The following is a 144,179-nucleotide window of genomic DNA, read 5'->3' on the forward strand; positions in this document are numbered from 1 at the left end:
GAGCCATTTCACAAGCGTATGCAATATTAAAGCGCGATATGTTTGGTACCCATCTACCCAGCGCAAAACCATATTTTACCAAAAAATTGGGTATTACGTTGTCTCTGTACGCATTGAAAATCATTAAAATGTATTAATGCGTTAGTGTGCAAAATTGCACTTGAAAAACTGCTTTGCAAATTCAGTGCGACATAAAAATTGGCAAATCCCACCATTTTATTCTCTGGGGTCTCTGCTACAAAAATATATAAGGTTGGGGGGTTCCAAGTCATTTTCTAGCAAAAAATACTTTTTTTTGCTTACAAGTAAAAATCTGTGTCAGAAGAAGGCCTGGGTAATGGCTGAAGGTGCTCCTTGAATGTTGCGTTTCTCCATGTGGTCAGGCTGTGAAAAAGTCTAAACACGTGTGCAGGGGGGATTTGATTTTAATATTCAGCATGAAATGATTTATGCATCTTAAATAGAAAACCATCTTTAGATTTTATTAAAATTATTTTGATAAAAATAAATCATTGATTTTTCTCCACCCTGCAAATGTTTTATTTTATTTATTTTTTTTAAAGTCTTTATTTCCCACAGCATTGTGGGGAAAAAAAACCCCCACAAATTAAAAAAAAAAAAACTCGTCATGCCTCAACCACTTCAGCTCCAGAAGGATTTACCCCCTTCCTGACCAGAGCACTTTTTACGATTCCGCACTGTCGCTTTAACTGAAAATTGCACAACTTGGCTCCCAAACAAAATTGAAGTCCTTTTTTTCCTTCACAAATAGAGCTTTCTTTTGGTGATATTTGATCACCCCTGCGTTTTTATTTTTTGCGCTATAAACAAAACAAAAAAAAAAATGATTTTTTACATTTTGCTATAATAAATATCCCCCAAAAATATATAAAAGAAAAAACTTTTTTTCCTCAGTTTAGGCCGATAGGCATTCTTCTACATATATTTGGTAAAAAACAAAAAAAAAAACGCAATAAGCGCTTGATTGGTTTGCACAAATGTTATAGCGTTAATAAAAATGCTATAAAACTATCCCCAATTTTGTAAATTATATATATTTTTTTTTTTTACCAGTAAAGGTGGCGATCAGCGATTTTTATCATGACTGACATTATGGCAGACACATCGGACATTTTTGAGACCATTGTCATTTATACAGCAATTAGTGCTATACAAATGCAGATTCCTGTGTTAATGACACTGGCAGTGAAGGGGTTAACCACTAGGGGGCAGTGCAGAGGTTAAGTGTGTCCTGGGGAGTGTTTCTAACTGTGGGGGCATGGCTACGTGTGACATGTCACTGATCTCTGCTCCCGATTACAGGGAGCAGAGATCAGTGACACTGTCACTAGGCAGATGCTTGTTTACATTAGCATCTCCCAGTTTTTTCTCTCCGTGAGACAATCGCGGGTATTCCCGTGATCGAGTCCATGGGACACGCCTCATGGAGCTTGGCGTGGGCAGGCACTCTGCCTCTTAAAAGGACCACGTACAGGTATGTTAGTCTGTACGAGCCCTTCTGTCGACGTATATCAGTATGAGGTGGTCAGCAAGCGGTTAAATACCGTGGGACGGTCTACTTCCCAAAAAGGTAATTTGGGGGTATTTGTACTGTCTTGACATGTTAGGCCCCCAAGAAATGAGATGGGCCATCAGTGCATCAGGTTGTGATCAATTTTGATTGATACCATAGCTTGTAGACCAACTTTCACACAGACCAAATATACACCGATTTGGATTTTTGCCGAAGAAATGTAGCAGTATAAATCTGTCAAAAAAAAAAATAAATACTTATTTGCAAAATGTAATAACAGAAATTTTCAGTCTTTTTTCATTTGTAGCACCTAAAATAAAAACCCCAGTGGTGATTCAATTCCACCAAAAGAAAGCTCCATTTGTATGAAGTGTGAGAGCACACCCTCAAGCCAAAATTATGACAGAATATTTATTGTTTTAATAAGAATCGTTTCATAAAGAGATTGTAAATTTAAAAAAAAACTTTGTGATTCTTGGTGGCACCTATAAAGTCCAAACTTGGTCTTCAGTTGTTTCTAGTGTCAAATAGGATGTGGCTCCCTAGATCTTGTATTACTAGGCATCTAGGTTACCACCCAGTAGAGACTCTGTCCCTCCTTTTTATTAATCCTATACAAAATCAGGCCGATCTAGAATTGACCATGCATTGGTCACCTCAGACGTACTACCCACAGTATGACATATCTCCTCTAGGACTCGAACGTTATCGGAACACTCCACTCTGAATTTCATATTGGAGATGGGACATAAGCCCTCTCTCTGCGTTTGGAGGCCAAACCCCTTTTGGATAGCTACAGAGGAGGTAACTGAGCGAGTCCTTACTTAAATGACTGATTATTGGGTACACAGCTTCCCCATTTGGTAATGCTATTTACTCCTTTAGTTCTAATAAGACACCAGGCTTTGAAGGCCTACGTGCCAAATGGCATCAGGCTTATTTTGACATGTTAACCCCAAAATGATTTGCTTTTTTCAAATAATAAAAGGAGGAGGAGGAGGGCGTTTACCAGACTCCATGTCCAAGGCTTATTATTCTAGAACCCAAACCCAGTAAAGAAATAAGTCTGTGGCTCTCATCATCCCTTCTTTACTGAATAGCGATAACGTCTTAGCTAAAGTACTTTCTAATTGTTTGAACAAGGTCATTCTTTCGCTCGTTAACTCAAGCCAATCTGGGTTTATACCAGGCAAAAGCATAAACATTATACTTCTGTATCTACGAGTACTGATTAATATCAGAAATGTGGTTTGGTGATGTTGCACATTTCAAAAGGCATTCAATACTATCAGGTAGTCCTTTCCTTGGGAAACTGTCAAAGATGGGTTTTGATCCTCCGTTTATTAACTCCTTCACATCAGTGGTAGGCATATATGCAGCCTCTCGGCAGGTGGGCCTTAACGCCAAGTGGCCGCATATATACGTACCAGAATGTAAACAGGGCTGTGCCGTGAGTACATGCCCAGCCCAATTACCTGCAGCTAACTGAAAGCTCCCAATCGGGAGCTTTCAAAACATGTGACTGCCAATCACAGCAGTCACATCATCAGAAACCCACCCCACCCCTGCCATCAGAAGTCTTTTAAAGAGCCAGGAGGCACTGGCATTAAGAGGTTAAACAGGGCAGCCTACACTACTCTATCCTTCAAACAAGATTTCATATGACCAGTGACGTATCTGCATTATTCTCTCTTCAGCTGGATACCCGACAGAGCTGCCCACTCTATTCTCTTCTATTTACACTTGTTTTCGAACTACTGGCATGGTCTATTCAACAGAATGCAGAACTGGGTGACATCTGTCAGGACTCGCTCAAAATTTTCACTGTATCCAGAATGCATTGATTTAATTGAATGGCGCAGAGGTCCCCTTCTGTGCTTTAATGCAAGTGGTGGAGAGGTTTGAAGCCTTAAGCTGGGTACACACAAAAACGAAAGGCGGGAGACATTTGCTGGTTCAAAAAAAAAAAAAACGTCCGCCATTTGGCCCATGTGTATGTCAGAAGAGCATGCTGAAAAACCAGCAGCTGACTGACTCCCAATCAGTACTCAAATTTTTCCAGGGACACCCAGCCAGATAGATGACAAATGGCTTACTCTGGCGATGTAAATTCCTTTACAGGCTCTTCCTTCCCATCATACGCAGTTTACATGCAACAAAGAGGTCTCCATGGTGCAGTATTCAAAAATAAATTTTTCAACAACGCATTTCATCAAGGGTATCATTCCCTTGATGGAGTCACATGATCAGTGAGGAGCCGGCTGTAGTCACTTCCGGTCATGGCAGAGACCAGAAGTTCCTTTGTGAATCTGAACAGAGCTATTTTTAACTGCAAGTTAGTACGTTAAAATACATTTTTGAATACTGCACCATGGAGACCTCTTTGTTGCACGTAAACTGCATATGATGGGAAGGTCGAAGGAGAGGGGCTGGGGCAAACCAATAGCGCACTACGGATGGTGAAAGCATCTGGACAAATTGGATTTTCTTGCTTTTTGCACAAGCACTTTTTTAGGCACGTTCATCACATTGATTCACTGTACTACCACTGATAGTTTAGTACTTTATTATGTATGAAGGAAAGTTATTGTATTGTTATTTGCACTTGATCATCATAGTTTTAGTATACTGCACTTTATAAAGGATTATCCTTAATTATTAAATTACACATTTTAGGCGACATCACTTTTAGATTTTTTTTTTTTTGTAAAAGCCACATTTTATTATATCATTAGCACTGCGTGGGAACACCATTTATGTTGGCAGCTGCTTAGTTTTTTGACATTGATTCACTTGGTTTACGCATTAGTACTTACACTACATATAAAAAAAAAAATACCATAATTTAATTGGTTAGACTGTAGAAACCTGATGAAAGAGGTGCGTTTAAAACCCCCAAAGTGCAATTGCGTCTTGTATGCATTAAAATGACTTTCTACGCTTGAAATCCTGTTTCAATTTCTTGTGAACTACAGGCAAACCTGGAACCCCCCCCTACCATGGCAACAGGTTTAGGCGCTGCTTCAATTAAATCCATCTTAGACACAAGTCAGCCCAAATGCTGTAAATAACTCAGTCATCACCCACTCACACGGAACTCAGAACTGAACCATTTAATTCACACTGAACCCTTCCATGCAATGTTTGCTTTTTCACTTCTCTAAACAAATAAGGAAACAGAAGGAAGATTGCTAACATTTTTTCAGCTGCATCTATAACCATAAACCTAAACAATGGCAGCAGCAAGAAAATAACGGTTATGTTAGATTTTAAATCTGAAAAGATGCTAAGGAAGCAAAAAATGTATGTAGACAAATCTGCCCTGTGCTGCAGTTTCCTTACTTTTTTTTGCAAGAAATGCATTGTTAAAACTCAAGTAAAAGCTGTTCAGGCATACAATTACAAGATCAGATGTTGAAAAGGGACCAATCACAGTAGTAGCAGACACCACATATGCACTTTGCATGAGGTGTTTGCAAGCACAATCATGTCCCTAAAGCAGAGTTACATTACAGAAATGCATGTCAATGTCATTGTATACATTCAGATGACAATTGAAACTGATGACTGTGTGAATGCATGGCAAGCAGCCAAATAAAACAAAAACATACTTTGTAAGACGTGTACCATTGTAATCAACAAGCATTGCAGGTTTTTAGATGTAGAAATGCAAGCATGAAAAAGACCTTGCAGACAAATCATTTGGCTCAAGCAAGGCAGTGTTTCTTGCCGGAGGAAGGACAAACTGTCCAAAAGCTTGGTTGATGATGGAACGTTGGATTATGATTCTACATTTGTAATAAAAAATAAAAAAAAACACACACACAAAATTAGAAGGCTGCAGCCTTTGATATTTATATGACTGCAGGGTTGGTCCTTCTGCACCTTAATTTGTCTGTGCGATTCATCAGGTACTGATCTGACACTTTCCAAATTCAACCCCGATGTTTTGCTAGTAGAGGTCTGTAAAGAAAAGCTAATCTGTTGCTGTAAAAGTTCTCTTTAACAAGGTTACAGGTTTGAAAAAATAGATTGCTCACCTTCTTATAGAAAAGCTTTTTAGGAGCATATTGTGATCCAGTCTAGTAACTGAAATGTATAATTCAGGGAGATTCCCACACGCCTAAGTTATCCCTGTCAACTGACTTGTTTGTTCATAAAAGTAATTACAGCAGCATAAAAAAAAAAAAAAAAAGTATCCATGAACACAAACACGGTGTAAAAGATTGTGGGGTCAGATTCAGCAATGGGTTTAGTTGTCTCATCGCTAAAGGCGGCGGTCATACATGAATCAAAATTCAGCCAGTTCAGCATAGCGGATGGGGAAATCAGGTCTTTTGTAGCGCAACACGCTGGTTGAACAGAGGGGGAGAGAAAAAAAAAAAAAAAAAAAAAAAGGAGTGATGTATGGGCTGCTTAACTAGTACCAAGAAACACTAGCTACTAGATGGGGGCATCTCAACTAAAGTACTTTAAGACCTCTTGCACATTGCTGCCTGAAAACACTGATACAGCATTTTTTTCACTAATGCAGCCTGTTTTCATTGTGCCTGTGCAAACAGGAGCATAAACAAGTGTGTATTAATCACTAAAAAGGAAAACCTGCATTGCCAGTCTTTTTTTTACCTGCAAATATGCACAAATACACGCAACAAATGACTAAAATTACATCCACAAATGCTGATGTTTAAATTGGTACCTATAGTGTGCAAGAGGCCCAAGAATGCTAGGTAGATTGTAGAAGTAGACACTGAGAAATGTATTACGTTAGGTAAATAGGACTGGGATCTGATGTCTCAGCATTTTAAAACTGAACAGAATAAACTGATGAACATTGTTGTATTGTTAATGTTAAATTGTTCAGGTCCTTTTAAAAACCAAAAAGTATAAGTAAACACATCTGAAAAAAAGTAGTTTATCTCCGCCGTATTGACAAAAAACTAAAGTAAACAAAAAGTCACATGTATGCTCAAGTACATTTTTTCCAGCAAATTCCAGTTAATACTCTTAAAATGTGTTCATCCCACCTAGTCTCAGACAAGCAAAACAAAAATGCATGACATCACAATAATCCTATACACAGATATCATGGCAACTTCCACTTGTGTATATTGTCACGTTTGAAATCAAATACTACATTGTCTACCTGAATACTAAATGATGTGACATATCCAGTTCATGTAGAATTTGAATTTGCTTTGTGGTTATGACAATTTATTAACAATTGGCACATACAGTGAGGTGCACTTTCACAAAAACGCCAGTTAACACATATCACAGTGATGATCTTTGTGGAATTGTACTGGAGGGTAAACGCGTTTGTACTCCACTTTTGATTTAATTTGCCTACAAAATGTTGCAAGCATATGCTGTAAACATTTTCAACATAAAAGCTAGCAGACGGACACATATTACAAATGGACCAAGGAGAGTACCGAGAAAGTCAAAAGTTCATGTCTATCACTATTTTGTCCTCAAATAAAGCAATAACCAGCATTATGGCAAAACCAAGGAGAAGTCCCAAGTTCTGCAAGATAAACTGTCCCACTGGGCAATGTCCATGTTCTTCGTTTTCGCCATCCCCATGCAGCATTTCTGGAAGCTAGGAATATAAAAATCAAAGTTAGATTTTATTTGAAATCTTTCAAAATAAAAAAAATAAAAAAGCAGCTACAGAGTGCTAAAGCGGATTTACACACAAAGGAGAGTAAGCCAGGGAGTCCATCAAAGGTGGTTTGACTGTTCATTGAAAGGCAGCTCTTGCTTTATGGCACAAATATCAAATGCTCAGAATCCAATTCAGGCAAGAGTTTCTCTGCCAAAATATTCAACTTTACAACAATTAAAAGTAAAAAGGTACGTTTCTGCAGATTTGACGTATTCTTTTCCAGTTTAAAATGCATTTTTCTTATGTAATGTGGTATTCATGTACACTACCAGGCATGTTTTGAATGAGTATCAAGTCAACAGCCAACCATTGTTGTCCACTTGCTTTCAGGACTTCTGTGCTGACCGTAACTAAAATTTTACATTGAGTCCATTTGGGAGATGAGAAAAAAAAAACCCACTCACACCAGGCCAAGAGAACTCCTACTACCAGCATACCTTTGTTTGTAGCAGAGCCGTATCGAGAGCACGGTCCCAATACGCAAAGGGGTGGGACCCTGTCATTCAAAGGGATGCCAGGAAAAAAAAAAAATAAGACCTCACAGCTAGTATAAAAATTATTTTGTTTTCTGAGGGACACAGGAAGACCTTCACTATCAGATGTGCAAAAGCAGCCTAACCAAGGGGTGGGCAACACAGCAAAGGCCCAAGAAACAACAGAACTAGACACTGCCTACATGCAACAGCAGCCTGAAAAACCTAAAGCTGGCATTAGAGGAAGTGGTAGAACTTAGAGAAGTACAGTCAAAGCTCATTTGGCTGTACTTCTCCTGTGGATCACAGGAGAGCAATTAGTTTTGCACTCCTGTGATCCATTTTCCGCAGAGGGCTGAAGTCAGCTCTCTGCTGACGTCACACAAGTTAGTCCAGGGCCCGCAAGGATCCGCCAGGTCCCTGGACCGACACCTGGCTCAGCCTCTCAGCAAGCTGCTGAGTGTATGAGCCGGCCGCTCCGCTCCCTTCACTGCTCAGCACTCCAGTGAGCGAGGAGGCAGAGCAGAGAGCTGCTGACTGACAGTCTACAGCTCTCTAGTCAGAGCTGTCAGAAACAAGCGATCAGCAGTGTTTGACCACTCTGTTCTCATTGTAGAGATGCCGGGGGACAGATGCAGCATCAGACTAATGTTACACCCACCTAGATCAGTATGATACTGTGGGAAGAAAAAAAAAAAAAAAAAAAAAAAACCCAAACCCCCCCCCCCCCCAAAAAAAAAAAAAAAAAAAAACATACTTTCTCATTTAAAGGATAAGTTCCCTTTACAAGAAGCAAAACAAAAAAAAATAAAAAAATAAAACAAAAAAATAAAGAACTTTTTTGTGAAAGAAAAAAAAAGCATTTTTTGTAATGGACCTGTAAAGCATTGCACCCAAGATCAGCAGATTGTGGATACGATCGGCAGTTACACTGATGGGAAGTATGAATGAACTACCACAGCGCTCAACAGCGTTATTTTGCACAGGTTATTTGATCAGTTTTTACTGTTTTAGTAATTACCACATCTGGAGGGAAATCCTGAAAACATGACCTGTGTGGGTGCCTTGAGGATGGGAATTGACACTGGAGTAGGGCATGCCAGCAACAAAAGTTCTAAGGGGCTTTCAACCGCTTATCGGTTTTGTCCTTAAAGACAGATGCATCCCCCACCATTTTGTTAAGTCGGAATATTGCCAGGTCCACAGTGGGGGTAGACAACTTTTGAACAAAATGCTCTTCAAAACAGGAACAAAGTTTATAAGCACTTGAGGGGAGCAAACAGCTTGCCAGGGTGGGTGCAATGGGAAAGGCTTTGTGGCTTTGGGAGCAGCTTAGGACCAAGGACTGGAAACTGCACCAGTAGTTGCAATAGTCAGATTGTTCAGTTTTAGTGTGCACTAGATCGATAAGAACCAAAACAGTCTCTTAAGAGCAAAATCAGTGGCTTGCAATACCTTGATGGCAAGCTCCTAGAGACAAAGACCAGAGAGATTTCAGACCGTCTCAGTGGGTGATGGCTCAGAAGCCACCAAGGATTAAGGTAAATCTAATATTGAATCTGTGCGAGAAGGCATGAGGATGTGCCTATTGCCCTAGTGGTCAGGGCCCAAAGATGGAAGATCCATGTGGGTCTATGCAAGCAGCGGGGAGAATCTTCCTCAATGCTCTATGGAAGGTAAGATGGCAACACTCCACCCAGCCAATGACTTCAAAATCAGCCACACAGTGCTAATCCCTCCTGCGACAAAGCAGTCAAGATATGGGAAATATGAAAAGGAGACTAGCAACCTATGTAACGAAGGCAGTGCCTGCCGACTGGCCTAGACAGCTTACTCACAAAGTGAATCTTCAGAGACAGATTGCACGGTCGGCAGCTCTAGACCTTGAAAGCATTTTGAGTCAAATCTTTACCCGGAGTCTGGAAAGCACCCTATGTGAAATCTAGTGCCTGACCATTCAGCCCAGAAGCCAGTCTGAGTACGGCCATGCAGGATAGTCTTTGTGCAGGGCTTGACAAATTTGCTTAGAATCTAGGAGTCAGCTGAAAAAGTTAGGAGCCAATTTTTTTAAATCAGCTGCCCAACGCCCAGAACTGCATATCCAGGGCACTGGGCAATAAAAATTGCTCCCGCCTGATGCCAAACTAAAAAAAGACCAAAAAATTAAAAATAAAATTGTATGTTCTAAGTTTTTGCAAATAAGTTATTTTGTTCGGGTTCACTGATGGGTGCTGATAGGCTGCACTGATGGGCATCATCAAGGCAGCACTGAGGTGGCTTTAATGGGCACTGACAGGCGACTGATCAAGCCCGTAAGCTCAACCCCAGCTGTCAAACTGGGAAGATGTCGGAGGCAGGCAGAGCGAGCCACGCTCATCACAGCACCGTCCACCACAGGAGGGTGCTGGTTCGCAGAAAGGAGCGTGTATCTCGTTTTAGCAGTCCGCGACCCCAATTTTGGCCAGCCTGACCCGAGTCCATGCAAGGCCGTGTGTGTGTGTGTGTGTGCGTGTGTTTGTTTTCCTGCGGGAAGGGGTTAAACAGCAGGGTAGCTACAGTGGTTTCAAGCTTCCACAGGATTAGTCAGGTAGGATATATGCATACTTACATTGGTCCAAGCTGGAACAATATGCATACCAGAAATTTAGCTTCAATTTGTATTCCATTATGGTTTAGACATTTTATACATTTGCATTCAAGAACTTGTAATAGTGTCTCATGAGGTGGGTTGCCTTGCAATACTTTATTTCTTTAACCCCCTTGCCGCCAAGTGTACGCAGATGTGCGTACTCTGCTTCCGGGGGTTATACCGGGATGATGCCCGCACCTGCACTGATTTTTAGAGCGGGCGATTGGCTTTCCAACCATAACAACCGATGCGGCTAAAAGCCGCTCGGCTGTTATGCCGGAGGAGCGGCAGGGGACGTCCCCCCCTCCCGCCACTCTTACCGGGGCTCCCATTCAATCTGGAGCACCGATGCATGATCCGATGCCTCTGGCGGCTAGGGAGGGACTGGAATGAAGCCGTAAGCGGCTTCATTCCAGCCTCCTTGATGTAAACTTGGAAGCGACGTCATGACGTCCCTTCCGGTTTACTCGGCTGCCGATGGCACCGGATTAAAAAATATATACAGTGTTCAGAATCGCCGAAAATGGCGATCTGAATACTTTGAAGAGTAAAGGATGCATCGGGGGTCTTTTAGACCCCCGATCCCTCCATAAAGAGTACCTGTCACCACCTATTACGGTCACAAGGGATGTTTACATTCCTTTGACAGCAATAAAAGTGATCAAAATTTTTATTTAAAAAAAACAAAAAACTATTAATTTTAAAATAAAAACATTTTTTAAAGCACCCCCCCGTCCCTGCGAGCTCGCACAGCAAAGAAAACTCATACGGAAGTCGCTCCCGCATATGTAAACGGTGTTCAAATCACACAGGTGAGATGCATTGTCAGAGTGAGAGCAATAATTCTAGCACTAAACCTCCTCTGTAACTCTAACCTGGTAACCGGAAAAAAATGTTAAAGCGTCGCCTATTGAGATTTTTAGGTACCGTAGTTTGTCGTCATTCCACGAGTGCATGCAATTATAAAGCGTGACATGTTTGGTAGCTATTTACTCGTGTAACATTTTTGGGGCCCAATCTTTCACATTATGCAAAAAAATTGTGCTAATTTTACTGTTTCGTTTAAAATTAGTGAAAGTGTCCCCTTTCCCAAAAAGTTACGTTTACAACACCGCTGCGCAAATACCGTGTGACATAAAATATTGCAACAATCGCCATTTTATTCTCTAGAGTCTCTGCTAAAAAAATATATATAATGTTTAGGGGTTCCAAGTAATTTTCTAGCAAAAAATATGGATTTTAACTTGTAAACACCAAATGTCAAAAATAGGCTTAGTCATGAAAGGGTTTAATAAGGACCATTGTTTCACATTAGCAGTATTCAGTTCTTTGATGTATAACTAAAGGGATTCTAAGATTTCGAAGTTAAAAGGAAGACCTAAATGCAGTCAGGCATATGGGATAGTAAATGCTTAGAGTGGTCTGGGACCATGAAAAACACTAGTCACATTGCAATGTAAAAACAGATATTAAAAAGGGGTTGTAAACCCTAATGTACCACGTTAATGCATTCTATGCATTAAAGGTGAAAAACCCCCTATGGTGCTGCAGCCCCGCCGAGCCCCCGTTTTACTTACCTGACCCGATCCTTTGCAGGCCGGGAACAAGCAGACCAGCTCTAGCTGGTGTCTCGTGTTCTGATTGGATAGAGTGATAGAAGTGCAGCCATTGGCTCCCTCTTCTGTCAATCAAATCCAATGACGCAGCACCAGGTCCAAGTCCTGCATTCTGCGAATGGACACAAATGCAGGGCTCGGGAGTGCGCCCACATGAGTGACCACCGTAGGAAAGAGCTTCTCCAACATGGACACTCGATGCGGGGGAGGAGCCAGAAGCACCGCTGAGGGACCCCAGAAGGGGATGTTCGGGGCCACTCTGTGCAAAACGAACTGCACAATGGGAGGCAAGTATAACACGTTTGTTATTTAAAACAAAGAAAAATAAAGCTTTACAATCCCGTTAAAGCTGCTATGGTTGTCCTGTGGCGACCCTACTGCTCATCTGGCGTCCATAGCGGTTACAGTGTATGATGGTTGGTCTCCATGTACGAAAGATAAATAAGGGGAGCTGGGAGATTAAAACAGCATGACAATAGCAGCTCTACCTGCAGAGGTGTCAGAGTGTATTTGAAGACTTCCTAAATGAAATAAACATATGTGGAATACTAGTAATGTGGCTTTATGCAGTTGATGGGCATGTCAGGAATGCGTAAATGCACAAAAGAGGCAAATAATTTTTCACAATAGTCTGCACACAGATTTACTGAACATTTATAGTCTTGATTGTCCCTTACCATGTCAACTAGTGCCACATATAGAAACATGCCAGCTGTAACAGCAAAAATCCACAACGTGATATTATTGGCATACTGTCCAACTGCTGTGCCTATAAGCATGCCTATATAAGCCATCATTGCAGAGAGAACATTGTATACAATGGCTTGCTTTACAGTCATACCAGCCTTCAGTAACACAGCAAAATCTCCTGCAGGAAAGACAAAAAAAAAAAAAAAAAAAAATATTAGATTGTGCATTAAAAGCCTTAACAGGAAAGACTTGTGGCAGATTTATAAATCTGTAAATTGCTGCTTTAAAAAAAATAAATAAATAATAATCTTCCAGCACATTTATAAAACTACTGTGCTGAGCTACATAAATGAGCTCACACCATATTAAAATAAAAAAATACAAGAAAGACGACATCAAAAACTGTCCAAAAAGAGTCCACACACATGCAACAAGTGAAATGTGTGCCTCAGAAGACGTCATCTATGACAAAACACATCAGGCAGCGCTACGTGCCTTTATCACATTCCCAGAAGTGTACCCAGTAGTGCGTTGTAGCCACTCAGTATTTCAGACAGCGATGTTCCATTTTCCTACTTGTAAGTGCATACTATTCGTTTTAAAAGTTTCTGGTTTTACACTACGAGGAACGCTTGGTCTCCTTTTTCGCTGACTTACACGTATACATTAAACGACCACTGGAGACAAAAAGGCGTAAAGCGATATTTCTCCCTGATGCCAATTTCGTGAATGGGAGTTGAAAGTTCAGTGGATACTGGCCACCATCATACAGGGGTTTTTAGGACCTCTCTGTAAATCAGTCATATTCCTCCAGTAAGCCTTCTGCTGTTTGGTGGCAGGGACCCATCTGGCGTGGGATTCACAGCAACACTTTAAACCACCAGAAGGTTTTACCTTCTTCATGACCAGAGCATTTTTGCCATTCGCCACTGTGCTACTTTAATTGGCAATTGCTTGGTCATGCAACACTGTACGCAAATTAAATTCTCTATCATTTGTTCACACAACTTGAGCTCTCTTTATATTTCTTCATAAATTTAGGCAAAAACATATTCTGCTACATGTCTTCGGTAAGGTAAAACAAATATCACAAGTAGTGTATATGGATTGGTTTGTGTGAAAAGTTAGTGTCTACAAACTATGGTATAGATCAGGGGTCTCAAACTGGAGGCCCTCCAGCTGTTGCGAAACTACAAACCCCATGATGTATTGCAAGGCTGACAGTTACAAGCATGACTCCCACAGGCAGAGGCATGATGGGACTTGTAGTTTTGTAACAGCTGGAGGGCAGCCCGTTTGAGACCCCTGGTATAGCTATTGAAAGTTACGTAGATTTTTCTTACCGTCTATCACATTTCTTGAGGTGGCAAATTGCCAGGACAGATCTAACCCCCCAAATGACCCCCTTTTTGGACAGTAAAACCAAAATATTTGCCACGAGGCATGTTGAGTAGAGGTCGACCGATATGGGTTTTTCTCTGGCCGATGCCGATATTTAGAAATCATGGCGGCCGATGTATGATGCCGATTTGTTAGGCCGATTTTTATTTTATTTTCCTTTTTTTTTTTATCCCCCTTCATCTCAAAATCTAACAGACACCTTTCCCACTGGGGCGTTTTTTCAGGCGCTTTTGGGCTAAAAATAGCGCCTGTAAAGTGCCTGCAAAACGGCTCCCCTGCAGTCTGTGTTAAAGACAGAGTGCGCTGGCCGGATCTTAAAAAAAAAAAAAAAAAAAGTCCTGCAAGCAGCACATTTGGAGTGGTGTACCCCGCTCCTCCACCACTCCTGCCCATTGATATTAATGGACACCAATGCCGAAGCGGTGCTTCACGGGCGCATTTAACCTCTTACTCTGCCGCTAGCTGGGTTATTTGCACCCCACTAGCAGCCGAATAGCACCGCTAAAATGATGGTAAAGCGCCGCTAAAACTAGCAGCACTTTACCATCAACGCCTGCCTGCTGCAGTGTGAAAGCAGCCTTCATAAGTGATACAGAAAACTTCTCACATTTAAACATTTATTAAACAAACCTCCAATCAGTTTACTTGTATGTATGATTTAGATTATACACGTAGTCAAAACTTTTGGACGAAAAAAAAAAAAAGGGCTAATTTTACGGTTTTCGTTTTTTTTTTTTTTTTTTAATTAGTGTATTTTTTTTACCCCCAAAAAAGACCTCTGCACAAATGCCATGTGACATAAAATATTGCAACAACCGCTATTTTATTCCCTAGGATCTCTGCTAAAAAAAAAAAATGATATAATTTTTGGGGGGTCCAAGTGATTTTCTGGCAGAAAATACAGGATTTTTACTTGTAGGCAACAAGTGTCAGAAAAGATTTAGTCTTTAAATGGTTAAACAGAACTCTACACACCAAGATGAGTTCATTCAAGTGTAATCATTGCATCTCTTTGCTCTTTTCTTGGCAGACTGCCCAGAGAGGAGGAAAGTCGCTTCTATGAAGATCAGGCAACTTGCATTGACTTCTATTACAGAAGTCATTTGCAAGTCGCGCTGTAGTTCTAAATCTGCCTTTTTATCAGCACAATCGGCCGATGCCGATTATTAAAAAACTGCAAATATCGGCCGATATATCGGTCGACCTATAATGTTGAGTCCATGGAAGATTTTTTGCTACAAGTTTATGGAAAATTGTAAATTTTAACACAAAGTTGACACTGAGTTATTTCTCACACATGCCATGGGAATGCATGGAATTACAAAATGGTCGTTATCTTTTTTTCATGCGATCTGAATCTGATGCTTTGTTTGGAGATCGAGTGATGAATATATGGAGAGATTTCCATTTAAGGAGTTATGTGCCTAGGGAAGAACAAGCATGTTCTCATCGTATATTTAACCCCTTCCCGCCAGTGACACCCACAGTGGATGGCTACCATGTATGCCACCCTGGTCCACCAGCAATGCCTGCCAGTGCCATCTACCAGTGTCCATCAGTGCTGCCCATCAGTGCCAGTCAGTGGAGAAAACGTATTTACAAAATTTTATAACCAAAACAAACTTTCAAAATTTTCGGTCCATTTAGCAACACACACACACACACACACACACACACACACACACACACACCAAAATGAAAGCTCTAGCTGTGGGAACAAAATGATAAAAAAAAACTCTATATACAATTTGTTTGGGTACAGTGTAGCATGACTGCAATTTTCCTTTAAAACGTGACAGCGCTGAAATCTGAAAATTGGCTTGGGCAGGAAAAGGCTGTCTTTAAAGGCAGGGCAAAAGGGGCAGCTGCCCTAGGCCCCAAGCAGCTACCCCATAACTGCAAACTATCCCAGTTTAAGTTCCCTTGTCCCTTGAAGTTTTAGTCCTGTGCTATGTCCCAATATCTGTATGAAGTTCTGTTACTAATGCTGCCCAGCTCTGCCCTGTTGCCATACACAGAGGCCTCACCTGTGGATCCTATGTTTACATGTATATAACCTGCACCAATATGTAAATAGCGGTGGCATTAACGTGTTAATAGCCACAGACGGCAGCATTGATATGTAAATAGAGGCAGCATTTATATGTATATTATGCCCCACCCCCCCCGAACCTAGATCATGTCCACCATCACTTCTGTTGAACACTGCCCACTGGGGGAGGTAAAGGGGCATGCTTGAAAGTCCTGATTACAACTGTGGTCATTGAGCCCAACATCAGCACGTTCTGAAAAGTGAAAGGGAACGCTTTAAAATAACATGGTGCCACATCACCGTGAATCTACATACGCATATCTCAGGCGATGCGTGAGGGGGGGGTCATTAACAATAGCACTGCTGTGTATCTGCTAAAGGGCAGCACATTTCTGTTGTGTCAGGAAAACTGAAAAAAATTGAATATTTACCTTTCCATAATTTTCCTTTCCTGGTGCCTATCCATGGCAGCATACACATGGTTGGCTACCCAGCCCCCAAACCCACAGGACCAATTTAACTCTATAAAGAGTCAGCGCTCCCCCCACCCATGCACCATTCTGGTAACTAGACAAACATTTAAGGATTATATAAAAAACAAATGGATAGGCACCAGGAAAATTACGGAAAGTATTCAATTTTCCTGGTGACTTCATGGCAGCATACACATGGTTATTAACTTGCTCACAGGGAGGGTTGCTGCAAAAAAAACAAAAAAAACAAAAAAAAAAAAAAAAAAAAAAACAAACAAACATTCTCATTTAGATTATAGAGCAGACAACTACAAATGCTTTTTTCCTGAAGTCACGAGAAGTAAGCGCGGCTGGATCTAGACTATAGTGGGTCATGAACTTGGTGAAGGATGACCAACTTGCTGCACGACCGGTAGTTTCCGGCCAGACTCATGCTAATGCCGCCCAAGAAGATGCCATACCCCACGTTGAATGTGCACTGAATGATTTCGGAACTGGAAGACCACTAGCTCGATATGTTCTCCGAATGAGACAATCCAACTTGCCAAAGTCGTCTTTGATGCTGCCATTCCTCTTCTTGCGCCCTTAGGGATCACAAAGACGCCGATCTTTACGTTAGTCTGATGTAATGACTGAGAGTCCTTGCTACATCCAATTCATGCAGCTTTGAGCTTGCTGGATCTTCACCAAAGGCTGGGAGTACCCATTCTTGGTTCAGATGATAAACAGAGGGAACCTTAGGGACAAATTGGTGAATTGGCTGGAGGACCACTATTGGGAAAGAACTGGGGATGTAGGGATACTCAGCTCCCAACGCTTGGATCTCTGAGACTCTTCGGACAGAGGTAATAGTAACTAAAAATGCTGCCCTTTAGAGTAGAGTCATGTCTTCCAGAGAGCATTCTTCCGTAGGAGCGAACGGAGGAGCTGCAAGTATGGAGAGTACCAAAGGAAGATCCCACTTTGGATATAGCGGCTTTCTTGGAAGTTTTAATCCAAGAATTTGATAAAGTCATGTGACATATAATGCAACACTTCAGGTGGAGCCAGAGACGTGACTCGTTCGGAGCCTTTTGTGAACACAGCAAGCAGGGAAGCTTGTGTGGGAAACGCCTACTTTCCAGCTGATTGTTTGAACACGCTACTTGCCGGCTAGGTTATGCGAGTGTAATCTATGTGTGTGTAGCACACAGGAATTGTAATCATTGCGCAATGAAAGTTTTCTCGATTTAGTGCCAAGATCTGGGATACTATGATTGGATCGGATCTGGGATAATAGAATCATGAGCAATAGTGTTGCTGGAAAAGTGTTTTTATCTTTGAATAAGACGATTACTATCTGGAGATATTAGTGGAAATTTTTTGCATGATCCAATTATATTTGAAGCTGCACAAGGATATGGATTAAGTGACTATCGCATATATTAATATGTGGCTATTAATTGATGCCATCATTTCTTGGGCTCAGCACACTGTTATAGTTTCTACAGATTTATACAATTATTTTTTGTGTGTTATTTGTGATCACTAATAATTTTTTTGCAGATAGCACATTAGAGTTGGTCTCTCAGAAATAATTATTTATGTTTTTGCTATTTGCATGCTTATGGGACTTAGTCTCTCTTGGAATCTATACGCCGATTAGCAGGCGGGCTGAATGATAGCATGCACATTTGCACTTTAATTGGATGTGAAGTTTGGCATTCAATTAGTACTGTGGGGTTCTTTTCTCCAGTAGATAGTAGTGATTGCACATAATTTTGCATTTGCACAGCACTTGCACATATTTTTGCACCTTGATATTTGTTTACATATCTTTTGCACTTTATATAACAAAGCTTGATATATATTGCTATAGTGGCCTCAGAAATTGTAAGATTATAGTCTGTGTGCAGACATTGAATTAGAAAGTTGACCAGAGCGCACCATTAGCTATAACATTAATCCAAGAACTGCCCTTAAAAAAAAAACAAAACAAAACAAAAAAAAAAAAAAAAACTAACATTCTATAAGTGGGTCGAAGGCCCATATGGCGTCGGTTAGGGCTGATAAAGCAAAGACCTGAACCTTCAGTGACCCAAGTCTCAGCCCTAGATCTAATCCTTTCTGAAGAAATAAAAGCACTTCATGGGGTTCTGGTTTTAATGGGTTGAAACTGTTAGATTCTGCAAATTCCAAAAACTTCTCCCAAACCTTATAGTAGGCACTGTTGGTGGAAGATTTTCTGGCTTGAAGCAATGTCTTAATTACTCTGAGAGCAACCTAATTTCTCCAGCTTTTTGCGCTCGATGTCCAGACCCCCAAATCAAGAACCTCTGAATGTGGATGGAAGAGGTTCTCCTGGGACAGAAGGTTGTGCGTGGCCAGAAGTGTTAAGGGGTTGCAGAGGGCGAGACTGGACAGCAGGGTAAACCAAGGTCTTCTTGGCCAGTAGAGGACGACTGCTAGGATGGTCACCCGTTCTGTTAGGTGCTGAAGGAACCTCAGAATCAGAGGGATCGGAGGTAATGCATATGCCAGTTGGAAGTTCCATGGCTAGACGAGGGCATCCACTTCCGCTGAACCACAGACTGGAAACCTTGTGACAAAGCAGGCTGCCTTAGTATTGAGGTGGGGGGGGGGGGGGGGGGACGCAAAAAGGTCCACCTGAGGACTGCATCATTGGTGGCAGATCCATTGGAAAAACTTCCCGATTCAAGGACCACTCGCTGTCGAACTTTCTTGATAGGCGATCTGCCAGGTGATTCTCGAAAGCTGGGTGAAGAATGCAAGACGCTCCGAGGTTTGTGAGGTTGGCGAGGTTGGCGAGGTTGGTGTGTATCCCCCCCTTAATGCTGGACTTGTCCATCTGTAGCAAAATAGGATTTTTGTAAAATCCTTCTCTATTGATAGGCGATCTGCCAGGTGATTCTCGAAAGCTGGGATGCAAGACGCTCTGAGGTTGGTGAGGTTCTCTTTGGCCCAGAGCATTATCGGGGCCACCTTGCTGGACAACGACCTGCTGTGCGTCTCCCCCTTGATTCTGGACTTGTCCATCTGTAGCAAAATAGGATTTTTTTTTTTGGTCTCACCGTAAAATCCTTTTCTCTGTAATTCACCGACTGACACAGCTCCTCTCAGCCATTGGGTTGTTTGCCCCATTACTAAGATACTAGGCATTGGTTGTAACACAACACTCAGAACTCTTAGTTCCACCCAGGGGGCGGTCCCTTGGGCAACAACCCTCCAGTCTGCCAGACCGACCTCAGTATGTCAAGAAGCAGTATAAGGTAAAGATAAAAAGGAGGGGCGGGTGCTGTGTCAGTCGGTGAATTACAGAGAAAAGGATTTTACGGTGATTCACTGATTCCCATTTTCTCTTATATTCACCGACAGACACAGCTCCTCTCTTAGCCATTGGGACGTCGCCAAGCAGTGCCAAACGAGGGGTGGAAAAAACAGCATAGAAACTTCATCCACCATAGCAAGTGGGAACTAGTGAAACTTTACCCACAAAAAAAATAATAGTGTGGAAAAAACCACCACAAAAACCAGGGTACCCTCAACAGGAGTGACTACCCATAACCGCACCAAAAACTGCGGAATGTAATGCAACAGCACATTAACTTAACAGTACTGTGTTTTTAAATGAAAAACCAAGGAAAAAAAAAAATCTAAATTGCAACTTTGCGGCCAAAACAGGCATCAGCCGATGCACTGACGTCTACCTTGTAGAACTTGGTAAACGTGTGGACAGACGACCAGGTCGCCGCTTTACACACCTGAGTGACAGACGCTTGGTGTCGGAAGGCCCAAGACATTCCGACTGCCCTTGTGGAGTGGGCCATGACTGGAAAGGGGGCACCTGCCCCTTCAAGGCGTAGGCTTGCACTACAATCTGTCTGATCCACCCGAAAATGGTGGGAGCGACGAGACCGCCATGCCTTTCTTTGGACCAGCCACTGAAACAAACAGTGAGTCTGACTTCCAAAAAGGGAGCAGTGGCAGACACCTTTTGAGCCCAAACCACATCCAGAGCATGAAGGGCCACTTCCTTAGGGTGTTTTGGCTTAGAACACAGATGGTAATACAATGTCCTTATTGATATGAAAAACCGAGACCACTTTCGGTAGAAAAGATGGTTGCGGACGCAACACCACCTTATCCTTGTGGATAACCAGATAGGGCGACTTGCAGGACAAGGCCGCCAGTTCCGAAACCCTCCTGGCCGTGTGACGGCCACTAGAAAAAACACTTTCTGGGAAATAGTGAACAGGGTGGCCACTAGAAAAAACACTTTCTGGGAAAGTCAACAGGGGAATATCCCTGATATTTTCAAATGGCGGTTTTTGAAGCGCCAACACCAGGTTCAAATCCCATGGGGGTAACTGTGGACGCACCGGAGGGACTACATGTCGTACCCCCTGAATGAAGGTATTCACTAAGGAGTGAGACGTCAGGGGTCCCTGAAAAAAAAGACAGCCAAGGCTGAAATTTGCCCCTTAAATGGTGCTTAACACCAATTTCTGGTCTACTCCTTGCTGAAGAAACAGCAGGATCCTGGATATAGAAAAGGAGCACGGATGCCATCCTTTCTCCTCACACGGAGATGTAGGCCTTACAGGAATCAATTTTTTGTGCTCTTAACATAGTTGGGATCACTGAGTCCGACAGACCCCGGTTCCTCAACACCTGGCTCTCAATAGCCATGCCGTTAAAACCAGCGATGGTAAAGCAGGATTGAGAAATCGGACCTAGAGACAGAATGTCCTCTCGCAACGGCAGTCGCCAGGGAGCGTCCGCCACCAGACGCACCAGGTCTGCGTACCAAGGACACTGAGGCCAATCTGGGGCAACCAGTATCACTGGGATGCCCTCAGCTTCCACTGGTAACAGTTTCAGTGGAGGAAAAGCATAGATCAGCTGGTACTGGTCCCACAGAGCCACCAGCGCGTCTGCCCATGGATCTCTTGTCCTGGACACTAATCTTGGCACCTTCTGATTGAAAACAGGAGGCCAGAAGATACACGCCTGGTATGCCCCACTTCAGACACAGTAACCTGAATTTCTCCGGATGCAATGCCCATTCTCCTGGGTCCAGCATCTGTCGACTCAGATAGTCTGCCTTCCAGTTCTCCACTCCCGGGATGTAAATGACCGACAGGGCCGGTAAGTGTCGCTCTGCCCACAGAATTATGTGAGTGACTTGCCGTGCAGCGGCTAAGCTTCTTGTTCCTCCTTGGTGATTGACGTATGCCATCACAGTGGCGTTGTCTGACTGGATCCTGATTGGACACCCTTGCAGTCTCATCCACCATGTGGAGAGGCACAGCCTGATCGCTCTCAATTCGAGAAGATTGATCGGCAACTTGGATTCTTCCGTCGACCAGAGGCCCTGAGCTGACTGCACCCCCATTACGCCACCCCAGCCGGATAGACTGGCACCCGTTGTGATCACTGTCCACTTGGACCTCAACCACCAGATCAGTGAGTCTGACTGACTCACCTGGATCTGTCGATCCAGGGACAATTAAGATTTGTCCCATTTGGTCAAAATCTCCTTCTGCAGGACTCTGGTGAGGAACTGGGCATAAGGTACTGCCTCGAAGGAGGCTACCATGAGTCCCAGTACTCGCATGCAAAAGCGGAGCGATGACCACTTGCGGTTCATAAGCAGTTTTACAGCGGATCTGAGAGTCTGCAGTTTGCCTGAAGGGAGAAACTCTTGTTTCCATGGAGTCCAGCAGCAAGCCTAGTTACTAACGCTGGGTCGGTACAATCACCAACTTCTTTAGGTTCAACAGCCACCCAAATTCTTGCAGGGTCTGCATGGGGATCGCCCCATCCTCCTCCAATTCTGAGGTGGAAGATGCCCTCAGGAGGAGATAGTCTAGGTATCTGACGATCTCGATCCCACGTTGCCGTAGCAATGTCAAAACTGGAGCCAATACCTTGGTAAAGACTTGGGGGGGGCTGATGCCAGACCAAAAGGAAGAGCCACAAACTGGTAGTGGGCTTCTCCGACTGCAAACCGCAGAAGTTTTTGATGCCGAAGGCATATGGGTATGTGCAGTTACGCATTGTGGATGTCTAAGGATGCCAAGGAGTCACCTTGATGGAGTGCAGCGACTACTGAGTGAACCGATTCCATTCTGAACCTCTGCACTTTTACAAATTAACTGACGGCTTTTAGGGCCAAGATTGGACGTACCCCTTCCTTCTTGGGAACCACAGATTTAAGTAGAATCCCTGGAAGCGCTCCGATTCCGGAACTGGTACAACCATGCCGCGATTCAGCAGGTCTCTTACTTCCCCCAAGAGGGCCTCCCGACGAGCCAGGGATATGGGTATGCTGGAGGGGAAGAATTTATTTGGCAGCCAAGAGAGAAACTATCTTGTAGCCTGTGGAAATCAGATCGCAGACCCATTGTTCGGATAACCGAGAGCTGCAAACTTTCGAAGGCGATCCCCCACCCGAGACATGGGTGGGGGCAAACATTCATGTGGTAGCACTTTTATTCGCAATCATGAGGTTCCAGGGACGTTTTTGACAGTCCGTGGTCGTCCTGTCGGACGTTTTGTCGAAGCTTCGGGCGGTCGAAAAAGCCATTTGTGAGCGGAAAAAGGAGGGCCCTTGCCTACGGCGTGGTTCCTTAATCTTGAAGCCCTGGATAACAGAGGGAGAGTATCCAGGGCCGCGTCACAGACGTACTGAAGGCCTTGCACTAGTTGGTCTGCTAGTTCCACGCAGACAGGAGAAGCCTGTTGCTGTCCCAATTTTCGGTGCAAGTACTGGTCACATGCCTGACCCCACAACCGTAAACAAAAGAACGAGCCACTGCCTCGGCCTTCCTGTCCATGGGATCCTTGAATGCAGGAGCCCCTCAACCGGGATCGTAGTTACTTTAACCTGAATACTGGGGGGGGTCCATGACCAGAGGAGCTGACCACTTTGAGAAGCCTCAAAAGGGCAATGCACCACCATGTATTTGGGGACCGAAAAGGTCCGTTGCAGTGACCCCATTCCTTGTAATGGAACTTGCCAAAATAAGTCAAATACAGGAACACCTTAGGTGAACGTGCTGGCTTGCGGGACCCAAAAAGGGACTGGTACATCAGCAGAGGGATCTGCTGGCTCCTGAATCTTCAGGGTATCACGCACAGCTGTGATAAGTGCTCCAACAAGCGCTTTATCATGCACGGATCTGGACGGGGACGCATCCTCACTGTCCTGGTCAGCGTCTGACAAGACAGCAGGGGTCACCAGCCTCAGCAGGACCAGAGTCTGCGTCAGCGCTCTCGCCAGAGGATGGGGGGGGGGGTGGGGGGGGCTTTAGTGCACCTTTCTTCCCATGCACCGCCTTTATCTTGGCAACGAAAGAATTGAGGACCACCGTCAGGGTGTCCATGGGCACTGCACAGTCTGCAGGTGACCCGGTTGCAATTGCCCGGATTTTGGGGGAAGAAACACCAGTTTCTGAAGCCATGCTGACCCTACCCTGTCTGCCACCCGAAGGGGACTTAGGACAGTGACAGTACCACAGTGCTGCAATTGGCTGAGGGGCTCTTTCCCGCTGGACTCACCACCCTGAGGAGTTCTGCGCTATCCCACAAGCAGTGCCTGTAGTTCCTGTGGGCTACCAGTTGCAGAGGAAACAAAAGCTGTGATCGGTGGCAGCAGCTGCAAACAGCGCCAAACCGCTCTGAAATGTGCTCAGGTTTCAATAAAATGTCCGCCCAGCACAAAGACATAAAACACAGGGAAACTATGGCAGTGAACACAGCGCCATACAAGACATCAGCAACACCTCACAGACACTTTCCAGGGGCATGAAGAACAGGACCCAGGACACCGCTAGGCAGCGTAGACCCCCCCCCCCCCCCCGGAGAGCCCCCGTATACACACACACACACACAGCAGCCACATGCAGCATACCCCAAAGGGAGGGGGGAGGGAAGATAGGGAGAGAAAAGAGGGAGGCAAGGGACCCCCGAATTGACCTGAGCCAGGGAAAGCTGTCCTTACCAGTCCTGAAGAGCTGGGAGACATTCCTTTACAGACCCACTGATCGGTACAGGGTGGCTGCTGGCCTCGGCACACTGACGCAGACATAAAAGCTCACCGACCACCGCTAGAGCTGAGGTTTCGTTGTGGCCGACCCAGCACGGAGCTCTGGTCTGCACACGCTCGATAGCCAGACTGGGGAGACTACAAGGATAAGGGTATCCAGCCTGTCACCCAGCCGGCTGTTGATAGTAGATCCAAGGATCAGTCATCTTGCGCAAAAATCACGCTTCTGCATAAAAAAAAAAAAAAAAAAAAAAAGCACGGACCAATGGGCTGCAGGGTTCCTAGGTCCTTTTTCACTAGGCAAGATAAAACTGAGGTCTGTGACTGGAGGGTTGTTGCCCAAGGGACCACCCCCTGGGCGGAACCAAGAGTTCTGAAAAAAAAAAAAAAAAAAAAAAGCGCACCCAGATATATAATTTCATGAGCTGGAACAAACTGACTCGGATACCAAAACATAGAAGATACCTGACCATAAAATTAAGCTAAAATAATATAATATATAGCAGTAAGTGACACCAAGAAACCACCATAATAAATATAAAATCAATCATAAATGAACATGTGATTAAATAAATGTGTAATACGTGATAAATACTTGATAAAAACAAGTCCTAAGATAAAATAAATAATGTGTTAGATCAAAGTCCAGTGAGCAGAGTGAAAGTGGTGACTTAATCAAATTCTTCTGTGCAGAAAGAAACACCAGTGCCTGTGACCCTCCACCACACAACCTATGCGCTTACCAGAGGATAAGCGATACAGGGCCTGTAGTATTAAAACTAGCGTCAAATCAACCTTCAGACATCCATTGGAAGTGGCAGGAATCAGCTGCGATTAAATGGAGGACAAGCCAAACGATCGAAACTCAAAGGGCAGACCAGTAAGCAGCAATCACAAGCCCAATGGAAAAGGAAACTCACCATAGTGCAAGTCCATAAAACAGTGTTTATTTTATAAGCAAAATATTACACTTACATTTGTAGAAATATTAAAAGCATGTAAAGAAGTGCCGGCTGACTTGCAGACACCCGTCCTAGACAGCAATGTCGTCAGCACGCCACCCTCCTGACGTACGTTTCCTCAAAGAGTGACTTAGTCATGGGGAACGTCCAGCGATTTATTTAGTTTTTAGTGCGGTATCCAATTCCATTTTTGACTCGGATAGTTTATTAGCCAACCGTACCTTGTTAATGTGTCTACTACCTCTTGTAGGTGGGTTTGGAGCGACTCCTTGCATTGAGACAGAATTAGGTCGTCGTCTAGGTAGTGTAAGATACGTATCCCCTTCTCCCGAAGAGGAGCTAGAATTGCTACCAATACCTTTGTAAAGATTCTGGGGGCAGTCAATATGCCGAAAGGCAGACAGACATCGAAACTGAAGATGGAGTTCTGACTTTGAACCATAAAAAGGGCTGGAAATTGTGATGAATTGGAATATGAAGGTACGAGTCTCTGAGGTCGATAGAGACCATCCAATCCTCCGGCTGTACTGCTAGAATTACCGTATTAAGCGATTCCATTTTGAAGTGCTCCAGACTGATGAATTTGTTTAGACACTTTAGATCCAAAACCGGTCTCCAGCCTCCTGTTTTCTTCGGAACCAAAAAGATTGGGGGAATAGAAGCCCAAAAGTTTTTAGACTCTGGAACCGATATTACAGTCTCCTGACGTATCGGTGTTTGAACTTATTGAATGAGAATCTCCCTAATATGGAATTTGGTATCTTGGTGGGTAGAAATGAAGAACAAGGTGGGTGTCACCTGAACCTCCAGAAGTGGCCGTGGACATGACCCACTGATCTGTGCAAGATTCCACTCAAACGTGAGCGAAAGCCCTGAGTTTGGGTGGGCAGAGAGTCAAAAAGAAGATGTTTGGATTTCGGGCGTGGTAGATGAAGATTGTTTGCCCATCTTCAAGAAAGTTGCCTGGGAACCTCGCCAGCTTCTTCTATAGTCTCTCCCTGGCCTATACGATCTGGTATCCTTGTTCCTCTGTTGAAAGGAAGAGCGAGGTGTAAACTTTTTCCTCCTGTTCCTATCTTGGGGTATCAGGCCACTCTTTCCTCCTGTCACTCAGTTAATGGCGGTATCAAGTTTTTCACCAAAAATTGCCTTTCCATTATAAGGTATGCAACACCATGTTTGTTCTGAAGAGCGGTCTGCTGACCATGGTTTTAACCAAAGTTCTCTTCCAGCAGTTACTGAATATAACATTGCCCACGCAGAACAGCTTAATATAACAATGGCCGCTTCCGCCATAAAGACAACTTTAGTTCATCAAGGGCTTTGATAATCTCATCCGATTAGATACCGTCTTAAGGCCAACTCGATGTTGTCTGCCCAAGCTTTTGTCGCTCTGGAAACTAAAGTTAGGGCCACCGCTGGCTTACAGGCCCCACCAGCCTCTTGATGATCTTTGAAGTCTGCGTCAATTTTGTGATCGAGCACGTCCTAAAAGTTAACTGCCTCCTTTAAGGGCAGGGTGGTATTTCATGCCAATCTTATAATAGAGGCATCTACTGAAGGCAAAGAATCAAATAGCTGAGTATCCGAGTCCAAAAAGGGGTATAACTTATAAAAAACTGTTAAAGGCAACTTTTTTCAATCTTCTGCCATTCCTCTAACTACTTCCCTCATCTCTTCCATAAGTGGGAAGGTTGGTGGCTCTCTTTAAATAAGGAAAGTACTGCCTAGATTTGGCAGGAGAGTCTGGGGCTTCCTCCCATTGGATTGCATCGTTTACTGCAACTACGAACAGCTCAATTAAACCAAAGTCAAACGAGGAACAATGCTCCTCTGTTGCGTCTTTTTCTTCATCAGAACTGACATCAGCACTTGTTTGCTGAACCGGGGCTTCCGCAGAAAACTGACTTGACGGAGTTGCCAAATCCTGGGACGAAGCCAATTCTCAGATTGAGTCCTTAATTTTTTTCATAACATCTATGGACTCTTGTTTTTTCCTTTGTCTCCTGCTGCTTCCAGAAAACATGCCTTACAGACCAATTTCTATGGAAGTGCTTCTCTACCACAGACCCAGCAGGTCTTATCTCTGGGGTGGGTGGAGAGGTGAGAGGCAGTTCCTCTAGGACAGTGATGGCGAACCTTGGCACCCCAGATGTTTTGGAACTACATTTCCCATGATGCTCATGCACTCTGTAGTGTAGCTGAACATCATGGGAAATGTAGTTTCAAAACATCTGGGGTGCCAAGGTTCGCCATCACTGCTCTAGGAGATCTATGGGTTGAAAAATGCTCCTCCCTTCCCAGGAAATCTGTTTTTTTTCCGAAAAAGATGCCCGAATGCTCTTTTAATGCACTTACCTGAAGTTGCAGCCCCTTACCTAGTAGTAGGTTGAGGATCTTTTGTGATACTGAACTGGGGGAGGTGGCTAAAAAAATGTTTTTTTTTTAAAAGACAACTTAAAGTGGGGTGCCCCAAAAAGTCAGCAGCTAAAAATACTGCAGCTGCTATATATAGATATATCTCATGAGGACAGTCTTGGAGTACATATATATATTTTTCATATATTCATATTTTATATTTGGAATTAATCGTGCATTTGTGTAATCTTGCACATTCATGGTAAACTGTCACATACTTAGTGATATATTAGCACATTGCCCTTTATAGTTTATTAGCTATCATAAGCATTTATAGTGGTCTAATACACTACACTATTGGGGATTCCTTTAACACTTGCACTCAAGGATGCCCAGTAGCCTCTAGCCACTTGCCTACTGGGCACTTAAACCCCCCTCCTGCCCAGACCAATTTTCAGCTTTCGGTGCTCACACTTTGAATGACAATTACTCAGTCATGCAACACTGTACCCAAACACATTTTTTTTGTCCTTTTTTCATACAAATAGAGCTTTTTGGTGGTATTTGATCACCTCTGGGTTTTTTATTTTTTGCGCTATAAATGAAAAAAAGACCGAAAATTTTGAAAAAAACAAACAAACAAAAAAACGCATTTTTCTTTGTTTGTGATAACATTTAGCAAATTACATTTTTTTTCGTGAATTTTGGCCGCAAGTTATACTGCTACATATCTTTGGTAAAATAATTATTTGGTCTTTGTGAAAGTTAGAGAGTCTACAAGTTGTGGTGCAAATCAAAAAATTTATCACACCTGATGTACTGGTGGCTTATCTCATTTCTTGCGACCCTAACAAGCCAGGAAAGTACAAATACCCCCCAAATTACCCCTTTTTGAAAAGTAGACATTCCAGGGTATTTAGTAAGAGGCAGTGAGGTTTTTGGTGTTGTAATTTTTTCCCACAATTCTTTGCAAAATGAATTCCCCCCCACAAAATTGTCATTGCAATAGGTTATTTCTCTCACATGGCATGTGTCTACCACGAATGACTCCCCAACATTCTGCTACTTCTGCGTATTACGATACCACGTGTGTGGGACTTTCACAGCTAGGCCACTTAGAGAGGCCCAACATGCAGGGAGCGCCGTCACATGTTCTAGGAGCATAAAATTACACATCTAACTTGTGGACTACCCATTACACTTTTGAAGGCCCCGGAGCACCAGGACAATGACACGTGGCACGGACAGATGGCACAGGGAACAGATGGCAAAGGTGGGCACGTGTGCGTGTTCTTCTCACTGACGCTGCAGCCACTCATCTCTCCCTCCTCACACATTGTGTGAGTAGGGAAAGCTGGCAATGAGAGATGATCTCATGTTTACATATGAGATCACCTCTCATTGGACAGGCCCGATCGAGTGCTAAATGGCCGCTGTGATTAACCATGTAGCACGATCTGTGATTGGCTGTGTCCAAGGGACATGGCCAACACAGAACTTCCCCTCTGCGCGCCGCAGCGCAAACAGGAGGACGTCCAGGGCCGTAACCTCTAGCAAATAATCAGTGAGCCATAATGTGTGCTGTAGCCTCTAGCAGCCAGTCAATGACTGGTAATGATACTCTAACCTCTGGCAACCAATCGCAAATCGCTGCCTGATCCGATTCAGTAAAACGGATTTGGAGCATAGCTGTCATTTATTGTATGTCTGTTGATTAGGTTTTCACACACAAAAACACACAAAAACTTTGGGGATACTGAACTGAAGTTTTAAGAACTATGCATCATATTCCACGTACACAGGATTTCTTTTATTATGGAAGATCTGTCACTTAGTGCAACAACATTTTGTCTTCACATTTTGACTGATTTAGCCACTGTAATTGTGCAGCTGAGACAAAATTACTGGTTGTATTTAATTTCATGGGACAATTCTGAATTTAGCGACATGTTAAAATCATGTGTACAGAAAAATACTGGAACTGTACTACCTAACCCATAAAGATTAAATACATGCCAAACACTTCCCTATCGTTAAGTTGAAGGTTGGAATTTTTTCATTTTTTTTCTAAAACACATTAAAACAATGTTGAACTGACCCAAAAACCATTATAGTTTCCTATTAAACTAAAAGATAAAAACAGTAATATAGAAAACAATGGACATTTGATACAACACACACAAATCCTACCCAATTCATGTGGCAGCTCATGGCAGAACACAGCTACGGATGTGCTAATTCCCCCTGTAAGCCCTGCACTGAAAGCTGCACCTGGAAACAAGACAAACCATCAGTAACAAAACAGTGACAGTATACTCAAGATCATTACTTATACAGGTCTTCTAACTAGAGGTCGAGCGATATGGGTTTTTCCCTGGCCGATGCCGATATTTAGAAATCATAGCGGCCGATGGCCGATATATGATGCCGATTTTTTTGAGCACAGGTTAGGCCGTTTTTTTTTTTATCCCCCTTTCACACTGAGGCAATGCGCTGGCAGGATGTTAAAAAAAAAAAAAAAAAAAAAAAAAAAAAAAAGTCCTCCAAGCAGCACGTTTGGAGTGGTGTATACAACTCCTGCCCATTGATATGAATGGGCACCACTGCCGAAGCGCATGCAATGCGATTTGGCAGTGGTGCTTCACGGGCGCATTTAACCTCTTCCTCTGCCGCTAGCTGGTTTATATGTGCCCCACTAGCAGCTGAATAGCACTGCTAAAATGATGGTAAAGTGTCCCTAAAACTAGCAGCGTTTTACCATCAACGCCTGCCCGCTCCAGTGTGAAAGCAGCCTTCATAAGCGATACAGAAAAATGTCTTTTTGTAAATTAGTGTATTGAAAGACCGCTGCGCAAATGCCGTGTGACAAAATATTGCAACAACCGCTATTTTATTCCCTAGGATCTCTGCTTAACCACTTCAATACAGGGCACTTTCGCCCCCTTCCTTCCCAGCCCAATTTTCAGCTTTCAGCGCTCTAGCGCTTTCAGTGACAATTGCGCGGTCATGCTACACTGTACCCAAATGAAATTTTTATCATTTTGTTCGCACAAATAGAGCTTTATTTTGGTGGTATTTATTCACGACTCCGTTTTTTATTTTTTGCGATATAAGCGCAAAAAAGCGGAAATTTGGAAAAAAAAAAACAATATTTTCTTTTTTCTACTTCAATAAAAATCCAATAAAATCAAATTTTGTCATAAATTTAAGCCAAAATGTATTCTGCTACATGTTTTTGGTAAAAAAAAATCCGTTAAGTGTATAATAATTGGTTTGTGTGATCACGGACATATGTACGCAAATGATCATGTACATATGTGTGCAGGTGATCACGTACATATGTGTGCAGATAATCATTGGGACATGTGATTTTAGTGGGACATATGTGGGGGACATGTTTTTATTATTAGGGACATGTGTTTTTATTATTTGGGGACATGTATGTTTTGGGGACATGTGTGGGGACATTGTGTTTATACTGTGTGATGTGTTTACTGTGTGGTGTGTTTACTGTGTACACTAGACTGGTGATCAGTGAGTAAAAAGCTGTAAAAAGCAGCTCATACTCACTGATCAGCAGCCGGCTGCAGCGATCTGCTCTCCTCTCCACAGCGATGACTTCTGTGTGAGGAGAGGAGGAGCCGATTGCCTAGCAACCGGCTGTTTGTTTACATCACATGACGGCCGTGATTGGACACGGCCGTCATGTGATCAGGAGGGCCAATCACAGAGCCCTCCTGCCGATCTGAGATGCGCCGTGTCCGGGTGACACGGGCGCATCGGGATCGCGCCGCTGCGCGGGCGCGCGATCCCGCTACTCCTGAATGACGTTCCTGAACGTCCTATCAGGAGTAGGCGGCTCCCACCCGGCCGTATATGTGCATTGGCCGGGTGGGAAGTGGTTAAAAAATATATATAAATTTTGGGGGGTCCAAGTGATTTTCTGGCAGAAAACACTGGATTTTTACTTGTAAGCAACAAGTGTCAGAAAAGATTTAATCTTTAACCATTTAAACTGAGAACTCTACACACCGAGATGAGTTCATTCATTCAAGTGTAAACATTGCATCTCTTAAGAGCCGGTTCACACAGGGGCAACATGACTTTTGGAGGCAACTTGGACACGACTTATGAACACGACTTGGGGCGACTTAAAGTCATGTTGTAAGTCGCCCCAGGCCAGGCGAACTTTGCCGTGGCCAATCAGAATGAGCTGTCAAAGGGGGAACTCCACGCCAAAAAAAAAAAAAACACGGCGTGGGTTCCCCCTTCAGGAGCATACCAGGCCCTTAGGTCTGGTATGGATTTTAAGGGAACACCCTACGCAGAAAAAACGGAGTGGGGTCCCCCCCAGATCCATACCAGACCCTTATCTGAGAACGCTAATCGGCCGGCCAGGAAAGGGGGTGGGGACGAGCGAGTGCCCCCCCCCACCCCCCGAGGCATAGCAGGCGGTGTGCCCTCAACATGGCGGGTGCCCTGGGGGAAGGACCCCCCCCCCCCCCCAAAGCACCTTGTCCCCATGTTGATGAGGACAAGGGCTTCTTCCCGACAACCCTGGCCGTTGGTTGTTGGGGTCTGCGGGCAGGGGGCTTACCGGAATCCGTGAGTCCCCTTTAATAAGGGGGCCCCCGGATCCCAACCCCCACCCTATGCAAATTAGTATGGGGTACAATACCCCTACCCATTCACCTGTGAAGACGAAGAAGAAGACGAAGACGAAGACGAAGACGAGCTAGAAGAAGGCGCGGTGGCCCGGCAAGAAGAATCGAAGAGGGGGACAAGACCCCTGAAGAGGGGGATGAAGAAGAAAGCCAGGCTCCTCCGCTAGTAAAAGAGCTACTAGCATAAGACAGCAGAGGAGTCCGGCGAGAAGACCCCCGAAGACAAAAAACCCGGAGCTGTGCAATGAACTATTTTAAGCCTTGTGCGTTGTGTTTTTCTTCTACTTTTTTTCCACAGGTGAATGGGATTGTACCCTATACTCATTTGCATAGGGTGGGGGGGCCGGGATCCGGGGGCCCCCTTATTAAACGGGGCCCGATAAGCCCCCGCCCGCAGACCCCCGACAACCAACGGCCAGGGTTGTTGGGAAGAGGCCCTTGTCCTCAACATGGGGACAAGGTGCTTTGGGGTGGGGGGGCGTGCGGGCCCCCCCCCCTCCCCAGGGCACCACCCCATGTTCAGGGCACACGGCCTGGTATGGCTCGGGGGGGGGGCGCTCGCTCCCCACCCCCTTTCCTGGCCGGCCGGGTAGCGTGCTCGGATAAGGGTCTGGTATGGATCTGGGGGGGGGGTGGGATCCCCACGCCGTTTTTTCGGCGTAGGGGGTTCCCCTTAAAATCCATACCAGACCTAAAGGACCTCGGAGGGGGAACCCACACCAAATTTTTTTAAATAAATTTGGCATGGAGTTGCCTTTTGAGAGCTGATAATTCTGCGAGAGTCGCCTCCGTATAGACGGCGATCTGACTTGGAGGCGACCTCCATTGAAATCAATGGGTACCAGACGCCTACAAGTCGGATAGAAGTAGTACAGGAACCGTTTCTGAAGTCGGAGCGACTTCAGTAGTGTGCATTAAGACGGCTCTCATTCACTTACATTGATTTTTACATGTAGTGCGACTTAAGGCGACTAGGGGCGACCTGAAGTCAGATCTGAGTCGCCCCTGTGTGAACCGGGTCTTACTCTTTTCTTGGCAGAGAGAGAGGAGGAAAGTCGCTTCTATGAAGACTCAGGCAACGTGCATTCACTTTTATTACAGAAGTCATTTGCAAGTCGTGCTGTAGTTCTAAATCTGCCTTTTTACCAGTACAATTGGCCGATGCCGATTAATTAAAAACTGCAAATATCGGCCGTTATATCAGTCGACCTCTACTTCTAACCATAACATACAAATATCTGTATAGTGCAGATGTATTAGCAAAGGCAGACAAATGCAAGAGATCTAGATATTCATTTCATGAAGAGATGTAGCCCTTAAAACTCAAGTCTGAACTTACCTATTGCCAAGCCGTCACTGAAATTGTGCATGCCATCGCCCATTATAACCATCCAAGCAATACTAGCAATGCCATTGTCTTTCATATCTTTTCCAGAATGACAATGGCCATGGGAATGGTGGGAGTGTTTGCTATGATTGTGTTTCTTTGATACCACTTCCTTTGTATGATTACTTTCATATTGTCCATCATCCACACTGTGATCATCATCATAGGGTCCATCTTTGTTATGGTGTGCCATTACTTCGTCAACTGCAACAAAAACCTTTACAGGAGACTGAAGACTATCAACATACGTCATCTCGGTTTCATTTAATCTCTGGGATTCAGTAGCAGCTTGATCCTCAGTTCCTATATTAAAAGCAGCAAAGCAGAAATAAAAAAACTGAGCAGAATTTACCTAGGGCAAAGTAGTATCAAAAAAGTTTTCATTACTGGGACAGCATAGCATATTACTTTGTCTTCTCTGCACCTTGTATGCACAATACTGCCAAAGCATACCAGTTACATTCCAGTTTTATTATTCCAGGTAAGGTTATAGGTATTTGGAAAAAAGGTACAGTGAGGGAAAAAACGCAAAACCTTTACGACTTGGAGAGGATCTGCAAAGGAGTGGATATGAAGGATGAAGGATCACAGACACTAAAATGTTTCTTGTTGTCAGTAAATGGTAATTTTGTTTGTTCTTAAAAAATTTTCCCACTTCACCTTGTAGAAATCTTTTAATTTGGAAAATTCTTGGGGAGCCTTTCACACATTGAATGCTTGAGAGCTGCTTTCAGATTTTCATTACTGAGGTTTGGAAATTATGCCCATTACAAAACCTTAAAGACACATTAACACTATCTTTACTGCATGCATTACAACTTGCTAAAAACGCATGTGTCCAGGTTCCTCCTCAGAAAAAAAAAAAAAAAAATAGGGCCTGTTCCCTTGCCTGTACTGCAGTGTGTTTTGAAAAATGGGAAATCTATGTTTTTCTGATTTAGTGGGTTAGGAGGCTTAAAGAAGTCAATGGCATTGCATCAGAACAAAACGATAACATGCATTTAGATGCATTAGCACAAGTATTAACAAGCCTTTTTCTTTTAACTGTAACCAGGTAATCTAAAAAGAATTTAGCTGACAGCACAACATGCAACAGATTTTAAAGCCAAAAAAACATCAGAAAGATGAATAGTTATGAATACCGCAAACAATTTCAGAAAAATTTGAATAGGAGACCAACAGGAAAAAAAAAATAAAAAAAATAAAAAAAAAGTATTAGTCAAGAGGGACCTTCATAACCTTTACCTGCTAAGGGCTTGAGTTGTAGCCATTCGGCATCTGACCTCCGATTTAATTTGTGATCGGACAACTTTCTCCCAACTGTAGACTCATCAACTTTAGGTTTCCGCTTTAACCTACCTTTAATTCCCTAAGTAAGAGAAAGCCATTGAAGTGACCATTTGATTTAAGTCTTCCATTCTATCATTTACTAGTCAAATTCTAAAATGATCACAAATCGCACTATAGTTACATGATCACCTTGGGCTAACGACTTCACACAAAAACAAAATGCAGCCACTATTATACAAACACATTTTCAATGTAAACCTTACTGTTTAACGATATTGGTTGGCTGTGGGATGTAGAGTATGCTTAGACTCTTACGTAGAGTGGTCAAATTAGCCAACACCACCCGAACCTAAAAACTAGCATTCACTTTATTTATCCTGTTAAATTTTGAGAACCGTTCAAAATTATCAAGTCTTCACACATTTTTGGGGGATGTCCTCCCCCGCTGCTTCGGAAAATGATCCAATGGCTAATGAGCCACTCAGATCACTTTGATGAGAGTCAGCTGCTGGCTGAAAGAAAAGATACCGGGGTTATGGCTGATAGCTTCAGCCATAACCCAGATAACCCACACACTAAAATTTATATTATATATATATATATATATATATATATATATATATATATACACACACACACACACACACATTACACACACACACACATACATTTTTTTTTTTTAAACACGCATATTGCGGTCAGCAAATGGTTAATGGAGCGCCAAAGTGCCAAGATCATTTGCATCTGATATTGCATGTATGCCTTGTACAAAGATTTCTCCAGATTCTCTAAATCTTTTGAGATTATGTACTGTAGATGATATAAAGTTTTAGCAATTTAATATTGAGGAACATCATGCTGAAATGGTTTGACAATTTTTAGATGCAGCTTTTCACAGCTTGGTGAACACCTCTGCCCATAATTTAAGATGGCCTTTTTATACCTAATCATGTTACTGACCTGTTGTCAGTAACATATTCCTGGAATATCACCTGTTTTTAACAAATAGCGTTCTGCCCTCAAAATTTCTCAGTAAGTTTGCTCGAGCTTCCTTTGAATTTCCGATTTGATTCTGTGCCATATGCTCTGTGTGACTTTGCTTGGTGATCTTATTCTCAAGTTTCCCTTCCCACACTCTGGAAGAGGAACTGCATGAATTAGTATGTCGTTACTGTGTTTTATTGTAATTTATGAATACAAATTGGTTATATATTTTTTCTATACAACTTTCTTTTTGACCGATTTACATCTAAACCCCACCCATACAATCCCTTGGGGCATTTATCCTTTTTTGCTATTCCCAATAGTAAAGCCAGGTAGACTCCCAATCATGGAGCAGTGGTCAATCAAAAAGCTTTAAAATGTGCAGAAAACCGCCACCTTGGCATGCAAACAGCCCTCGGAGGTCCTCCTTAGCTTGACGCGTTTTGCCCCTCCCACTGGGCATTATCAGAAGCTTCTGATGACACCCAGTTGGAGGAGCGAAACACATCAAGCTAAGGAGAACCTGTGAGGGATGTTTGCACGCCAAGGCGGCGTTTTCGGTGCATGAGAGCAGCAGCTCTCTCTAATCACAGGCTGAGTCAGCTGTCAATCATAGCCAATGAAGGAGAGGGGCGGGGCCAATCCATGCTTGGTTTGTCAAATACAAGAGCACAGCTTGGGAGCAAGCCCTCATGAGTTCCCCGATAGCAGGCGGCTTGCTATGGTGGGCACTCGGTAGAGGGGAGGAGCCATGATCTGGGGGGTGGGGTTATGATCCGAGAAGAGGATCATGTTTTGCACAGAGCAGGTAAGTAGGACATATCTGTTTAAAAAAAATTTTATATATATATATATATATATATATATATATATATATATATATATATATATATATATATATATATATATATATATATATATATATATATATATATACACAATCATTTTGAGGAAGAAGACTGACTACCAGTTATATTTGTAAGCGTTGAGGTGTAAGAAAAAAAGTCTGCCTTGTGAAGCAGAAAGTAACATATATAAAAAGGGGGACAGTTTGCAGGCATGAGACAAATCATCTATCATCAGTAGGGGTTGCTTACAATGATCAGTTTTTATTTTTCATGTAAAACCTTCATCCCAAAAGAGAAAAAAAAAAATTACACACAAATATATATACACACGGTTCATTACACCCTATTCCAGGGGAAGGCAATCTGTGGCCCTCCAGCTGTTGCAGAATTACCCATCATGCCTCTGGGTGCAATTGTAACTGCCAGCATGGGAAATTTAGTTCAACAGCTGGAGGGCGTCAGGTTGTCTACCCGTGCCCTATCTCATCACTCTCTGGACTGAGTGCACAGCTTCTCCCAATTACACAGAACGTGGAAATACAATTATTTTAGTAAATAAACAGCTAAATACCTTTTCTCATGGGCAGTATATAGCAGTTTTGCGACTTATATCGGTATCTGGTTAAAGCTCAGAGGAGTTTTCATTCTCTGACCGTCTATGAGGCTGCTCTGCATGACTATTTGGACAATGCCGATTTGTGGTGCATGTGATCAGCACAGGACCAAAAAAAAAAACCAAACACCCCAAAACAAAATAGAGCAATGCATAAAACTGAGCATGTGCAGAGTGCCCCCAAGACTTTGTACTATCAGCAGATGGATTGCAACAGTAAACAGGGAGGATCAGAGAAGATATGATAAAACAGCCTTTAAACAATGCGGAGGAATAACCCCTTAAATTACACAGTGAGTAAAGCAAGCATGCTTTACTGCATATAGAGATTTTACTGTTGTAGGTTTGGTAACACTTTAATGGAGGTTTTTTTAATTTGTAAAGAATCTGCACTATTGATTTAGATTATACAGGGGGAGAGAATTTATATCACTGCACTTACAGAGGCAGGGAAAGTATGTGAACCCCCTTGTACTTAACTTTTTCTGCAGTAATTTGCCATAAATTGTGATCTGATCCTCATTGTCACAACAAGAGACAAAACACAGAGTGCTTAATCTGATGACCCACAAAATTCTAATTTCTCATATCTTTATTTGAGCACACCCATTAGACTTTCACAGTGCTGGAGGTAAAAGCAAAAAATTAGCACTCTGTAGACTTACAATCAAGTGCAGTTGACTTGCATATGGCTGGAAAGGGATACAAAGTAACCTCAGTTTAGGAATCCATCAGTCTACAATTTGACAAGTGGTTTATAAATTGTAGACAGTTTAGTACTGTGGTTACTCTTTCTAGAAGTGGGTGCCTAGCCAAGATGACTCCAAAAGGCACAATACAGAATCCTTGATGAGGTAAAGAACCCACAAGTAACAACTAAAGGCCTGAAGACTCCACTGGAACATTCCTGTTCATGAGTCTACCAAAACACTAATCTTTGAACTGACAGGGTGTCCATGGCGGAGCACAATGGAGGTGGTCGCCTTCCAGAGGGGAAGTTAAGAAGTTTACTAAAATATCCTACAGAGTAATGTCAGGGTGGTTGCCTGCCAGCTGAAATTTAGTAGAAGTAGGGCATTGAGAATGACAATGGCCCCAAGCAAATCCACAAAACTGGCTTCAAAAAAAAGAAAATGCACCTTTTGGAGTGGGCTAGTCCGATCCCAGACCTCAACTCCATAGAGATGCTGTGGAATGACATCAAGAGAGCCGCTCACACCAGATAGCCTACAAATGTGTCTGAGCTAAAGCAGTTTTGTAAAGAGGAATGGTAAAAAAAAATTTCCTCCCGAATGCTGTGCAGGTCTGATCCAGAGCTACCGAAAGCGCTTGCCTGAAGCCATTGCTGCCAAAGGAGGTTCGACCAGCTAAATGGTTAATGGGTGTGTTAAAGGCACAACAAATTAGAATATTAGTGTGTTATCAGCTTAAGCTCATTCTATTTGTTGAATATTGTGACTGATGAGGAACAGATCATGTTGTATGGCAAATTACTGCAGAAAACCTGTTAATTCCAAGGAGGTTCACATACTTTCTTGCCACTGTATTTGGAGTTTAACCAAAAATTAGCAACAAAAACACTGACAATTACTCATGCAACATTGTACCCAAATTAAATTTTTGTCCTTTTTTTCACAAATAGAGCTTTCTTTTGGTGGCATTTAATCACCACTGTTTTTTTTGTTTTGTTTTTTGCGCTATCAAAAAAAAGACTGAATGGTAAGTAAAAAAAAATAAAAAAAATAAAAAGTTTTTTAAAATTTATTGGCAAGTATGGCACAGTGTTGCAGAGTATTGCAGATTATTGGCACTAAGCAGCGCTGTGGGCACTTCACATCCAGCCCACAACGCTGCTGCCATCTCTTCCCCCTTTCACTGTACCGATCGGTACAGAGAGGAGAGAGAGGAAGCGGCGTCATGACGTGACATTGGTTTGTTTACAAGTGATCGCTATCAGCGGCCGTTTACTACAGTCCGTGATTCGCCGGGTCCGGTCATGGATGATCCTGGATGTGCGACCCAGGGGAGCAAGATTCTGGGAGGATGTCCATGGATGCCCTCCCAGAATAAGCCGACCGCGCTGTAGCCGTCTTTTGGCTATGGCCCGGACGGCATGTGGTTAAACTTGTATGCATACCAAAGTCCAATACAATGGAGGCAAAAATTATATTGCTATAGTCTAATTGGCACTGCAGAACATGGTTTTATAAGTTCCATTTTACACAGAATAGCTTCTCTTGTAATACAGAACAAATCAAATTGCTAATAAATGAAACCAGAAAACTCTCTAATCCTTGGGAAGGAAAAGCAACATGACATGCTACACTCAAAGTATTTGGATGACATTTTTACAGGTCTGTGCTAGTCAGCTGGTTAGATGCATTTTGTGTATAAAAATGTCAATTTACTTATTTGTCTATTATAAAAAAAAAAAAAAAAAAGAGAACTTACCCGTTGCTCATTATAGTGTTTAAACATTCGGATACCGTGCTCGACGATAAACAAAAGATAAATTCCACCAAGTGCAACTAGGCCTTTCATAACACCATCATACTCCACCAGAAACTCCTGGTCTTCAACATGGTCTATATCTTTACCGTGTCCAGACTCTTCAGAACCATGATCATGCCCACCTTGTGACTGCAAAAAAAAAAAAAAATAAATAAAATAAATAAATAAAAAAAAAAAAAAAAAAAACACACAACACACAGGGATGTTAAACACAATGAAATACCTTTTGCAGTCTTTAATGCAGAAATACCCAAAAAGCGCTTCCTTTAAAGGAAATCCTGTATTGCAAGAAACATGGACAATGTAGCTGCTGACCCAATCTTCTAACAATACTAGTAGTCTGCCTGACCCTCTATCGGAATTAAATGCAATCAATGACTTCGGCCTCTACAGACTGAGCAAATTAATTTCCTGCAACCAGTGTTAATGGGGGAATCCATCCAGCTTAACAATTGTCTCCTAGTGGGAGGGCAGGGGAAGCCGCCCCTGCCAGAACGAGAACACAATGATTAATGCTAGTGGTTACAACAACCGCTAGCGATAATTGCAAGTAAAACCCGACAAGAAGGTTGTATCCAAGTTGTTCGTTCAGCCTGATCATGCATGGTTCAAACTTGGCCTTTTCCTATTGAAATGGCAAAGATTCAAACAAACAGTCTATGGCTGCTTTAGAACAAGTCATTGCCTCAATTAGCATTTTCAACAATGACTGCAACATTTTGTTCATATCACAAAGGATCACTTTAAATTCATAAGTTGGTTAAAGACTGTTCCCAGCTTTTGCTTCCATGGTGGTGGGTGGGGGGAGAAACCCACACACAAAAGATGTTTCAGCAAAGAAAACAGGAGACCTTTAACCCTTTTCACAGTCAGACATGCCAACACAGCTGGGTATGAGGGTTTTACTCATACTGGGAAAAAAAAAAAAAAAAAAAAAAAAACAACAGAAAAAAAAGAACAATCTAGAACCCCGCTGTCCTGGAACACACATGGAAAGAGTTACCAGCAAGTATAAATCTGGGGCTGCAGGTCAGCACCACCAATACCCAAAGCTCATGTACTGCCACTAAAAACGAATAAGCAGTAGCATGCTGGCCTAAATGCAATCACAGTAATTCAGGAAATGTCCAGGGATACTGAAATTTCTCTAGATTAAGTCTCCAAATGCACCAAGTTTGTATTGACTCAAAAACACAAGAAAAAAAAAAATGGCACGATATTAAAAAAAACATGCACAAGGATTACCATGTTAGTAGAAAACCTGCAACATGTATAAAAGATGGTTCCAACTCTTTAAACAAAACATATGTTGTAGAACAAGAGACACTACATAAATGCAGAAATATATCCCATCACACCCTCTATAGATGAAGTCATGGAAGAGGTATAACATCAGAGTACAGGATAGACACCACCCAGTTCATAAGTATGACATGGAAATGGTCTTGGGGTTGTAAATCTAACATTTGCTGCAACACTTCACACCAGTGAAAATGCAAAGACAAGACATTCCATAAAATGTCCTAAACCTTTGGAGTAACAGACTGTATAGCCATATAAAAAGTAAGCTATGAAAAAGGAGTACAACACTGGGGTTGATTTACTAAAACTAGACTGCACAACATCTGGTTACTATATAGAGCTGTACCAATCCGCTTCTAACTTCAGCTTGTTCAATTAAAGTGGTTGAAGAGTCCGAACAACAACTGCCATCCTCTGTTTTATCAAGATAAAGTACTGTGTGTCCATTTTTTTAAATTTGAATCCTGAAATACCTTTTCTCACAGCACTTCTGTGCGGTCATGTGTCCTTCTCCACTCTCCTTTCCCGATACAAGGAGAGATGGTAAGACAGTACTTTATAGATCTTAATAAAATAGGATGGCAGTTATTTATAAATGTTATTTTCAAGCCACAGGAAAGAGTGGCAGGAGCGGCGGGGAGGAGATCAGCTCACACACAGGCTTCAGAACTGGAAGGAAAAAAAAAGGAAGGAAGGAAGGAAGGAAGGAAGGAAGGAAGGAAGGAAGGAAGGAAGGAAGGAAGGAAGGAAGGAAGGAAGGAAGGAAGGAAGGAAGGAAGGAAGGAAGGAAGGAAGGAAGGAAGGAAGGAAGGAAGGAAGGAAGGAAGGAAGGACATAAACCGACCATGGTATCATGGCTCAACAGCCATGATTACCGTGGTCAGCACCCACAGGAGGACACAACAGGCAGGATCAACTAGGTATTTTACAGCATAGGAACGGACAAATGACAAGGTATAAGCACTATGCTATAGATCATGCCTTAAGTAACAGAAGATTTTTCTCTTTCTGGGGTTACAGCTGCTTTAAGCTTTGACAAAAATAAAAACACAAACCCCGGAAGCCAATTGTTTCCTATGCAGGACTGTACCAGATTTTGCACTCTCCAGTTTTATTTTTTTCCTTTTGGGATAAAAGTTTTGCATGATGAAAGTACAAGTTCAGCCTAAATCCAACTCTAAATCTACTGGCAGACACATTCTAAGACTAATCTAATCCTCCATTTCCCACAAATAGAGCTTTCTTCGGTGGTATTTGATCACCTTTGCGGTTTCTATCTTTTGTGCTATAAAGCAAAAAAGAATGTAAATTTTGAAATTTTTTTTTTTTTTTTTTTTTTTTTTAGAATTTTGCTATAATAAATGCCAAAAAAAATAAAAAATCTCTTCATCCGTTTAGGCCAATATGTATTCTTCTACATTTTTGTTAAAAAAATAAAAATATGTAGAAGAATACATATTAGCCTAAACTGTATGTATAATTTTTTTTTTTTTAACAAAAATAAGGAACCAAGTCCCACTCCCTTCCTGTAATGAAGGGGGGGGGTCCTGCAGGATAATCTAGCAAAGAATTCTACACTAGGGGAGTCAGGTAAGTAAAGGGGTGGGTGGAAGGAGGATAGCTAGGGAAACGAGACCTCCCTCACCCAGGTTCCAGGCAATTCAGCTCCTACAGCTGGAGGAAACAAAAAAAAAAAAAAAAACTGCCCAGTTCAGCAGAAGGACTCCCTTTTATTTGACTATGAGTTTACTGTTCCAGTTGGAGGAGTTACCTACATCTTATATGCTGTCCGGGAAGACTATTTGGGAAAAAACACCATTGTGCAGCACGGATTAACATGATTATGTCAGTACAGCATCTTATTCCTGGAAGCAGGTGCCGATGATGGGCGAGGTCTGAACAAAAAAGCGCGTTTTTTCCAGGAGAAAAACAAAAAAGCACAGTCCAGGTGCATGTGTGAAAAATTACCCAGCATTTATTTTTTGGATGTATATATTTTTCACTAGTTCACTTTAAGGCTACTATTAATGGGAAAAAAAAAAAAAAAAACCCCATACACAAACTTTACATGTCCTTTCCAAAACATTAACAATGACATACATGAGGTAACAGATGAAGTAGTGCATCTCCACTTAATGTTCCCACTGCTAACGCAACAAGGAAATTCAAAAGGAACTTAAAGCAGCCTTGGTTTATAATTGGAATCAGAATAACACCAAGCAAGGATAGCAGGCTGATCACAGTGATGGAGAAGAAGCCATAAAGCCACACTATAAAAAAGGAAAAGAAAAATCACAAGGTTAGGAAAAATCGCACAATACACACTAATAAAGTATGCTTGCTAGTTTACAGTTTAATGTGAATGTTTAATGTACTGTCAGTTAACAGACTTCACAAATTACATTGTTAATTATAGTTTGAAAGTTTTGATTTGACTGTCCTATTTTTGATAGGATTGCTCTTTATATCTTTGTTACCAAGTAAAAAATATGTTTAGTCATACGAGGAAAAGATACAAGACCACCCAAGGAGTGCATTCTTTTCAGGAGGTTGGAAGACCTGTTTACGTGATCTGCAAGGAGAAGCAAAGTATAACCAATGCATAGTACTGCACAGAGGGAAAGGAAAGCATGCTTATGTATAGCAGCTCCCACGTCTACAAATAAAATCTACGCACAGAAACAAAATATGTTTTGAAATGCTAAACTAGTAGTAGTATGTAAATCAGACTATAAAATATTCAATGTGATCATAACTAAGTAGTGTGAATGGCTTGCTAAAGCGGGCGCACCCAATAGACCATCGCTAGTAAGGCCCCTTTCACACTACCGTTCCTTTCAGGCCCGCCTGTCAGTTTTGCAGGTGGACCTGAACGGATGCTGCATAGAGCGTCGGATGTCAGTGGTGACAAGTCCGCTGACATCCGACCCACTCCGATCTGAAAAAAGTGTGACGGAGGAAAAATATATTTTTTCCATCAGTCATCGGATATGGCGACGACGGACCGCAGTGTTCGTCATCACCCAATCTCCCATAGGGGAGAGCGGCGCTGTGACAGGTCCGTCATCTCCCTGCTCAGTGGAGATCGCGCCGGCAATCACCGCTGTGCAAGCGGATATCCACGGGGCGGATCATCACTGATCTGCCCCGTGTGAAAGGACCCTAAGGGTATGCATTCCGCTTCCGCGTGCGAGCACATAGGGGTCACTTTCAATTTTTTTTTTGAATTTTTATATTTGCACTTTCCCTTTAAAAAATGTTTTTGATCCCTTTTATTCCTAATACAAGGAATGTAAACATCCCTTGTAATAGGAATAGCACATGACAGGTCCTCTTTACAGGGTTCACATCTCTCCTCCAGGCTGGAAAGCCTGAAGTGGGGAGAAAAAAAAAAAAAACACAATCTCAGCCTTTCCAGCTAAAAACACAGTAGTGTTTAAATTTGCTGAAAGTAATAATGCTGCGCCCGGCCTCTGAAGGTCATAGAGATGGCCGGGACCATCTGGTCCTCTATGGTAAACTGAAGTAACCGAGGGCAGGGGGTGTTGGCCACTGGCTGTCCCCTCCCACGCCCTGTAAAAAACAAAAACAACAATCAAGCGGCCAAATAACCACTACGAATCACACAGTGTGGAGGGGGTTGGTTTGTTAAATCACACAATCCAGTGGCTGTAGCCACTGGGATTGTGTGAGAAACTGAGTGAGACTTGTGTAAGATTTCTGCCTGTCAGATGAGATCATTCGGGTGGCTCCGCTGCTGTCGGATCGCTCTCACTGAAGACAAAGTTGGTGAAACACCTCTGGGGGGAGATACTCTTGAAATGTGCATCACGAACAGAATCAGAATGTAGGCGTTCCACCCAAGTCAGAGTAATCTCAATTCTCAAAGAGCAGTCTGACATTTGGTACCGATATGACGGACAGGACAGGACAGGACAGAAATGTATGTTTGTGCCCAAACATGGTGACACATGTCCTGTAACAATGTCAGGGTGTGTGCCACACAGGATTCAGCGCCAATACAGCTTACAGGCTGTCCCTGTTCTTCCACCGGTATCAGGGGACTGTCCCTCTGGGATATAAACATCTGTAGAGACTGAGCCCGAAAATTGCTTATGCTTTAGAGCACTGAGGCCAAGCAGAGAAAGTCCGTTCAAGTGGTAATACATGCATCAAAGCAGAAAAGGCTTCCTCCGTAGACAGAGGTCCATTACTTAAGGACACTAGTGGGAGGCAATGCTGGGAGTGGAGAATGCTAGGTGGTGTCAAGCTTTGCCATTTTGCCAGAGTCCAATCACCTGGATCTGCAGCATAACCCAGGAGTGTCTCGTGTCCTGGTATTGGGGGGGGGGGTTCTGCTAAGGAGACAGGACAACTGTCAAATCTTGGCGAGAACCTCCTTCCCTGAGCCAGGGCAATAAAAATGGTTCGTGGATGGGTATCCCAGCATGACAATGACCCAAAACACACGGCAAAAGCAACAAAGGAGTGGCTCAAGAAGCACATTAAAAAAGGTCCTGGAGTGGCCTAGTTAGTCTCCAGACCTTAATGCGATACAAAATATGTGGGGGGAGCTCAAGGTTCGAGTTACCAAACATCAGCCTCAAAACCCTAATGACTTGGAAAGAATCTGCAAAGAGGAGTGGAACAAAATCCCTCCTGAGGTGTGCAAATTTGGTGGCCAACTACAAGAAACATCTGACCTTTGATTGCCAACACAAGTTTTGCCACCAAGTACATTGTCATGTTTTGTGAAGGGGTCAAATACTCATTAAACCACTTACCAATCGGCCCATAGCCGAATTACGGCTACAGGGCGGTCGGATAACTCTGGGGGGGGGGGGGGGGGGGCGTACTATGACGTCCGAGCACAGTGACCGCCGGGTCCAGAGGACCTAGCGCATCAAGGTAAATGGCTCCTGACAGCAGCAAGTTAACACATGATCGCTCCGTCAAGTGACGTCATGTCCTGTTCCTCTCTCCTCTCCATACAGTGTGAGCGGAGAGAACAGATGCAGCAGCGCTGTGGATGTACAGTGCTCACAGCGCTACTCAGTGACAAATCCATCATCCATCCATCCCCCTGTATAAGCCATCCCGCCATCCATGTTCAGCCATACCCAGTCATGCTCGGTGATACCCAGGAATACCGAGCTGTACCCAGCCATGCTCAGTCCATGTATGTGGCCAGGCTGTGGAAGTCTCACACATGTGGTATCGCCTTACTCGGGAGTAGGAGAATGTATTTTGGGGTGTCATTTTTGGTATGTACATGTTATGTGTTAAAAATATTGTATAAATGGACAACTTGTGTTTTCATTCTCTTTCCACATTTTCCAAAAATTTGTAGAAAAAAAATATAAAAATATATGACATGTCCAAAAGACTCATTAAGCCTCGGGATTATACGTTGGGGTGTATACTTTCCAAAATGGGGTCATTTTTGGGGCATTTCCACTGTCCTGGTGCTCCAAGGCCTTCAAAAGTGTAAGAGGTAGTCTGGAAATTAGATGTGTAATTTATGCTCCAGAACACCTGATGGTGCTCCCTGCATGTTGGGCCTCTGTATGTGGCCACACTGTGTAAAAGTCTCACATATATGAATAGCAGAATGTGTTTTAGAGTGCAATTTGTGGTATGCATATGCTGTGTGTGAGAAATAACCTGCTAATGACAATTTTGTGAAGAAAAAAAACAACAAAAAAAAAAAACACTTGATTTTGCCAAGAATTGTGTTAAAAAAAAAAAAAAAAAAAAAAAAATGTACAACTTCAAAAAAAACTCACCATGCCTCTTACTAAATACCTTGGAATGTCTACTTTCCAAAAGGGTTCAATTGTGGGGTATTTGTACTTTCCTGGCATGTTAGGGTCTCAAGAAATGATAGGCCAACAGTACTTCAGGTGTGACTGAGTAATTGTCATTTAAAATGTGGGCACGAAAGCTGAAAATTGGTCTGGTTAGGAAGGGGGTTTAAGTGCCTGTAATTCTGTCTCACTGTTAAAATAAACCTACCATCACACCCACACTAGTTGCTGCCGTCAGTGTGGCAGGAGTTCCAGAAGTTTTGGGCGGTCAGTAATTTCAAACTGAACTACAGTAAATCCTCAACATCTTTCTGCCAAAGTTGGACCTACAAAAGACTTGACTGCTTTTCTTTTAAAACGGGTTCCACCTCCATCCGATACCTTGGTATCCAAATACAGGCAGATGCATCCCAGCTCTTCCAGGAATTTTATTCCCTTACTATGTATGTGTCCAAACGGCTCTCATGGCTTGGTAGGGTTAACACCTTGAAAATGGATGTTCCTCGGTTTTTGTAACTATTCCAGACAATTCCTACACACATACCCAATTCTTATTTCTGAAAAATTGTGCCAGCTGTTTTCTAAATTCATTTGGAATGCAGCTTGTCCCAGAATTCAATACAGAACATAAACAAAAGTTAGAGGAGGAGCTGGAGCCCCAGATGCTTCATTCATTGGGCTTTCACACTGAGAATGCAGAGGAGCCGTTTTTTCAGGCACTTTACAAGTGCTAGTCTAAGCTCAAAAGCGCCTGAAAAATGCCTCAGTATAAAAAAGGGGTCCAAGTTCACGTTCACCTTTCATAACATGTTACACCCATATTCAGGATGTAACATGTTATGTATGAATGGACAGGCCCCCCAATCTTTTTTTCCCTAAACCATGAACACTTGCAGAGGCTTAAGCTGGGTACACAATACAGTTAAAACACACACACACACACACACACACACACACACACACACACACCTGACAGTTCTGGGTTGGAAGATGGCTGTATTAAATCATGTGGAGCGATCTCATCTCTGCTGAGCTGTTGTGTTCTTGGGGGGGGGCCCTCTCTCCCAGAACACACAGATCAGCACTGACTCCCGATCTGCACGCTCTGCCGATGGCAGTCAGCTGCTAGTTTTCCAGCATGCACGTCTGACAGAAACCGGCTTCTGGTCGGACAGACTGACACACGCAGAATTTCAGCTGGTATTTTTTGTCTCAACATTCAGTTCTGACAGTGGTTCCAACCATTTTATTACTCTACTAGTACAATTTTTTCCATTCGTGTCCCACGCTCGATTTTTCCTTTCCTTGCTTCCTGTCTGGCAGAACAAGCTAGAAGGCAATTTAAACAGGAACACAGACAAGTCTAAAAAGAAAACACTCCGCATCTGTGAAAGGTTTATGTACATAAAACAATTAAAACAAATAGCAACACTACATTAAAGTGTAAGTTCACCTTTACAGAAAATATATAAGGTTGCTTTACACTGGACCCCCATCCCGGTCCCGCTGTACTGTAGTCTTGTGCTGTCAGGGAACATATTTGGGGGGCACACCCTAATGCATACTATATGGTAGGAGCCACTAATTCAGGGTACTTTGGTGACACTATATGGTTATATAGTGCTAAGCCCACTTACTGCATCAAAGTACACCGAATTAGTGGATCGTACCATATAGTGACAAATCCCCCCGTATTTTTTGAATATGTTCAGGCGTTTTTAACTAGCCTGCTGGAAATGTCATTGTAGAATGTGCGCTGTAATATGTTCTGTACTGTTCGTTGGTCTTATAGCAGCACCATCTTGAATTTAAACGCATTAGGGTGTGCCCCCAATATATGTTCTCTGTATATTGTAATAGACCCGGACCAGGTTTTTTTGGGGCAGGAGCACCCCTCCCCCTCTTCATTACCTCTTATTTAATGGCCACCAGTGCATAGGAGGAATCCCTCCTATGCACTAGGGTAGGATCCACTAATTCAGGGTATTTTTTTGAATATGTTCAGGTGTTTTTAACTAGCCTGCTGGAAACAATCTTGAATGTGTGCGCTGTAATATGCTCTGTCAGGGACTGGAAGGATGCTTTACTGGTCCAAGTAGAGAGAGGAGAAGGCCAGGATTTCAAATCCCCAGACCGATGAAGTGGCATTGCAGTCCATGACAGAGCAGGATCGCGGAAGTACAGTGTAAGGTCAGCCTACAGATTTCCTGTAACAGTGAACTTACACTTAGACCCTTTTCACACCGGGGCGTTTTGCAGGCGCCATAGCATTAGAAATAGCGCCTGCAATCCGCCCTAAAGAAGCTGCACCATTGTATGTAGTGTGAAAGCCCCGAGGGCTTTCACAATACAGTGGTGCGCTGGTAGGACGTCAGGGAAAAGTCCTGCCAGCAGCTTCTTTGGAGCGGTGAAGGAGCGGTGTGTTTACTGCTCCTTCACTGCTGCTCCCCATTGAAATCAATGGGGCAGTGCTGTAATACCGCCGGCAAAACGCAGCTATTGCGGTGTATTGCCGGTGGTTTTAACCCTTTCTCGGCCGCTAGCGGGGATAAAAGCACGCCGCAAATCCAGTAGTAAAACTCCGGTAAAAATAGCATTTTACCGCCCACGCTATGGGCGGTGTGGTGTGAAAGGGGTCTTAAAGACCATTTCCAAGCAAATGCCAATCTCCCACTAACCAGAACACATTCATCTTTTCTTACTGTAAAATATAAAACCCAACAATCTAAGAAAAAATTATTTCTTAATGGCTTTAAGAAAAAAAAAATGGATCTTTGATTTTTTTTTGTAATACCAGAGCAATAAGTTAAGCCTTGTTCACATGGGGCATTTTAAACCGTGCCCATGTTTTACCCATTGGGATGTACAGCAGCCTGTGGCAACAGTCTCATAAGGGTGAACTCAGAAGCTGAACTCGTCCAGGAGCTGTGCACCCACATGGATGTCACGCTGGCGGCAGCAGCATCTGTGTCTATGCAGCCACTGCATCCCAACTAACAGCTATGAGACAAAACGCCTGTACATCCCTGAGCTGGTACATTAAGGCCACCGAGGTGTGCCCATTCCCTGAATGTTCCCACTTATTTTGGTACGTCAGAACAAAACATTAGCAAAAGCAAAACTACATTGACAGTCATCATAAGAAAGGTTTTACTTACCAGATGCAGCATCGTTATTTTTTCCTACCGTCTCTATGTGCAGATCAGCAAAATGTTTGATGCAAAATCTATTGTCAATCTGATATAACAGCGCTGGGCAAAGGTAAGCAAACTGATCTGGTGAAATTGGAGAGTGTGTGTTCAGCCCATAATAATTAAGGAGCTGGGTGGCATTCAAACACTGAAAAGAAAAGCACATTTTAAGATTAAAAATTAGAAGAAAAATAAATAAATAAATTTAAAGTGTATGCTACCTCAAAACTAAAATCCATATAGGCTTTCAATTATTCATACAGCTTAGTACAAGTTACCTGTAACTCTTTATTGTGCATGTTGCTGCAAGATGACAGATTATCCTGACAGTTCTCCTGTGTTCATGCTTCTAACTGACCACACAAATTGCAGAAGATTATCTGTCCTTTTGTGGACGGTTTGCACCCCTGGCATAGCTGCTAGGGGATGCAGGATTCTGTTCCCATGCACAGCATACATGTATTCCCTGTAGTCTGTTTCGTACCATGCCCACTCCCAGCTCTACTGTGTTGATTGATAGCAGAATCTTGCATTCAAACTATAGCATACAAGGGAAAAAAAAGTACTTTCCCGTGGTGTCTGGCCTGTCAGTCAGACATCCCCAGATGGGTGCAGGTCAGCAGTAAGCTGGGCAAAGTTTGTTACGTGTGAGAGTGGCTGCAGCATCTGAAGAGATAGAAGCCATATTACAGTAGACAGGGGAGGGCTGCAAGTTACGAGTTCAAGTTCTGATACTATGTGAGGTGGAGGACAGAGGCAGGACTTTGAGAGGAGCTGGTTAGCAGGCTACTGTAGAAGAGCTGTAGACTGCCTAGCACACCAATATAAGCCAGGATTAGAGATAGGGGGGGGGGGGGGGGGGGGGTACACTCATCTTTACCACTTGCTGGCCTGCCAGGCAGCATACTTGAATAAGGGTCTGGTATTATTTTTGTGTTCAGACCTCGTGCCATTTTATTTTTTTAGGTTTACATGCTGCTGTCAGCCAGTAATCCCTCGGTGACTACAGGGAGGAGTCACTGGTTGTTAGGAGCCGACACCCACCGGTGTCCTAACAAACGCAAAATAAAAAAAAACACGTACATGCGTTTCTGGTGCATGTCTACTAAAAAAAAAGTCTATGGGGCCAAAATCGTGCAGCAAATGCATAAAAGTAGCACAGGACCTTTTCTAAAAATGTGCAGTACTGCATTGATGTGAACAGGCACCACAAGAGAATGGGATTTCCATTGTTATGCAGTTCTGTGCAGCGCGTGTCACACCAAAAGTCGCACTAGTGTGAACCAGGCCCAAGTCCCCATAAACAACTTGGAATAGATATTGACACTTGAATGCCTCTGTCCACATTTCATTCTGCCTAATATCTTCAATTATAGCCACACATGAGCAGACTACAAGTGTATGCAAGAATGAATGACAGCACAGCTTCCATGTACAAGTGACCTAGTGGGTCAGAAGTATGGTGAAACCTATACTATTCAGCATGAAATTGTAAATATCGTAAAGGGGCAACGATCCTAAAAGTGGCACACACGTCATGTAAGTAAACACAGATTGAGGAAAAAAAAAAAAAAAGTCTGCCTAGCGTTTTGCTTTAACTTGCCTACTCGGACAATTTTGACATTTTTCACTTTAGTTAGAACAACCCAAACATTTTCTGAAAGAAGAGACCCTGGTGAATAATAAAAAACACACACACACACCTTAACAAGAATTGTAGTGCACAAAAACCTTTTTTGAATAAAGATGTTGAATGAGGGAAATGGATTTGAAACATGTTAATGCACGCACCTGTGAAATGGCAACAAACTACAGTACCTAAAACGGTCCATAGGCAAGGTTTTAAAAACCTTTACAGGTTATTAGTTAAGAATTAAAAACGCAAGCTATGGTACTAGAAATCTTGCGCTCACTTAGACATTCACAAAGATACCTCACATGTCTGATATAAAATCACAGCTATATGCGTGCCAGACCTATGTGCACGTTTGGGGCTGCATTGCGAGCACAGGGAGACTGCGGCAATTTAAAGTTAGAATTTAACCAGTTAAGGACCGAGCCTCTTTCAGGCTCGGTGTTTATATGTTTAAAAACAGTTTTGTTTTTTTTTGCTAGAAAATTACTTAGAACCCCCAGACATTATATGTTTTCATTCTAACACCCTAGAGAATAAAATGGCAGTCACTGCAATACTTTTCACACCATATTTGCGCAGTGGCCTTAGGGTCCTTTCACACGGGGCGGATCAGTTCTGATCCGCCCCGTGGATGTCCGTTTGCTCAGCGGGGATCACTCCGCCGATCCCCGCTGAGCAGGGAGATGACAGGTCTGTCTCCGCACACTGTGCAGGGACGGACCTGTCACAGCGCCGCTCTCCCCTATGGGAGATCGGATGACGACGGACCGCAGTGCCCGTCGTCATCCGATCCGATCCGCAGACGGATGGAAAAATAGCTTTTTCCTCCGTCACACTTTTTCGGATCGGAGCGGGTCGGATGTCAGCGGACATGTCACCGCTGACATCCGACGCTCCATAGAGCTCTATGGAGCACCCGTTCAGGTCCGCCTGAAAAACTGACAGGCGGGCCTGAACGGGACGTTAGTGTGAAAGGGGCCTTAAACGCTTTTTTTGGGGGGAAAAAAATTCACGTTTTTGAATAAAAATAAATAAAAGGCAACAGTAAAATTAGCCCAATTTTTTATATTGTGAAAGATAATGTTCTGCTGAGTAAATTGATACCCAACATGTCATGCTTCAAAATTGCCCCCGATCGTGGAACGGTGTCAAACTTTTACCCTCAAAAATCTCCATATGGGGGATTTAAAACAATTATACAGGTTGCATGTTTTGCGTTACAGAGTAGGTCTATGGCTAAAATTATTGCTCTCGCTCTGATTGCGGCGATATCTCACGTGTGGTTTTCATATGCGGGCGCTACTCACGTATGCATTCACTTCTGCCCTTGAGCTTGTTGGGACAGGGTGTTTAAAAAAATATTTTACTGGATTTTATTTAATTTTTTTACTGTGTAAAAAGGATCACTTTTATTCCTATTATAAGGAATGTAAACATCCCTTGTAATAGAAAAAAAGCATGACATATCCTCTTAAATGTTAGATCTGGGGTAAAAAAAAAAAAAAAAAAAAAAAAAATTTGTGATAAAAGTAAATTACACTGAAAAAATATTCCTTTAAAATGTATGGGCGTAAGTGACGTTTTGACGTCACTTCCGCCCTCCTATGGTATAGAGACGAGTGAGGGCCATCTTAGCCTCACTCGTCTCCATACCCAGCAGAGAAAAGGACCCGATGGCCTCCGCAGGCAACGATGGCTCCGGTAAGCAGCAGAGGGCGCGGTCCCTCTCCCGCCGCGTAGACCACCATCATCATAACACACGACCGGCGCCTGAAGAGATGGATCTCCGAGTTGTGGCAGCAGCTGCTGTCATTCGAGATATCCCTCTTTAACCACTTGAGGACCGCCGTATTGCCATTGTACGTCAGCACAATGGCACAGGCAGGCACAATCACGTACATCTACGTGATTGCCTTCCAGCGGGTGGGGGGTCCGATCGGACCCCCTCCCGCTGGTTACGGCGGTCCGATTCGGTCCAGGAGCGCTCCGTGATGAGGGGATGGCCGTTGGTTTTCGGCCACCCCCTCTGGATCGCTCCTGGCCAATGAGAAGCTTCCTCCCCTGTGTATTGTTTACACAGGAAGGAGGAAGTGATGTCATTCTCCTCGGGGCGGTCTTTTTGACCGGACTACGAGGAGAAGAGTAAAAGTCTGCCTGCACGAACACTACACTGACATGTAGGTACACACAGGCACACAAACCCCCCCCGATCCCCCCCCGCCCCCCCTCCCCCCCCAGTCACAGTGTCACTGATTGCATTGATCATTTCTTTACTGATCAATGCATTCAGTGTCAGTTGTGACAGTAAAAACTGTCAGGACAGTTAGTGTTAGGTCCAGGGTAGCCCCCTATCACCCCCCAATAAAGATTTAACCCCCTGATTGCCCCTAGAGTTAACCCTTTCACCCCCTTTTGCCAGTGTCACTAAGCGATCGTTTTTCTGATCGCTGCATTAGTGTCGCTACAGTCGCTAGGTAGCTAGTTATTTTTTTAGGTTCACCGCCAGGTTTTTATAGCGCTAGGTACCCCGATATACTACCCAATAATGGTTTTAACCCCCTGATTTCCGCTAGTTAACCCTTTCACCCCCTTTTGCCAGTGTCACTAAGCGATAATTTTTCTGAACGCTGCATCAGTGTCGCTAGGTAGCTAGTTATTTTTTTAGGTTCACCGCCAGGTTTTTATAGCGCTAGGTACCCCGATATACTACCCAATAATGGTTTTAACCCCCTGATTGCTGCTAGTTAACCCTTTCACCCCCTTTCACCAGCGATCACAGTATAAGTGTCACTGGTGACTCTGGTTAGCCAGTTAGTTATTTAGGTTCCCCGTCAGGTTTTTATATAGCGCCAGGGACCCCCATATACTACCTAATAAAAATTTGAACCCCCTGATTGCCCCTAGTTAACCCTTTCACCACTGATCACCGTATAAGTGTTACGGGTGACTCTGGTTAGTTTGTTTTTTATAGCATTTTATATTCAAATCCGGAAGGCAGTGCTTGGTTTTCGGGGTCCCGTACGTGGCTAGGCTCCCAAAAAGTCCCCCACATGTGGTATCCCCGTACTCGGGAGAAGCAGCAGAATTTATTTTGGGGTGTAATTTGACTTCTGCCCATAGCATGTGTGAGCAATATATCATTTAGTGACAACTTTGTGCAAAAAAAAAAAAAAAGTTTGTAATATTCCCGCAACTTTTGGCAAAATATAAAATATTCCATGGACTCAACATGCCTCTCAGTAAATAGCTTGGGGTGTCTACTTTCCAAAATGGGGTCATTTGGGGGGGTTTTGTGCTATTTTGGCATTTTATGGCCTTCGAAACTGTGATAGGTAGTGAGGAGTTAAATCAAAAATTTGCACCCTTAGAAATCCTGAAGGTGGTGATTGGTTTTCGGGGTGCCGTGCGCGACTAGACTCCCAAAAAGTCCCACACACGTGGTATCGCCATACTCGGGAGAAGTAGCGGAATATATTTTGGGGTGCAATTCCACATATAACCATGGCATGTGTGAGCAATATATCATTTAGTGACAACTTTTTGTAAAAAAAATTTTTTTTTTTTTTTTTTGTCATTATTCAATCCCTTAGGACAAAAAAAATAAATATTCAATGGGCTCAACATACCCATCAGCAATTTCCTTGGGGTGTCTACTTTCCAAAATGGGGTCATTTGGGGGGGATTTGTACTGCCCTGCCATTTTAGCACCTCAAGAAATGAGATCGGCAGTCATAAATTAAAAGCTGTGTAAATTCCAGAAAATGTACTCTAGTTTGTAGACGCTATAACTTTTGCGCAAACCAAAAAATATACGCTTATTGACATTTTTTTTACTAAAGACATGTGGCTGAATAAATTTTGCCCTCAATGTATGACTAAAATTTAGTTTATTCGATTTTTCTTATAACAAAAAGAAGAAAATATCTTTTTTTTTCAAAATTTTCGCTCTTTTTCCATTTATATCGCAAAAAAAAAAAAAAAAAAAAAAAAAAAAAAAAAAAAAAAAAAAAAAATCGCAGAGGCAATCAAATACCATCAAAAGAAAGCTCTATTTGTGGGAAGAAAAGGACGCAAATTTCGTTTGGGTGCAATATTGCATGACCGCGCAATTACCAGTTAAAGCAGCGCAGTGCGAAATTGCAAAAAGACCTCTGGTCCTTAAGGTGTTTATTGGTCCGGAGCTGAAGTGGTTAAAAAAAAAAAAAAAAATGGACGTACATAGTCGTGCGCTGGTCGTAAAGTGGTTAAGAACTCTCACATTGAAGGTCTTTTTTCAGGCAATTTAGCTCTAAAAATAGTGCCAAGCGCCTCTCATGCTTCCCCAGTGCGAAAACCCGAGTGCTTTCATACTGGGGCGGTGCCCTTTAGGGATGGGGGGAGAAAAAAATAAAAAAAATAAAGTCCTGCATGCAGCATTTTATATAAATCGCTCCCAAAATGCCCTGCAAGTTGAAATGAATGGGCAGTGTTGCCGAAGTGCCTGCAAAGTGATTCTGCAGCACCACAGCACAGGCACTTTTAATCCTTTGTTTGGCCGCTAACCGGGGTTAAAAGCCCCAGCGTGTGAAAGGGGTTCAAATTTATTTTTTTGTATTACTATCACAAGGGATAAACAAAAACACCCACACACTATCAAACTTCTTGGTTTCGCCAACTCCCCAAACCTCACAGATGAGCAAGCCCTTGGTTCACAGGCATGCTGTATGCAGGGCAGCCCATTCATGTCAATGGGCTGCTCTACCCACAAAAATGCAGGGGGGAAGAAGTCCCCAACCCTCCCTCTCTACAACAAAAATGCACCACGTTTGCCAATGCATGGCAGTACTAATAAGAGTTAATAGCACCCCTGTGTGTCTGCATGTTAGGAACACGCCTCGAGAATGAGAATTCTTGACTGGAAAAAAAAAAAAAATTGAGAAAAACACTGTTGTATGCTGTGCATTGTATAATAATAAAACCTTCTGCCAAGATGCTTGAGATCAAACATGCTAGCTCAATGAAACTATAAAAGGGCACCATCACACTGGTTTGCTTCTAAACTGCCAGTAAAACGCCTATGAGTTAATGGAACACTTCTGGTGTGATTTCTAAAAGGACATGCGACTGCACCAAAAAGGCTTAGTTGGAGCGTTTGATGCGGTTCCCTTTTTTTTTTTATGAAGAGAAGAGTTTGTATTTTTTAGCTCCCCAAACATGCTCCAAAGATGCTGCAAGCAGGATTTTTTCACCCCAATAAAAGCGCACCAACCCAGCATGAAAACATTCATCGTTTTTAAAGGGGGAGCATATTTCATGAGCTTTTCAGGCTTTTTTTTTTTTTTTTACACTACACATAAAAGCTCTTGAAAAACTCAATGTAAAAGGGCCCTAAAGGAGTTAAAGTGGAAGTCCACCCCAACACTTAACTTCTCCCCTGCAATCGTTAATGTGAGCCAAGTTCAGCCTTATGTATCAAAATGAAAATCACAGTTTTTCTACCTTTATTTTGCAGAATCCAGTGCCATTGCATGACTTTGAATCTACGTCCTTCCGAGACTAAAATCAGCCAGTGGGTGTGGTTACTGAAAGCCAATGACATCACTTCCTAGGAGGGACACTGTACATATGCAGCCAGTAGGCGTATACAGGATGGGAGGAGCCGATCACAAGTACCCGCCCAGTGTTCTCTCATTGTACATCCTAATTCAATGAACAAAAAGCCCCAGCCACACAGGCCTCTGGGGTCTCAGCTCAGTGTCTACAATGATTACAGTACAGGCAACCACACTAAGGCTCCGTTTCCACTAGTGCAATTTATCATGCAACTTTGGACACAAAATCACATGGCACGTCACAGCCCATTGATTTTAATGGCACCTGTTCCCATCTATGCAACTTTGAAAAAAATAAAAAATAAAAAAAAAATAAAAAAGGTGCCTGCAACGCTTTAAGGCAATGATCCAGAGTGTAAAGTTGGAGCAAAGCTGCACTCAAAGTTACATCCAAGTCACACTCCAGAGTCGCCCTAGTGCTGAATGCCGCTAAATTTGGTGCACACATTTACTAGCATATTTCTGCTTCCAAGAGAAAGGCATCTACGAAACATGCTCCTAAAAAGGTGAACTTTGCCTTCAACCACTTAAGGACCGCCACATGGCAATGTACGTCGGCAGAATGGCAGACAGGCACAAGCACGTACATGTACATGCTTGCCTTCCAGCGGGTGGGGTCCGATCAGACCCCCCTCCCAATGGCTGCCGCGGTCCGTTACGCTTCAGGGGCGATCCGGGATGAGGGGATGGCCGTTGGTCATCCCCTCTCGATCGCTCCTGGCGAATGAGAAGCTTCCCGCCTGTATAGTGTAAACACAGGCAGGGAGTAAGTGATGTCACTCTCCTCGTGGCGGTCTTTTTGACCGGATTGCGAGGAGAACACAATAGTAAGTGCACCAACACTACACTGACACGTAGGTACACATAGGCACACAAATACCCCCCCCCCCCCCCGATCACCCACCATTATCCACCATTATTACCCAATAAAGGTTTAACCCCCTGATCAACCGGCAGGTGATATCAATTTGGTTTTAGGGTCAGGGTCTGCGTCACCCCAGGCAGCGCTAGGATAGTGCCAGTACCGCTAACAACCACGCGCAAAGCATACACCTCCCGTAGTGGTATAGTATCTGAACAGATCAATATCTGATCAGATCTATACTAGCGTCCCCAGCAGTTTAGGGTTTCAAAAAAAAAAAAAAAACGCATTGTTAGCGGGATCAGCCCAGATAACTGCTAGCACCTGCGTTTTGCCCCTCCGCCCAGCCCACCCAAGTGCAGTATCGATCGATAACTCACTTACAAAACACTAAACACATAACTGCAGTGATCGCAGAGTCAGGCCTGATCCCTGCGATCACTAATTTTTTGGTAGCGTTTTACATTTAAATCCTGAAGGCGGTGCTTGGTTTTCGGGGGTCCTGTACCTAGCTAGGCTCCCAAAAAGTCCCCCACATGTGGTAATCCCGTACTCGGGGAAAAGCAGCAGAATTTATTTTGGGGTGTAATTTCACTTATGCCCATAGCATGTGTGAGCAATATATCATTTAGTGACAACTTTGTGCAAAAATAAATAAATAAAAATTGTAATATTACTGCAACTTGTGGCAAAATATAAAATGTGTCATGGACTCAACATGCCTCTCAGTAAATAGCTTGGGGTGTCTACTTTCCAAAATGGGGTCATTTGGGGGGGTTTTGTGCTATTAGGGCATTTTATGGCCTTTTGAAACTGATAGGTAGTGAGGAGTGAAATCAAAAACTTGCACCCTTAGAAATCCTGAAGGCAGTGATTGGTTTTCGGGGTGCTGTACGCGGCTAGACTCCCAAAAAGTCCCACATATGTGGTATCCCCGTACTCAGGAGAAGCAGAATATATTTTGGGGTGCAATTCCACATATAACTATGGGGTGTGTGAGCAATATATCATTTAGTGACAACTTTTTGTAAACTTTTTTTTGTGTCATTATTCAATCACTTGGGACAAAATAAATAAAAAAATATTCAATGGGCTCAACATGCCCCTCAGCAATTTCCTTGGTGTCTACTTTCCAAAATGGGGTCATTTGGGGGGAGTTTGTACTGCCCAGCCATTTTAGCACCTCAAGAAATGATAGGCAGTCATAAATTAAAAGCTGTGTAAATTCCAGAAAATATACTCTAGTTTGTAGACGCTATAACTTTAGTGCAAACCAATAAATATACGCTTATTGACATTTTTTTTTTTACTAAAGACATGTGGCTGAATAAATGTTGGCCTAAATGTATGACTAAAATTTAGTTCATTCGATTTTTCTTATAACAAAAAAGTAGAAAATATCTTTTTTTTTTTTTAAATGTTCAGCCTTTCCTTTTATATATCGTAAAAACTAAATATCGCAGAGGCAATCAAATACCATCAAAAGAAAGCTCTATTTGTGGGAAGAAAAAGGACGCAAATTTCGTTTGGGTACAACATTGCATGACCGCGCAATTACCAGTTAAAGCAGTGCAAAATTGTAAAAATACCTCTGGTCCTTAGGCTGACATGGTTAATAAGCTGGTTTTAACTGCTGTGAAGAATGCACATACCTAAAGAGACTGTTAGGGGTGTATCTGTATTGTATCGTCAGTACCCATCAACTAGACAGGTCATTGCAAATCTGCTAGAGATGCATCCTGTGGCTGTGCCCTCGTTTTCTGGAACTGTAGTAGCGGAAGGCTGAGAGAACAATACAGTCAAATCTCATAGCATGCACAGTGGTACCAGTATGTGGAATTTGTCATAGCAAACCTTACTGCCAAGACAGGGATAGGGTTGTATGCGGGCAGTGGGAACGGTGACATGTAGTGAAAAAGTAAGTACCTCAGAGATGGGATTTCTAAGGCAATTTTGAAATACAAAAAGGTGTGTGTGTGTGTGTGTGTGTGTGTGTGTGTGTGTATTAAAAAAAGTTTTACTATTACAAAAAAAAAAACCATGATAAAAATGATTCCCAATTAGTGTAAAAGGGAAAAAAAAAAAAAAAAAAAAAAAACCCCACACACACACGTATCATAATATGCATAGTGATCTAAAAAGTTGTAGCACCCCACTACACACTGTTAAACTATCCATACAAATTCATTTTGGATGGTGAGTAGTGGGAATTTCCAACGCGTTTCGAAATGTGTATAAATTCAAAATCTTCTTCAGGGACTGGATTTTTGGGTGCCTTCAAAGGATTCCTTCCTCCAGTGGCCCCTTTAATGTGGTGAAAGGCTATTCAATCGAGGTTGGGGGAATGCTCTCTCCAATAATATAGCGGCTATGCAAGTCTTGACATCCTATAATTGGTAAAACGTTCACATGGTATTTTTGGATTCTAAATTGCATTTGTACTCTATACTTTTTCAGAAGTGGTATTAGTCCCTGAAGATTTGAATTCATACACATTTTAAAATGCGTTGGACATTCCCACTACTCACCATCATTTGGAATTTGTATGGCTGGTTTAACCATGTTTAGTGGGGTGCTACCACTTTTTAGATGATCACTATGCAATATTATGATACATGTACATATGTTTTTTTTCTACTGTATTACCCTAATTGGGAAACCATCATGTTAATATTTTTTGTAATAAAACTAATTGGCCAGAGAGTTGGCATCTTTCCAAGGATGAGTGCAAGACAGCAATACCCAACATATTCTGCACCGTTAACCCCTTTGGTCTTTAAGTGGTTAAACTGCCCTCATTTGCAGACCGAAGTTCACCTCTGATCTGAAAGACAAAAACTACACAAAATGTTTTTTATATCAGAGCTGAGAAATGTGATAATCTTTGCCGCTGTTCTGTCAAAATAGGCGGCCCATCAGATTAGGCAACGTAAGTGACATTCTGTCAGCTGAATAATTACTGCACACGCACAACAGGTTTGCTAATATGACAGAACACCTGCAGTCATAAGGCACCAGAGGATATCCTACTACACCCAGCTACGTCTTGGATTTCACAGTCATTTAACGAAGTGAGCGTCTATAAAACAATATATAGTATATGGAGCTCGGTCATGCCGTTTTCATGTTATATTTTCAAAGCCTAAAAGGTTTAGCGCTGACCAGTATGGGGTGTACCAAGATGGCCTCCGCCACATTCCTACTGCTGGTGTCCAGCTTCTTTCAAAATGTTACATTCAAAACAGCATCACCGATGTCATTATATTAATATCCACCCGGTTTATGGCGAAAATGACTGACGTGGCCGAGTGTAGTAACATGTCCACTGCCACCTTCTGACTGCAGGTGTTCTGTCACATTAGCAAAACTGTTCCTGCGCATGCATCAAGTATTCAGCTGACAGAACGTCACTTACGTTACCTAATCCTAAATTCGACAGCTATGAGCAGAGAACTGCTCTGCACTTGTTACATGAATCGTGGAAATGCCGGATTAAGATAGTGGGAAGTTTAAGATAGTGGGGGTTCTAACACCCTAGAGAATAAAATGGTGGTAGTTGCCACAGTATTTGTGCAGCGGTCTTACAAAACGCACTTTTGGAAAAAAAAAATACACTTTGTATTAAAAAAAAAAAAACAAACAGTAAAGTTAGCCCAATCTTTCTTTTATATTGTGAAAGATAATGTTACACCGAGTAAATTGATACCCAACATGTCACGTTTCAAAATAGCGCCCGCCTGTGGAATGGCGACAAACTTACCCTTAAAAATCTCCATATGCGATGTTTAAAAATTTCTACAGGTTACCAGTTTTGGGAGGTACAGGGGGGAGGTCTAGGGCTAGAATTATTGCTCTCGCGATTGCAGCGATACTGCACGTGTGGTGTGAACACTTTTTTGAACGCTATTCACGTATGCATTCGACTCTGCGCACAAACTTGTCGGGGGGGGGGGGTGTCGCAAAAATTTTTATATATATATTACTTGTACAGAATATAAGACAAATTATGTGATACCAGAAATAAAAAGTAGACATATTGAAGTACGGATGATACAAAGCAAAGAAGAATTTCAAGATGATCTCGTGGGAATGACAATAAATGGCCTTATATATTTTAGAATTTGAAAACATTCTTATAGCTGAGTTTTAAACATTTTAATCCCAAGAAAATATAAATATGTCTAAAAGAAAATATATGATTTTAAAGTTTTGACCATAATTTCTAAAGTATGTTTATAGTAAGTATTATATAGTAAGGGAAGAACATAAAAAGGTATATAGGAGGGGAAGGGGAGGGAATAATTCTCCGGAGGAGGTTTTATATATCTAATGTTGTAATTCTATAAAAAATCTTAATCACCATAACAATAAAACTCGGTTGTCAATATTATCTGACGTATAATATTTAACCCAGGGTTTTCATATGATATCAAACTTTGTCATCTGGTTTTTATCTATAGCGTCCATTTTAGCATGGATGAAAGATTGATTCATTCTACGTTTGGTTTCTGCAATATTCACCACATCTGTTTTCCACGCATTGGCTATAGTCTGCTTTGCGGCTATCAGGAGTGTAAGAACTAATTTGAATGGTTTCCGATTCAGAAAGGCTGGTTTTAAATTAAGGAGAGCTATAATTGGGTCTGGAAAAATTGGACGATCAAAAAATTTTGTAATTATCAGAAAGATCTTTTTCCAAAATGATTGTACAATTGAGCAATGCCACCAAGTATGTATATAGGTACCTTTTTCTGGACAGCCACGAAAGCATTAGGCCAGTGTTGTCTGTTGAGAATTTGGCGATTCTCGCAGGAACCAAATACCAGCGTGTGAGAACTTTATGATGATGATTCAGACGCCAATATATTTATAGAGGAAGATTTTGTGAAAGACCATATGTTGGACCAAGACCTAGAATCGATCGTACAATCAAAATTTTTCCCCACTTGGCCACATATTTTAGGTATAACAGTATTAGAATTAGATATCAATTGTGTATACAATGATGTAATACGACCTTTAGCATGTGGTTCCTTGAGACAAAATCTTTCAAATTGAGAATTATTATGCAAGTTTACATTTAAATTGAGAAGAGGAGTATAAAAATCTTTGATTTGGAGATATCTGAATATTTGATTGTGGAAGCTTATATAATTCACATAGATCTGTAAAAGATTTTATTGATGTAGTTGAAGTTAAGTTATATAGACAAGTGATACCAGCCTTAGACCAAGCTTTAAAGGTTTTGGGATATTTCCAGGCTGGGTAAAAAGTCGGATTCTTGTGGAAAGATAATAGCGGATTTTGTGGAGATTGCAGACCATGTGAATTTCTATACCTATCCTATATAGATAGAGAGTGCTTAGAAATGGGGTTATTTATAGACTTACAATCCGAAGGTTGTAACCATAATATATTGTTTATAGGAAGAGGATCACAGTCTACAGCTTCAATGAGGACCCATAAAGGAATCTCTGTAGAAGAGTGATATTTTGTTAGAGATAATTGAGCTGCCTTATAAATATATGTTAAAGTCTGGGAATCCCAAACCACCCAAAGCTTTGGGGAGAACAAGTGTTTTTTTGTGAAGTCTGGGTTTTATTTTCCCCCCAAGTAAATTTTGTTACTTTTTGTTGAATCAGCCTAAGAAAATATGCAGGAATATGAATCGGGAGAGTTCTGAATAAATATAAAAATTTCGAAAGAACAGACATTTTTACGATATTGATTTTCCTAAACCATGATATCGGCATTGATGACCAATTAGATAACGACCTTGTAATATTTTTTAACCACTTGCTTACTGGGCACTTAAACACCCCTCAGTCCCAGACCAATTTTCAGCTTTCAGCACTGATGCACTTTGAATGACAATTGAGCGGGCATACAACACTGTACCCAAATGAAATTATTTTTTTCCCCCCACAAATCGAGCTTTCTTTTGGTGGTATTTACCGTATATACTCGAGTATAGGCCGACCCGAATATAAGCCGAGGCCCCCAATTTACCCCCAAAAAACTGGAAAACTTATTGACTCGTGTATAAGCCGAGGGTGAGACATGGCTGTCCATCCCTGTGTGTCCGTCCATCCCTGTGTGTGTGTCCGTCCATCCATCCCTGTGTGTGTGTCCATCCATCCATCCATCCCTGTGTGTGTGTCCGTCCATCCATCCCTGTGTGTGTATCCATCCATCCCTGTGTGTGTGTGTGTGTGTGTGTGTGTGTGTGTGTGTGTGTGTGTATTCATCCATCCATCCATCCCTGTGTGTGTGTGTGTGTGTGTGTGTGTGTGTGTGTGTGTGTGTGTGTGTGTGTGTATCCATCCATCCCTGTGTGTGTGTGTGTGTATCCATCCATCCATCCCTGTGTGTGTGTGTGTGTGTGTGTGTGTATCCATCCATCCATCCATCCATCCCTGTGCGTGTGTGTGTGTGTGTGTCCGTGCAGCCTTGTGTGTGTGTCCAGCCTACCTGTGTCCCAAGCCTCCGTCCCGAGCCGCCGTCGTCCCGAGCCTCCTCTGTCCCGTGCCTCCTCTGTCCCGTGCCTCCTCTGTCCCGTGTCGTGCCGATGGATCGCCGCTCTTCTCGGCGGCCATTCTACAATTCAAAAGCCGCGCCTCCGTCCTCCGCCTGTGATAGGCGGAACACTCAATTTCCCAGCAGCCTGTGTTCCGCCTATCACGGACATCCTCTCATACTCGTCCGTAGTATGAGAATGAACGGATGTCCGTGATAGGCGGAACACTGACTGCTGGGAAATTCAGTGTTCCGCCTATCACAGGCGGAGGCGGAGAAGGAGGCGCGGCTTTTGAATTTTAATGTCCGCCGTCTGTCTGCTCGATACGCTGATCGAGCAGTCAGACAGCGGTGACTCGAGTACAAGCCGAGGGGGCACTTTCAGCCTCAAAAAAGAGGCTGAAAATCTCGGCTTATACTCGAGTATATACGGTAATTACAACTGGGAGTTTTATTTTTTGCTAAACAAACAAAAAAAAAAATGCAAAAAAAAAAAAAATCATGTTTAGTAGTTTGTTATAAAATTTTGCAAACAGGTCATTTTTTTCTCCTTCATTGAAGTGCGCTGATGAGGTGGCACTGATAGGCACAGATAAGATGGCACGGATGGGTGGCACTAAGGGGCACTGATAGGTACCACTGATAGATGGGACTGATGGGCACTGATGGGCGGCACTGCTGGGCGGCACTGCTGGGCACTGGTAGATGACACTGATGGGCACGGATATGTGGCACTGGGGTGCCGCACCTTTGTTGAGGCAGATTGTGGGCACTGCTGGGTGGCACTGACGGGGGGCACTTCTTTTTTAATCATCTTTATTGATGAGGGGGCAGGTGGGCACTGGCAGGGGGCAGGTGGGCTGGCCGTGATCGGGACTGATGTCCCGATCACGGCCGCCGGTGATCGGCTCTTTTTTCTCCTCGCGCTGTCAGCGCGAGGAGGAATAATAGCCGATTACCGGATCTGTTATATCACATGATCAGCTGTCATTGGCTGACAGCTGATCACGTGATAAGGGGGTCGGGATCGACCCCTTGCTCTGATTGGTGATCAGGCGAGTCTCAGACTCGCCGATCACAGAGCGCGCGCCCCTCAGGGGGCGTGCAGGCCGCTCGTGCACGGGACTACGTCAATAGACGTAGTCCCGGAAAAGGAGATCCGCGCTGTAGCCGTCATTCGGCTATAGCGCGGGTCTCAAGTGGTTAATAGAGCTGGGTAATTAGCTGCAAATAAATCGGAGGGGTTAGGAGTAAACTGCACACCCAGATATGGGAGGCTATGATCTACCCACTTAAAGGGTAGTGAATTTTGTAAAGATTGTTTATCTTTTTCGACAAGTGAAATGTTTAATGCTGAAGATTTTTGAATATTGACCTTAAGGCCCGAAATAAATGAGAATTCTTGTAGTACAACCATAAGATTTGGGGCCGAAACATGTGGAGAAGATAGAAAAAGGAGAATATCGTCTGCGAATAAACAGAGCTTATGATGAAAGCCACCCATTTCAATACATGTTATAGTGGGTTCCATCCCAATTCTTTGTGCTAAAGGTTCAATGAGTAAAGCAAATAATGGCGAAAGTGGACATCCTTGACGAGTCCCCCTCAGTATATTAAACTCATCCGATTTGTACCCTGCATATCTGATATAAGCTTTGGGATCTTGATACAAACTAGAGATCCATCGTAAAAAATGAGGGCCGAATCCCCATTTGGAAAGGGTATAGTTCATATATGACCAAGATACTGTGTCAAAAGCTTCCATAATATCTAAAGAAAGAAAACAAGTGGGAATACGTCTTTTTTTAGCGGCATGTGACAGGAGTGTTGCACGTCTAATATTATCTCCTGCTTGACGTAATGGAATGAAGCCCACTTGATCACAATGTATTAGATTGCCTATAATAGTATTTAATCTGTTAGCTAGAATTTTGGCTAAAATTTTTATGTCCAAATTTAATAACGAAATAGGGCGATAATTAGACCATATTGAATCGTCTGTGTGAGGTTTAGGGAGCATACAGATAATTGCAGTTAGGGTTTCTCTTCTAAAAGAATGACCTTCCAAAAAGGGAATTAAAAGTGTTTGTCAAGACTGGAGATAGGGTGTCTACAAACGTTTTGTAATACAGCGCAGAAAAACCATCAGGACCTGGCCTTTTATTTCGTTTCAGATTTTTGAGAACTTCAGATACCTCTATAATTGACACTGGTTCCTCCATCATTTCCATTTGTGTTTTAGATAGTGTCGGTAGAGATATATGAGAGAAAAAAAATCATTTGCTCTAGAAGGGTCGAACTCATTAGAAGAGTATACATTTTTTAATTGTGTTTTGAATTTTTGTAATATTTTTAAAGGATTATTTGTGTATACCCCCCTAGAGATTTTCAGACGTATTGGTTTCGTTGGGTTCTGGCAGGATTTTAATGCCCTGGCTAATAGTGTGTGAGGTTTATTCGCATTGATATAGAAATTGTGTTGTGATCTCTTGATGGTTTTATCCGCTGCTTCAGTAAGGAATAGATCAAATTCCAATTTAGCTTTGTCAAGATTTATTTTAGATAAAGAAGGGTTATTTTGGAATGCTGTGTGACATTTATTGAAATTTGAAAGTTTCTAAAGTCTGACAAAGGATTTTCCGCTCTCTGTTGAATATGTTTGCTTGCTGTAGACATATGCCACGGAGAACAGGTTTGTGTGCTTCCCATAATGTAGTCGGAGAGACGTCAGGTGTGGAGTTATATTTTATATAATCTTTGAGCTCAATTTCAATATTTTTATGAGCTGGATTTTTGAGTAGGAAATCTCTTAATATCCATGTTGGATCTTTTTTTTTTGGAATTATAGAGGCAACAGTAATGTAGCCTGCACTATGATCGGACCATGGGATGGGAATAATTTTTGTAGATATTATTTCTGGAATTAGCCCTATGGACATAAATATATGGTCTATCCTAGAGAATGAGCGATGAGGGAACGAGTAATGTGTGTATTGTCTCTTGGTTGGATTCAATTCTCTCCAAGTATCTACTAGGTTATGTTTTGTAATTAGTTTTGATAAGAGTTGTTTGTCTGCTGTATGCGACTGTGGGATTGGTCATTTATCCAAAAATGGGAATATGGTCTGATTAGAATCTCCACATAGAATTGTAGTACCTATTTTGTGGTGTTCTATAGTTTGAAATAAATGAGAAAGAAAAGAAATAGGATTTGTTAGGAGCATAGTATGATGTAATGGTGATAGCCGTATCAAGTAGGTGTCCTTTAAGAATCAAGTAACGACCTTCTGGATCCTTGATTTCCTTCATTAGTGAAAACTGTATTGCGATGGAAAGCTATAAGCACGCCTCGTTTTTTAGAGGAGGCCGAAGCTGTGTATACTTGGGGGTAGGCTTTACTGAAAAATTTGGGAGTGGATTGCGACGCAAAATGAGTGGCTTGGAGGCAAACTATATGTGCTTTCTTGGATGAAAATGTGCGGAAGGCTTTAGTGCGTTTGTGTGGAACGTTTAGTCCCTGAGTATTTAATGATATGATGTTTAATGGGGCCATGGAGTTGGGAAAAGTAAATATGTGTTGGTATTTATGTTAGAATGTGTGTCATATAAGAAATTATTTGTCTCCAGAGTATAGGGGTGGAGGGAAAGGAGATAATGACTAAAAAAGAAAATACAATTAATATACAATATTGAAATATATCTTAACATATCTATGTTCTTAATGTGTCTGTTGGGAGGAGAAAATCTCTCCCTCCAAGGGTACATGAGCCACTGTCAACTGCCCGGTGTACACCGAGCTGCTGAGGGTAGCAAGAGAGGGTGCAAGGAACTTCCCTGCAGGACACCAAGAGCCAATCATATAATTTCATTTTTTCAAGCAAAAAATAAAAATGTAAGCTAAAGGCAACCTCAGAGACAAAGAGGAGAGAGGGGGAGAGAGAGAGAGAGAGAGAGAGAGAGGAGAGAGAGAGAGAGAAGAGAGAGAGGGGGAGAGAGAGAGAGAGAGAGAGAGAGGGGGAGAAGAGAGAGAGAGAGAGAGAGAGAGAGAGGGGGAGAGAGAGAGAGAGAGAGAGAGAGAGAGAGAGAGAGAGAGAGAGAGGGGAGAGAGAGAGAGAGAGAGAGAGAGAGAGAGAGAGAGAGAGAGAGAGAGAGAGAGGGAGAGAGAGAGAGAGAGAGAGAGAGAGGGAGAGAGAGAGAGAGAGAGAGAGAGAGAGAGAGAGAGGGAGAGAGAGAGAGAGAGAGAGAGAGAGAGAGAGAGAGAGAGAGAGAGAGAGAGAGAGAGAGAGAGAGAGAGAGAGAGAGAGAGAGAGAGAGAGAGAGAGAGAGAGAGAGAGAGAGAGAGAGAGAGAGAGAGAGAGAGAGAGAGAGAGAGAGAGAGAGGGAGAGGAGAGAGAGAGAGAGAGAGAGAGAGAGAGAGAGAGAGAGAGAGAGAGAGAGAGAGAGGAGAGAGAGGGAGAGAGAGAGGAGAGAGAGGGAGAGAGAGAGGGAGAGAGAGAGAGAGAGGGAGAGAGAGAGAGAGAGAGAGAGAGAGAGAGAGAGAGGGAGAGAGAGAGGAGAGGGAGAGAGAGAGAGAGAGAGAGAGAGAGAGAGAGAGAGAGGGAGAGAGAGAGGGAGAGAGAGAGGGAGAGAGAGAGAGGGGAGAGGGAGAGGGAGAGGAGAGAGAGAGAGAAGTTATAATAAAAGGTGCCTAAATTATTAGGAACATTTCTTAAATAAGATTATGATAAAAATATTGATTGGAAGTCAGAAAAACTCGGCAGTAGCCATTCTGTTGAAAAGGCAAAGATAGTAGCCTCAGTACAAGTGTTTATCAGTCCATAGTGTCAGCCAGATCTGGAGGTGGAGATTGTATGCGACTTCTTTTCTGTGGATTGTAGTCTTCTCTTCTGGAAGCAGAGGAGGTTATCAGCAAATGAGGATGATTTTGGCGAGTGTCCGCAGCATCTCCTTGATGTGTTTATCATCCATAGTTTCTGTAAAGTAGTTTGCAGGTCCTTAGCTGTTCGGCACATATATTTGCGACTTTGGAAAGTAAAAAACGCACTGAGAAAGGAAAGCCCATTGGTAGATTATGTCATTTCGCTGTAATATTTGCAGTAGTGGTTTCAGGGTTCTTTTGTTGACTAATCTGTGAGAGGTCTGTGAATAATTGATATTTATGACCCTGGAAAAATAGGGATCTTTATTTCTAGCTGTATTTAGCAGTAGTTCCTTAGTGCGGTAGAAATGCAATTTTGCGATAATGTCACGGGGAGGACCATCTATTTTCTTTGGTGCTAGGGCTCTATGACCCGGTCCAATTCAAGACGCTCTAGGGCAGTGATGGCGAACCTTGGCACCCCAGATGTTTGGGAACTACATTTCCCATGATTCTCAACTACACTGCAGAGTGCATGAGCATCATGGGAAATGTAGTTCCATAACATCTGGGGTGCCAAGGTTCGCCATCACTGCTCTAGGGGGATAGCTGGTTGTAATTCTTGAAAAAGTGCAGTAATAGCACCGTTTAAATCAGTTACAGATTCGGGTATTCCTCCAATACGTATATTGGAGAGTCTTGCGCGATTTTCGAAATCCTCCAATTTGGATTGTAATATGTAATTTTCCTCTTTAAGAAAATTTTTGAGGCAATGTTAGATGTATAATTTTCCAGATCGTCTGCTCTAATTTCCAGTGCTGATGTACGCTGACCAAGTATTCTAATTTCTTTGGTAAGGCTTGTGGTGATATCTGCAGTGGTTTTTAGTGATTTTTGAAGTAGATTTTCTATTTGTTTCAGCGTTACAGGAGGGGATAAGTCTTTTTGTGTGGAAAGTTCTAAATTCTCCAGAACTGACATTTTTCTCAGGTATTTGGTTAGAGAGACTATGTGCTTTTAATGAGAGAGCATCTTTATGTAAAGCAGCAGAAGGGGCTGTCTGTTTGTTCTCACTGTGTCTCCCCTCAGAGGGGGAGGGTTTCAGTGCAATACTGCTGTGTGTGAGGCGGCGCTTTCTTGTTAATTTTCTGCCTCATGAGTCTCCTCTGACCCCCCCCGAATGTCACCAATGTAAGGTAGGGATATTTATCTACCGTTTGGTATGCTATATATGCGGAGGTTCAAGTTACCTCCGCCGTTATATGGCTCCATTGTCCTGCTGAGAATGGAGCTCTAAGCCAGCATTACCTCTCGGCTAGGCTCTGCCTTCTCCCCCTCATTTAACTTTCTAACATCCCTTGTAATAGAAAAAATGCATGACAGGACCTCTTAAATATGAGATCTGGGGTGAAAAGACCTCAGATCTCATTACACTAAAATGCAAAAAAAAAAAAAAAAAAAAAATTCTCCTGCGATGGTCACTTCCACCCTCCAATGCCATGGAGCCGAGCAGGGGCTGTCTTTCCCTCAGTCAGCAGCTAGGCATCCATGGGAGAGAACGCGATGGTGTCTGCTGTAACCGGTGGGTCAGGGTAGCAGCGGAGAAAACTGGAGCGTGGCGTACTGGCACAGGGATTTGTGTGAAGTGCTTAACTATTAATCATGCAGCTCTAGTTCGATGCTACAAGCTTGGCACATCTATTTTTGGTCATTTTCTTCCATTCTTCTTTGCAGGACCTCTCAAGCTCCATCAGGTTGGATGGGGAGCGTCGGTGCACAGCCATTTTCAGATCTCTCCAGAAATGTTCAATTGGGTTCAAATCTGGACCACTTAAAGGAAATTCAGAGTTGTCCCCTTGCCACTCATTTGTTATCTTGGCTGTGTGCTTTGGGTCTTTGTCCTGTTGGAAGATGAACCTTCACCCCAGTCTGAGGACCAGAGCAGGTTATCAAGGATGTCTCTGTACATTGCTGCAGTCATCTTTCCCTCAAACCTGACTAGTCTCCCAGTTCCTGCCGCTGAAAAACAAACCCACAGCATGATGCTGCCACCACCATGCTTCACTGTAGGGATGCTATTGGCCAGGTGATGAGCGATGCCTGGTTTCCTCCAGACATGACGCTTGTCATTCAGGCCAAAGAGTTTAAATCCGTTTCAGATTAGAGGTTTTCTTATGGTCCGAGTATCCTTCAGGTGCCTTTTGGCAAACTCCAGGTGGGCTGCCATATGCCTTTTACTGGAGGAGTGGCTTCCGTCTGGCCACTTTACCATACAGGGCCAATTGGTGGAGTGCTGCAGAGATGGTTGTTCTTCTGGAAGATTCTCCTCTCTCCACAGAGAAACGCTGGAGAACGATCATCTGGTTCTTGGTCACCTCCCCGACTAAGGCCCTTCTCCCACCAATCGCTCAGTTTGGTGAGTGGTCCCCACTCTAGGAAGAGTCCTGGTGGTTTCAAACTTCTTCCATTTATGGATAATGGAGGCCACTGTGCTCATTGGGACCTTCAATGCAGCAGATATTTTTCAGTACCCTTCCCCAAATCTGTGCTTCGAAACAATCCTGTATCAGTCTACATAGGTTTACAGACAATTCCTTGGACTTCATGGCTTGGTATGTACTCTGACATGCACTGTGGGACCTTATATAAAAACAGGTGTGCCTTTCCAAATTATGTCTAATCAACTGGATTTACCACAGGTGGACTCCAATCAAGTTTTAGAAACATCTCAAGGTTGATCAGTGAAAACAGGAGGCACCTGAGCTCAATTTTGAGTGTCATGACAAATTCTGTAATTACTTATGTACATGTGATTTTTTCGCTTTTTATTTTTAATTTGCAAAGATTTCAAACCAATTTTACATGGTCATTATGGGGTATTGATTGTAGAATTTTGAGGAAATTGTGAATACTTTCCGGATGCACTGTAGCGATGGAGTTCCTTCAGGTAGCCTCTATATAAGCAAGTCTTCCTACCGCTACCAAAATACCAGGTCAATTTGGAACATGCAAAAGTAAAATCCACATGAAGGTAAACAAACTACCTATACCACTTATGACATAGGACAAAAACCAAAAAACAAACACGCACAAGTTTTCAATGTTTGGATATTGTTGCTTTTGCTTTCTAGCAAATGTCTTATTTCAGCACCTTTCCTATTTCAGGGCAAGTATGTATGCTACAGAAGGGAGTTCAGTTAAAGATTAGGTGATGGAATGAAAGGTTGGGTAATGAGTAATAGGTGTTAGGGTCTAGTTAAAGTATGTAAGGTTAAAGTAAGTGTTAAGATGTGCTTTACACAGTTAGCGATTGTTTAAGCACACGGTTTCGGTGCAGATTTCTGAAGGCAAATTGATGAAAATTATACCAGCCTTGTTTGACTATTACATTCAGTCACTGACTCAGGACAAGCAGACAAGTCCAAGCTTTTTCTCTGCATTCTTTTACTGGGTCAGCGATTCAAAAGTATTGAAGTCACCGGATTAGCTTTTAACAAGCAATGACAGCCCCCAAATTCTCATAGAAGATTTTTGTTTAAACGTCTATGTAAACCTTAAGGGGGTTGTAACATCAGAAGGTTCATCTTAATACATTCTATGCATTAAGATAAAAAGAGTTCTGTGCGCAGCAACGCCCCTAACACTTAGACAAAAAGTGCAGCACTGGGTAATAAACGAATAGTGCAAGTGATTATGAATAAAAACCGTAATTATACAAAAAGGAGTATTCTAAATAATTAAGTGATCAAAAAAAACATAATAGTCCATATGTGTTAATATGATCAATCCATGAGCAACAAAGACGTGTATCAAACACAAAAGCAGTTCATGGGTGAAATAATCGAACAAAGAAGTGCTCGAGAGACTCGGCTGTCTGGGACTCTCTCCCTTACTGTGGGGGCACTCAACAAGAGGGAGTGGCCAGGAGCGCCAAAGAGGGACCCGAGACCAGGAGGATCTGGGGCTGCTCTGTGCAAAATCACTGCGCAGGGCAGGTAAGTTTAACTGCTTTAGCCCTGGAATATTTTACCCCCTTCTTGACCAGAGCACTTTTTGCGATTAGGCACTGCGTTGCTTTAACTGACAATTGCGTGGCCATGCGACATTACACCAAAACAAAAAATTGACGTCTTTTTCCCCACAAATAGAGATTTCTTTTGGTAGCATTTGATCACCTCTGCGTTTGTTTTTTGCATGCTATAAAATTATTATTAATTTGTAATAATTTTTTTTCACTTAATTTTATTTTTTATTAGGAAATTAGCTCTTTTAAATTAGAACTTTTTTTTTTTACTAAATCATCTTTTTCCCAATATTTTATTGAAAAAAGCTAAAATAAGGTTTACAACATCTTTAGGTAGGGAATCTAAAGCAATACAAAGATATCACAGAAACGATGGTCTGAACTAGCCAGCAATAGTGGTTGTAGGATACTTTCTGGTTTATGTCGTTTATAACAAAACTCGTCAGAGACAGGAAGTATAATTGTCAATAGTCTGGTAGATTATCATGTCCATCAGGTTTATAGTACTTTAGGTTTGGGGTACCTCACAGTCTCCGCCACCAATCCCGGGGGATTGAAGTAATGTGAGTAGAGAAATCTGATCTGAAGATATTTGGGTGTTCTTTTAGATAATTTGACAAGGGTCCTCCCTCAGTCTCCCCTTGTTTAGGTGAGGGAGGTCACTTGTCTTATGTTTTGATGCGACTCATTTCTAGATGAGGTAAGTCATTAAGAGTCGCCATCGTCTTGGGATGCGTCATTTGAAATAGTTTGGCTTGTCAGTAGTTTGTATTGGTCAGTGGTGCGGAAGTGGGTCCAACAGGCCCACATAAATATTTTACTATAATATATATTTACACTATAATATAAATATCCCCAAAAAATATATTAAACAATTTTTCTCCCTCAGTTTAGGCAGATATATATTCTCCTACATATTTTTGGTAAAAAAAAAAAAAAAAAAATCCCAATAAGCGTATATTGTTTGGTTTGCACAAAAGCTATAGCGTCTACAAAATAGTGGATAGTTTTATGGCATTTTAATTAATTTTTTTATTAGTAATGGCGGCAATCTGCCATTTTTATCGTGACTGCGACATTATGGCAGACAGAGACACTATTTTGGCACCAGTCATTTATACAGCAATCAGCTCTATAACAATGCACTGATTACTGTGTAAATGACACTAGCAGGGAAGGGATTCTAACTGTGGGGGGGGGGGGGGGGAAATGGATTACCACTGACATGATAGCGATCACTGCTCCCAGTGACAAGGAGCAATAGATCCACAGTGGTACATTTATACTACTCCTTATGTATAGGTGAATGTCAGTGTTTACATGAAGTTCTTTATTACTCACAAGTACAGTATATGTCAAATGCTGTAAATGGTTCATTGTTGACGTATGCTGTTCGGTCTGCTCTGTTCAATAAAAATCCTTTTAAATGAAAAAAAAAGGGAGCAATAGATCCCTCTCTACACAGAACAGGGAAATGCCTTGTTTACATAAGCATCTCCCTGTTCTGCTGCTCTGTGACACAATCGCGGGACACCGGCGGACACAGTCCACGGGCACCGCCAATTAAAGGGGATGTACAGGTACGCCCATTTGCCCACTGCTGCCATTGTGACAACGTATTTCGACATGCAATAGTTGGCAAGTGGATAATATTTTTGACAAACACACAACCCCCCCCCCCCCCCCCCAGCCCCCAAGAAAAAAAATCTTTTTTTAAAACATGTGGCATGCCTCACTGCATATTCTGAAGCAAATAGTTTTTGGTGAATCCATTGCAAAATTTCTTACCTGGATTACTTTGTTGCAGGTAGACAATGAAAAAGCAACAACCTTGAAATTAGAGTTTAGTCTGCTGTGCACAATCATTCTAACAATGAACTATTTGGTGCTTTTGGTTTGCTAACTATATGGTTCTAAGCACTTTATTTCTGCTCAGTAAGTGGGAAAAAAAATAAAAAATAGCTGTTGATTCTGCCAGATAACTTTCTGTTCTCTGTGCCGACTTATCAGTTTTATGGTTCCTAGCTCTGTGCTGGCATTATTGGTTCCTCGCCATCTGAGTACAAATGGACCCCCCCCCAGCTATGGGGGAAGAGGAGAGGAAGAGGCTGATCCAGTCTTGTCCTTTACCGATATGCAACATTTAGGGAGCATTGTCACCCAGGAAAGGATGTGCATTACTGGCAAGATCACAAGGTAACAAAAACCAACACAGACACCACATCTAAGGACTAGCAAACTGCACTGCATAACATTTGTGCTCCTAAATTTATCTACACAATAAAATATTGTGTCTTACCTCATCATGCATGTCTTCATTGTGTTGCTTATAATTCAGTGAAAATACATGCTTTTTCATACCAATATGGTCCTCTGGGGCTTCTCTTTTACGAGTGTTCCTTTGTCTTTCGTCCAGCATTGGTCTGTGTCCCGATTCAAAATTCTGAGCATTCCCACCATCATGAAGGTGACCTACATCTGAGCCATGCTCCAGTTTGGAAACATGGTTGTATTCATCTCGTTCGGAAACAAAAGCAGAGTCTGTGGTAGGTTCACTGGATTTAGTCTTTTTCTTCTTATGCCTGTGAGGTTTTTTCTCAGGTTGTTCTCGTGTTATATCCGTACCATTTACTGGCTCAGTAATTTGCCCTCCATGGTCCAGTTGATTCACCGCATCATTATGACCAAGGTGACTATGGTTATGAGAATGGTTTGTACCTTTATGAGTATGATTATGCAAGTGAGGACTACGGAATAATTTATGATCGGCTGGCAGCGATGATGCCTTTTTCTCTTTACAATCGTTATTTACTTTGGAGGATACAGCATTTTTGGTTTCATTGTCTGCATTCGTGTGGGTATGATGATCGTGTATGTGAACGTGCTTTCCTTCTTGAATGTCTAAAACATCCAAATGTGAAAGCGGGTCATGCCCAACATCTTCATGCCCAATTTCAACTACTTTTACCTCACCAAGGCCCAAGCTGGTTAAAAGTTTTTCTAGTCCAGAATATGAAAGCCTTCCATTCTCCCCATAGCGATGGAACAGCTTTTCAATATAGTATTTCTGTTCATGTTCAGCCTCTGGTGACAACGGCTGGCTGGATAATAGTTTTGCAGCCTCAGTCTGAAGATAGGGCTCTTGCGAGATCTGATAGTCACTGTGAATGCGGTTTTCATCGGATGCAATTCTGTGATTGTGCACATAACCGTGGCAATGGTTGCAGTGATGAAAAATGAAAGTAAACAAACAAATGAAACAGAATTTTGTATGCACGTGTACCTTCATTTCCATTGTACCTGGAAGGGTAGAAAAATAAAAAAAAAGTTTCAGTCTTCATACTAATAGGGTTTCTTATGTTAAGCTTGGATGTACACAAAGTTGTATATTGTGACAGTCATATTTAGAAATCCTGCTATGGAACTTCAGCTTCAGAGGAGCCTTTCTGAATCTTTTTAGCCTTAGAACCCAAGGCTGCAAGTTGCATTTCTTCCCACAAAAGGGGGGTGAGGGCACACTAGACAGGGCTGCCCCCTCTCCCCATTACTGTGCCATCTGTGGAGTCCTTGGCTATAGCTATAATATAATGAAGGGATGCCTTCATATTAAATTAACGCGATATTCAACTTTATTTAAAACACAACATGTCTATACCTCACTGCTCTGTGCAATGTTTTTGCACAGAGCAGCCCCAATCATTTTCTTCTGGGGTCTCCCACCAGCACTCCATGCCCCTCTTCGGCAGGAACCCCCACGGAAAAGCCACTTTTCCACAGTGGGCACTTGTGCTTGCTCGCTCCCAACCCCACTGCTGCGTCTGACAGACAGTGTGACTCAGCGCATTTGATTGACAGCAGCATGAGCTAATGGCATTATTAAGCTGCCCAATGAGGGAGAGAGTAGTCGCTGCTCTCGTGCACATCACTGGATCAGATCGTGCTCAGGAAATAAAAATGGGGAGCTGAAGCACAGAAGGTTTTTCACCTTAATGCATAAAAAGCATCAAGGAGAAAAAACACAAACAACCACCATAAGGCTTTAAAACCACTTTAAACCCTAAAAAGAAACCTATTGCAGCTTACCAATTCTTAGCTGTATTTGTTTTTAATTTCTTCTATTTTCACCGGGTGACCCAGTAAGTGTTTTTCAACAAAATAAGCTTTATTACAGATATAGCAGTTAGAGGGTTGAGAAACCAACACTGACATGGGGTGCTTACAATGATCAGATTTTACTTATTTATATAAAACCTAGCACGTTTGGAGTGGTGTATACCGCTTCTCCACCACTCCTGCCCATTGATATTAATGGACACCACTGCCCAATCGCATGCAATGCAATTTGGCAGCGGTGCTTCACGGGCGCATTTAACCTCTTCTTCGGCCGCTAGCTAGGATTATATGCGCCCCACTAGCAGCCGAATAGCACCGCTAAAATGATGGTAAAGCACTGCTAAAACTAGCAACATTTTACCATCAACGTCTGCCCGCTCCAGTGTACAAGCAGCCTATAAAATAAAAACAAGTACTTAAAACTTTGACGAAAAATAAATAAGACTAACTTAAAAAAAAAAAAAAAAAAACACAGAATCATTTAGTGTATTTTTTTTCCACCCAAAAAAATGCATTTGAAAGACCTCTGCGCAAATGCCGTATGACAAAATGTTGCAACAACCGCTATTTTATTCCCTAGGATCTCTGCTAAAAAAAATATATATACTTTTTGGGGGGTCTAAGTGATTTTCTGGCAGAAAATACAGGACTTTTACTTGTAAGCAACAAGTGTCAGAAAAGATTTAGTCTTTAACCATTTAAACTGAGAACTCTACACACCGAGATGAGTTCATTCATTCAAGTGTAAACATTGTATCTTTGTTCTTTTCTTGGCAGGCTGTCCAGAGAGGAGACAAGTCGTTTCTATGACGACTCAGGCAACTTACACAGACTTCTATTACAGAAGTCATTTCCAAGTCCCGCTGTTCTAAATCGGCCTTTTTATCAGCTCAATCGGCCGATGCCGATTAATTAAAAAATGGCAAATATCGGCCGATATATCTGTCGACCTCTAGAGAGAGCTGTGCAAAAAAAAAAAAAAAAAAAAGCCCATCTAGTATTTGCCAGGGTCCATGCTGAAGAGACTCTACTGATGAGACCAAGTTAAATTTCTTTGGAACTGATTGCTTCAAAACGTCGAGGAATATAAAAAGGAAAATATATGGTTCCTACAGTGAAAAATGGTGGTGGGGTGGTGGTAGTGTCCTTCTGTGGGGCTGCATGAGTGCTGCTGGTGTCAATGAGCCACATTTCATTGATGGTGCCATGCATTCACAGATGTACTGTTACATCACTCCGTGCCCCTGGTAGTCGTGCACTTTTCCAACATGACAATGATCCAAAACACATCTAAGGCCACTGTTAAATTTCTGAAGAACAGGGTGAAAGTGATTCAGTGGCCAAGTATGTCTCCTGATCTGAAGCCAACTCGAACACCTATGGGAAACAAGTTGAGCATCACTCTCCATCCAGCATCTAAGGCCTGATTCACACCTATGCAGTTTTGCACTACAGTCCATTTAACATGGTTTCCTATGGAACACGTTCTGTAGTACAAATCTGCAAAAAATGCAAAATGCACAGGTGTGAATCCAGCCTTAAAAAGAGATTATTCAAGAACAAGGGAAAAAGACTGATGCAATATGTCGCTAACTTGGTCCCGGTTCACATATACAAGATGCATGAACCAGAGTGATTTCAGTGCAGGTTCCTGCATCGCAAGTCACCTGCTGGTGGTTCACACTGACCACTGTGAATCGGTGTGGGTGTCAATGCAAAAAGGTAATGACACCCCCATATCAGTTTACAGATCGCAGTGCAAACTGCCAAATGGTGCGGGTTTGAAGAGCATAGGTGTGAACACCCATGCCATCCGATTCCAGTGCGGACCAAAAACAAGGGTCCTACACCATTTTGGTGTGAAAGCGATGCAAATTCAGCCATACAATTTGCATGGCTGAATTCACATTGCAGATCACATGCAATGTCTGCACAGCACAGCCTAAGGATGGGTTCACACTGGTGCGAAGTTAGACACTGCATGTGGATTTGCACCACGCTGCTGTGCAGATCACGAGACGTCTATGCGATGCAAATTTGGACGTACAGATTGTATGGTTGAAATCCTATCGCATTCACACCAAGCTGGTGCAGGACCTTTTGGTCCGCACTGGAATCCAATTGCATGGGTGTGAACACCCATGCGATCTGATTCCTGCACCATTTCATAGTTTGCACTGAAATATGCGAACCAATCTGGGGGTGTTATTAACCTTCTATTGACAACTGCAGTGGTTCGCATAGGGCAGTGTGAATTGCCTGCGAGTCCTATGCGATGCAGGCATTGGAGCGGCACTGGTTTCACCGTGCTAGTGTGACAAACTCAGTTTGGTCAGTTTTGGAAATTGTTCCTGTGTTTGTTGAGATATTGTTTAAAATCTTACTTTTCAAAAAAAGGGTGTACTCATTTATGCTGAGCACTGCAGAGAATGGGAGTGAAACAAATGATCTGCTTGCAATAAAATAAACACACACAACCGGAAAGTGGCATAATAAAGATCAACTATTAGAAAATTTTCATTTTAATGAACCAAAACCACAACTCTTACCTAAAACTGCCCATTGTGAATGGAAATTTCAGAAACAGGAAGAAAAGCAACAGTAAGAATCACAATTAGGCACAAGAAGCCCTTTTTGTTTTTTTGTTTTTCAGCCAACATAAAGTAATACTCTTTTCTCCATTTTGCCATCAACATAATTTTACCTTAAAAAGTTACCACAAATGTGATAAAACATTGGGGGTTATTTACGAAAGGCAAATCCACTTTGCACTACAAGTGCACTTGGAAGTGCAGTCGCTGTAGACTTAAGGGAGAAAATAAAAAAAAAAAAAACAGCATTTTTGCTTGCACATGATTGGATGATAAAAGCAGCAAAGCTTCCCCTCAGATCTACAGCGACCGCACTTCCAAGTGCGCTTGTAGTGCAAAGAGGATTTGCCTTTCGTAAAAATAACCCCCGCTGAGGGTGTTTTTTTTTTTTTTCGAATGATGAAACAATACTCACTAGATAAACCCTCATCTTTTTCCTTCCGCTCATTGTCCTGTGCCAAATCAGCTAAAAATAGATTCATAATACTAATACTCTGCGTGCTCCAAGCTACAATAATAATAAAAAACAACAAAACAAAAAAACAACAACCACCCAACACACAAAACACCCACCATACCACATGTATACTACTATCAACGACTCTGGAACAACCATATATTCATAGCTACCCAGATTCCAGAGTTTAATTCACCATTAAAAACATCAAACTAAGCCATTAAAATGTGTAAACTAACTGCAGCTATGATTTTCTGGTATTTAATGACAGTTTTCAAATTTGCAGCAACTACAAACACCCGAACGTGTAAAGCAATAAAATTTTCCCAAAATTTTTCAACATCAAAATGCCTAGACACAATAGCAAATTACACAAACCACTACTTACCATAACCGTAGTGACAGAGCAAAGATGTGTTTACTCCCAGAGTTCACAGATCATATTCTGTAAAAAAAATAAAAATAATTTTAATTTAAGAAAAACCAAACTCCCTGACTTATAAAGATGCTAGAAGAGGTGGAGTGAACAGCAAAGTAGGTTGGGCACAATAAGGTCATCAACTTTCCCATAAAGTTTTAAAGACATCCCTATAAACACTGGGCTAATTATGTGGAAAATAAATGACTAGCTTCATGTGACTGGGAGAAAACATCCTTATCGGCAAAAGAGACCATAAAAATAATGGTAGCATTGTTCACAAATACGAACAGAATGTCTCAAGAAGTGTGCAGCAGGTTTGTAAATCTGAAAAATAATCATGAACCTTAAACCTATATATAGGGCAGGGAATTTATAGCTATGCACCCAAATTCATTTTTGCATTATGCAGAAGGCAAGTAAACCCATCACAAAACCTTTACTGAATGACATGTCATTTTCCAACGACCCATTCAGTCCAAGCATTTTTTATTTTAATTTTTTTAATACATTTTATTGAATTTCCTAAAAAAAATAAAATAAAAAAAAATAAAAAAAAAAAGTGAACAGAATAAATGGATGTAAAAAAACCTACATGGTGCTGCATACAGTTCAAATAAGGAAGGAATACGCTCCCCTTTAAATGCAGTGCCTTCCACCATGCCGTCAGTGGTAAACAAGAATTCCTCAGACAACCTGGAGGAGTTAAAAAAAAAATAAAAGGAACCTCACACAAATCACAAAATCATTCAAATGCTCAAAAGGAGGGCAATCACTGCTGTCCTGAAAGGCTTATAGAAATACCGTTACTTCTAAGGATCTCTCTCCTTGACTTTCAGGACAGCACTTTGGACATAACCAAGAATTACCCTAGGACGGGACCACGGCTTGCAGGACTTTCCTGCCAAAGGACTGATCAGAGGCAGACCGATCCAGCCTCTGGTGCCCAATGAACGTGAAGACGTTAGCCCAAGTGGCTGTCTTACATATTTGCTCTGGCGATGCCCCAGCCTTCACTGCCCAGGATGCCACCTTCGCTCTCACAGAATGGGGCATCATGCCCTCCGGAAGTTCTCTGTCCATTACCATATAGCCTTCCCAAATAGCCTGCTTCAGCCACCTCCCCAAAAGGTGCTTTTGGAAGGCCCCACTCCCCCATTTGCGTGATCCTGAAGGATGAACAAGGGAGGTTGACTTTTTAAAATGCTTTATTTCCAGAGAACGTAAAATGCGTCTCCCGATATCCAAGGTGTGGAAAGCTTCCTCTACCGGCTGGAAGGAGCTGTACAAAAAAAAAGGTAGGCAATGTGTGTGTGCAGTGAAATGAAGAAATGTTCGGGAGAAGCCCCAGATCTGTCCTGAGGATTATTCTGTCCGGAGAAGAAACTAAAATAGGTTCAGAAATTAAGATTTAATGAATCCTTCGGGCCGTGTTTATAGCAACTAACAGAATGATCTTTAGTGCTAGCAAAACTGGAGAGGTATCTCTAGGGGTTTGAATGGAGCCTTTGTGCACTTCTGCAAAACAATTAAAGAAGTGTGTGTGTGTGTGTGTGTGTATATGTATACATACACACACCACACATTTAACGGTCCCTGAAATAGGGTTCTCTCTAAGAAGACCTGGCATTTATTGTCAGATGCTTGGCCATGGGGAAAGACCAAGGGAGACCTTTTTCATTTTTTTTTTTCCGGTCTCTCCATCACCATAATAAGGACCTCCTTGTCCCTGAAGTGATCTTAATCAGTTTTTTCAGCGCTTCTCAATGGGACCACCTCCAGAGCATATTTGACCAGAGAGGAAGAGCGTGCAGCCTGGCCCATTGAACCGCTGGGATTGAAGCAGTGAGAAGCCCCAGAACTGACACACACACCAATACCAAGATTGGAGTGGACTAGCTTCAGGGCTGACTGAATTTTTGATTTTCCCCACTGGAAGGAAAAGTCTTCTGCTGGAATGAATCTACATCGTATCCTAGAAATCTCACCATTTGAGCTGGGATCAGATTCAATTTTTCCCAATTCAAAAGTCAACCTAGCTTGCTGAGGTGACTTTGCATTACTTGTAGATTGGAGTCCAAGGACCAGTTGTTGACCACAAACAGCAATAGGTCATCCAGGTAAGGAATTATGGAAATCCACTTCAGTCTCAGAAGCCTCTGCCATCCCCTTGGTGAAGATCAATGCCCAAAGGGCAGTGCCTTGAACTATAGGTGCAAGATAATTTTCCCCAAAATTGATCGCTAGACGCAGGAAGTTCTGTGATGAACTTGAAATCGGAACGTGCGTCTCAAAGATCGATTGATACCATAAAGCACCCCCCTAGAGCAAGCAGCTTCCTTACTGAGAATAGTGTGTCCATGCTAAAACGTTTGTACCTGATGGACCTGTTTAGAATTTTAATATCAAAATCAGACAGAACTTTCCAGACAGCTTCTTGACTAGTAAGACATGAAAAATCCTAAACCCTACTGCTCCCTGGGGACTTAAACGATGACCTCCTGCTGGATCAGTTGCTCTAAAAGGGCTATCATAGCCACAGCCTTTTCCTGATCTCTTGGGAGATTGAGAACGAACCAAAAAATCTGCTTGGGGGTGTCTGAGGAAAATCCAGACTGTAAACCCGTCTGACGATGTTCTGAACAAAATGGGTTCAATGTCACCTCTTCCCACTGAGGAAGGAAGTCTCGAAGCCGCCACTCCCCAGAAGGAGGCCATCATTGCTTTTTAGCAGACTTCTCTGGAGGCCTGAAGAGCATATGCCACCTCTTCCTCCATCTCTCTGGGGGTTCCACAATCTCTTCTGACTCTGATCTTTATCCTTTTGGGGCTGTGAAAAAGGACAAAAATTCTTCCTCAGATGAGATTTCTTCTACGGCAGGAGGCCTTTTTCTTATCTGCCACTTTATGCGGCACAGTTTCCAGCTCTGGACGGAAGCGTAAATCCCCAGGAAAGGGAATCCCACACAGTCTGATCCTTGGGGCCAAGTCCCCCGACCACGCTTTGAGCCATATAGCCCGTTTGGCTGGGTTAATGAGAGCCAAAGAACTTAACATCTGGATGGTCTCCGCCAGACATTTCCGCCATACATCTTCCTGCTTTTAAGAGGTAAGGAAAGGACGCCAACAAATCCTTTCTAGAAGTTCCTGCTTCAACATGGCCTTTTAAAATCGTTTGACCCAGCACTCCTGGTTCCTGGCCACCACTGCTGGTTTAAGATTAGACAGTCGAATCCCACACCTTCTTAAGGAAAGGGTCTATCCTCTTGTCCATGGCATCGTTAAGAATGCCCATGTCCTCAAATCGCAAGGTTCATGTATCTTGAGACCTGTGAGAATCAAAAAGGAAAACTTGAGTGACCTGAAAAAGGAGGGGGAAAAAAAAAAAAAGGGGGAATGGAAGGATGTGGAAAAGGGGCAGTTTTTTTTTTAAAGATTTTATTAATGCCAACAATAAGTACAATGAACATAGTGGTGGGGGGGGGGGGGTCGACAATGGGGTACATATAAATATACCTTCAAGGGTGTCTACAGAAAAAAGGTTTGTAGCATAAGCAGAAAAAAAAAAAAAGAAGAACGAGAAGAGGGGAGTGCAAGGGAGGTAAAGGAGAAGGTGGGAAAAAAGGTCCACAGGCTGGACAAGTGAGGAAAAAGGGGAGGAGTGGGAGGAGGACAGACGGCACCGTCCCCGAAGGAAAAGCGAATCCTCGCCAGTTCTCCACCCCCCCCGGGGGTACAATATGTCGGGTAATGCAACACTAATATCTACAGTTTAGATTTTTCAATTTCTACTGAATGAGGAGTAACAAATCAATGTTTGGAAGGAGATCCTTTGTCAAATTCAATACTGGTAGAGGGCTTAACCTTGTTAGTGGAGAATCAGGCAGTGGACAATCAGTTCTTTGTGGAGGGTAACCGAATAGTAAAAGCATGGGGTCTTTATTAGGAAGGAGGTAACTTTTTGAATGAAATGAGAATTAAAGACCAGTAAGAGTCTATCCGTGGACATTGCCAAAGGCGGTGGAGTAGGGAAGGTTTGTGTAATGAGCACCAAGGGCAGGGGGGACCTGCCGGGGGGAAATGGGAGGTTTGAACTGAGTTTCTCTCCAAGACTCACACGGAGTAACATTTTTCAACATCCCGTTAGGACTTTGGGGGATGTCTGCTTGACCCGGGAAGTCAGATAACCAGGATGCCATGGAAGTGGTATGTAGTGGTTTAGCAAGTTTCCCATTGAGGGGGCGATGTTTGCTATAGAGTATCACTCATCTTTAATCAGCTTATCGATGGAGTGTTTGAAACGTATGGTTTTGCCTGGGCAGATTTTATTGATTAAGTCCACGAGTTGCATGACATGGAAAAAGTGATGGGGAGGTAGGTTGAATTCCTCCGCAATGAATGAAAATAGTTTAAGGGTTGTGTTTATGCCATGGTAAAGGGTATAGGCTTTGGTTAGTCCCTTATCTTTCCATTTTGAGAATGGTTCATATTGCAGACCCAGCAGAAACATTGGGTTATCCTGAATTGGAAGGTATTTAGAGATATGGGGGCGACAGACCCACTTTTCTTATCACCTCTCTCCATGCAATTATCGTGTCTCTGAATACTAAGTTATGTTTGATGTGCCTTGGGAGGTTCTGTAGTTTTCTGTGGAGAATAGCGGCTAAATTGAAAGGATATGCCACCACTGATTCCAGGCCATAGTTATAGTATTTAGAAGATTGACTGATCCAGTCCAGACCTATTAGTAGGCAGGCTAAGTTATACACTAATGTTTGGGAAGTTAGCCCCGCCCTCGCTCTATTCAGGGGATGAAGCATGGTTAAAGCATTGCTCAGCCTGCCTCCTCTCCAAACAAACTTTGTGATTACCGCTGTTGTTGAAACAAAGATATTTCGACCCTAAACAAGGCAGAGTTTGGAGAGGATATAGAAGTTAGGCAAAACTCACCATTTTGAAGAGTGCGCATCTCTCAAAGAGAGACAGCGGAAAGTTAGACCAGATCTCTAGCTCACCCACAATTTTTGAGATCAGTGAGGGGTAGTTAAGAGAATAGAGAGGGGAAGGTTCCCTGCCGATTTTTTTGCCCAGATAGGTAATATATGTTTTTCATTTATGCTGAAAGGTGAGGATGGCGGCCAGGACTTTGCTGGTTTTGTGCTGAGAGGGAGAATTTCGCTTTTAGTGAAATTTATTTTAAGGCCACAATATTTACGGAAGGATTCAAACAATGTATGAATAGTGGGGATATCCGAGTGTGGGGAGGTGGTGAAAAATCAGAATGTCATCTGCTAAAAGGGAGACTCGCATGTTTTCTTGTCCAAGTGGGATTCTGTGGATGGTGGATGTGGTACTGAGATACCGTGATAAAGGTTCGTTGGCCAGGTTAAAAAAAGAGTAAAGGGGAGAGAGGGCAACCCTGTCTTGTTCCCTTGTGTAGACATATTGGGTTGGATTGTATACCTGCTGCTATTATTGTTGCCGAAGGGGCAGAATATAGGTTGTGGATAAATTGTAAGAAGGGCCCCCTAATTCCGAATCTGCACAGCACTAGGGATAGCCATTGAAAACTTGCGTTATCGAATGCCTTTTCGGCATCGAGGCTAAGAATTGCTATATCATCTGTCGGTTGTTTAGCAAATTCTAGAGCGGCTAATACTTTTCTAAGGTTGGAGGAGGCCAAACTCCCTTTTGATAAATCCAGATTGTGCATGAAGTATTAGGGGCGGCATAATGGTTGCTGGCCGGGAAGCGATAATCTTAGACAATACTTTGGAGTCTATATTTAGTAAGGAAATTGGGTGGTAAGATCGTGGGTCCCTCCTTTTTGGCAAGGAGTTTATTAGCTTAGTGTTCCATAGGGAGGTAGGGTCCCCCGTCCCAAATAGAATTATATACTGCCAATGGATGAGGAGTGATTTTATTTTTAAAAGTTTGTAAAATTCTGGAGGTGTATGCGTCAGGGCCCAGGGCTTTACCATTCGACAAAATGAAAAAAAACAAAAAAGGGGTAAAGGTGCGCTATGGACCCTAGATGTATTAAAAAATACACAAAACGCACATTTCAGAACTCAGTGGAGTGTAAGGTGATTAAAATTGAGACTATGAAAATTTATACCAACAGAATACCGAAATAAGTAAATTAAAAAATAAATAAATAAATAAAATAAATACCCTAGTGGTAAGAACAGGGGCTGCCACTACCTTTGTGATCGCCATAAAAAGGGTGAATGGTATAGATGTGTATCAAAGGGGGTAGTCACGGCGCACACCTACTACTATATTGTGCAAATTGCAAGGATGTGGAACAAATTATTTGTGCAAAAATTGTAAAAATAGAAAAAATATGAAAATAAAAATTAAAAACTGACAATAAAATAACAGAACTATATACGTGCTGACCACCAATTCTTTAGCAATATGGGTAAAATTATCCCATACCCGATACAGTATTTTAAATAAAGTGCTCAATACTCTTAAAGTGTATAGTGCAAAATATTAATACAAGGTGCTTAATAGAAAGTGCATAGTGCTCTAAAATTTATAATAACCGAAAATGCAAAAAATTAAATCAAAGTATAATTGTACTTTTCATGCGACTATAAAATCGCTAAGTGGAGACGTGCAGAAAAATATGTTAAATGTCCAGCATCAGGATACCATGAGCAAAAGAGTTACATTAACCAGTGGATGAAAACAAATGAGTAAATGAAAAATAATAATAAAAGTCTTCTTAGATGAAAGTGACAGTGTGCTTCAGAATTCCTGGATAACAACCGGTGCGTTTGTAGTGTAAAGACAGTAATCCGCACTCACCAGCTCCCCATCCCCTTAAGGGGTTAACGTGCCTTCACAGTGTGAGCCCCTGTGTTGCTATGTATAGCTGGTCCGGTTTAAGTATCCAGGGAGTTCCTCACAAAAAGTAAGTGCATAGCGGCGGCGGCGGGGAATACAAACAGATACCTATATTCGATGTATTGAAATGCCGGTTCTTATCCCACACTATGCGAGTAGCTTTTTATAAATAATATAATAAAGGATTTTTTATACTGGATTACACTATGTCTGCCCCACTTTACTTTTTGTGAGGAACTCCCTGGATACTTAAACCGGACCAGCCATACATAGCAACACAGGGGCTCACACTGTGAAGGCACGTTAACCCCTTAAGGGGATGGGGAGCTGGTGAGTGCGGATTACTGTCTTTACACTACAAACGCACCGGTTGTTATCCAGGAATTCTGAAGCACACTGTCACTTTCATCTAAGAAGACTTTTATTATTATTTTTGATTTACTCATTTGTTTTCATCCACTGGTTAATGTAACTTTTGCTCATGGTATCCTGATGCTGGACTTTTAACATATTTTTTTGCACGTCTCCACTTAGCGATTTTATAATCGCATGAAAAGTACAATTATACTTTGATAATTTAATTTTTTGGTTTTTGCATTTTCGGTTATTATAAATTTTAGAGCACTATGCACTTTCTATTAAGCACCTTATATTAATATTTTGCACTATACACTTTTAAGAGTATTGAGCACTTTATTTAAAATACTGCATCAGGTATGGGATAATTTTACCCATATTGCTAAAGAATTGGTGGTCAGCACGTATATAGTTCTGTTATTTTATTAATTTTTATTTTCATATTTTTTCTATTTTTAAAATTTTTGCACAAATAATTTGTTCCACATCCTTGCAATTTGCACAATATAGTAGTAGGTGTGCGCCGTGACTACCCCCTTTGATACACATCTTTACCATTCGACAGACCTAATGGCTGTCGTAATTTCGTCTTCGGTGAATTGAGCGTTTAACATTTTTAGGCGATTGGAGTCGATCTGAGGAAGGGACGAAGAATCAAGCCAGTCAGTCAGTCGCTGTTTGAGGGTCTATCAAGTCTTGGGCATATAAGTCAGTGTAGTAGTTTTCTAAGGTGGCATTAATGTCCTTGGGAGATGTGGACAGGATGCCGCCTGGGTCTCGAAGGGCCGTGAAATGAGTGGGGGTGTACGTACCCTTGGTGAGTCTCGCTAATAACTTCTCTGCCTCGTTTCCATACTTGTATTTTAGTTGGATGTAGGACATTTTTAAATGTTCTAACCTGTCCGCCAAGGTATTGAAAAGGTGCCTGCCATTCTCCCAGAGTCTACGGTTTTCTGCATTATTTTGTGCGTTAAGTTGTGCTTGGGCTGATCTGATTGCCTTGCTGGCTTCTATGAATTTTGTATGAGTATTTTTCCTGTAGGCCGAGGTAAAAGATATTATCTTTCCCCGTATAAATGCTATGCCTGCCAATATAGGTTTGGATTATCTATGTGGGTACTATTGTTATGGGCATATTGCAGCCAGGCCTCATCAAGCATTCGTTTAACCACCAAGCGATTGATTGGTTTGCGCAAAAGTTATAACGTTTACAAAATAGGGGATAGTTTTATGGCATTTTTATTAATTTTTTTTTTTTTTTTTTTTTACTAGTAATGGCGGCGATCATTGATTTTTATTGTGACTGCGACATTAGGGCGGACACAGACATTTTTGGGACCATTGTCATTTATACAGCAATCACTGCTATACAAATGCAGTGATTCCTGTGTATCAGGAATGGCAGGGCGGCATTTAAAATTGGATGTACCTGTACGCCAGTATGCCTTCCCGTGCCATTCTGCCGACGTACATCGGTGCGTGCTGGTCAGGAAGTGGTTAAATTTGTCATTTTGGGTCAGACGTGATGGGAATCTCCATTGTCTGTATGTTGGGGTGGTCCTTAAATTGTCGAGAGTGACTGACGGGTGGGGGGTGGGGGGGGGGGAAATGATGGGAGAGGACGTCATGAATACCGGACTACTTAAATCTTGTGGCTCAAAAAGTGTGCAGAGGAAGTAATAGAGTCTGGCGAAAGATTTATGGACTGGGGAGAAAAAGATGTACTCCCTGCCCAGGGGATGAGAGAGTCCATATATCTAATAAGCAGAGGGCATGAAGCATGTGGTAGAGGTGAGAGAATTGGGTCCATGTGGTTGGTTTATGGCGATGGTCTGGGTTGGACCTGTCATTAATGGTCGAGTTAAAGTCGCCCCCAATAAGGTGAGGGATGTTGGAGTCATTCGCTTGTTTAGCTATTAGGTCAGTGAAGTAGGTCTTGTCTGGAGAATTTGGTGGATAAATATTGGTTATTCTTATTTCGCTCATCAGAAACTTGAGGTGGATTGATATGAACCTACCCTCCTAGTCTGTCGACCGCGAGTATATCACAAGTCAAATTCTTGTGCAGCAGTATGACTGTGCCGGCTCTGTGGCCTTAGGAGGCCAAACCCAGCACCCTTCCCACCCAAAGTTTCCGCAAGCGAGGAAGAGCGCCCTCCACCAGGTGCGATTCCTAGAGCAGAGCAATGTCCACTTTCAATCTTTTTAAGTGCCTGAGAACTTTCATGCATTTTATAGGGGAACACAAGCCCTTAACATTCCTAACATATCCTTAACAAGCTATTTGGATAGATTGCATTGTTCAGATAAGGCGAGTGAGAAATGCTATGAAATATAGGAGTTGTATCTCCAATTAGTACTCCAGGGTCTTACTGGGATAGAATGTACATTGTTGCCTGTGAGGTGAATGGAGGAACCTTTCTCTCTCAGAAAAGAGGGGTGGGATTAGAAAGGGTGGGCAACAAAAGGTAGAAAATAACCATAAAAAACCAACATTAACCGTGACTTCACTTTTTTCCGTATGCAATTCCACCACCGGCTGTACCACCAGCCCGCGGGACAAAAAAACAAAACAAAGTAGTAGTGCAGGTTCGGCGCTGCACCTCTTACATAAGAAATGCATAAATGGTAGGACCTAGGACCCTAATGATATTAAGCATCCACAGGGGGTCTTTGATGGAGGAATTGCATAGGGCTCCCCCAACCGGGTTAAGAGACAAATATAACAGGAACTGTTAAAACCTTTGAGATGCAGGTATAACATTGCTAACATATCTAACATAGAACAGTGTACCTCAGACTATCCACTGTCAACTTGAGGAGAGCTAATGCCCTGAGTCCAGGTTAATAGTGCCCATTGAGAGGCATTAGGCTCCTAGGGGGAGGCATCGGGTCTTGAAGGGACCACACATGCACCCTATTAAACCTACCAGGAGTCTCAATAGTTGGAATCACCAGTGATCTGGTTGATCGGGCAGAGAGGTGGGCTTCAGATGTTTAGGAGGGTCCTTCCTAGGGCTCCTTTGATCCCTCTGCCCATGTTTTACCTTATCAGCGTAGGTGTCAGATGAGTTGTTTGGTCGATAGCCAACACCTTTCTATGCTCGCTTTCTCCAGAGATTGAAAGAAGAGTTGTTCCCCGTCCGAGGCTAGTAGGCGTAGAAGCGCAGGATAGGCCAGCGTGAAGCGCATGTTCCTCTTATAAAAGCTCTGCACAAATTGGTTGGAATTCTTTGCGTTTGCGGGACACCTCCGCCAAGTAGTCTGCGAATATGAGCAGCTTGTGGCCCTCTATCACAATCGATCGTGATTTTCTGAAACTAGAAAAATTTCAGTACGATCGGCATAATTAAGCTATTTTGCCATGATGGGTCGTGGGCGTTGGTGGTCATTTGAAGGAGCTGCGATCCGATGCACCCTTTCCACTGTGCAGTGCCGCTGTATGCCAAGAGCCTCCGGAAGGAGGGAGGCACAGGAGGTTAAGTAGAGAGTCCTGCTTGTGCGATTCAGGGAGGCCGATTATCCTTAAGTTGTTCTTCCCGGAGTGATTCTCGAGGTCCTCCATGCAGTCGTACAGGTGCTGCTGGTCCTGTATGAATTTTTCTAGCGCAGCACTCAAGTTGTAAATTGTCATCCTCCATGGAATGCGCTGTTCGGCTGTGGTCAGCCTCGGTGAATGATCCTCCCCCCCCCCCCCCCAACTCTTTACACAGAGGTATTATTCCTTCTGTAACGGCTATATCCACTGCAGCCGTGATGGTGGGTAGAAGGAGATCAGCTACTGCCGGAGCGATTTTGACGTGTGAGCTCTGTCTCCTGGTTCCCTGCAGCTGAGATGTCCATTCCATCATGCGATAGTTCCCTTTCACTGGGGTTGCCAGGGATGGATGAGAGCTGTGCGCTCTGTAAGGGAGAGGAGGCTCGTGCCATCTTAGGCAGCACAGATGTACCTGAGGGAGAGGGAGAAGTGTCCCTCGATCTTGAGTCTGAACGCGATCACGTATAATTTAGGTACCGCTCCATCCGCAGTGACTTGGGGAGGCTGCCCATATGGTTTGTCGGCAGTTGGGGTGCAGCGTTAGGCTTTTATAAGCAGATTTTCCCGCTGGCTGTGCTGAGCCCCCAGTGTACCCTTCCTCCTACATACGGCGCCGGAACTGGAAGTCCTCCATTCCTTCTTAATGGTTTCTGTCAAAGACTATAAGTTTACCCTCCTCGAGCACTTGATACATTTTGTCATGCATAGACAATTGCGCCCTCTCTTCCTTGAATCTCAAGGGTAGTATAAAATTGCCTTTAAGGAGGTTATACACCTCCTCCAAATACAGCTTGTAATGGGGAGGACCTAACCGCATCCTCTACTCCTTCCTTCTCCTCCTAATCCACTGTGGAAGGAGGAATACTCTTTCCTCTGAATCACTCTCAACAGATTTTAAAGGTGGATGGTAGAGGATTGGAAAGGGAGCTCTGCCGCAGACCTGTCTCAACACTTTTTTCCAGCAAGGAATGCACCGACCCCAAAGTTTCAGCCGACTCTTTTCTGCCAAGAAAAAAAAGCTCTTTGCGCCACTGAGTATTCTTCTTTCACCAGACCCCCAATACAGGACCTGCAGAGTGGTTTCAGGCAGGAGTCTCCGAGCTGATTTTTTTTTTACAAGAGGGGCACTTCCTTCTGCTTAAAGCAGCTCTCTCAGATTTAGCCTGTAAAACATAAAAACTAGTCATACCGCCCCCAACACCAAGGGCAGGAGCTGTACACAAGAGCGAGAGAGCTCCCCCGCCACTTCACTCACAGAGCCCCCCACTCCCCAATGCTGACATGCCAAAAGAGGCAACTTCGGCACCCAACAGCAGGCTTCACTGAAGGAAAGGGACGACAAACAAACCCCAGCAAGAAATAGAGGGAGGCACTGTTACCTGGGCCAGGCTGCTGAGAAAAGGACTGGGGAATCTGTGTCCTCAGTCCCTTTTCCTGTCTCAAAAGGGAGATGTCAGGGGTCTGTTTAGACCTGATATCTCACCAAAGCCGCCAATTTTATTCGGGCAGTGGAAAGCCAGTGTAGGGATTGGCAGAGAGGGGTGGCAGGCACTAATCAGTTGGTAAGGTGGATGATTCTGGTGAGAGAGAGATAGACACATCCCCTGTCATTTAACACTGAAGCCAGTAGAGGAAGTTTTCTGCACAGCGCACTTCCCCCACTGGCTTCTCTGTGCTAGTGCTGCAGAATCGGGGCTGCTGCCCTTGATCACTGTGAGGTGCCAACCTTCCGCTGCTGCAGTGATTCAGAAGGAAGCTTACCTTCCTTGCCTGTCGCTGCTACTCAGCCTTTGTAGCACAGAGCAGGGGAAGCCTAAAACACCTCCTCAGCTCTGTGCTACAGTAGGGGGAGCTCTCCAGTCCACTGTGCAGAAATAAAAAAGGCTGCACATAACATGGAGAGCAGTGATGGCAGAAGAAGAGGTGAGGGATCTGTCCCTGTGAAAAAACGAGGGAGAGCTTTGCAGAGACCAGAGTTCATTCAGAGAGGAGTGCATTGTGGAAGTGTGTGGGGGAGGGGGAATATGTGCAGAGAGGTAAAGTTTGTGTGCGTTTAGCAGAGGGGAGATCGGCGCTTGGCCATCCGAAGACCCCATCCCTTGTGACGTCACCACCCCCTCATGCCCCGTGCGGTGACGCCCCATGGCTGTACAAGTAATGGCACACACCGAACCCAACACAACAGTGGGAGCTAGTGTCTGGAGAAGACAGGAAGAACGGGACACAGAGGGGGAAGACACGTTGGAGCTGCTTTAATAAAAAGGACTGTCAAACATGTGTATGTTTATTTATTTTTGTTACCTTTTTGGGTGAGGGAGTACAGTGTACCCCTTACTCATTCACATAGGATGGGGATCTGGGCCACCCTCCAATCATTTTGCAACGAATTGTTGGAAACAAAATGACATCAAAAACCTCACCATGCCTTACTAAATACCTTGGAAAAAAAGGGGGTAATTTTGGGGGTATTTGTACTTTCCTGGCTTGTTCAGGTCGCAAGAAATGAGAGGCCACCAGTAGAGGTCGACCGATATTTGCCGTTTTTTAAATAATCGACATCGGTCGATTGTGCTGATAAAAAGCCGATTTAGAACTACAGCGGGACTTTAAAAAGACTTCTGTAATAGAAGTCAGTGTAAGTTGCCATAGAAACGTCTTCCTCTCTGGGCAGGCTGCCAAGAAAAGAACAGAAAGATACAATGTTTACACTTGAATGAATGAAGTCATCTCTGTGTGTAGAAGTTCTCAGTTTAACCATTTAAAGACTAAATCTTTTCTGACACTTGTTGCTTACAAGTAAAAATCCTGTAAATTATATATATTTTTTTTTTTTAGCAGAGATCCTAGGGCAGTGATGGCAAACCTTGGCACCCCAGATGTTTTGGAACTACATTTCCCATGATGCTCCAGTACACTGCAGAGTGCCAGAGCATCATGGGAAATGTAGTGCCAAAACATCTGGGGTGCCAAGGTTCGCCATCACTGTTCTAGGGAATAAAATAGCGGTTGTTGCAATATTTTATGTCACACGGCATTTGCACAGAGGTCTTTCAAATGCATTTTTTTGGGAAAAAAAAAAACACACTATTTAAAAAATAAAAATAAAATAAAAACAGTAAAGTTAGCCCATTTTTTTTTTCATCCAAAAGTTTTGACTACCTGTTTTTATTTAATATATAGTTTTTTTTTTTTTTATAATCTAAATCATACATACAAGTAAACTGATTGGAGGTTTGTTTTGTTTAATAAATGTTTAAATGTAAGAAATTTTCTGTATCACTTATGAAGACTGCTTTCACACTGGAGCGTGCAGATGTTGATGGTAAAACGCAAGTTTTAGCGGCTCTTTACCATAATTTTAGCGGTGCTATTCGGCTGCTAGTGGGGCACATAACCGAGCTAGCGGCCAAGGTAGAGGTTAAATGCGCCCATGAAGCACTGCTGCCAAATCGCATTGCATGCGCTTCGGCAGTGGTGCCCATTCATATCAATGGGCAGGAGTGGTGGAGGAGCGGTATACACCACTCCAAACGTGCTGCTTGCAGGACTTTTTTTATTTATTTTTTTAAGATCCTGCCAGAGCATCGCCTCAGTGTGAAAGCACTCTGTCTTTCACACAGACTGCAGGGGAGCCATTTTGCAGGCACTTTACAGGTGCTATTTTTAGCCCAAAAGCGCCTGAAAAACGCCCCAGTGGGAAAGGTGTGTTAGATCAAGGGGGATAAAAAAAAAAAAAAAAAAAAAAAAAAAAAAAAAAAAAAAAAAAATCGGCATCATATATCGGCCATCGGCCGCCATGATTTCTAAATATCGGCATCGGCCAGAGAAAAACCCATATCGGTCGACCTCTAGCCACCAGTACATCAGGTGTGATCAATTTTTTTTTAAGATTTGCACCACAGCTTGTAGACTTAGGCTCAGTTCACACAGGGGCGACTTGACCAAGTGACTTCGCCGCCCAACAAGTCGCGCTCCGTTCTGTACTATGGAACCATTCTAATAGGAGCAACTCAAGTCGCTCCGACTTAGAAAAAAGGTTCCTGTACTACTTTGGGGCGACTTCAGGCGACTTGCATTGACTTCTATACAGAAGTCGTTTTGCAAGTCGCCGCTGATCGTGTGCAGGTCGCAGCGCTGCAAGTCGTGCCGCCCACTGTGTGAACCGAGCCTAACTTTCACAAAGACCAAATAATATCCACTAATTTGGGTTATTTTTTACCAAAGATATGTAGCAGTATATAGTGTGGCAAAAATTTATGAAGAAAAAAAACTAATAATTTTATCACAGAAACTGAGAAAAATTTGTTTTTTCCCCCTTCTAAATTTTCGTTTTTTTCATTCATAGTGCAAAAAATAAAGAGGGGAGAGCAGATACCCTTCTAATACAGGCATTTGCTCCCATTAACGGCGAAAGATCGCCCCAGTATCCGCACCTATCTACACTATGTCCAGCCCCTCCTCTGTCTCCTCCCGCCACCCCCGGCTGTCTTCTGGGAAACACACAGGTGCCAGAAGACAGCAGGGAGCACTCAGAATACGCAGCACGACTCATGCATGCACTATAGGGAACCAGGCTGTCAAGCCGCAAGGCTTCACTTCTTGATTCCCTTACTAGCAATGCCGATGCCTCCACCAGGCGCTGAGGGATGGGTCGGCTTTGGGTGAGGATATCGCAGGCGCCCTGGACAGGTAAGTGCCCTTATTTTAAGTCAGCAGCTGCAGTATTGTAGATGCAGACTTAAAACCATTTTTATTTTTTTAGGCGGAACTCTGCTTTAATCAGGAGAAGATAGAAATGAAAGATATGTCATACTCCACCTTAGATGAGTGTCATCAGAACAGGTTTCAATACCTCTCCTCCACTCTTGCTGTGGTGACAACTCTAGGAGGACACTTATGTGGGGTGGAGGCACGCTCTTGCCAAGGCTCCCAGAATGTGGGGTGCTACTGCCATCCTCTTGTGCAACCCAGGGCTACTAGCCCTGTGGCTTCGGGTGCCCAAGCCGTACAGTGAGGAACAAGTCTGTAGGACCAAGGAACGAGGTATGCATTTCACCCCATTCATCAAACAAGCATTTGGCTCACACAGTTGAGGGGTGCCTACTGCAATGACACATTTCACAGCAGCCTGGAATGAGGCTTTAACCCTTTTCAATCTGCAGTGCTCTAATTTTCTGTAAAATGCAAAGCTATATGGCAAGCTGAAGACATTCTGTACACAGATGGTGTACAAAACACCCCCGGTAAAGTAATTTCTGCTTGTGTGATTGACTCACTGATTTTCTCAGAAGTCTGAACTACGATACAAGTTCAATTTCAGACATCCTCTGCAACAAATTTCTGTTTAGGTGAAATACTCTAAGGATTTAAAAAAAAAAAAAAAAAAATTAATTTAACCACTTACAGACTGGACCATTTTGCTGGTCAAAGACCAAACCACTTTTTGCGATTAGGCACTGCGTCGCTTTAACTGACAATTGCGCGGTCATGCGACGTGGCTCCCAAACAAACGTCCTTTTTGTCCCCAGAAATTGAGCTCTCTTTTGGTGGCATTTGATCACCCCTGCAGTTTTTATTTTTTGCACTATAAACAAAAATAGAGCGACAATTTTGAAAAAAAAAATAAATAAATAAAAAAAAAAAAAGCATTATTTTTTACTTTTTGGTATAATAAATATCCCCCAAAAAATATATAAAACAACATTTTTTCCCCCTCAGTTTAGGCCGATACGTATTCTTCTACATATTTTTGGTAACAAAAAATAAATAAATAATATAAAAAAAAAAGTAATGGCAGCGATCTTTATTGTGACTGCGACATTATGGCGAACACATCGGACATTTCAGACAAATTTTTGGGACCATTGTCAATTATACAGCAATCACTGCTATATAAATGCAGTGATTCCTGTGTAAATGACACTGGCAGTGAAGGGGTTAACCAGTGGGTGGCAGTGTAGGGGTTAAGTGTTCCTAGGGGGTTAAGCTTTCATTTAGTGAACACTGATCTCTGCTCCAATCACATGGAGCAGAGATCAGCGTTGCTAGGCAGAATGGAGAAATGCTGTTTACAACGGCATTTCTCCATTTAGCCGTCCCATGAGACGATCGCTGGTATGCTCGTGGCGATCGAGTCCGCGGGACCCGCGACTGGACTCACGGGTGGTCCCGAGCAGCACGGCACGCTCGCAATAGCAGGGCGGCATTCAAGATTGGATGTACCTGTACGCCAATATGCCTGCCCGTGCCATTCTGCCGATGTACATCGGCGTGCGCTGGTTGGGAACCGGTTAAAGCGCCCCGTCATTCCTGGGTTTGCGTGCAGAAGCGAACACATACGCAAGTCACATCCCCATATGAAAACGTTGTTCAAAGCACATGTGAGGTATCGCCATGATCGTTACAGTGAGAGCAATAATTCTAGTCCTCCTCTATAAACTCAAAACTGGTAACCTGTAGAAAATTTTAAACATTGCCTATGGAGATTTTTAAGTGCCAAGCATAACAATTTAGGAGTATGGGTACCAATTTGCTTGGTGTAACATCTTTGACAATATAGAAGAAAAAAAAAAAAAAAAATGGGCTAATTTTACAAAAATATATACATACATACTGTTTACAATTTTCCTGCTCCATTAATCGATTTTTTTTTAATTGACTAATTTCAATGACTTATAACACATACAGTTTTAACAATTTTTTTTATTAAACTAAGAAAAACGTAGAAAGTTTAACTGTAATAATCACATCCCCCCCATACCTTAATATTCACGATTGTCTGCTCTGTCTGGAATAGACAGCAGGCAGGTGATGATGATGTCAGCACGTCGCTACTAAGCCGCCGGGTGGACCAAGATGGCCGCGGCTCCGGAGCTAGGCCAAAGCCATGGCCTTTCCTATGGGCGAGACCGCGGAGCTCACTCCATGGATCGTTCTCAATCAAAATTATTTTGATCGATCAAAGAAATTAACGATTAATCGTTAATTCCCGCTAGCGGGGGGAAAAAAAAAAAAACTGATGATTTTAACTTGTAAACAATAGATGACAAAAATAGGCCTGGCCTTTAAGTGGTTAAAAGCTAATTTGTCTGTACTTCTCCTGTGGACAGGAGTGCAGTTGCACCTACACTTCTGTGACCCGTTTTCAGCACCCAGCAGGCTGAAGTCCACTGTCAGCCGGTCCATATGGTCAGGATCTGCCTAAATGCCTTGACTGGCACCCAGCTCAGCGAGCCGCTGAAAGTCTGAGTTGGCCCGCCCCTGCCACAGCTCCAGTGAGCAAAAGGGGGTAGAGCAGAGTCGATGACTGACAATCACCAGCTATCTGCTGAGGGAGCTGCATCCAGCTAGGCAAGTAAAAATAAGGATTCCCACGTTTTTTTTAAATGCACAGTGCTCCAGCTGTTTATAATGAGCCAGACCTGCCCATTCAGAATCCGCATGAAATCCGTCTGGTGAAACAAGCAGTTTTTCACACCAACAAAAAAGGTAGAAATTTGCTATAAAGTTTGTTAAAGAGGAGAGCCAGCTTTAAAAAAAAAAAGTCAGCAGCTGCAAACACTATAGCTGCTGACTTTTAATAAGCAGACTTACCTGTTCAGGGTGCCCACGATGTCGGCCGCCCGAGACTGATCCGTCCCTTGGCTCTCGGGACCGCCATTTCAACCTTGTGGCTTCACTGCCCGTTTCCTACTGCGCATGCGCGAGTCGCACAGCGCTTTGTGAATCGGGCGCGCTGAGTTCTGAACAGTTCCCAGAACACACAGCGCCCCATTCACCAGAAGACAGAACATCACCGTGGAGGAGGAAGAGGCAGATTAGGACGATATGCCTAGCAACAGGCATTTCTGGTAAGTTATAAAAAAAAAAAAAAAAATTCTCTTTTTTTTCTGATTTTTTGCTAATTGTTTATGTACTTTTGTTTTTCAGGGTGGCCCTCCACTTTAAGTTTTCTGCAATGTACATTGATCATTCAGGATTTTTTTGGCCCTCAAGAAAAGTGGCGACAGTTTAATTTGATTGCCATCTCAATGGAGTTAACAAGCTATGTGATAAAGTGCAGGCGAGAGCTTCTCTTTATGGAGACATCAGGGGGTCTATTAGAACCCCAGTGTCACCTCTGCACTCTGTTGAAGTGGATAGTACAGCCTTCTACTTCCCTGGCTGGAGAGGCAAGCGTTTGACTGCTCTGACCTCAGATTGCTCCGAGATGAGCACCTTCAGGCTGCTGCTACTAAGGGGACATCAACTGTACCTTTATATACATACACAGAATTGCTTGGGCAGCTTTACATCTGCCTAAATTACTTATGCGAGAAAGCCAACAGATGGCAGGGAAAAGGTAAACAGGTTCAAATGAGTTTGTTCATTGTCCATATATGTCAATGCAACAGGCTCACCCTCTTTTGCTGCACAACTTCTTTGAACCCTCACCTCAAATGTGAAAAGGAAAAACCTTATGTAACCATGGAGATATTTGTATTCAGAGTCACACTACCTGCTACATTGTCAGTGCACTGGCCCTTGTAATCAGATCAAAACAATCCATGTTGGTGTAAGTTGTTGATGGGGCACTGTATCTTTCAAGTGCTTTCACACTGGAGCGGTGCACTGGCAGGATGCAAAAAAAAAAAAAGTCCTGCAAGCAGCATCTTTGAGGCGCTGTAGGAGTGGTGTATACACTGCCCCTAAAGCACCCTGCCCATTGAAATCAATGGGTAGCGCAGTTGAAGCGCCTCTGCAGTGGCACTTTTAACCCTTTTTCAGATGTTAGCAGGGATTAAAAGCGCCCCACTAGCGGGCGAACAAACAACGGTAAAGCGCCGGTAAAAATAACGACGCTTTACTACCAACGCCTGCCTGCCCCAGTGTGAAAGTGCCCTTCAAGCTCAACTCAGCAAACAAGGTAAGAGGAGGTTAAAGCCCAAACCTGGAAAAAATAAAAGGCTTTGCCCTGCAGCAGCACTGCTCCCACCCTGCAAGGGTTACCTTCTTGGTTCCATCACAGCTCCTTTTTTTACCTCACTGAAGTGTACAAAAGTCACTGTACAGCAGCGCGCTGTGATAAAATACAGCGTATCTACATTTTATAGCAACTCTGAGCAGAGTGTGAATGAGACACACAGAAAACACTTGTATTATGTGTCTACTTGTGGTGACCAGCGTTTTACAATGCAGTAAAACAGGGCTTGACAAATTTTCTTGGAATCTAGGAGCCAGGTCTGTAATGGCGATCCGAACCTGTCCCTGGCCTGACATGGAGACAAGTGACGGGAAGATGGGCTCCCCACCTGTCTCCATGTCATTGCCCATAGCTCTTAAAAAGGGACATTTATTTTTTTCAAATGACAATTTTTTTTTTTTATTGCATTTAAGTGTAAATATGAGATCTGAGGTCTCTCTGACCCCAGATCTCATACTTAAGAGGACCAGCCATGCTTTTTTCTATTACAAGGGATTTTTACATTCCTTGTAATAGGAATAAAAGTGACAATTAACCACTTTCAGACCGGACCAATTTGCTGGTCAGAGAACAGACCACTTTTTGCGATTCGGCACTGCGTCGCTTTAACTGACAATTGCGCGGTCGTGCGACGTGGCTCCCAAACAAAATCGACGTCCTTTTTTTCCCCCCACAAATAGAGCTTTCTTTTGGTGGTATTTGATCACCCCTGCGGTTTTTATTTTTTGCGCTATAAACAAAAATAGAGCGACAATTTTGAAAAAACGCATTATTTTTTACTTTTTGTTATAATAAATATCCCCCAAAAATATATTAAAAAAACATTTTTTTCCCTCAGTTTAGGCCGATACGTATTCTACATATTTTTGGTAAAAAAAAAAAAAAAAAAAAAAAAACAAAAAAAAATCGCAATAAGCGATTGATTGGTTTGCGCAAAAGTTATAGCGTTTACAAAATAGAGATAGTTTTATAGCATTTTTATTAATAATTTTTTATTATTTTTTTTTTTACTAGTAATGGTGGCGATCAGCGATTTTTATTGTGACTGCGACATTGTGGAGGACCCATCGGCCATTTTTGGGACCATTGTCATTTATACAGTAATCACTGCTATATAAATGCAGTGATTCCTGTGTAAATGACACTGGCAGTGAAGGGGTTAAAGAGCGAGACCGCGTTTTTTTTTTTTAAAGCCAGCAGCTACAAATACTGCAGCTGCTGACTTTTAAAATAGTGACACTTACCCGCCCAGTGCGCCCGCGATGTCGGCACCCGAAGCCGATCTCTCGATCGTCTCTCGGGTGCTGCCGCCGCCATCTTGGGTATGGAAATCAGGAAGTGGAGCCTTTCGGCTTCATTTCCCGGTTCCCTACTGCGCATGCGCGAGTCGCGCTGCGCAATAAGGATGGACCCGCTGCCTCTGGGATCTGTGAGTTTCCCAGCAGGCAGCGGGGGACTTTCGGAAAGGGGCGTAATCTACGCCCCTTTCCGCAGAGAGCTATCCCGGAAGTGGGTGCAGATACCTGTACTGTACAGGTACCTGCACCCCCCTCCCCCCTGAAAGGTGCCAATTGTGGCGCCGGAGGGGGGGGGGGGGATTCCAATGAGCGGTAGGTCCACTTTAGGGTGGACCTCCGCTTTAAGTGTTCCTAGGGGTGTGTTACTAACTGTGGGGGGGGTTGGGCTTTCATTTAGTGAACACTGATCTCTGCTCCAATCACATGGAGCAGAGATCAGCGTCACTAGTTGCTAGGCAGAATGGAGAAATGCTGTTTACAACGGCATTTCTTCATTTGGCCGCTCCGTGAGACGATCGCGGGTATGCCCGTGGCGATCGAGTCCGCGACCGGACTCACGGGGGTCCCGACCAGCGCGGGAGCGCGCCGCCGGCGGCACGCTCCCGATGGCTGGGTGGCAAATTTAAAGGGACGTACATGTACGCCCATTTGCCTGCCCGTGCCATTCTGTCGACGTACATCGGCGTACGCTGGTCGGCAAGTGGTTAAGAAACAAGTGTCAGAAAAAGAGATTTAGACTTTAAGTGGTTAAACTTCCTGCACTTACATGTTAAAAACTTGTCAGACTGCCTGGATTTTTTCTTTACACACAGAAGTTTATCCCTTTGATGCAAGAAGGAAAGTTAGTTACAATGTTTCATGTTAAAAACTGTGTAGACTGCCCGGATGTTTTCTTTTGACAGCTGAGTGAGCAGTTAAGTCTCTCCACTTGTTATAAGAAAGAATCTGCAAACTCTGCAATATAGAGATCGGGGGGATTTGAATCGAGATCAGAATTGTTTAACAATTACTTGTGCAGCTCTAGTAGATAGCACACCTGGAGTCCAGTTGATTAAACGAGTTTGGATATGTAGTTTAGAGCTACATGGATTGATAAATATACAAACAATTTAGGATTGCTGTTCATAAGAAAAGTGACCCATGCCTCGCAAAAAAGTTTCTATCAAGAGTAATTGATCTGCATAGAGTTTCGATGTTCTCCCTGTGCGGGTTTCCTCCCACATGCCAAAGACATGCTGTTAGACATATTAGGGCCAATTAGACAGGAGCCAAATAACCTATGTATGAATGCGAGTTAGGGATCTCCGATTGTAAGCCCCTTATGGGCAGGGACTGATGTGAATATACAATACATGTGTAAAGCACTTCATAAATTGGCCATGCTATACAAGTAAATGCAATAAATGTGCATAAGGTTGAAAAGGGATACCAAGCAATCTCCAAGTGTTTAGGCAGCCATCAGACAAACTGTCTATAAGGCTAAGTTCACACTTATGCAATGCAGGAAACGCAGCAAACCCTGCGAGTTTCCCCACATTGCATTAAAATCTCAGTGCCCATGCAATCTGCTGCAGGTGTCAATGTTATCTTCACCTAGGTTCACATTGTTGCATATCAGAAATGCAAGTACAACTAAACTCGCACAATGTCAACCCAGAAACGCAGTCTGATTTCGGGGTGCGATTTGACAGACATCTGTGCGGGTTCCTGCACAGATATCTATACAAATCACCCCCTGAAGTCCCTAAAAGTAGTAAAGGAACTACATTTGGGAATCGGGTCGGCGCCGCACTGATTCAGACTTTGCCATTGCCAGGAATAGCCGCTGATTTGGCATGTCAAATCGCATGCCAAAACAGACCAATGTGAACCTAGGCTTAACACACTGAAACAAAAATCTCAAAACGCAGTGCAACTGCCAGACTCACATGTATGTGAACACCCATGCAATGAGATTCAGTAGCTGTATAGCTGAAATTGAACTGCACAGTCATCGCAGTACCTTTGTGAATCACATGCAGCGTCTGCATCACACCAGTGTAGACCTTGCCTTGGGTCACACTGCTGTGACATGGGATCCGACTTGTGAAACCCCAAATCACATGACATGTCGAATTTAATGTTTCCCTATGAGAGCCATCTTAACTGATACTACACAAGTCACTGGACTTTAGGAAAAGTTCCTGCACTGCTTTGGTCTGACTCGGGTGCGATTTCAGCCCTTGTACAGATTCCTAAACAGCATCCAAGTCAGAAGGAAGTCGCAGGGCACAGCAGCACAACTTTGCCATGGCAGCAGTGTGGATCGGAAGCGATCAGAGCAACGTGTAAAGGCTTTTATGGGGCTCAACAAGGAGGCAACATCGCCTTCTCACTGCCTGGAAATACACCCTCTGTAAAGTAATCCAGGGCTCTTCGGAGGGCTACCACGTGTGTAAACAAACCCTTTCCCTCCCACCAGCTTCTCTGGAAAACGCTTGTGACACAATCACTCCGGCAGAGAGATGTGTAAAGAGGAGTCCCAGATCGTGCCTTAGGCTGGCTGGAGTGGAAGGTCCCCCATGAGGTGTACACAATGCACAGGAAGTGGGGACAAGGCTGAGGCGCCCAGTCACCACACAGTCATCATGCGGTGCGGGATGAGGAAGTCTCCCCCGAAACAGAGCAGGCCAGGTGTAGCGAGGAGGACCGGAGCAGGCTGGCGCACACACCGCACTATAGCTGGGCACAGCTTCCCTCTATCGGCGCCATGTGTGACTCACCCGTCCCCACAGCATGGAGCGCACTCACCTCTCACCCTCCGCCCCCGGTCCTTTACACAGCCGTCTATGTACCACCTGAGCGAACACCGCTCTATTAGCGAACGGGAAGTGACGTAGAGGAAGGGGCGGGGCTAAGCGTGTGCCTGTCAGCACTGTTTATGGAGAGACTAGCTCGTATCATGATGAGTCGGGGAGCCGTCAGCTTGCAGCGCTATGGGCTGATACCGTGCGCTAGTAATAGGGTGCTGCGTGCTGGTCGTAGTCGTTGGTCCTCATCATATAACCTAATGTCACTCCAGACAAGTCAGCCGTTCACATCGCAGCAGCTTTGACATTAAGGAAGAACTCTACTCAGAGTCGGGAGCTACAAATACTGTAGTTGGTGACTTTTAAAAATCAGGAATGTATCAGTCCATTGGATTTGTCCTCCCGCAGCCAAGCTGTGACTTCCTAAAGAAACTGCGCATGCACGAGACCCCTCGGAGGAGGGAGACTGGTCCTGAAACCTCCTGGGATGTGTAATGTGCAGGGGAAGCTTGGTACTTTCCCATATTCAGGGCCAGTGCTGCCACTAGGCGGCTGCCTAGGGCACACTGCTGCCTAGGGGCGACAGGCTGCTGGTTTCCCTCGCCGTCTGCAGGCTTCAGCTGGTAACTAACTCAGTCTCAGGCAGCTGCTTCGTCTGACTGGTAGTGTAATTAAAGGCGCAGCACTGGAGCCGATGCTTCCATTATAGCGCCGTCTCCTGTCACATGGGCAGGGCAAGGGGGTGGAGCCAATGGGTCAGCAAAATGAGGTTTCATCTAGGGTGTCAGATCCTTGCACCAGCCCTGCCCATAGTTAAGCTTTAAAGGATACGTTCACCTTTCAAGGAAAAATAATAAATGCACTGATATTTCTGCAGAAAAGTGCTGTTATTCCCGCAGGAACAGATCCCCTTCTGTTTTTTTAGCCAATCTGATTAGAGGTAGGCAGGTGTTAACAGACACAAGTCCTTATACATCTGTCACTCTAGAGAGATGAATAGAGGGCTGGCCTGGGTCTGCCTGGAAAATCTACAGGCGTCCCCGATCAGACCAGTCATGTGAAAGGGGCCTAAGGCTGCTTTCACACTGACATGCTGCCATTTACCCATATAGCAGGTGCAACGCAGTGTACCTGTGGCTTTCCAGCAGTTTGCCATAGAATTCTATTATATCCTGCAGGTGTGGTGCACTTTTTGAAAACGCATCAAAACTCCTGCATTGAGGGTTTTTTGGTGCGCTTTTAAAAAGTGCACCAAACCTACAGGTAGTAACAGAATTCTATGGCTCAGTGCAGGTAACTCGCAGGTTCAGTTTGAAAGCAGGTCAGATGACCCTGTGTAGAGAACATACAGTATTTGTCTGTTCCTGTTTGATTTTTTTTTTTTTTTAAACTGACCTTAATCGTCACTTCTTCCTCAGGACTCCTGCAGGTATCTGTCCCAAGCTGTTGCTGTCCCAGGCAGGTATCGCTGGCTGTTCCCAGGCGGAGTGAATTTGGTATCACTCTGCATGTGACAGGAGCTGGCACCATAACAGAAGCATTGGCTCTGCTCTCTACTGCAGCCTTATGCCTCCTCTACCACCACCTCCAATCTTACCACTGATGCTTTAGGATGGCGGGTCAGGAACCCGGGATCTGGGCTTGCCGACCCGCCATTCCAGAGCAGGACATCGCAGGCCATATCAGTGACCACCCCTGCCCTAATGCTAAAGATGGGACATTGTTTACCCCCACTGATGCCAGGACATTTTCTACTCCCTCTGGCCCCTAATGTCTGAAGAACAGTAAACTGGCCCTTTGTTTAGAAAGTTTGGAAATCCCTGCACTAGAAGAAAGAGGGATGTTTATAGAAACACAAAAGCAACAGATGTCAAATTTCAAAATCCAGAGCATGTGGATAAATTCGGAAACAATGTTGCACGTTGAAATACTGTAAATATACAGTATGTAAAAATGATACATATGTAAATAATAATACATGCAATGAAACCTTTTGAGCACAGTGTGCTGGAAAATGTTTTCAAAGAAATTGAGAGTGACGATTTTATAACAAAAATTTTTAACTTCGCACTCTCAAACACGAAAAGGATTTTTTATAACGTAAATGCTGTAAACTACTTGAGTAGTGAGATATTAACATCCTGCACTCTCTCGCCTCAGATCAGCCCCAATTCATGCCTCTTCACAACTTCCGATCACTGGCCCCCCTGCAAATCTGTTTCAACACTGTACCCCCCTGCCCATCTGCCCCACCACTGTAACACACTGCTCATCTGCCCCACCACTGTAACCCTCTGTACGTCTGTCCCACTATTGTACTCCCCGGCTCACCTGCCCTAACACTGTAACCCTCTGTATGTCTGCCCCACCACTGTACCACCATGCTCATCTGTCCCACCAATGTACCCCCTTTCTCATCTGCCCCACCAAAGCACCCCCTTTCTCATCTGCCCCACCAATGTACCCACTTTCTCATCTTCCCAATCACTGTAACCCCCTACACATCTGCCCCACCACTGTATCCCCCTGCTCTTCTGTCCCACCACTGTACCACCCTGCTCTTCTGTCCCACACTGTACAACCCTGCTCTTCTGTACCACCACTGTAACCCTCTGCTCATCTGCCCCACCACTGTACCTCCCTGCACATCTGCTCCACCGCCCTACCCCCATGCTATTCTGTCTCACTGCTGAACCATCTTCTCTTCTGTCCTAACACTGAATTTATCTGCCCCACCATTGTCATCCCTTTTCTCATCTGCCCCACCAATGTACCTCCTGCACATCTGTCCCACCACTGTACTCCCTGCTCTTCTGCCCATCCACTGTAACCCCCTGCTCATGTGTTCCACTGATGTACCTTCCTTCTCCTCTGCACCCATCTGTACATCTGCCTGACTGCTGTAACCCCCTGCTCATCTGTCCCACCAATGTGCCTCCTTTCTCCTCTGCTCCAACATAGAACCCCCCCACCCCATCTTTTCCACCACTGTAACCCCCTTCTCATCTGGCCCAACACTGAAACCCCCCCTGTTCATCTGTCATATCGCCGAACCCCCTTCTCATCCCTCCCACCACTGTAACCCCCTGCTCATATGCCCCATCACTGTACCCCCTCCTGCTTTTCTGTCCCACCGCTGGACCCCCTTCTCATCCCTCCCACCATTGTACCTCCTGCACATCTGCCCCACCACTGTACCCCCCTTGTTCTTCTGTCCCATCACTGTAACCCCCCTGCTCCTCTGCCCCATCAATGTACCCCCTTTTCTCATCTGTCCCACCACTGTACCTCCCTGAACATATGCTCCACCACCCTACACCCATGCTCTTCTGTCTCACTGTTCTTCTCATCTGTCCTAACACTTAACTTATCTGCTCATCTGCCCCACCACTGTGACCCCCTTTCTCATCTGTCCCACCACTGTACCTCATGCACATCTGTCCCACCACTGTATGCCCTGCTCTTTTGCCCATCCATTGTAACCCCCCTGCTCATGTGTTCCACCGATGTACCTCCTTTCTCCTCTGCACATCTGCCCCAACGCTGTCCCCCCTGCTTCTCTGCCCCACCGCCGTAACCCCCTGCTCATTCGTCTCACCAATGTGCCTCCTTTCTCCTCTGCCCCAACACTGAACATGCTCATCTTTCCCACCACTGTAACCCCTTCTCATCTGGCCAACACTGAACCCCCCCCCGCTCATCTGTCCCACCACCATAACACCCTTCTCATCCCTCCCACCACTGTAGCCCCCTGCTCATGTGTCCCACCGCTGAACCCCCTTCTAATCCCTCCCACCACTGTAACCCCCTGCTCATCTGCCCCATCACTGTACACTGCCCCCCCACTTTTTTGACCCACCACTCAATCCCCTTCTCATCCCTCCCATCACTGTACCGACTGCACATCTGCCCCACCACTGTACCCCCTTGCTCTTCTGTCCCACCACTGTAACCCCTCTGCTTACCTGCTCCATCAATGTACCCCCTTTTCTCATCTGCTCCACCACTGTAACCCATTTTCTCATCTGCCCCACCAATGTACCTGCTGCACATCTGTCTCACCTCTGTACACCCTGCTCTTCTGCCCCACCACTGTAACCCTCTGCTTATCTCTCCCACCAATACACCTCATTTCACATCTGCCCCACTGCTCTACCCCCCTGCTTTTATGTTCCACCACAAAACCCCCTTCTCAGCTGCCCCTACACTGAACCTCCCCTGCTCATCTGGCCCAACACTGAACCCCCTGCTCACCTGGCCCAACACTGTACCTCCCTGCTCCTCTATGACACTGCTGAACCGTCTTCTCATCTCTTCCACTACTGTACCTTCCTGCACAGCACATCTGCCCCACCACTGTACCTCCTGCACATCTGCCCTACCACTGTACCTCCCTGCACATCTGTACCTCCCTGCACATCTGCCCCACCCCTGTACCTCCCTGCACATCTGCCCCACCCCTGTACCTCCCTGCACATCTGCCCCACCGCTGTAACCTCCTGCTCATCTGTCCCACCTCTGAACCCATCCTGCTAATTTTTGCCACCAATGTACCCTCCTGCTCATCTATGATATGCATAGTGGTGAAAGGAAGCAGACTCTGGAATACCGCCAGGGGGGTTAATCTGTTTGAACCGCCAGGGGGGGTTAATCTGTTTGAACCATTGGGGGTTATGTACTAAAGCTAAAGAGTGCAAAATCAGTCCCACTTATGCAGAGAAACCAATCAACTTCTAACTTCCCGCAACTGTTTCATGGTATCTCTGGACCTAAGGGACGCGTATTTACACATCCCTATAGCGGAAGCCTCGCAGAGTTTTCTACGCCTTGCCATAGATTTAGGGGGAGAAACAGTACATTTTCAGTTTCAGGCCCTGCCATTCGGGCTATCCTCTGCACCCCGCATTTTTACCAAGGTCCTGGCAGAAGCCATGGCCTTTCTTCGGCTCCAGGGGATATGTATAATAGCCTACCTGGACGACCTGCTTTTATTTGCAGCATCCCCAACACAGTTGGTCAAGGATCTCGACCTAACCAAAGGGGTCCTTACAGACCTGGGGTGGCTTCTGAACTTGGAAAAGTCCAGCCTGATCCCCTCACAACAGATCTCCTATCTAGGTTTCCTGTTGGACTCAACACTGTTGAGAGTTTTTCTACCAAGAGAAAAGGTACAAAAGCTGGACAGAGCGGTGGCCTCTCTTCAGAGCAACCAGCTGGTTTCCATAAGGGTTCTGATGTCAGTATTGGGTCTCCTTACATCTACCCTCCCAGCAGTGCGGTGGGCAGGGCTACATTTTCGTCCCCTACAGACCTTCATCCTAGGGGTGTGGGACCACAGTCAGGAGGCTCTAGACACCCTAGTACATATTCCTCACCAGGTAAAGAGATCCCTCTGGTGGTGGAGGAAAATTACGAATCTGTCGCAGGGGCGTCTGTGGCTCATCCCGGTTTCTCGGGTAGTGACCACAGATGCAAGTGGAAAAGGTTGGGGGGCACATTTGATTTTAGGGGTAATAAGAAGGGGGTACCTCTTGGAATTCTTAAGACCACCCCCTCAAAGGTCACGCATCTACCCAGGTGCATGGTAAAGGCCGAGGCCTTGCTAGAAGCTCTGAGGGAATTGGAGAATCAGGTTGTTTTTCCTCCTCCTCTTCCTCTGGAAACACTGCGCCAGCCCATAAATTCTTACTTCCCCTGCCGGACCCCAGTTTATATCGAGAATACCTCCGGCCAGCTGGGGAGACACAAGAACACATTAATAACATATTTATCAAATACCATTATCTTGCTGCGCTCTGGTCTTTTGTAAGACTCCCCCCAATTTTCGGGTGGGAACTAGGGCTGTCCTGAAAGACTACTGGAAAAGACGTTACCGGTAAGCGTAACTCTAATTTTCCCTAATCGTCTTTCAGGACAGCCACTATGAGAGGATAAGCGAGCACTTACCAGTTAGGGTGGGACTACAGCTTGCAAAACCTTTCGCCCAAAGGTCTGCTCACCTGCCGACACCAGATCCACTCTGTAGTGTTTTACGAAAGTGGAATAGCTGGACCATGTTGCTGCTCTGCAAATCTGCTCTGGCGTTGCTCCCGCTCTTTCTGCCTGGGAGGCTGCCATAGCTCTAGTGGAGTGTGCTTTAATACCCACTGGGATTTCTTTCCCTGCAACTGAATAAGTCTGCTCGATGGCTACTCTGAGCCACCTAGCAATAGTGCGCCGGGACGCTTTACAACCTTTTCTGGCCCCGGAAAACAAAACAAATAAGGAATCTGACCTTCTGAATGTTTTGGTCAGTTCCAGATAGTGTAGGATACATCTCCTAACATCCAAATAATGAAATTTTAGTTCCTTCTCACCGGAGGGATTGGGACAAAAAGAGGGCAAAACTATTTCCTGGCTTCTATGAAAGCTGGATGCCACTTTCGGCAAAAAGGCTGGATCGGTCTTTAAAACTATCCGATCCGGAAAAATAACACAAAAGGGAGCCTTGACTGATAAGGCCTCCATCTCACTGACCCTCCTGGCAGTTGTTACTGCTACCAGAAACACTGTCTTCAGAGTAAGCTCTCTCAGAAAACACTCCTTTAAAGGCTCAAAGGGGGGTCCAGTTAGGCTCTGCAAAACTAAAGATAAATCCCATCTGGGAAAGGACAGACCCTGGACCGGTCTCTGTCTGGACAGGGCCCTAAAGAACCTGACTACCCATGGGTTGGCAGCCAAATGATCTTCTAAATAAACACTGAGGGCTGATACTTGACCCCTAAGGGTACTAATGGATAAGCCCTTATCTGCCCCACATTGTAAAAATGCCAAAACTGCGAAGGAGCTCCGTACTGGGAAAGAGCTCTCTGCGCACCACTTGTTGAAACGCAACCAGACCTTTTCATAGATCTGGCGAGTTTCCTTCTTCCTACTGTCCAGGAGGGTAGAAACTAGTCTCTCTGAAAATCCTTTAGATTTTAATAAACCTTCCTCAGTAGCCAGGCCGCTAACTTCCACTGGCGTACCTGTGGGCAGAGGACTGGCCCCTGAGAGAGGACATCGTCCCGAGGGGGCAAGAGTAAGGGAGGTTCTACCGCCAACTGCTTTAGCATTGAGAACCATGCTCTCTTGGGCCAATGTGGAGCCACCTGAATCAGAGATGTGCTTTCCATTTGAAACTTTCTCAGAACTGCTGGCAACAACGCTGGAGGTGGGAAGGCATAGCAAGTTCTGAAGTGCCAATTCTGGTTCAAGGCGTCCACACCTAAGGCTCCCTCTCCCCTTTTTAGGGAGAAAAAACAGGGGGTTTTTGCATTGTTTTTGGACGCGAACAGGTCCACCTCTGGAGACCCCCATCTCTTTATTATGAGATTGAAGACCTCCTGGTTGAGAACCCAATCGCCCTCCCTCAGCCTCTTTCGGCTGAGAAAGTCTGCTACCACGTTTTTCTCTCCCCTCAGGAAAACTGCTGAGAGCGAAAGGGTGTAGGTTTCGGCCCAGGACAGGATCTCTGTCGCTAAAGACAACAGGGCTCCGCTTCTCGTGCCACCCTGCTTGTTTGAATAGGCCACTACGGAAGAGTTGTCGGACCGCACCTGAATGTGGTGACCCCGGAGCTCTTTTTTGAAGAATCTGAGGGCTAGTCCCACTGCCCTTAATTCTTTCCAGTTGGACGATCGAGTCAACTCGCCGTCCTCCCAAGTGCCCTGGGCTAGAAGGGAACCCAAATGTGCCCCCCAACCTTCCTTTGACTGAAGCTGCTAGTCCTGACTCCTGTTCAGATTCCCTTTCCCTAACGAGGGAGCCCTCAGCCTCTTATAGTGGCTGTCCTGAAAGACTACTGGAAAAGACGTTACCGGTAAGCGTAACTCTAATTTTCCCTAATCGTCTTTCAGGACAGCCACTATAAGAGGCTGAGGGCTCCCTCGTTAGGGAAAGGGAATCTGAACAGGAGTCAGGACTAGCAGCTTCAGTCAAAGAGCTCTTGTCCACCTTCTCTTCTTATAGGTCCCTTTTTGAAAAATTTCAGCTTCCCACGGGTCCATCTCCCCAGGATACAACCCCACCTCTAGCACAGAGTTCTGCTCCGGTCCAACCTGCTAGTACAGGGGGGACAGAGGTTGCAGGCCCTTTAGGGACAGGTAGGGAACTTCCAGACAGTTCCTCTTCCGATTCCCAGGAGGGTTCTGAGGGGGAGGACCAGGACGGGTCCAGGAAAGCCTCCAGATATAAATTATCCCTTGATGAGGTAGAGGACCTCTTAAAGGCAATTTATGCAACCCTCGGTATCCAGACGGATAAAAAGCCCCTAACCCTGCATGACCAAATGTATTCAGGTTTGGGGGAGCCAAAAAGAAGGGTGTTTCCAGTGCACGAAGTTTTAATGGAAACAGTTAAAAAGGAGTGGCAGGATCCGGAGAGAAAACCCTTTTTATCTAGATCCCTCAAAAGAAGGTTCCCATTTTCAGAGGACCCGGCATGCCTTTGGAATAAAAATCCCAAATTGGATGCCGCTTTCTCCCAGGTCTCCAGACACACAGATTTGGCGTTTGAAGACATGGGGGCCTTGGCAGATGTCATGGATAAAAGGATTGACTCTCTGCTTAAAAAAACGTGGGACTCGGCTATCGGCAATCTAAAGCCTGAAATGGCAGTTACAGTTGTGGCTCGCAATTTAGAGCACTGGCTCTCACAGATCCAACAACATATTGAGGCAGGCACAGATAAGGAAACCATTCTGTCATCCTTCCCTACTATGCTGCGAGGGATCACTTACATAGCAGATGCCTCTGCTGAGTCCGTCCGCATGTCAGGTAGAACGGCGGCTCTAGCCAATTCGGCCAGAAGGGCCCTCTGGTTAAAAACATGGCCAGGGGATAATGCCTCCAAGATAAAGCTATGTGGGATACCCCTGACGGGGGACCTCCTTTTTGGCCCAGGGCTAGAGACTGTTCTAGACCGGACAGCGGACAGGAAAAAATCCTTTCCTCTTAAACGGAAAACCCCCGTACAAACCAAAAAGGGGTTTCGTCCGCAAGGGCGTAGGGAAACCTCTAAACCAGAGGGGAAAAAGAAAACCTGGCCCCAAATAGGCAGGGGCAGAGGAGGGGCGATTTTTCGCCCTCCTGTCCAGCCCCGTAAAACCCAGTGACATTCCAGCTACAGTGGGAGGAAGACTGGGGGCCTTTCTACCACAGTGGGAGACAATATCCCCCAATCAATTTATTTTAGGGGTAATAAGAAGGGGGTACCTCTTGGAATTCTTAAGACCACCCCCTCAAAGGCTCCTTGTCACGCATCTACCCAGGTGCATGGTAAAGGCAGAGGCCTTGCTAGAAGCGCTGAGGGAATTGGAGAATCAGGATGTTATTCTCAGGGTCCCAAAAGCAGAAGAGGGAAGGGGGTTTTATTCTCACATCTTCGTAGTGAAAAAACCCTCAGGGAAGTTCAGGTTGATTCTGAACTTAAAGCCCCTGAATGCTTCAGTGACATACAAAAGATTCCGCATGGAATCGATCTTTTCAGTAAAGGCTCTTCTGCCCCGCAACTGTTTCGTGGTATCTCTGGACCTAAGGGACGCGTATTTACACATCCCTATAGCGGAGGCCTCGCAGAAGTTTCTACGCCTTGCCATAGATTTAGGGGGAGAAACAGTACACTTTCAGTTTCAGGCCCTGCCATTCGGGCTATCCTCTGCACCCCGCATTTTTACCAAGGTCCTGGCAGAAGCCATGGCCTTTCTTCGGCTCCAGGGGATATGTATAATAGCCTACCTGGACGACCTGCTTTTATTTGCAGCATCCCCAACACAGTTGGTCAAGGATCTCGATCTAACCAAAGGGGTCCTTACAGACCTGGGGTGGCTTCTGAACTTGGAAAAGTCCAGCCTGATCCCCTCACAACAGATCTCCTATCTAGGTTTCCTGTTGGACTCAACACTGTTGAGAGTTTTTCTACCAAGAGAAAAGGTACAAAAGCTGGACAGAGCGGTGGCCTCTCTTCAGAGCAACCAGCTGGTTTCCATAAGGGTTCTGATGTCAGTATTGGGTCTCCTTACATCTACCCTCCCAGCAGTGCAGTGGGCAGGGCTACATTTTCGTCCCCTACAGACCTTCATCCTAGGGGTGTGGGACCACAGTCAGGAGGCTCTAGACACCCTAGTACATATTCCTCACCAGGTAAAGAGATCCCTCTGGTGGTGGAGGAAAATGACGAATCTGTCGCAGGGGCATCTGTGGCTCATCCCGGTTTCTCGGGTAGTGACCACGGATGCAAGTGGAAAAGGTTGGGGGGCACATTTGGGTTCCCTTCTAGCCCAGGGCACTTGGGAGGATGGCGAGTTGACTCGATAGTACAACTGGAAAGAATTAAGGGCAGTAGGACTAGCCCTCAGATTCTTCAAAAAAGGGCTCCGGGGTCACCACATTTAGGACAACTCTTCCGTAGTGGCCTATTTAAACAAGCAGGGTGGCACGAGAAGCGGAACCCTGTTGTCTTTAGCGACAGAGATCCTGTCCTGGGCCGAAACCTACACCCTTTCGCTGTCAGCAGTTTTCCTGAGGGGAGAGAAAAACGTGGTAGCAGACTTTCTCAGCCGAAAGAGGCTGAGGGAGGGCGATTGGGTTCTCAACCAGGAGGTCTTCAATCTCATAATAAAGAGATGGGGGTCTCCAGAGGTGGACCTGTTCGCTTCCAAAAACAATGCAAAAACCCCCTGTTTTTTCTCCCTAAAAAGGGGAGAAGGAGCCTTAGGTGTGGACGCCTTGAACCAGAATTGGCACTTCAGAACTTGCTATGCCTTTCCACCTCCAGCGTTGTTGCCAGCAGTTCTGAGAAAGTTTCAGATGGAAAGCACATCTCTGATTCTGGTGGCTCCACATTGGCCCAAGAGAGCATGGTTCTCAATGCTAAAGCAGTTGGCGGTAGAACCTCCCCTACTCTTACCCCCCTCGGGACGATCTCCTCTCTCAGGGGCCAGTCCTCTGCCCACATGTACGCCAGTGGAAGTTAGCGGCCTGGCTACTGAGGAGGGTTTATTAAAATCTAAAGGATTTTCAGAGAGACTAGTTTCTACCCTCCTGGACAGTAGGAAGAAGGAAACTCGCCAGATCTATGAAAAGGTCTGGTTGCGTTTCAACAAGTGGTGCGCAGAGAGCTCTTTCCCAGTACGGAGCTCCTCCGCAGTTTTGAAATTTTTACAATGTGGGGCAGATAAGGGCTTATCCATTAGTACCCTTAGGGGTCAAGTATCAGCCCTCAGTGTTTATTTAGAAGATCATTTGGCTGCCAACCCATGGGTAGTCAGGTTCTTCAGGGCCCTGTCCAGACAGAGACCGGTCCAGGGTCTGTCCTTTCCCAGATGGGATTTATCTTTAGTTTTACAGAGCTTAACTGGACCCCCCTTTGAGCCTTTAAAGGAGTGTTTTCTGAGAGAGCTTACTCTGAAGACAGTGTTTCTGGTAGCAGTAACAACTGCCAGGAGGGTCAGTGACATGGAGGCCTTATCAGTCAGGGCTCCCTTTTGCGTTATTTTTCTGGATCGGATAGTTTTAAAGACCGATCCAGCCTTTTTGCCGAAAGTGCCATCCAGCTTTCATAGAAGCCAGGAAATTGTTTTGCCCTCTTTTTGTCCCAATCCCTCCGGTGAGAAGGAACTAAGATTTCATTATTTGGATGTTAGGAGATGTATCCTACACTATCTGGAACTGACCAAGACATTCAGAAGGTCAGATTCCTTATTTGTTTTGTTTTCCGGGGCCAGAAAAGGTTGTAAAGCGTCCCGGCGCACTATTGCTAGGTGGCTCAGAGTAGCCATCGAGCAGGCTTTTTCAGTTGCAGGGAAAGAAATCCCAGTGGGTATTAAAGCACACTCCACTAGGGCTATGGCAGCCTCCCAGGCAGAAAGAGCAGGAGCAACGCCAGAGCAGATTTGCAGAGCAGCAACATGGTCCAGCTATTCCACTTTCGTAAAACACTACAGAGTGGATCTGGTGTTGGCAGGGGAGCAGACCTTTGGGCGAAAGGTTTTGCAAGCTGTAGTCCCACCCTAACTGGTAAGTGCTCGCTTATCCTCTCATAGTGGCTGTCCTGAAAGACGATTAGGGAAAATTAGAGTTACGCTTACCGGTAACGTCTTTTCCAGTAGTCTTTCAGGACAGCCCTAGTTCCCACCCGAAAATTGGGGGGAGTCTTACAAAAGACCAGAGCGCAGCAAGATAATGGTATTTGATAAATATGTTATTAATGTGTTCTTGTGTCTCCCCAGCTGGCCGGAGGTATTCTCGATATAAACTGAGGTCCGGCAGGGGAAGTAAGAATTTATGGGCTGGCGCAGTGTTTCCAGAGGAAGAGGAGGAGTCTATCTCTCATAGTGGCTGTCCTGAAAGACTACTGGAAAAGACGTTACCGGTAAGCGTAACTCTATTTTTTTTTTTTTTTTCCCCATACCTAAAGGGCACCGCCCCAGTATGAAAGCACTCGGGTTTTCGCACTGGGGAAGCATGAGAGGCGCTTGGCACTATTTTTAGAGCTAAATTGCCTGAAAAAAGACCTTCAATGTGAAAGAGTTCTTAACCACTTTACGACCAGCGCACGACTATGTACGTCCATTTTTTTTGAAGAGGGATAAATACTCAGCCATCCACATCCACGGCTCATCCTTCCCCATTCATGCTCATCTATGCCACATCAGTTCTCATCCATGCCACTACAGTGCCTCACAAAAGTGTAATAGGTAGTCAAATTAGATTTGAAACGTTTGCCCCTAGAACAGGTGCTCCCTGCATGTTGGGCATGTTGGCCATGCTGTGGAAAAATCTCACACATGTGGTATCTGTGGTATCTGAATTTTCTGTAAAAGTTAGCAAACCCGACAAATTGTTGGATTTCCTTAATGTTTCCAGGGGAAGGCCAATCTACCACTGCTTTAATCTTCTCGGGATCCATGCTCACTCCATCTGGAGAAATAATATACCCTAAGAACTGGATCTGGGCTTGTTCAAACTCACACTTCTCCAGTTTGATGTAAAGTTTCTGCCTTAATCTTTCAAAAACAGTGCAAACATGCTTGCGGTGCTCTTCCAGGTTATCGGAAAAGATAAGGATGTCATCCATATAAGCAATGACAAATTGGTCCACAGATCTCGAAAAACATTGTTTATGAAGTGTTGAAAGGTCGCAGGGGCATTGCAGGGACCAAAAGGCATGACCAAGGACTCAAAATGTCCATATCTGGTTCTAAAGGTGGTTTTCCATTCATCTCCTGGACGAATACGGACCAGGTTATATGCTCCCTGTAGGTCAAGTTTTGTAAACACTTTGGCAGAACGAAGTCTTTCCAACATTTCCAAGATCAAGGGGAGTGGATAACGTTTTTTAATAGTGACCTTATTTATGTACCTGTAATCAATGCATGGACGCAAGGTGGAGTCTTTCTTTTCAACAAAGAATAGGGCTGCTCCTGTAGGAGAAGCTGAGTGTCTAATAAAACCCTTCTCTAAATTTTCATCAAGCCACTTCTTGAGCACTTTTAATTCAGGTTCTGACAGATTAAAAAGGCGGCCGAAAGGTATTTCAGCCCTCTGGGAGCAGCTCAATGGGGCAATCGTATGGGCGGTGAGGGGGTAATTGATCTGCATTTTTCTTATCACAGACATCCCGGAACGCATGGTATTGTGGAGGCAAATTGTGATATGACTGGGTAGTTAACACACCAACTTGTAATTCCTTGACCAGCGGAGAACTTGTTTAGTAAGATTCCCTACAGTGTTCCTTGCAGTGGGAAGATGTGAAATCTATGGTCTGTGTTCCCCAGTTGATAGAGGGATTGTGAGTGGAGAACCAAGGAATGACCAAAATGACAGGAAATTTGGGTGATGTGATCAGCTGAAAGCTGATGGTCTCACGATGGTCAGTCTCAAACTGGGTTACCAGAGGAACTGTTTTATGGGTAACAGGTCCTGAGGATAAGGGTGAACCATCGTCCGTCTCCATCTCAATAGGAGCAGATGTATTTCTGGCTTGAATCTTATTGCGGTGTACAAACTCTATGTCCATAAAGTTTCCTTCAGCCCCAGAGTCCAGCATAGCAGAGCAGGGGATTTCCCGGCCCTCAGAAATAAGCTTAATAGGGATGACAAAATGAGACAGTGGAGAATTTACTTTATTTTCTTTGAGAATCAATGGAGAGACTGGGTAATAGAGTTGATTTGTTCTTTTCCGAACGTCTTCTTTCTTTCTCCTGAAAAGAAATGGATCTCTTAATTGCATCAACCTGCATAGGTTCAGTTGTGTCAGAATCTGGAGAAACTCTTGGATCCTTCTGAGCAAATTGGCTAGCAGAGAAACGCATGCCACCATTACTTCCAAACATTCCCAGCCTCTCCTTCCTCCTTTCTGTAAGCCTCTGATCAACTCAGATATATAGTTGGATGAAGGCTTCAAGATCATTAGGAGTCTCTACTCTGGCAAGCTCATCTTTAACCTGTTCAGAAAGCCCTTGGCGGAACTGACTTTTTAGCGCTGCTGGGTTCCAAGTGGTATCTGCCATCCAACGTCTGAATTTAGCTTTGTACTCAGCAACAGAGCGTTTACCATGCCGTAAACTATGCAACTTTGCTTCAGCTGTAGCGCAGCGGTTGGGATCATAAAAGATTCATTGCATCCTCCAAAGTCTGGAAATTATTCAGCATGACACTGTCTTGTTCGATAAAGGGGGAGGCCCAGGCTAGAGCTTCCCCAGTTAGGAGGTTGATAACAAACATTACCTTCTGTCTTTCAGAAATGAATGCAGTGGGTCGCATTTGGAATTAAATGCGACACTAGTTAAGAAAACCTCTGTAATGGTGGCAGTCGCCATTAAACTTGGATGGGTGAGGCCTATGTGCGTTAGTATCATCTCAGGAACGTAGATCCAGCAATTGTTTTGTCAGAGCATGGATCTCTTCGTGCTGCTCCTTCACCACACCTTCCAGTAAGGACAATTTTTCTTGGTAAGTGACACCGAACTCCTGCAGCTCTGCGATTTTCTGCCTGAACAGAGCCACAGTATTTGCTATAGCGGCCTCCATGTTTTATATGCCAGAATATTCTGTCACGATCAGGGGTCAGGCTCGAAGACCAATTGCTATAGCAGTTGCAGGACTTCCACTAACCAGCAGGATAGGTACACAGGCAGCCACCCTGGCAGATGACACAGGCTCACCTGAGGTGCAGAGTCTAAGTACTAACCAGTTTACACCAGAGCTCCTGATGGTGGAGATGGATTTAGCTGGTCCAGGTCCTGACAATTAGAGAGACATTTATCTACCCTAGAAGAACCCATAACAGAAGAAGAAATTAATACAACTTTAGAGATTCAGCATCTGGAAAAAGTCAAGGCCCAGATGGCTTCATGACTTACTATTTGAAAAAGTTTAAAGAAATTCTATCCCTAAAATTATTCTCACATATGAATGGACTCGGAAAAAACTATGAGATGAGAAGAGAATCATTATTGGCTTTGATTACAATTATTCCAAAGGAGGGAAAGGAGGCTACCCTATGCTCAAGCTACAGGCCGATATAATTGTTAAACAACCTTTTGCAAAATTATTTGCAAAAGTATTAGCTACTAGGATGAAAAACTTAATGACTGACTTGGTGCATGCAGCCAGGTGAGGTTCATCCCTAGAAGAGAAGGAAGAAACAATGGAATGAGAACATTGCTCTTGCTACAGAAAATTAGAGAGGGAAGTTCCTCAGGCCTACTTCTGTCATTAGATGTTGAAAAAGCTTTTGACAGGGTACACTGGGGATTCTTGATGAACACCCTGGAAGCCATGGGAATAGGCCCAATGATGATTTAATGTATTAAAGTATTATACGATCACCCTAAAGCAGCAGTAAAGATTCATGGGGTTTCACCCCTACCTTTCGAAATGTTTAATGGAATGAGATGGGGTGTCCACTTTCACCCCTATTATTTGTTTTGTCGTTAGAACCCATCCTGGCAATGATCTGAAATAGTCCAGATATAGGAGGCATTAAGATAGGAGAGGTGGAGCATAAAATAGTGGCTTATGCGGATGATGTATTATTATACAAATCCAATCCTTGGATTACAATGCCTAACTTAATGAAGATACTAAAATACTATGGAGAACTATCAAATTTAAAAGTAAATCCCTCTAAATAAGAGACCTCAAATATAAATATGAGTAAACAGGAAGAACAGGGATTACAACAAGAATTCTAATTTACATGGAGGAAAACAGAATTAAAATACTTAGGATTAAAATTAACACCATCCCTAGGAAAAATATATCAAGCAAATTATATCCTGCTACTAAATTAAATAAAAATGGAAATGAAAAGAATAGCAACAAATTCCCTGTCCTGGATAGGACAAATAAATATTATAAAGATGGTAATGCTACCGAAAGTTATGTATAAATTCCAGATGTTACTGATCTCCTTACCACAGACATATTTTAAGGTATTAAAAATGATAATAACAAAGTTTATATGGCGGAACAAGAAACCGAGAATCCAATTATTGGTATTAAATAAAGATAAATTGCGAGGATTGGCAGTACCAGATTTAAAAAAATATTACAATGCAGTTCTACTATCACGAGTAATAGAGTGGGCAAAAAAGGTAAATGAAAAAGATGCGTAAAATTAGAAAACACAATTAGTAAGGTACGGTTGGGTAAGATTATATGGATACCACCACAGTATAGAGCAATAGATGAGAATGCATATGTAATGACACGAAACGCACTTAGAACTTGGGATTTATTTCACAAACAAGGAAAGTGGAAGTATAATTCACCATTAATCCCACTTAGGTAAACTAATTATTTTTCACCGGGAAAAGGAAAATTGTTTGGGAAATGGATAAAAGATGAAAAGCACTCACTAAAAGATATAATGGAAAGGGGGAAAATATGCGCAATGCAAGAATTAAGGTGTGAGACAGATGTGATGGTGATAGATGAATGGCAGAATTTCCAGCTGAAGCATTTTGTCACAACATTGCCACAACCATTAAGATTAGGAGAGGATTTATTACCTTTGGAGCATTTGTGCATAGCAAAGAACACAAGAAATGGTATCTCCAGGATATACAAAATATTGGTGGCAATGGACGGACTAGAAATTCCGCAATACATAAACAAATGTGAAAAAGAACTGGGAGCAGGAGGGAACGAACAACACTTAAGAAAAATTTTGAGGATGGTACATCCTCCGCGGTAGACACTAAAATTGTTGAAATTAATTATAAATGTCTGACAAGAGGGTATATGACACCAGACAAAGCACATAAATATCAAATAGGGAAACCACCATATTGTTGGCGAGGATGTAAAGTAGTGGAAACTATGACCCACATTTGGGGAAACCCTCAAAAGTAAAAAATAGTGGAGAAAGCGTTGCAATTATTAAAGAGATTATTAATATAGAAATACCAACCATGGACGTGCTTTTTTCATGGGGTAAAAAGTCCAATAAAACAGTATAAGGAATTTGTGATACTTCTTCTAATGAATGAAGCCAAAGTCTGATACCAAGACATTGGGAAGAAATGGAAAGCCCTACAATAAGAGAGTGGATTAAAAAAGAAGTAGATGCATATAACATGGAATATCATGGAATATGAGATGTATAGAGGAAGAGGAAATGGAGGGATCTGCAAATAAGTGGAAAGACTGGATAAAAGTTAAGAAGACAAGGAGATATGTGGAAATTGTGGGAGCGTAGGAGAGGGGGAGCCAGGATGAGCAAAGATTAACTGTATTTATGATCCTTCAAATGTTTTATTTATATATATATATATTAATTTTTCGGACAAAAACGAAATTCCGAAACAAAATATTTTACTCTGCACATGTCTAATATATATATATATATATTAGACATGTGCAGAGTAAAATATTTCGTTTCGGAATTTCGTTTTCGTCCGAAAAATGTATTTATTTCGTTACTTTAGTTATTCGTTTTTATTTATTTTGTTTTTCGTTCAAAAATTGCATTAGTCCGAAAATCCACATGAATTATGGTCGAATCTTTCTTTGAAGGCTTATGGTGTCTGTCAAATGTATAAAGAAGATTCGACGGAGCTACCCTGTTTCCTCTAAAATAAGACCTAGTGTGATTGTCGGTGATAGCTGCAATAAAAGCCCTACCCCCCAAATAAGCCCTAGTTAAAGTCCTTGTAGGTCTTCTTTTCAGGGTAGGGCTTATTTTTGAGGAAACAGAGTAGGGCTTATTTGGGTGGTAGGGCTTATATTGCAGCCATCACCGGCAATCACGCTAGGTCTTATTTTAGGGGAAACAGGGTAGTATATAGCATACTTCGTGTGACTTTAGAACCATATTAAAGTCTATGGGAGTCCAACGTTCAAAATCTAAAGTGCTAATTTCAAAGGCTAATTTGCAAGTTACTGTCCTAAAAAGTATTTGGGGACCAGGGTCCTGCCACAGGGGACATGTATCAATGCAAAAAAAAGTTTTAAAAACTGACGTTTTTTCGGGAGCAGTGATTTTAATAATGATTAAAGTGAAACAATAAAAGTTTAATATTCCTTTAAATTTCGTAGGGGGGGTATCTATAGTATGCCTGTGAAGGGGAACCCCGCGTCAAATTAAAAAAAAAATTGACGTGGGGTCCCCCTAAAAATCCATACCAGACCCTTTATCCAAGCACGCAACCTGGCAGGCCGCAGGAAAAGAGGGGGAGACGAGAGAACGGCCCCCCTCCCTCCTGAACCGTACCAGGCCACATGCCCTCAACATTGGGAGGATGCTTTGGGGGTCCGTGACCCCTCAACACAAGGGGCGCATGTTTCTGGTGCTTAGAACTGTCCCTGCACAGGGTGTCATTTATGCAGGAAAAAAAGTCCTTTAAAATCACTCGCAGCTATTATGAATTGTTGGCTCTGTAATACAGAGAACACTCATTGAAAGTCATTGATAAAAAAAATAAAAAATAAATAAAAAAAAAGCGTGGGGGTCCCCCAAATTCAATTACCAGGCCCTTCAGGTCTGGTATGGATATTAAGGGGAACCCTGTGTCAAATTTAAAAAAAAATTTGACGTGGGGTTCCCCCTAAATATCCATACCAGACCCTTCAGGTCTGGTATGGATATTAAGGGGAACCCCGCGTCAAATTAAAAAAAATTGACGTGGGGGTCCCCCTAAAAATCCATACCAGACCCTTTATCCGAGCACGCAACCTGGCAGGCCGCAGGAAAAGAGGGGGGACGAGAGAGCGGCCCCCTCCCTTCTGAACGGTACCAGGCCACATGCCCTCAACATTGGGAGGATGCTTTGGGGGTCTGTGACCTCTCAATACAGACCCCCAAAGCATCCTCCCAATGTTGAGGGCATACTCTGCTTCAGTATGTCACAGTAAATGTTGGCATTCATGGTTCTCTCAATGAACTATAGCTCCAAAGTGCCGGCAGCACTCATGCAGCCCCAAACCATGACACTCAAGCCACCATGCTTGACTGTAGACAAGACACACTTGTCTTTGATTTCTCACCTTTACACTGTTATATAAGCCGTACGCTCTCTAATTTACATTGTAGCAAAGTGTAATTTCTTCAGTGTTGTCACATGAGAAGATATAATAAAATATTTACAAAAATGTGAGGGGTGTACTCAGTTTTGTGAGATACTATCTATCTATCTGTCTATCTATCTATCTATCTACGTTTGAAAGAACGCTGTGCAAATACAGCGCAATATAAAATATTGCCATTTTATATATATATATATATATATATATATATATATATATATTATAAAAAACAGGTTTTTTGTTGCGCTAATGGGTCACATATAGCAGGGGGAGGGGGGGAGCGGGGAGACGGGGGAAATGGGATAGGGGGGGAAAAGGATAGTGGATTATGGCTGAAATATAGGACAATGTTTAAATTTCAGATACTGTTTTTGGAGGGGTCCAAAAATTCACAAGCTTTTTATAGGGCAATAAGCCTGTAGTCACTTGGAAAAGGAAGTATTGTTGCACCAGCACGGAGGCAGCATGTTGAAGAGTAGAAGACACCTTTAGAAAATATATAAGCAGAAAACAAACAGCGCCAACCTAAGTGCAGTATTGAAGTCCACAATTATTTATTTGGAATGTAGTACACTCACTCTGTATAGGAGAAATTCAAGCACATCGTATATGTAAAGGAATGTTCCAAAGTTCATCACAGGACTCCCAGGGGAAGGTGATCCTCTTGCGCTGGAGCGTCTTGTCCGGTGGCGCCGGTGGTTTAGTGCGTCTCTGGCTCGGTTTTCACACAGCGTCATGGAGGTCAACTGATGGGATGTCTGGGGTCGCACTGTGGTGATGCAAATGCGTGCACGCGTTCGGAGCATGCGTGCTCCTTCATCAGGCATCTGATGACCTCTGTGACACTGTGCGAAAACTGTGCCAGAGACGCTGGAAACCACCGGCGCCACCGGACGAGACGCTCCAGCGCAAGAGGATCACCTTCCCCTGGGAGTCCTGTGATGAACTTTGGGAAATTCCTTTACATATACGATGTGCCTGAATTTTTCCTATACAGAGTGAGTGTATTACATTCCAAATAAATAATTGTGGACTTCAATACTGCACTTAGGTTGGCGCTGTTTGTTTTCTGCTTATATATATATATATATATATATATATATATATATATATATATACAGTGCTCAGCATACACACCCGTTGAAAAGAAAGATTTTAATCAATATCTCAATGAACATAAGAACAATTTCCAATATTTTGCCAAAACTGAGTTTTATAGAACATTTGTTTAGCTCATTACATGAAAGTAAGGTTAATAATATACCGTAACTTAGATTACAAAATCTTCAGTTTTACTCAAATTACTTGATGCAACCCACAAAAGAAACGACTACATCTAGTATTTTGCATGACCTCCATGGTTTGTAAGCACAGCACAAAGTATTCTAGGCATGGAATGAACAAGTTGGCGAGATATTGCAAAGTCTATCTTTTTTCATTCTTCAAGAATAACCTCTTTTACAGCCCGGATGCTGGATGGAAAGTAATGCTCAACTTGTCTCTTCAGAATTCTCCATAGGTGTTCGATTGGGTTCAGATCAGGAGACATACTTGGCCACTGAATCACTTTCACCCTGTTCTTCTTCAGAAATGCAACAGTTGCCTTAGATGTGTGTTGTGGATCATTGTCATGTTGGAAAAGTGCACAATGACCAAGGACACGGAGTAATGGTAGCATCTTCTCTTTCAATATGGAGCAGTACATCTGTGAATTCATGCTACCATCAATAAAATTCAGCTCCCTGACACCAGCAGCACTCATGCAGCCCCACAGAAGAACACTGCCACCACCATATTTCACTGTAGGCACCGTGCATTTTTATTTGTACTCCTCACCTTTGCTAAACCATACAGATTTGAAGCCATTAGCTCCAAAAACATTTATCTTGGTTTTCTCACTCCAGAGTACAGAGTTCCAGTAGACTTCTTTTTTAGCATGGGCCCTGGCAAATTCTAGGTAGGCTTTTTTGTGCATGGGCTTTAGGAGAGGCTTCCTTTGTGGACGACTTCAATGTATGCTATATTGTGTCACAGGAAACCATCACCCCAGTTTGGCTTTTTACTTCTTTAGCTAACTGCAGTAAACTTGCATGGTGATTTTTTTCAACCCTTCTCATTAGAAAACACTCCTGTCAAGGTGTTAACTTTCGTGGATAGCCTGTACGTCTCTGTGACTTGCATGGTGATTTTCTTCAACCCTTCTCATTAGAAAACACTCTTGTCGAGGTATTAACTTCCGTGGATGGCCTGCACGTCTCTGTGAAATGGTTGCAGTTCCATCTTTGTTAAATTTTTGTATCACTTTTGCTACAGTATTCTGACTGATAAGTAAAGCTTTGCTGATCTTATTGTAGCCCTTTACCTTTATTGTGTAATGAAGTTATTTTCTTTCTCGGGCCTTATGATATTTTTCTTCCATGTGGTGCCATTGCTGACAGCATGAAATGGGAAGGGGTTTTCTTTGTTAAGTAATGCCCTTTTATAATGAACTGTCTGCTGGGCACCTGTGAATAATTCGACTCACCTGTAGTTGAATTCTTGTTAATTAGGATTTTGTTGTCTAAATGTAGCTTTCCTCCTAAGGCTACTTTCAAATTGGGTCGCTGCTGGCATCAGTGGTAAAGTGACACTATATTTAGCGCTGCTTTACTGATGTCTTAGCATCGCTAAGCGGCCGAAAAGAGAAAGGGTGAGAAAGAAAGGGTTAGCACCACTGCAGCGGCAGTTTAGCGGCGCTGCCCCATTGTTTTCAATGGGAAGGGCGCTTTAGGAGCGGATTACAGGATGCAGCTTACAGGACTTTTTGTGCTGTCCTGCAACTGCACCGCTCCAGTGTGGAAGCCCTCAGGCTTTCACACTGGAGACACAGGAGAGGCGGTTTACAGTTGCTATTTTTAGCACTGTAGCACCTGTAAAGCACCTCAGTGTGAAAGTAGCCTAAGACTTTAATTGGGGTGTGTTCATTTTTGCAACATCTTCTTGAATGAATTTGTTAGGAAAAATACTTTTTTGTTTGTGCAAATTAACAAATCTTGGCTGCAATCAATGGCCCACATTTGTGGGAGTATTTTGTAGTATAGTATCCCATAGAAAATGTTGATTCTGAAAGGAAAGTAAAGGTTTTCTGACAAATCTGTACTCATTTATGCTGAGAACTGTATATATACAAATAAAGGGCTATTTGTGTGCTATTAAACCATCCAAAAAATTTTAATATTTCAATACATATGTTCACTGTTCAATATATACACAAACAAATATATATACACTGAAGATCAAAATTATAGAGCAATCTTCCATTTTCTAAATGTCAAGGTCACTGCTTAGTCCTATTTGAAATGATCTAAACAGGAGTAAAAGAGTGGTTTTGTTAAGCATATTTCATGAGTTACATATATTCTAAAGCACAGAATAAAAAAGTTCAATGAGATTTGAAAAAGAACATTGATCAAAATTAGATAACACTTTCAGATACCTCCTAGTTATTGGTGTTAACCACTTCAGCCCCTGAAGATTTAGCTGCTCAATGACCAGGCCATTTTTTGTGATACAGCACTGCATCACTTTAACTGACAATTGGTTGTGCGACGCTGTACCCAAACAAAATTGGTGTCCTTTTTTTTCCCACAAATAGAATTTTCTTTTGGTGGTATTTGATCACCTCTGCGTTTTTTTATTTTTTGCTCTATAAACAAAAGAAGATTGACAATTTTGAAAAAAAAACACAATGGGGTTGATTTACTAAAGGCAAATCCACTTTGCACTACAAGTGCACTTGAAAGTGCAGTCGCTGTCGATCGCTGTAGATTTGAGAGGAAGCTCTGAAATGAGGGGAAGCTCTTCTGATTTTATCACTCAGTCATGTGCAAGCAAAAATCCTGTTTTTTATTTTCCTTGCGTGTCCCCCTCAGATTTACAGCAACTGCGCTTACAAGTGCAGTTGCTGTAGAAAGAGAAGTTTGTCGTTCCAAACCTGTGATTTCTGGTTTATTGTGTCTTTACAACATCAAAATGATCCAAGTCCCCCAGGAAGGCTGGTCGTCCATGTAAGACAAACGCAAGAGAGGACAGGATAATGCAGAGAATCTCAATGGGCAATTGGTTCAACACTGCTGCGATTGCTTGCCAGTTCAGCACTGAACAGAGTAAGAATCTGTCTCGTCATACAGTGTCTCGCTGTTTAAGAGAATTTGGATTGGAAGCCCACTCTGCAGTGGCCAAAATTCTTATTAGCAGAAAGAATCAAAAGGCTAGACTAACCTTTGCTGAGGAGCATGTTGTGCTATCTGCTCCAAATGTTAACTTTAGTGATGAAAGTAAATTTAATTTATTTAGGTCCGATAGAAAACACGTTTTTGTCGTCAAACTGGGGAAAGACTAAGCCCAGAGTGTGTTAAGAAGTCAGGGAAAGGTGGAGGGGAAAGCATCATGGTTTGGGGGATGTTTTGTGCAACAGGAGTTGGGCCTCTTATACAGCTACATGACAGAATGAATGCAAATATTTATCAGAACCTTCTCCAATAACATGTGGTCCCTTCCCTGCATTTATCACCCAATCAGGCAGCAATTTTCATGCACAACAATGCCCCCTGCTACACAGAAAAATGGGTAAAGCCATTCCTTGAAGCTTAAAACATTGAAATAGGAGAGCTCCAGCCACCCACAGAGCTATCCGTCGCCATCCACCCACCACCGCACACAATCCGCCTTCCTGGATCACCCTAACCGGACCGCATCGTGCCGCTGCAGGGTACCAGACGCTTATTTCACCGAAATAGGACTCACAGCCGCCTGAGTTTGCTGTTGTAATCCCCTCCAGCCGCCGCCATCTTTGGCCTCCGGGACCGCCAGAAGACACAGGAGCCACGCCGGCGGGAGAGGTAAGGGGCTGCCATCGGTCCCCTCCCATCATCTTCCCTCTCGCTTGGGTCTCATTTGGGGCAGTTTCGGACCTCCGCGGCCCTTGGGGAGTCCGCGGCCGGCTCCGGCCTAGTGCGGCCTACTGAGGCCTAGGAATCCCCGGAGTTTCCTGCAGCTGCTGCCCGGGAACGTGCTCCACGGCCGTTCCGGCCTACAATTGCGGCCGCGGATTGCCTCATTACACTGGCCTGGCCACCTTCCCACCCCCTCCTCACAGAGGCTTGCTCTGCTGATCATTTACTTACTGTTATCAATCAGCACTTGACTGTAACCCTCAGGTTGCTCTCCTGGCCTAGTACTCCAGGCATCCACACTACAAGCATCCCCTGCAGCCTCATATTCCCTTTGATTACAATCTTTACTCTGGCTCTCATTGTATACTCATTCACCCTATTGCAGCAGGAGCCTGCCAAATTTACATTGCTTCTACCTGGATAAGCTGTCAATCATCTCAGATAATAAGCCAGTATACCTCCCAGAATCACTCCGGTGGGTGTCACCTTGAACTCTCTAATGATTGTAACTGTATGGCCACATCTTGCCGTATGCAAGATCCTACTAAATGATCTACACTTTCGCTTATAAGGGCATGGCCCGACACATGGAGAGGTGAGACGGGCCTGCACTCAGCTCCCGGCTCCCCCGGCTCCACGGACCTCATCTCGGACAGTAAACCGGACCAAACACAGCTCCATGGGGAAAGACAAGCCCAAGGCACATAAGGGCGGCTGTGGACATCGTCCAGGAGGGGATCTGGATGATTATTTCGGCCATGGTAGGTTGTCTTCACAGCGCCGACCGGAATCCAAAATGGTGCCGGCCCCTCCATCCCCGGCGCGCTCTGAATCAGCCCTGCACTCTCAGGTGCGCTCCCACAGCCTGCTCTCACACCCTGAGGACACTGCCCTCTCCCCCAGGCTTACCAGAAGCCGATCTAATGTCTCCCTAGGATCGGGGGATGGGTGGGACATGGAATCACAGATCAGATCCCTGCACAGCTATATGAGGTCTCTGCCCACTAAAGCTGACTTTGAACACTGTGTGCACAGGATTGAGGAAACTTATAGGAAAGAGATCTCTGACTTGAGAAAAGATGTGGGGATACGCTTTAAAGATGTGGAGAACACAGTAGATGGCCTGCGGGACACTGTACAATCACATGATCAGATCCTCAATACCCACATGGTCATGCTCCAGCAACTCTCATATCAGCAGGACGACCTTGAAAACCACAGTCGCCGCAACAACATACGCATACGGGGGATACCCGAGTCGGTTGACCCCAAGAATCTACCTGCAGCTGTGACAGCTATCTTCAACCAAATACTCCAACGCCCCAAAGATGACCCGATCGAACTGGACCGAGTGCACCGTACTTCGGGTCCCCACACCCCTGACCCCTCCTTTGTACGTGACACCTTGTGCCGTGTCCATTTCTACAAAATAAAGGAGAACATTATGAGGGCCGCCAGCATGCAGCAGTCGATTCTCTTCAATGAAACACCCGCCATGCTCCTTCCTGATCTCTCCCGCCAAACACTGGTGATGCGGAAATCCCTGAGACCCCTCACGCAACTCCTACAATCAAGGCAGATCAAATACCAATGGCGTTTCCCGTTCCATCTTCGAGTGAACCATGCGGGTAAAACCGCCATATTTCGTACATTGGGAGACCTGCCTACATTCCACAGTACGCTTGAACTGCCTCAAGTCGCACTACCCGACTGGCCGTTTGCACCGACCACCCCAGGTCTACCCTACACCCCGCAATGGCAGAAGCAAGGTCGCAAGCGCACCCCTCGGTCTCTGCAGCATCAGGACCCCAATGACTGGCACGACCCAGTGGGCCTCCCCCGGCCTATTTTTTCTTCCCACCACTGGGGTCCTCCCCTGTGATGTGCTTGGACCCGTATGGGTCAGATAGCTCACCTGCTGATTAACCTTCTTGTTTACAGGTTTTTTGTGTATCTTATATGCCCTCTGTTGCTGTGCATCCCCTTCCCTATCCCTATAGTTGGAGTGCCCTGCTATAACTTTTTCGATTATTAATGTACGGATTTCAGGACTTGTCCTTGCACTCCACTACCAGCAACGGCCCCCTCTGTGTTTCCCTTGCCATACTTTACAGTTATTGCTATATTTAGTCTGATCCCTTCATAGGGCCTGTTGCATATCCTTATCCCCTATGACGCATAGATGTTATCTATTTTATGCCGGTTTACAAATGCATTTATTGATGACCGCTAAGATAAGTTTCATTATTATGTTATTTGGTTCACTCTTTAGGTCGCAACTGATTTTGATCTACACGTGGGGCCGGGGTGCTGGGAGCTGCCCGGCTCTGTGATTTTGCTTCACACCCCCCCTTACGGGTTTTTTTTTGCACCCCACGGTGGTCCCATGATCACTGTGGGGTGCACTGATTTGTGCCTTTATAACAGGCTTTTTTTCTCCCTACTACTTGCCTTTTGGAGCCACCTAGTGGCCTTTTTTGTTTTTGTTTTTGTCTTGACTACTCCTTTTTTCTGCCTGACCTATTGGGCCCATCTCCCACAATTAATGCTTACAAACACTATGTTACTTGTACCCCTATTTGTTGTAGTGGGAGCATGTGACCATGATTATAATTGTTGGTACTTCCTACACAAGGTTATTCTACTGTCTTTTCTCTCTCTTCTTACTTTTTTTCTCCCTTCCGTCTTCTCTTTACCTATGCCCTCCCACCCTTTCCCCCCTCCCTTATCCCCCATGACCAAATTCTATTCCTGTTCCCTACCCCAACAGGGTACACCCATAGTGTCACTTATCACACTGATTCTGAGCTCCACCCTTATGACCCCCCATGGCTAGTGACGGTTCAATAACCTTCTCTTCCTTTAACTGTAGAGGTTTCAACACACCTGAGAAGCGGAGCCAGACGCTCTACCATTTTCACAAAAAGCGTACGAAAATTCTGCTGCTCCAAGAAACGCACTTTCGTGTAGGAGCAATTCCAGCCCTGCGCAATAGGTATTACTCGCAATGGTTTCACAGTGTTAATCCTCAGGCCAAATCTAAAGGGGTATCTGTTGCCTTTCATAAATCTTTTAACCCGGAGGTTATGGACTCTCTCATAGACGACTCAGGTCGTTATGTGTTTCTGAAACTGAAACTAAACGATTTTCTTTTCACAGTGGCCAACATCTACGTGCCGAACGTGGGCCAGGCTCGGTTCCTCTCTTCGGTCCTCACCAGACTATCCTCCTTTGGAGGGTCAGCTTTCGTCATTGGAGGTGATCTCAATATTGTCCTATCCCCATCCGCAGACACATCCTCGGGTAAGTCTTCTGTTCCTTACTCCACCTTGACACGTATCAAATCACTTTTACATTCCTCCCATCTGGTGGATGCCTGGTGAGTCCAGCATCCCACGGATAGGGATTACAGTTATTTTTCAGTTGCACACAACTCCTACAGTAGATTAGACCACTTTCTCATATCGCAATCACTTCTAGACACACCTCTCCAAACATCGATCGATAACATCCTGTGGTCCGACCATGCCCCCATCTATCTGACTCTAGTCCGCCCCCCTGCTACCCGCCGGGGGGCGCGCTGGAGACTTAACGACAACCTGCTACGGGACACCGTGTGTGTAGCGGATGTCTCTAAAGCCATTAAAGACTTTATAGGTGACCACTCAGCTGACACGACTTCCCCTTTGAACCAATGGGACACACTCAAATGTGTGATTCGGGGTACCCTTATACAGCACGGTTCTCGCCTTAAGAAGGCTCGAGCTAATGACATACGCAAACTCCTTACTACAATAGCAGACCTTGAACCCCTTCACAAAAGAGAACTAGACCCTGCTATTTCTGTTCAGCTTTCCAATGCCCGCAGAAACCTACTCCAGCTCCTAGACACGCACTCCTTAATCGCCAGGGATAAAGCACGAAACCACTTCTACTCACTGGCGAATAAATGTGGTAAGCACCTGGCTAGGATCATTCACCCTAGACCTCCGCGACATTCTATCCCCTTTATCGTTCAACCGGATCAAACGAAAACATTTAACACCTCTGGGATATCTGCATCCTTCAGGCAATACTACTCACAGCTATACAACCTTCCGCGTGCAACCCCTTTCCGATTGGTCCCCCCCTCTCCCGACCCCACACAGGATTATATTATGGAGACTGCCTTACCTACTGTTGACAAGGCAGACGCGACAGCCCTTGATGAGCTCCTGATTACCTCTGAATTTTTACAGGCCATCAAAGCCCTTAAGGTGGGAAAATGTCCGGGTCCTGACGGCTTTACACCCCGGTTCTACAAAACTTTTGCCCCCCAACTTGCATCCCTTCTGACAAAGGCCTTTAACTCAGTGGACAGTTAAACCAGGCAAGGACCCATCCCAGTGCAGCAGCTATGGGCCCATCTCCCTACTCAACATAGATGTTAAGTTATCCGCAAAAGTTCTGGCTACCCGTTTGTCCCCTCTACTACCTAAAATTATCCATAATGATCAAGTGGGGTTTGTCCCTGGCAGAGAGGCGAGGGACAACACCACCAAGACGATACACCTTATATCCCTGATTCAACGTAAAGGCCTGAAATCTTGCCTGTTATCTTTCGACGCTGAAAAGGCCTTCGATAGGGTCAGTTGGAGGTTTCTACAGCTGTCCCTAGAACAGCTTGGCCTCTGAGCTCCCTTCATCTCTAAAGTTATGTCCCTATATTCCCGACCCTCAGCTACGGTCCTAGTCAACGGTACCACATCGGCTCCCTTTGACATTGCAAATGGCACCAGGCAGGGCTGCCCCCGGTCCCCCCCTCCTCTTTGTCATCATCATTGAACATCTGGCCTGCGCCATATGTCAAAACCCCTCCATTCTCGGTATTCAAACTCCATCTGCACACAACAAACTTTCCCTATACGCCGATGACCTCCTTGTGTATATCCAGAATCCACACATCTCACTACCATCCCTGCTCAGAGAATTCCAGCGTTTTGGCACTCATAGTAACTTTAAGATTAACATCACTAAGACGGAAGCCCTTAACATATCCCTCACCCCCTCCACCCTGTCCCTTCTTAAATCGAATTTCTCATTTAGATGGCAGACCAAGGGGATCTCTTACTTAGGAATCATTATACCCTCAAATCTAGCTTACTTGTTCTCCCTAAATTATATTCCTCTACTCTCCCGAATACGGAAAGATCTTGAGGAGTGGGGTGGGTCTTCCTTGCCATGGTTCGGAAGGATCAATATCCTAAAGATGGACACCTTACCCAAATTCCTATATTTATTTCAAACGATTCCCATTCACGTCCCCAAATAATTTTTTACCTCCCTGCGCTCGCTAGCCACCGGATTCATGTGGAACCGGGGACTTCCCAGAGTTAAATTTAAACTGCTTACGCTTCCGAAGACAATGGGAGGAACAGGTCTCCCTGATTTTCAGACTTACCATACAGCTGCTCATATGGCTCGCATTATAGAATGGTTCCCCCACCCTCCCTGCAAGGCCTTGGTGACCGTTGAACAAGACCTTTCTCCTGTAGACCTTCGGGCTCTTTTATGGGGTTACAAACAAGACTACACTCGGTTGACATCCTTATCCCCACTGACTTTGGCCTCCTTGAAGCTATGGTATAAGAAAGGACTGAACACCACCCTCTCCTCTGACCCAGGCCCCCTGACGTCCCTTTTTGACCATCCCGCTCTACCACAAGGTACAGGGGCAGCCTCCCTAGGGTCCTTTAAACGCACGGAGTGGCCACAAGCTTACACATTTGTACACTCTTCTCAGGGGACTCCGGTCCCTCCGGCAGGCACTGGAGACTGGCTCACAGCCTTACATGTGTCCACATTTACCAAATGCCTACACTCCTCCTCTCAAATACATCGCAAGCTTACCAGCTTTGAGGAACTCTGTTCGCTTCCAGAAACTCCCACACACCTCCTTTCCTCCTTATATAACCTACTGCAGACTTTAGCACATGATCAACTCCCGCACTACACTAGGATGGCGTCTGCGGACCTGGGTGAAGACATCTCTGTGCAGGAATGGCAAACTTCTTTTCACTTTACGCATAAGTCAACCATCTTCTGCTACTCTCAAGAAAAGAACTACAAGCTCTTGTCCAGATGGTACAGAGACCCTGCAACTTTACAAAAAATCTTCCTGTCTGCACCAGCCACTTGCTGGCGCTGTGAAACCTCAGTCGGAACATATATACATGTCTGGTGGGACTGTGAGAGGATCCGCCCCTTCTGGACACAAGTTTTTGAATGTTATAATCTTATAGCTGATAGACCGGTTCTTGTCTCTCCGAAAATTGCATTACTCTCTATACTGCCGGGTCTATTAAATCGCAAAGGCAAAGATTGCTTTGTTTCTTTATGTCCTCTGCTAGGCAACTGATACCCGCTTATTGGAAGACAAAGAATACTCCCCCATTGTCACGGTGGGTATCAATTATGAATGATACCATGAGAATGGAGGAGATGCTGGCACTGCACAATGACACCTACACCAAATTTATAACTCAATGGTCGATCTGGCTCCGCTTCTCCTCCTCTGACACTTTGTTGAACAAAATCTCGAACGCATAGGGACACTCTGGGCTCCCTCTTACCCTACCCCCGTATGCATGATCCTTTCCTCTCTCCCCCTCCCTCTACTCTCCTCCCTCCCTGCTGTTCAGTTCACCCCTCTACCACCTTGTTCCTTCTTTGTTTTGTTCTTCTCTTTCCTCTCTTTTCTCTCTTTCTGTCTCCTTTATGCTATTGCTTACACATTGCCTCATGTAGTAACCAATGAGCATCTCTCACTGGTATAACCTCATGGATCAGATAATAGGTTCTCTTCCCAATTCTCCATGCCTACTGACGGGGACCAGCTCTGGACGGCAGTCGTTGCCTGGCCTCCTGTAAATGTGTTTCTGTTACTGTTCTTTGCTTACATTTATCTCATGATGTTTTCTGTTTTACTGTTTTCACTTGAAAAGCACCAATAAAAATATTTTCAACACTAAAACATTGAAATAATGAAATGGCCAGCCCAGAATCCTGATCTAAACCCAATAGAAAACTTCTGGAAAATCCTTAGTGACAAAGTTATGGCCAAGAAACCCCCTACATTCACTGAACTGTGAAAGAGACTGGAAGAAGAGTGAAACAAAATCACACCACGGCAGTGTGGAGACTAGTGATGTCCTGTGGATGCAGATGAGCTGAAGTCATTTAAAGCAAGGGCCTGTACACTTCCTACTAATTGTTGATTGTTGTAGCCTTCAGAAATTTTAGTTGTAGTCTTTCTCTGTGCTACAGTCATTGCTGTTTTCTAATTTTCATCATTGTGTTTTCTACAAAAGAAAGTTTTTTTGTTGAAGTGCCATGGTTATTTTGAAAAATACTGCTCTAATCACATGGTTTAGCCACAACAAAAAATGTTCAGCAATGAAGATTATATTATTTCTGAACAAATCAACCGGCGTATAACACGCACCCCAAGTTTAAGAGGGAATTTAAAAGAATTTTTTTTTTTAGGAGGGATGTTTAACCACTTCATTACCAGGCACTTAAACACCTTCCTGCCCAGACCAATTTTGAGCTTTCAGCGCTGTCGCACTTTGAATGACAATTGCGCGGTCATGCTACACTGTACCCAAATTAAATTTTTATAATTTTTTTCCCACAAATAGAGCTTTCTTTTGGTGGTATTTGATCACCTCTACGGTTTTTATTTTTTGAGCTACAAATAAAAAAATACAGAAAATTTTGAAAAAAATATTTTTTTTTGTTTCAGTTTCAAAACTTTGTAAATAAGTAAGTTTTCTCCTTCACTGATGGGCACTGATGGGGCTACACTGATGGGTACTGATAAGGCGGCACTGATGGGCACCAATGGTGTGGCACCAATGAAGTGGCACTGATGAGGTGGCATTGATGGACACTGATATGTGGCACTGATAGGTGGCACTGATGGGCACTGATAGGCGGCACTGATGGGTGGCACTGATGGGCGACACGGATGAGCACTGATAGGTGGCACAAATTGGCATTGATAGCTGGCACGGATTGGCATGGATGGGCGGCACAGATGGGCATAGATGGGCGGCAAAGATGGGCATGGATAGGTGGCACATATGGGCATGGATAGGCGGCACAGATGGGCATAGATGGGCATGGGTGGGCACTGATAGGTGGCACGGATGGGCACTGATAGGCGGCACAGGTGAGCACTGATAGGCGGCACAGGTGGGCACTCATAGGCGGCATTGTATTATGTTATACTGTACTAATGGATGCCAATCAGTTCCAAACAATAATGCATGCCAATCAGTGATGCCCATTGTGGGCACTGATTGGCATTCATTATGGGCACTGATTGGCATCCATTGTGGGCACTGACTGGCATCCCTGGTGGTCTAGGGAGGATTACCTTTTGCTGGGCATCCCTGGTGGTCTGGTGGCGTCCCTGGCGGTCCAGTGTGGGCATCCTCGGGGGGGCTGTGCTGATAATCAATCAGCACAGACCCCCCCTGTCAGAGGACCAGCCGATCGGCTCTGCTCTACTCGCGCCTGACAGACGCGAGTGAGGAAAAGCCGATCACCGGCTCTTCCTATTTACACTGTGATCAGCCGTGATTGGACACGGCTGATCACGTGGTAAAGAGTCTCCGTCAGAGACTCTTTACCGAGATCGTAGTTGCAGGGTGTCAGACCGACACCCCGCAACAACGATCGCTGCGATGCGCGCAGCGGCTCGAAATCCTGATCACGTCATATGACGTCAGATCAGGATTATGCAACCACTTTGCCACCGTCAATTGCCTATAGGGCAGGCGGCAAGTGGTTAAGGAAAAAAAACTTACATTTAAATGCCCATCAATGCAGCCTTGTCAGTGTCAATTGCAGCCTTGCATTGCAGCCTTATCAGTCATTTGCAGCCTTGTCAGTCATTTGCAGCCTTCCATTGCAGCCTTGTCAGTCATTTGCAGCCTTCCATTGCAGCCTTGTCATTAATTTGCAGCCTTGAATTGCAGCCTTCCATTGCAGCCTTGACAGTCATTAGCAGCCTCGTTAGTGTGTTTGCCGTTTAAAAATTACGCAGCCGAGATACAGAGCGGATGTCCTGTGTATCTCGGTGGCGCTCGGTAGTTCTCGACCATTCTCGGCGGCCTTTGGGTATTTTCATCTGCAATTCGGCCGTTCTTGGCTATTTTCGGCCGTTCTTGGCTATTTTCGGCCACACTCGGCCATTCTCGGCGGCTTTCAGCTTTCTGAAAGCCACAGAGAATGGCCAAAGATAGCCGAGAACGGCAGAAGATAGCCGAAAATACCCGGAAGCTGCAGAGAGTGGCAGAAGGGGATAGAAACAGTGGGGGATTGGCGTATAACACGCACCCCCGATTTCCCCCTGATTTTAGGGGGAAAAAAAGTGCATGTTATACGCCAATAAATACGGTATATGTCCTTCTGTCTTCCCCTTTAAGTGCACCAGGGCTATTACTGGGTGTTTTTCTCACTGCATGTGCCCACCACCAGCATATCACCACTCTCACCTTAGTATGTGGACCTGATGTAACTCAGATCAATAGCGCGTTTTCCCTTTTAAGCATGGGATACTTCTATTCCTCTTGTTCTTTTTTATCCACTCTCTGGTTACTGGAAAGTTAATCCATCACCATCCTGGGTCCCTTTAATGGATATCAGTGGGCTGTGTGGGTGGTGGATCACCCAGACCAGCTGAATCTTTAGAGCATAGCTTTTGGAGCCTCTTCATGAGCAGAGTCTTCTCCACACCAGAGGGCTCGTGAACTAAACTGTTCTCGGGCCCGTAGAAATAAGGATGATAGGTCCTCTTTGGAGAGATCTGGGATCAGATCTCTCCTTTACCTTTAAAAAGCAGAAAATCAAATCTTTTGCTTTAAAAAATAATAAATGTGTTTACTTCCATCCTAGAGTGAGCGCAATGTCATAACGTCGCTCTGGTCCTCCGAGGCCATAGAGGCAATCAGAGACAAACTGGTTTCTCACTGCCTCTGTGACCAGTAAGCCACACAGGCAGATTGTTTCTCGGGTGAGCTGGTGGAAACGGTAAGCCCGAGAAAAAGCAACAGGAGGGGGGGAATGCCCTGGCTAATGAGTCACTCAGATAGCTTTCATGAGAAAGTCAGCTGCCGACTGAAAAAAAAAAGATACCATTACCATAGTAAATCATTTGCAAACCGCAACGTAAATATATGTATTGCAATCGTCAAGTGGTTAATAAAGTGTACATATGCGTTCATTATAGTCCCGCTTATCTTCACTACAGTTAAAGGGTTTTATATATGAATATGCTTTACATATTTTTTTTATATAAGTTCATATCATGAATTTGATCCGTGTCCCCATGTGAGAAGTAGTTGCATTTTATATGGAGGTAGTGTCAGCTTCCGTTTCCGGTTGCGGCCCCCTCTGTTTACACAGCTCTCCATGGAGACCGGGTTGGTATTTAGGTATCTCGGGTGACGCCGCAGCTCCACCCACCGCTGATGAAGTCCTTGTAGGATGTAACATAGGTACGGGAGGAGGAGTTGCTTTGCGGACGTCACCCGCTGTCTTACTGTGTGCTTTTCGCAAGTTACAGTGTCACCTTGTGGCTATTTGCAGGCACTTTTAGTGCACATTGTGAAATTCAGTTTTCTATCTTATTACATTTTGCTGACTGCCATCATTCTTATTGAACTTTTTTTAATTGAATTTGAATTTTTCCTAATAAACGATCTTTAAAGGCTACACTTAGATCGTTTTTCTTTGCATTTTGCTGGGAGTTTTTTTTGCTGCTGGAGTGACTTCTATGCACGCACCCTGCTTGCTGGATTGACGCTACTGAATACATACAGAAAACCTTACCCCATGAGCATTATTAGTGCGTCTGAGTGATTTATCGGATTCCATGCTGCTGGAGGAATTTTACCAAATTACATTTTGCCCCCATTTGTGCATTGGTGCTGCTGGATCCGTTCATCCTGTGTATGGGATTAAGCCTATTTGACCATTTGATTTTTCAGTGGTCCACCAGATTCGGTAAGAGTACCCTATACTGATGGTGGAAGGATCTGTCACTTGAATTTGGCATATTATTAGAAGATTCCTTTCATCGCGTGCTGGCTTTAGCTCTCCTTTTTGTACAATACTTAATTATATAGTACATGGACTTATTTTGCACTGCAACATTTTTTTGAATTTGTGTCATTTTGAGGTGTTGTGATTTGCTCCTTTTAGGTGTTCAGCTTGCAACTACTTGTCCTTTTTATGTGTGTGCGCTGGTTGTCTTTTACTTTTGATAAAGTATATACGGTAACTTAGGGTTGGTAGTGATTATCACACTTATATATTTAAAGGTGGTCACTACCTTAATAGATGTAGCAGAGCTAGGTAAAGGGGGATTTTATTTTATCAGTAGGTAATAATAGACGTACCCCAATCGAATAGTAGTCCTGAAAAGGGACTTATACTCTTTCTAGTAGAGGAATTATTTATACACGTCTCTTGCTCTGTATTTACTTGTATCATCAGATTCTTCTTGCATTCCTTCATATTTGCCTAAACACCTGAGATTTGTTGTAGTGGTCCGCAGAGATACTCCTTCAGGGAATCCCAGACTACTAACATAGAAATTGTAGAATTATTCCACCCCAAAAAAATCAATGAGATCAGAGTGAATAGAAGAGAACTTTGGCAACAATCTTAAGCAACTTAAGCAATTAGGGTTTCGTCTCCAAGGAAGCGAAGCCTCTCCATTATTATTTTTAAATTGTATTACCAATGGAGAACGTTTAGAAATTCCCCTAGTAATATGTTTATTCTTATGATCTTTTGTAGACAATGTATGTCTTTTAGAGAAGCAAGAATAGCATTTTTTTTCCCTCTAGGGTGTTTTATGTTTCATATATCCATTTTGTACAGTTCTTTGCCTTTTGCACAGTTGCTGAATTAAACCCAGTTCTCATTGGAAATTGAACTAGCAAATCTTTACTTTAAGACTACTTCACACAGAAGGTGTCAGTGAACTGATCCTCTGCTGAATTTGAGTGGAACACAATAGAATTTTTTTTTTGCATCCTTATCTGTTCATTACTTTTACTGCATTTTAAAACCAACACTTTTCGGACTCATATTAGATCACTGGATGACTGGATGTCAACAAACATGTGTCCATTTACATAGGACTACCTGAGATTCTTCACCTTTAGATCCACAAAAATAGTAAAGGATGCAGACCTTTTCATTTTCTTTTTGCCGGACCTAGATGGACTTGCAAATATTTGAATGTAAATTTACTTAGGTCTATTTAAATCTAAACGCTAATAGACTAACTTGGACCTTGCGATCAGGTCCATCTGAAAAACTTGATTGGACCACCCATGTGAATGGAACACAACAATAAGATAGTTACATAGTTAATCTGGTTGAAAAAAGATAACATCCTTCCAGATCTCAACCCAGAGAATTTTTTTTTATCATTTATCTGTTATTTTTTCTAAAATCCATAGTTAACAAAAACAAATATTGCAACTTTTGTACCTCCCTAGTTTTGTGATTTTACTTGTGGCTGAAATGTATTGAAGGTTTTGGGAGCTTGAGTTATGGTAGTTTTTTTGTGTACCTCATTCTCAACATCTGCAGTTTGTGGGACACTGGACATTGGAAGCATAAAGGTGAATTGGAGTAATCTGCACTTTCAGGTGACCGAAGTGGGTGGAGTTTTTCATTTCCTGCAGTGCGTTGATACCTTTAGTATTCTGTTCATAAGATCATCAGTGTCCCTGCCAGCGTGCCATTCCTATAGTCAACGTGCTCTAATTTAGCATTTTTTTGTCATTGCCTCTGCAGATTGACAGCTCTATCCCCAAGTGTGAACTGGATGATGTGAAAAGTGCTGCTAAAGAGGTATCATTTTTTAATATAAGTGAAGTGCATTACTTTCCAGTTGTTCACATATCTCTCTCTTTCTTGTAACAAACTGGTTTGTGTTTATTTGGCCATAGATGTCTCAAGATAATCCTCAGCCAAAGAAGAGCACAGTGGGAATCCAAGATGGATCATCATCCCAAGAGGTAAATGGTGTTGTAATATTCCTAAAGCTTGTCGAAATCTTTCTCTGTGATGTTTTTTTTAATAAAATCTGTATGTTTTCTGTGTGTGCGTTTTTTTATGCGGACTACAGGTGTTTTTTTCCTATTGCTAACTTGCATTGATTTTCTGCATTTTCTGTTCTTGCTCTTTACTGCACTTTCTTTCTTGCCAATTTTCTATATGTGTGTCTCCTTTGCATCCGCGTTCTCAGTATTTATTACCTGTTATTACTTCTCTACCTCCAGCGTTTATCACATTTCTTCCCCCTTTTCTACAAACTCACCCATTCTCTTTGTTATTTTTTTCCCATCTTTATCTCGGCCTTAATCTTTATCTCTGCACGCTCTTTTCCTTTTGCTGTACTCTTTTCCTCTCTCTCTTTTGCTCTTTGCTATTTTTTCAATTGGTTTCCTCTTTGCCCCTCTTTCCTCCTCTGTCTTTTTACCCCTCAAGTTATGCTGTTGACATTCATTTATACTTTTTTTTTTCAGAAAAAGTCACGGTATTCAAACATTGGACTCCACACAGAAAATAGAAACAGACAGGTGTGTACTGCAATTTTCTTCCTTGTCTGAGCTGAATGAAAACCTGTTCTGATACCTATAGGGGGGCAGCTGGGGGTGGCCCATATTTTCTCTAATGTAACAACAGTGATGAAGCACAGACCTTTCATTGTGTCTGTGTCAGTTTTATTATAAACATGTATGTACGTGCAAATGCACAACTCCTCAGCGCAAATATGAACAAAACGCGAAAAGGCTCAAAACTCGACCAAAGTGTATGCAAATGTGATCAAAGATAAGGGAAATTATAAGTGTGACCTAATCTTATACAAGTCCATAATCCAAAAGTCTATATTCCTCCATGAATGTAAAGGAAAAACACAGTCATCATCAGCAGATTCTTTCCAGATGGTAGGATTGGGGTTACCCCCGCTTGCAGACTCACATATATGTAAAACACAAAAGAAAGCGAAAGAGCGCCACCAACTAAAGATGAGATTTACTAAAACTGGTGCACACAGAATCTGGTGCAGCTATGCATAGCAACCAGCCAGCTTGTAGGTTGTATTGTCAAAACTTAATTGAACAAGCTGAAAGTGGTTCTAAGTTTTTTTTTACCTCCACCACCTCTTCACATAAAGCTTGACATGTTTTGTGTAGTTCCACTTCCTCAGGAGCAGAAGGTGCAAAGATACAAATGCTACAATAACATTGGCTGGAGGAATTATCCCAGATGTGGC

At 43.6% G+C, this 144,179-nt stretch overlaps 1 protein-coding gene across 1 annotated transcript; it reads right to left on the bottom strand.

The window, feature by feature from the left end:
* Positions 1-6,435: 6,435 nt before the first annotated feature.
* SLC39A10 (solute carrier family 39 member 10) lies at positions 6,436-105,457 on the bottom strand. The gene is made up of 11 exons (XM_077448740.1): positions 105,350-105,457; positions 81,520-81,576; positions 76,270-77,270; positions 50,451-50,631; positions 43,586-43,755; positions 40,124-40,312; positions 35,183-35,306; positions 33,890-34,240; positions 30,077-30,157; positions 12,598-12,788; positions 6,436-7,136 (listed from the first exon to the last, which is right to left on the bottom strand). Exons 3-11 carry the CDS (start codon positions 77,263-77,265, stop codon positions 6,978-6,980), a joined length of 2,442 nt encoding a protein of 813 aa, XP_077304866.1. The 5' UTR covers positions 77,266-77,270; positions 81,520-81,576; positions 105,350-105,457; the 3' UTR covers positions 6,436-6,977.
* Positions 105,458-144,179: the final 38,722 nt, after the last annotated feature.

Source organism: Lithobates pipiens, unplaced genomic scaffold, assembly GCF_037356315.1.
Source record: "Lithobates pipiens isolate NorthernLeopardFrog02 unplaced genomic scaffold, aLitPip1_a1.2 Scaffold_22, whole genome shotgun sequence".
In the NCBI taxonomy this organism is placed as follows: Eukaryota; Metazoa; Chordata; class Amphibia; order Anura; family Ranidae; genus Lithobates; species Lithobates pipiens.

Coding starts and splice junctions, on each gene's coding strand:
- SLC39A10 (XM_077448740.1), bottom strand. CDS start 77,265: ATGGAAATGAAGGTACACGTGCATACAAAATTCTGTTTCATTTGTTTG. Junction 50,632..76,269: donor ATGAAGACATGCATGATGAG/GTAAGACACAAT, acceptor TTTTCTTTTCAG/TGTTTGAATGCCACCCAGCT. Junction 40,313..43,585: donor TACTTCATCTGTTACCTCAT/GTATGTCATTGT, acceptor TTTTTTTTGCAG/TCACAAGGTGGGCATGATCA.